At 36.1% G+C, this 110586-nt stretch overlaps 2 protein-coding genes, 1 long non-coding RNA gene and 1 pseudogene across 3 annotated transcripts in view; 2 read left to right on the top strand and 2 right to left on the bottom strand.

The window, feature by feature from the left end:
* Nucleotides 1-1795, bottom strand: part of LOC121422592 (transmembrane protease serine 9-like) — a 24503-nt gene extending 22708 nt beyond the window's left edge. The window contains exons 1-2 of the mRNA XM_041617741.1: nucleotides 1778-1795; nucleotides 112-196 (exon numbers count right to left, since the gene is read on the bottom strand). Coding sequence (XP_041473675.1) covers nucleotides 112-196; nucleotides 1778-1795 — 103 coding nt within the window. The remainder of the gene's footprint in view (nucleotides 1-111; nucleotides 197-1777) is intronic.
* A 34514-nt stretch (nucleotides 1796-36309) lies between these two features.
* LOC121422591 lies at nucleotides 36310-44543 on the top strand (annotated as a pseudogene).
* Nucleotides 44544-50104: 5561 nt separating this feature from the next.
* Nucleotides 50105-56108, top strand: LOC121422513. The gene is made up of 4 exons (XM_041617634.1): nucleotides 50105-50192; nucleotides 51373-51535; nucleotides 52685-52887; nucleotides 53794-56108. Exons 1-4 carry the CDS (start codon nucleotides 50105-50107, stop codon nucleotides 54165-54167), a joined length of 828 nt encoding a protein of 275 aa, XP_041473568.1. The 3' UTR covers nucleotides 54168-56108.
* Nucleotides 56109-58746: 2638 nt separating this feature from the next.
* On the bottom strand, nucleotides 58747-63352 carry LOC121422514. The gene is made up of 6 exons (XR_005971171.1): nucleotides 62595-63352; nucleotides 61854-62053; nucleotides 61085-61168; nucleotides 60141-60185; nucleotides 59720-59815; nucleotides 58747-58831 (listed from the first exon to the last, which is right to left on the bottom strand). It is a non-coding gene; the product is annotated as an uncharacterized LOC121422514 (long non-coding RNA).
* Between the last annotated feature and the right edge of the window lie 47234 nt (nucleotides 63353-110586).

Genomic DNA, 110586 nt, shown 5'->3' with positions numbered 1-110586 from the left:
CTGCTAAAAGGAACAACAATAGAAAGATCATGATCCTGTACCGGGATCGATTTTTCCCTAGGTTTGAGGATATCCGATCCGAGTTCTCCTCTACATAACGATGTGGTATACCCGAGTTGTCTGGTCCTGTCGGCATAGGTCTCATCCCGATCTCAGTGTGGTCATCGTATCCATGGTTGTCATAACCGTTAATGTCCTGCAACAGAATAACAACGGCATCATTACCACTTCTGCTACCACTATAGACTGCATGCTGCTGCAATATAAATGTACATGCTTATACGACTACTTCTCACAGTACAATTACTTTTTCTTCTTCCACACCACTACCACTACCACCACCACCACCACACGACTGTATGCTGCCGCTGCTTCTGCTACTACTACTACTACTGCTGCTGCTGCTACTTCTTCTTCTACTACTGCTACTACTACTACTACAACTACTACTGCTACTTCTACTTCTTCTACTACTACTGCTACTACTACTACTACTACTACTACTACTACTACCACTCTTACTACTACTAATACTAATACTACTACGACTACTACAACTACTACGATTACTACTACTACTACTACTACTACTACTACTTCTACTACTACTACTGCTACTACTGCTGCTACGACTATTACTACTTTACTACTACTACTACTACTACTACTACTACTACTACTGCTCTTCTTTCTCCTACTACTACTTCTACTACTACTACTACTACTTCAACTTCTACTGCTACTACTACTACTACTACTTCTACTAATTCTACTACTACTACTTCTACTACTACTACTACTACTACTTGTACTACTACTACTTCTACTACTATTTATATAACTACTACTACTATTGCAGCTGATGCTGTCGTTGTTGCTGCTGCCACTACTCTAAACTCTAAAAAAATATTGGGTATAAATGCTCCATGACGGTAATTATGTGTCCAACCAACATTAGGCATTCTCATTTATTCAGTGTGATGAAAAATGTGTCCATTGTAAAGTAAATGCTGCTTATATTCAACCTTACTGGACAATATGCTTCCCGCATTGGGTAAAATACTTCTCCAAATTGGTTGACACATAATTACCCTCGTGCTGGTTAAATTTTACCAAATATTTTTTTACAGTGTATATACCACCACCACCACCACCATTGACAAAATTAACACCGCATGCAATCACCTTGAATTTTATCTTCTAAAGCATGAATTACGAATTAAAGTGGTAAAGAATCATATTTAAATGAATGATAGGAATTCATGTTTGAATATATTGGCCAATACTAATAAAGCAAGGAGAACATCATGCCGATATATTTCTATAAAAATATCGATAGATTTATGTTTTCGTAAATACTAAACGTCTCCACAAGAGCCGATTCAAAATTACATACATGTAATGCTATGGAAACTGTAATGTCAGAGTGTTTTATTTCAACCCCTGCCGCAAGTCACGACTTCAACTACTATAGCCTATTAATTGTTTAATGATTCATATATTATCATAATTATTATATTATCATTATCATCATTCTTTTTCTTCTTCATATATTATTATTATTATTGTTATTATTAATATTATTATTATTATTAGTAGTAGTAGTAGTAGTAGTAGTAGTAGTAGTAGTAGTAGTAGTAGTAGTAGTAGTAGAAGTAGTAGTAGTAGAAGTAGTAGTAGCCGTAGTATAACTATTGTTATCATTATTGTTATTATAATTGTTACTATGGTACATTGTATGGTTGAAATAAATCGAAATTGAATTGAAAAATCTTACCTCTCCTTTACCCGTCATGTTTGGTTAAATCAGGGAGAGCGTATATGCAACATGACATCGACTTGCTCCTTTCTCAAATAAGTGTGACTTCAGCAAAGACTATATTATTTATACCATTTGAAGATGGGGCGTCATGAATCCAAAACTGGTAACCTTTGCCGAGAGGCAGCTTTGTTGACACGGGTTTTTCAGTGATGTATTACACGGTACGTCGGAAATCCCTATTTTCAAAATAATATGCTGGACATTGTTTATCCAGAAATATTGCCGCCCGAATGGGAAGAGGTAAATCACGTGATCACACGTGAGATCCCATATTAAGCTATAGAATTTGAATAATGTGAAGTATACATAAAAGCCTTTATTTTTTTGTGTTTCGCCGAAGTATTCCATGGCTTTATTCAAAAATCAGAGAAGGAAATTAAACATTTTGAGAGAAAAACTGAAACGCTTTGTTATGCCAAATTTCACATTAGATAAAACTCACATCAATATATGTTTATAGGTCTAGAATTATAATTTATTTATAAAACAATCATCCGCTGATTGGAGATATAGTCACTAACTTATAGATGGAAGGGGGTCGGCCACTTTACCCCGGAAAGTACAACGGCCAAGAAAAAATAAGAAGAAAGAAGAGAACAAGGTGGAATGGGTCCCCTATTTTTTATTTTCCGAATATTTAGAACAAAATGTGTCAGAAATTGAGATATCAAAAAAGATGTTTAGTTCCTTCTTTGCCACATTTTTTGTTAAATCTGCCTGTTGGTCTTTGCACTGTAAACAGAGTTTACCCAACATTGGGTAAAATGGGAACATGTATGTTTGTTGTGTTCGCTGGGTAAAAATATACCAAATATTTTGTAAATTTTACGCAATGTTGCGTTATAATTTACCCTTCAAACATGCATTTTGCCAAAAGGAAGGTCACATAAATTTTACAAAGGTGACATAAGACTCTTCAACACCTCCTTCCAGACACCTGACCAGTAATGACCAGTCATGTGAATAGTTGGGCTTAATTCAAACTCTCGTTTAAAGTTGTGGTTTAATTAAGTATGAATAGCCAAATGTGACATAAATCTCTAACAGTATAGATTTAATCTTTAAGGTCATTTGACCCACAAATCATTCTTAATTGTCTGGATGGTGTTGATTAAGATAATTGACTTCACTATTAAAAACCAGGAAGGAGAGCAGTAAACACAAGAAAAAAAATAATGTTATAATTTTTTTTGACACGTTTGGCTTTCTGTAATTTTAGCACAGAGTTAGACCATGGTCCATAAATTAAACCTAACTTCAGAATACGGGCCAATGTGATATATTTTTTTAAATTATTGCTTCCTGTCGCCCCAAAGTGCTACTAGGCAAACCTAGCTCGTACAAGATCTATTCTGGGATCTGATGACTGATGAAACAGAAATATCTGTTTCATCAGATCAAAAAAAAAGATCTAGTACGAGCTAGATTTGCCCAGTTTGTGTCAATATGCCTTTTAACCTACGTTGAATCCAGACAAAGAACAAACTTTTCCCTCAAATAAACGATGAACCATGAATCATTCACTTTTTTTTAAGAATCGTCGCACCATGGAAACATACAAGAACTGTACGTGTCTTTTCACCTCTCCCTAAATCTATCTTTATCATTTATCTTTTTCTTTCTTACTTAGTTTTTGCGTGATTTATTTCTGATGTTCATTATAAACTTGGTGATCTTTGATTGTTTATGAGGTATGTACGCATATTGCTCATTCAGGAGCAATATAATATGATTGGCATATACAACACTCATTCCCTATTATCATTGGCTGTACAAGGTTTAACCTCATATCGACCATTTGATAAGTTTTCCTAATTATTAAGAAGTATTTTTGTTATATTTCATATGCACTAGTATATGGTTTGGTATTGCTTTTATGTTACTATTATTGTTATCGCTATCATCATCATCATCATTATTGATATTATTACTACTATTATCATTATTATTACTGTTATCATAAATTCAATAACAATCCATAAATCATTGTCATTACTATTACGGAAAGATTTTTTAAAAATCATTTTAACGTTATCCATAATTAATGTACAATTAAAAGCAAAATAGACTCCGATATCCTGCATGTGCTCTTATGTTTGTTTTCATACATGTTATTATGTTTATCCATATTCATTTTCCTTGTCAAAGTTTGCAGGGAGATTGCATAATTATTCCTTATCAGGCCAAGAGCATTAGGTTTCACATGGAAATTTTTGTTCACGGTTCGCGTTGATGTTTTGGTAATTATTTTCAAAGTTATTTCTTGAAGCTTTCCGCCTCTAGTGTTCATGTTTATTTTTAGGGCAAGTACATCTCAACAAATAACGCTGATTTCAATAAAAGAGAAGAATCAACAAATATTCGTCAAAAATTGGTAGTAAAATAAAGTAATGATATTTTAAAGTTTCGCTTAATTTCACAAACACTTATGTGCACATCTGCAGTTCCGTCACGGGGGGGGGGGGGATAGTGAGGGACTAATTTTGCTGGAAATTTTCAAATATGAACGGGAAAGAAGGAAATGGAGAAAGAAAGTAAGGGAAATGAAAAGGAAAACGGGCATGTACACCCCAGAAAAAACAAACAAGCATTGGTCTAAAGCGCTAAAAATTTCATCAAAGTCGGTTGTAAAATGGAAAGTTATGAAATTTTGAAGATTTGCTTATATTTCAAAAAATAGTTATATGCAAAACTCAGTTATATGCAAATTTGGGTGTCTCTGATCTCCCATACTTACTATTTTTTTTTATTGCTTGAATTAAACAAAATTAATTTTTCATAGATTGGCCAACCTAACTGAACCACAGAATGGTAAAACAATGGCATAACGACATGTTTAGAGAGATGATAATGAGGGATTAAAATATTTCGTATTCCATGAGTGGATAACGGCATGGGTCCCGTCATTTGAATACTGACTAGGATGTGCATTTAAGCTTGGACCTATTAGTAGGTCCATGATGTATTTTGAGAAATTAAGCGAAACTTCAAAATGCCATGCTCTCTTTACACCCGATTTTGATGAAATTTTCAGTGTAATTTTTTTTTACTATTTCTCCTGTTTTTATTCAAATCAACTGTTTTGGGATGGACTTGTTCTGAAAATTAAGAAAGAGGAAAAAGCGGGAAAGAAAAAGGGAAAGAAAGAACGCAAAGAGAAGGGGACACGGAAGAAAAAAAAGTTCTCATCAAGAAATTTGGGGCGCTTGGTATTGCCCCCTCCCCCCCGGAAACCAAGCCGTCTTAACCAAAGCACGGAAAGTGTGTGTGTGGGGGGGGGGGGGGGCTGATGTCCCCATTCACCCTGTATTCACGCAAGTGTTTCTTTCCCTTCCTCATTATTTTATTTCTAAAATATTCCATTCGATTTCCAGTCCCTTAATTATTTTTAAACCTTCACACTAATTTCTTATCACCATCTTTATTCAATTATTTTCTTTTTTTCAAGTATAGTGCCTATATTGCAATAAAATTTCCCTATATTCTCTTCCAAATTATGGTACTTCACATAACAAACAATTGAGACACAGGGTTGAAATACATTATATATGATTTATTTGCCCCTATTGATATTGGCATCATTGTCTGTTCCGAATGGTATTTTTTTAGTAACACATGCATTGCATTATTCGAAAGTGGAATATTGCACTTCTTATTCAAGCTTTCATCCTTAATTGCCTAGAAGGGAACAATTTTTTTTAAATTTAAATCAATGTGGGACATAATGCACTTGTATGCAAGTGTTCATTTTGCACAGCTAATCAAATGAAATGTTTAAAAAAATACAATTATTGCTACAAAACTCCTATAGCCCTCTGTCTTCTATTCACCATCTGTTCTCTATTCTTGTACTTGCCTCTTTTTCCTTTAAAGACCCAGACCAGACCAAATAAGTCAAATGGACAAATCGTATGCCGATCAAAAGTTTATACATGTACTACTTAATACAGAAATGCAAGCTTTATACATTTTTGCTGCATACAAGCCGAGTATTTTGCCTAAGAATAGCTCCAATTATCAGGCTTCAAAAATATGTTTTCTTGTGCTATTCACCGGTCTCAAAGCTGTGGTGAGATTCCAGAGGATTGAACACAGAAAACGGCGATTTTTTTTTCTGTTTCTTAAATTATGAACTTCGTTTTCTTCACTTCTATCATTTAGGTATCGTAATTGTCTTTTCCTACATGCTTGAATTGATGAAATCTGAAAATTTGGACCAATTTTTGTCATTATTTTGCTGCTTATTTGGCACAACTTTCAAATTCTATCTGCCTACAGACGATGTGTAAACAGCAATTTAGGCCCAATAAAAGGCAAAATAAAAGAAATCACATAAAACCTACAGGAATATTGTTGGGTTTCCATCAATTTGAGAACTAAATAATTGCAATTATAATTTTCTTCTGCATATAAAAAAAAATCAAATTCAAAATCCTAAAAGCAGAAAAATCACCAAGATTTTATGGAATCACAATGCTTCTAACACAACGTGACATCAAGAGTTTGAGACTAGTAAAAAGCACAAGAAAGCCTACTTTTTGAAATCTGTTCATTCTTAAGCAAAACGTTCGACTGTCAAGTGGTGATTATGCATAAAACTTACATTGTTGTACAGTGCGTCCCAAAAAAAACTATACACTTTTGAAATGGCTGCCAAATAAAAAATGTAGCACTTTGGGGGAAAAGACTTATAGATATGGAAAGCCAATAAAGTCAACTTTCAAATGACACCAAAAAGTTGAAAAACTATTCATGCTTGAGCGAGCACTGCCCACTGAAACAGAGGGTATGCAAATTAGGGTGGGCTGGAATTAGCCTTCCAATTTCTTTCAGATTTTTTGTTTGGTACTTGCAAAGTTGAAGGTTATTTGGTGAGTTAAAGATCAGATGTTATCAGTTTGTTGTTTGTGAAAATTTCATACGTTATTAAATTGAAATTTAATGCATGAGTGATCATGAATTGCAATTTTTAGTGCAGCTTTATCATGTGGATCATGCATGTGGATCTTAACAATGTGTTCATGACAGTCAGGAGAAGAGGGGGTAATATGACTTAGGTAGGTGAAGTAAGTTGATGGGCTTAAAGGGGAAGTTCACCCTGACAAAAACTTTATTGTAAAAATAGCAGAAAAAATAATAAAAAATATTGCCGAAGGTTTGAGAAGAATTCATCAAATAATTAAAAAGTTATTAGAATTTCAATTATTTGATTTGTGACGTCATATGCGAGCAGCATTCCTACATAGCGAATGGTAAAAAATCAATGAAATGTCTTTTTCTCAGAAAATTGAAAATGGTTTTCACTGTATTTTTTGTATATCAAAAGACAAATCATTTCACACCCGATCATGAATAGAAAACAAAATTAAGTCATCAGGAACCATGCAAAATTTGAAATTCATGCATTTTATATTACATAACACATGGGGCAGCTGCTCGTTTATGACGTCACAAATCCAAAACTTTGAACTCTAATAACTTTCTTACTCTTTAACGGATTTTCCTCAAACCTTCACCAATATTGTTTACTATTTTTTCTGCTATTTTTGCAACAAATTTTTCTTCAGGGTGAACTTCCCCTTTAAGGTCAACAGAACATTTAGCAACCCCTCCCTCCATCTCTACCCCCTCCCCCCCCACCTTTCTCCTCCTGGGAGACTAAGCTTGGCTAGGCTGGGCAGGAATTAGCCATACAGTTTTTTGAGAGGTTAGTCCTTTGGAACTTACAAAGCTAAGGGTGTTCTGCTATTCATGAGTGAGATAAGTTTTGGTTTTAATAGGCAAATTTCATGAATTACTCAATTGAAATGTACTGCATGAGTGAACAGGAATGCAATTTTAGTGTAGCATATTCATCTTGTGGACATCAGAAGTGTGTTCATGAGAGTCAGAGTAATGTGATGGTACATGTATCTGTTACAAGCAAGAGGGCGAGGTATGCTAAGACTTGGTTAAAAGGGCATTCCTCTTCTTTTTGTCCTTTTACAAATTAAAAGTCATAGGTACCCTGCCCTCTTCATCTCCATTTTCCAGCCCCCCCCCCCCTCTCTCTCTGTCCCATCTCCCGGATTGTAGCCTTTTTAAAACTTAACTGCCAAGTGACCGGTGGCTGATGGTCAGTTTGAATGATTACCAAAAAAAAATAATGATTATGATGATTAATGAAATAATTTATTGGAAAAAAATAATGTTTTATTGATCATATTGCACATTGAATGAGTTAATTTACTGATAAATTGTTGATTGAATGATTGATAGGAAAAAGTTGATGCCCTAATTCAGAATTAATCATTAAACCAACATTCTGCTCTGGACTTCACGCGTACATAAGAATAGCCATAAGTCTCTCAACAGGAGGGGAGGGTGGGAAAGAGGGAGGGGGCGGGGCTGAATGTTCTGTTGACCCTTATTCCATCAACCTACTTCTCCCACTTAAGCCCTATCTCACCCCCTATTAATCCGACTGGCCGACTCCCATGAACACATTGCTGAGATCGCCATGATAAAGTTGAAATGCTGCCCCAAAAGAGATCCAAATGATAAAGCTGAAATGCTGCTCCAAAAGTGTAATTTGTGTTCACTCATGCATAAAAGTTCAATTTAATAACTTAAGAAAATTGCTTAAGCTATCAAAACTGATCAAGGTTGATCATTAATTTATCACAACGCCCTTAACTTTGCAAGTTCAAAATGATTTGCCTCTCAACAACTGAAATAAATTGGAAGGCTAATTCCAGCCCACCCTAATTTTCATACCCTTTGTTTCAGTGGGCAGTGCTCGCTCAAGCATTAATATTTTTCCAACTTTTTGGTGTCATTTGAAAGTTGACTTCATTGGCTTTCCATATATGAGAGTCTTTTTCCCCAAGTGCTAGATTTTTTATTTGGCGGCCATTTCAAAAGTGTAGTTTTTTTGGGACGCGCTGTATAATCCAGCCTATTCATTTTCCAATTGTCAATTTCACTTTTAGTCTGAGATTCTTTATCTATTTGACTCTGTTAACAATAAATGATTCACTCCTTTTTATTTGATTCGTCCTTATTTTTTTACTCTCTACCTCTAATTATCAATTCCATTATTTTCTTCTCGTTACCTTTGCTCATCTTTTATCATTTTCCTGCCTCCCCTTAATTCCTTCTTTTTCCCTTACACCTCCTTTCTGATTTCTTCTCGAATTTCCGTCCTCTTTTGATCTCCATCCCTTCATTCATATTGTTCTCCATTTTCCTCTCCTCCCACAGTCGCTCTTTTATTTCCCATTCCTCAACTGTATCTTCTACTTTCCTCCCCTTCATTCCCTCCTCTTTTCTTCTTCCTCTTCTCTATTTCTTCCCCTCTTCCTCCCCAATCTTTCCTTTCTTACTTCCCCCCCCTTTCATTTTCTTCTTTCTTTCATCCCCTCTGCTTTCTTCTTATATTAGGTCATCTAATTCAAAGCTCACTCTTATTTTGTTCTTCACTTCAGACTCTCACTTTCCTTCCAAAACATCAAATAAAAACACAGAACATGTAAGAAAGAGTATAGACCTATATAGAGAGTAAAAAAATAGGATTTATTATAAAAATATCAAAGATATAGGCTTTCAAAATATATATTTTTATACATGAACACCAATAAATAAATGTTCTTATATCAAAATTATACAAAATTCTGGATTATAATTTATATCATATTTGTAAGCGTTCCAGCAAAAACATAAAATAGTAAACTATTTCCCGAAAACCAAGTAATAAGAGATCAAACTAAAAATAAAAAAGATAAAAGATATAAAAGATAAAAGAGTGAGGAAGCTCCCAAAGCAATGTTCAAATGTCCCTCAAGATTTAAAGTTTGTGGCCCGTATTCGGAAGTCGGGTTTAACTTAAACTCAGGTTTAAAGTTGCAGTTTAAGTATGGATAGCCAAAGGAAAAAAACCTATATTGTTGTCATTGTGAATATCCTTTTACATATGGCGAAATAAAAACAGACAAACGAATGTGAAAAGTGCATACTGTATAATATAGCAAGAATGTGGGAACATAAAAATGTAATAATTACAATCAGTGATGGAAATAAAAAAAAACCTTGTACATTTTTTCATCAATAAAACAAATTTTCCCAGTCACTATATTTACAAGTCTCAATTTTGTTAAAAAATGTGAATTAAATATTATATTTAAATAGAAGCATTCCCCAAATAAGAAATAGCCACTGAATATATTAACCCCCCCCACACACACACACAACACACCCTCACACACACACACAGGAAATTGCATGATCTACATATTGAATGTAAGCCATGTGAAACTAATCTATTTTTATTTTCACTGAATACAAGTTACTTCCTTTTTTTATAAGCTTGTTTGGCAAGTATAGCAACCAGCCTATATGCATTGAGATCCTACCATTTTCTGTACCATATCAAATGTCACAAAGACAAAAATTTGATATCAAATTTTTATACACCTTTTTCTATTCATAAAGCTATACTTATTAGAAAAAAAATGACACGTAATGTTTTTTTAATTTATTTGTCCTCATTACTGAGGTAGATGAAGTAGTAAAGAACAAGAATAATATCAAATCAAAGACATAAATATTGATTTCTGGAAAAATACCCTCAAGTGTTTTAATATTAATTAATATGAATTTTCCTGATATGCTACTTTGACATTGAAAAAGAGTGATTACATAACTTATATTTTGTCTGATATATGACGAACCCACAAAATTTGTAATCTCCTCTGAGGGTCATATGGAAATGGGCCATAGATTTATCAAATGTAGCCTTTGAAAATACTCTATTCACAAATAAGACAAAAATATGTATATTGTTAGTATAAATCTAGTGAAGCGTTCAACATTCAAACCTGTACATATGGCTGTTTCGGTAAATGATAAAGTGAGCCATGGCTTTGAGATCCAACAATTTAAAAAAAAAGGAGATGCAGGAAAGGTGAAAAAAACTTGAAATAATTTTTCATCGATGATGCCTGCCATATTTTGGAAAGTTGAAAGCAGTTGCATTTTATAGTCACTAAACTCAAGTCTTTCCCTCTCCAGAAATGGTATGAAGAGACTTTTAAAAAAATCCGGTATCTCATTCATTTGCATCATTCAAGGGTCGCTTCATAAAGACCCCACCTGTTCGCCTGACAGCCGAAGGACACAAGAGCATTAGTTGAATATGGGAATTTTCCCAGAATCACAGGAAAAGTAATAAGACACACATACCAATCTATAGACTATGAGGGCTCAACACTATGGCCCGAATTCACAAAGGTGGTTTTAAAAACCTACAGTTGAGTCCATGGTTTATGCAGATTTCCTGTATAAATTACGCTTAATTTAGTGCGTATCGGGTGCGTTACAAAAAATTCCAATGCTGATGCGCACTTTTGTCACAGTGCGCCAGATTGACGCCTACCTACCATGGTTTGATATGCTAATTTATTCATGAGTCCACTGTTTGAAGAGTGGACTCATTATTCAAAACAGTGGACTCAGGAATAAAATAGCGTGGATAACCATGGCGACAGGCGTCAATTTGGCGCACTGTGACAAAAGTGCGCATCAGCATTGGACATTTTTAAATATACGTGGTAAAATAAGCATATTTTAAATCTGCATAAACCATTGACCCAACCGTGGTTTTTAAAACCACCTTTGTGAATTCGGGCCTCTGTGTTTCCTTTCAGGAAAAATAGGTATTCAGTTAAAAAGTTTTTTTTGATAAAAATGGATACAAGAAATCACAAATAAAAGAAAATCAAAAAACCTATCAACCGCTGGCCAAGGATAGCCGAAGGACACTAGTTCTTATCAAAGGTTCTCCCATCACCTGTCAATAGCATAGAAACATCATTATAAACATTAACATGAACAAAATAATTACACAGATTTAAATGTCAAATTTGATAACGAGCAATTACTGCACACTTTTAACAGGAAAGTGCTTTCCTGTTCCAATATTTTTTTTCCATTTCTGTTAGCCTGCAAATTCAGTTTCAAATTTGATCTAAATGGAAATTCTGTTTTTCATAGAAATGTTCACAAAAAATTTCTCATGAAAAGGAAACGCCAAAAACAGAATTTCTAAGTTGATTACTGAAAAACACAAAATTATTGTCCCTACTTTATAAAATAGAAATATTTATACTTCATTCCATTCTTTAGTTTAGTCAGACAAGTGCTGCCCCCCATATGTATTGACTTATGTGTAATTCATCTCATACATGTAGCTCTTCTTTATTAACATAAAAGCTCTATCCATATTTCTTTAGGCGAATGTCCCCAATTCAAAATACCATAATGTAAATAAGCGTGATAAGAGTTAAATACATGTACATGTAATACATTTTGAGGAAAAGATTTCAAGTTATAATGTGCACGTTTCCATTATGTTATCCTAATTCATAGACCCCCCTGGACCCTTCTTTTCTGTTATTCAATTATCCTATTTACTGTGAAATCTGTCATAACAAATTAATACAATCTTCATAGATATCTTGACATTCATTATGTTTGCATCCTTGTTTTTTTTGTCTATCTGAACATAAAACGACAGGTCAGGCACCTCAGTTTAGAATTTTTTTAGATCCGTCAATCACAATGTTTACCAATGGCTTAAACCCTATCTAGGCCGGTGGGGGGGGCCTCCGAATCGCGCGATATTTTCGCCGCGCCAAATTTTTTGACCGCGCCACTCGCTGACTTTCTTACTTTCAAGTCTTGCGCAACTTTTGAGACCAATTTTCCGTTACCCGGGTACGTGGTTCCGAAATTACGCAACATTATGTCAGTGCATGTCAGACCGAAAATTGCTCAAAAACGTGATTTTGTGTACAAAGTCAATGCAAATTGTGTTTTCAACCAAAATTCATAAATGTATGAAATTTTTTAGTTTTGCTGGTCTAAATGTATTTATTTTAGGCTTTTCATGATCACAGAAGAGTCCCCAACAAATTTCATTGAAAAAACAATGATAAACAAAAGGTCAAAAAACAAAGAAATACATAAGAAATTGCAAAAAAACAATATAATACATTAGAAAATGATTTGATATCGCATTTTTTTCGTGTACACTTGCTAAGAACACCACAAAGAGTTTCTATACCAAAAATTAGTACATTTGGAGCTTTATTTAGGGAGTTAGAGGAAAAAGTATGATTTTGCATACTAATTACACATAAATTAGCATAATCACTTAACAGCTCTTCGCATGAAATAAATTTCTATACAATCTTGTAGATTATGTCCAAGGCAACCCGCATGCCAATTTTTGGCGCGATCGCGTGGTCGACGGCCGAGATCTTAAGGGGGGGCCTGGAAGGCCCCCCCCTGGCCATATGAACTCCCAAAATACCCCGGCCTAGATAGGGTTAAATAGTATAAAGGTGACTCTACACGTTGCTTCAGAGATTCTCTAAATTCCATATATCTAAGTTTTACACATGAACCACCCAGTTCCTGTAAGCAATGGATTAACAAAAATCATAAAATAAGGACAACTATTTCTGTTTGATTTCAGGTCATGAAAAAGGGTTACAACTTCAATCCTTACATTGTATTTTTTTATATACAGGAATTTGCTACCCTGAAAACAAAACAACTTGAGGTCGAGAGTGCAAAATTTCGAAAGGTTACAAATTGAGGGTTTCACAAGGTAAGATATTTTTGCCAGCACTGTTAATATAATTGGGTGGTCAAACATGAGAGTTGTGATGATTCAAGTTATCACAAGTGAGCACAGGTATTATATACATACTACCCAAGTAAAGTTGGAATACTGAATTTACAACCCAATTACATCAATAACAAAGTATCTCGGAAGTAAATTGAAGAGTTTTGATTATTGATGACGATGGAATAGGACTCAGAAGGCAGATTTAAGCCTTTATTTTTATACTTTTACAAAGTCAAATAATGTGAAATCGTAGAAAAATACACAACATATAGTTAGTTGAGGACAGATTAAGTGAAGGGTTCCTGTATACCTTTCTTTAACAGGCAAGATAAAATATGTGTATCATATGTTTTGCTTGTTTGTGTATGTCTTTCTTTAGCCTTCTGAAGACATGGCACACATCGTGACTCCTGGGTATACTTGGAAAGTGAGGAAAGATAGGACCTGGAAGGAGAACCTGAAATCATTGCATGTGCCAACAAGTTAAGAGTCAACATCAATGCAGTAACAAGTGCAGAAGGAAGCACTGAAGCAGGATTCCTAATGCACAAGTACAATTCGACAGAAGAATGAGCAGGTGCTGAACTGATGATGTTGTATTTTGGACACAAATTTAAACAACACTATGTAAGGTGCGGTAAGAACCACAATTAATGTAATGATTTTGACCCCTACTTGTATGAATTATTCCTCTGGGGAATTAGCATACAACTTTTCACTGGACAGCGTTCTCTATTTTCTCCTTCGTGTGTTCACGATAGAAAATGTATATTCACAACAACGATAAACTTGGTTGTGTCCTCAAGTGCCCCCCATGATATAATCTTGAAATCTGTATCTACCAAGCTCACCATTCGTTTCCTCCAAGGTCTAACCTAAGCTCTCCCTCTGCTTCATCCCCCCCCAAGAACCAGATTTAACAAAGGAAGAGTCATCTAAATCATTCATTGAAGCAAGCTCAACCTTGGAGAAGTGCTTGAATATCACTTGAGAAATAGGTATCATTTCCATTTTCTTGACAACTACCATAATTTAATGTTGATCCTAAAGTGCCCCCTCTCCAACTACCGAACCTCCCCTTTAAACTAATGTTTTTAACCTTTTCAAAGATCAATAATAATAACTAAAATGTTCATTTTGAAAGATTGTAAAAAGTACCTCCAAAGCTACTGCCAAGGCTTCGTGCATACAGGCCTATATACCCCTGTTTAAAAGGAGTTACTCCTTTTTATGGAAAGTTTTAATATACCAAATATCATGAAGGGAAAGAAAATATTTTTTGTCCAGATTTTATATACAGTCATTTATGGGAAATAAGCTATGACTCCTATTATTTAAATGGATCACTTCTATTGTGTATGTTTACAGGTTGGTAGGCCTGTAAAATAAGTTGTAAATTTGTTGAACATGCATCACATGAGTGCTACAAAATGCAGTACTCTTGGGTACATGAAAACCCTGGGGTACTACAGGGTTTGTCATGTAACAACTATTCTTATAATTTCATCTTCAGGAACAGATCAGATCAGTTCACCAGGTGCTGATGACAACCAAAACAACTGTATCAAAAACAGTCACAAAAAGACCAAGTTCATCTAGTGTCCTAAACATGGGAGTCACCACAGCAGGAAAAGTTATCTTATTAAAGGTCAAGTCCACCTCAGAAAAATGTTGATTCGAATCAATAGAGAAAAATCAGACAAGCAGTGCTGAAAATTTCATCAAAATCGAATGCAAAATAAGAAAGCTATGACATTTCAAAGCTTCACTTATTTTAAACAAAATAGTTATATGAACGAGCCAGTTACATCAAAATGAGAGAGTCGATGATGTCACTCACTATTTCTTTTGTTTTTTATTGTTTGAATTATACAATATTTCAATTTTTACGAATTTGACGGTTAGGACCTCCTTGCCTGAAGCACATAATGAGACAATAATGGAATTTCACGTGTTCAGAATAGACTCGTTGGTAGCCTAGCTGAGGAAAAAGTACACTGAAGTGTTTGAGAGAATGAGATGATAGATCAATGGCACCATCTTTTTCCCCCTGCACGGTTGCATGGATATAAATGAGGATAGAGATTTAAGATTTTTTGTAGCTCTTGAAAAAAAGGCCTTGCTACATACAGATCATTCAAGTACATTGAAACCTATCAATATAAAATACATATTAACAGACAAGTGTATGAATGACAACCTAGTAACATCTAACATGTCATTAGATCTAACCTAGATATAGACTAGATTCTAGTTCATCTCTGAACTTGCACAAAGGCGCTTTTGATGAGTGTTGTTTATGACAACCCCCACACAATGTACATGTATGTTCATATCTACTACTGATAGCTATTGCGAGGGGACTTGCCACCCCTAAGGAAGCATTACCGGTAAATTTAATAAAACTTCAACTGTTACATGCTGGAAAAGCTTCAGAAAACTTGCTGTAAAGAGGTCATTTACTACCTTGAAAAATTGAATAGATGGGGGGGGGGGCTTTGGACGAAAGGGCGCATTCCAGTGAACACGACGTGACGTGGCGCTCCCAACGCACCCTTTCGGCCAAACCGGGGGGGGGGGGGGGGGGGGCTTTGGACGAATCTTCGCGTTCGCGTTGACGCACCCCAACGCAAGAGCACCCACCCTTTCGAAATAAGCCGTCTAGGCCTATGGTGGGGAAATGCTGAAATTTGACCTAATTTCATTCTTTTTCTGAAGTTAATAATTAGATTTTTTTTCAAAAAATGTTAGACTAGGCCTAGGCCTAGATCTAGAAAAATTATAGATCTAGATCTAATGTTAGACCTATGGCCAGGCCTAGGTCAAGTCTAGATTTGAAATTAGTAAGCATAGTAGACTTGATGTAGGCCCCTAAAGACTATTTTCTAGTACTAGTAGACCCTAGTCTAGATCTAACTGTTAGAATCTATGCTATAGATCTATTAGATCTAGATCTACATAAGGTTAGATCTAAGTTAGATCTAGGCCTACTCCTAACATTACACCTCCTCCAGGCATAGACTGAAGTCTATCTTGCATGCTGTAGATCTCCTTGATCGTTAGATTCTAGATCTAGGCTAACGTTACTACAGTTAGAATCTAGAAAGAAATCTAGGGGTAGATTTAGCCATGACTGTACAATACTGTCACTGATTAAAAGTAAAGACACTTTTTTTTGTTATACAGACCTAGGGCCTATTTTAGATCAGTCTAGGCCTACAAGTACAACTTACAAGTAGGCCTAGTACTTCTAGATACTACTAGTAGAGATCTAGATCTAAATCTAATGTTAATCTTAGTCTTACTCTTAGACTTTTAGTTGGGGCCTAGACTATACCATAGACAAGTAGTAGTAGATTCTCTAGGTCTAGGCCTACTCCCGACCTACGGTACTTAGTGAGCAACTTCGTCTTACTCTTAGATTTATTTAGATCTAGGGACAGGTTCTATAATCAATACTAGAAGTAGCAGTACCAGTGGCAGTACAACCAGTATCAAGTAGATTTCTAGATCTAGCAGGGTCAGGGGACAGTCACATAGAATTAGATCTAGATGATAGATCTAGAACTCTAGACTCTAGGCCTAGACTCTAGTAGATCTAGGCCTACTAGTAGAACTAGAATAGAAGTAGACCTCTAGCCTAGAACTGAATTGGACAAGATTGTTAATGTAACTGTTACTCTTAGTGTTAGCAATAAAACTGAAAATATTTCTGCATTATAGACCTAGATTTAGACTAGTCTAGACCCTAGACCTATTTATATTATTGAAATTAATATTTTGTAGATTCTAGGCCTAGAGCTAGATCTCTATATAGTCTATGGCAGTACTATGGCTCATTTCTATTAACACTGTCTAATTAATTACATGACCCTGAATTTGATCATGATGATGCCAGACGATACATAGGTCTACTGAACATGAATATAGTCTATGAGTATGATATCCGACTCTATGTATCATTGAATGTGACACCCATTACTGCAATAGCGGATCCAGCGTGGGGGGAAACAGGGGGGCCGGGCCCCCACCCCTGACATAAAAAACAAAAGATTAACCAAAATTTTACCTTTTTGTTTTTTTCAAGGGAGGAGGGGGGTGTTGAGTACAAAAAATAGTGCTCATTACCCCCCCCCCTCTACTATAAACATATTTGGTAGTGTACAGACAGGCAATGACATGATGTTGGGTAATTCATAAAAATAAATAATAACAATATGCATTTTCCTCAAAAAATTTAGGAAACGCCTAGAAAAAGAAGCTAGGATATGAACTGTTTGGAACTGGAGGAAAGGGGAGCAGCAAAGAAGAAAAGTTGAACGAAAGATATGCAGGGATGTGACAGAGAAATTCTCCAAGAGGAAGATTAAATTGGGGTCTGGGGGGCATGCCCCTGGCGAGGGTTAAGGTTGGTGTTAGGGGAAAAAGAAAAAAAATCATAAAATCGCGAAATCGGGGGAAATTAGCTGATCGACCGAAGAATCTCATCCCAGGGTATGGTAGTCTGTTGATAAATTAGAAAACCTGACACTTAAACTTTGCCACCACATAGCACCTACTGCAAAATCCAAGGCTACAATATTCAGGTATTTAAAAAAAGTACAGTTATCCAATTGAAACTTTTTTCCATACCAGTGCTAGGCATCTACATCCTTGGTAAAATATCAACACTAGCAAAGTGACACACCCCTCCTTATCCTGCAAACTTTTTTCATGCGCCCTCTTATTATAACGATCAGTTACAAATAAATCCAAAACGCCCAAAAGCTTAAATCATGACATGGCAACAGCCATGTTATTTTTGCAACCCATGTAGACCCTTGGTGCAACCAATCCTAAATTTATAATTTGTCTACTTCCACATTATTTCCATGCATAGAACCTGGAAAAGAGCAACACATTCTCTAAGAGCAGCTGGTGGCCAAGAAAGAGAATGGCATACATTAAGAAAGAAATGGCGAGACATGGCTTCAAAAGTCAAAGCATATAAAGCCCCAAGAACAGGTAAGTGTGATGCTTAATAGAGGAGATTGGGGTTCATTTGAACAGTTTTAGGAAATACTATAATATAAAAGTAGTAGACAAATATAAATATTTAACAAAAAGAAACATGTATATAAAACACTGACAAATTGTATTCAACAAACAATACCTAGATGTCTACAAGGTTTCTCTTCTCATTTTACCATGTTTTAGCACCTGCCAAATATTGGGACAGGTGATGCATTACTGGTCAAATTGACTATTCTATAATTCTTGCCAGGGCCAATTAAATCCAAAGTATTTGAGTCACTCTTTATTTATGAACATAATAATACCAATGAGACAAATAACCTCTCTGCTAGACTGGGTCAAGCTGGTTTTTCTTTGGGGATGCAAAATTTCAGATAGCCATTACCTTGGGAGGATACTATAGTCATTACCTTGGGAGGGTACTTAAAAATTATTTGGTTAGGTATTATGTGCCTCCCTGAATTAAAAAGAATTGAATCTTCGCAACTACAATCTCTTAAAATTAGTCCTTTGGAACGGCAGTTTTCAGCTGATTTAGAGCTTTTTTGAGAGAAAAAACCCCAAAGAAGTCTGAAATAAAAGGTTGGGTCTCTGGAACTGAAAAGAGCTGGAAATGCTGAGTCTCTGAAGCAGAAAAGTTGCCTGAAAAAAAGGGTGTTCTTGAGGGCGGCACATACCTGTACTGCTTCCCAATGTGAGTGTGCCCCCCCCCCTCCCAGCCAGTCCTAAATCTTAATCATCTATACTGTGGAAATCTTGTTGTAGTTAAAGCCAAATAGTTCTTTCAAATTTGGCGCGAAATTTATCACATGACATTACACTAAGAACAGTTCCTACGTCTCGTCTTGACGAGACGTAGGCTACGCTCTCTATGCAACTTAGTTAAATGGGTACTAAGTACGGTACGCATCTTAGTGGTCTTTGTGAAACTCCCGCTAAGATGCATCTTACACTAAGTCCTATAACCGGACTTATGGATGCTTAAGACGCATCTTGGCGCTTAGTGAAACAGGCCCCTCGTGAGATTTGGGGGTGTAGGTAAAAGGTCAAAGGTCATTGTCAACTGACACTAATTAGGTTTTTTTTCTGACATGTGAAGAGTAATTAACCATCCATTTTAACTGAAGTTAATAGAGAGGAGCCATAGGACCAGGAGATGCAATAGCATTTTTCTTGTCTCATCCAATTTTTCAATGGTGGCTAACATATTTATATATATTGTCCATTATTTTGGCAGGAAGAGCTGTTTTCTCTACAAGGTTCTTCAAGGCTGGGGAGTTCTTGTTGTGTTTGAAAGGAGAAATTATAGATGGCTTAGAGGCAGAAGGGAGGAAGTCGAAGAAACAGGCTTCCGGTTTTTCTTTAATTGGAGACGAAAGAATATGTGGTAATTATTTTTTTTCAATATTTGTTTCTTTAATGCTCACTTCATCATTTAAACCAACCATTTAGGATGTATTTCCATGAATTGTGATAATTTGCAGTCGCAGGGGGGGGGGGCACTTCCATTGACGAGTGGATACCATGCGCATCTACGGGGTTTCGAAAAGCACCCTAAACAAGTATTTTCCATATGTTCTGAAAATGCACCCCTAACAAGTATTGGCGTGTGAAACCCTCCCCTTAACAAGTATTGAAGTGTGAAACTCCACCCTTAAAGGACAAGTCTAACCCAACAAAAACTTGATTTGAATAAAAAGAGAAAAATTCAACAAGCATAACACTGAAATTTCATCAAAATCGGATGTAAAATAAGAAAGTTTTGGCATTTTAAAGTTTCGCTTCATTTCACAAAACAGTTATATGCACATCTCGGTCAGTATGCAAATGAAGAACTGATGACATCACTCACTCACTATTTCTTTTGTATTTTATTATATGAAATATTTTTATTTTCTTGTCATTGTCATGTGAAATGAAGTTTCATTCCTCCCTGAACACGTGGAATTCCATTTTTTTGACATTTTGTGCTTCAGGCAAGGAGGTCCTAATAGTCAAATTCGTAAAAATTGAAATATTGTATTATTCAAACAATAAAAAAAGAAGAAATAGTGAGTGACATCATCAACTCTCTCATTTGGATGTAATTGGCTCGTTCATATAACTATTTTGTTAAAAATAAGCCAAAATTTGAAATGTCATAACTTTCTTATTTTACATCCGATTTTGATGAAATTTTCAGCACTGCTTGTCTGATTTTTCTCTATTGATTTGAATCAACATTTTTCTTAGGTGGACTTGACCTTTAACAAGTATTGGACACAAAACGGTACTCTTTACATTTATTCCCTTAATTTGACCACCTAAACAAGTATGGCAGCATAGAGTAGTATAGGACAGAATTGCTTGTCATGGTCTCAGAGTTTACCCCATCTCCCAAATACCTTCGAATCGGACCCTATAAATATAGTGTTGGTGCATTTTTTTCTTTTTATACCTTTGCAAATTGGACCGTAAACACGTAGCTTTCCTAGAGAAATAAATACCCTTTTTCAGTATTTAGCGTTTTTGACACCCTTATTACGTTACGTAAATAACATGCACTTTCTTGAAAAAGATACCCTATTTACGTGTTTTTTTTTTGTAACACATGGTATCCACTCATCAATGGAAGTGACCCCGCCCCCCACCCACCCCCTGGGTTTGTAGTATGCAGGGTGCTCCTAGCTGGAACATATGGCATACACAGATGCTGTCGTTATTTGGCTCTTCTTATATTAGATGTGAATAGTAAAGTAAGATAGTAAAATTACTCTATGCATCATATTGCTCATTGGACTTACTGTACTGACAATCTTGCTTCCCTATTTGTCATGTTTGTATCTTTCTCGAAGCCACAAAAACTCCCTTGCAGGCTTCTTATGTATTAGAAAGAAAATATTGGCATGATAATTTACGATGAGAATAACACTTCATTACGCAAATCACTGACCTAAAAGGGAATTAAGGAATTTACACCTGGTCACAACTGTGTTTTCCCCTTGAAAGGAATGAATAGTAAATGATGTATATGTTTATGTTATGTGACATATATGTCATATTTTAATTCCTCTTAATCTGTTTTCACAGCTTGAGAAAATGAGTGATAGTACATGTACATCGAACTCTGGTCCTCCCAGCCATCCTCCTCTTCCTCCTCCCAGCCCTACAACTTTATCTTCAATTTCTGTTTCTACTCCTCAATGTACCCCTTACCCATCTATATCTTCAATTTCACCTGTTTCTTCTGTGTATCCCTTTGATCCTGTTTCTTCATGTACTCCTCAATCTACCCCTAGACGTATGTCTCTTTCCTCAATTTTTCTGAATATCCTTCTCATCCTGTTTCAGTGCAGATCTCCACAGTTGGTATCTTCATGTTTAAGCATTAGGACTATTAGCAATTTCAGTGCAAATAACCACAGTTGGTATCTTCAGGTTTAAGTATTGGGAATATTATCAATAAAGGGCAGATCTCCACAGTTGGTATCTTCAGGGTTAAGCATTTGGAATATTAGCAATTCAGTGCAGACATTCAGTTTGTATATAGGTTTAATCATTTGGAATATAAGCAATTTCAGTGCAAATCTCCACAGTTGGTGCCTTCAGGTTTAATCATTTGGAATATAAGCAATTCAGTGCAAATCTCCACAGTTGGTGCCTTCAGGTTTAATCATTTGGAATATAAGCAATTCAGTGCAAATCTCCACAGTTGGTGCCTTCAGGTTTAATCATTTGGAATATAAGCAATTTCAGTGCAGATCTCCACAGTTGGTGCCTTCAGGTTTAAGCATTTGGAATATAAGCAATTCAGTGCAAATCTCCACAGTTGGTGCCTTCAGGTTTAATCATTTGGAATATAAGCAATTCAGTGCAAATCTCCACAGTTGGTGCCTTCAGGTTTAATCATTTGGAATATAAGCAATTCAGTGCAAATCTCCACAGTTGGTGCCTTCAGGTTTAATCATTTGGAATATAAGCAATTCAGTGCAAATCTCCACAGTTGGTGCCTTCAGGTTTAATCATTTGGAATATAAGCAATTCAGTGCAAATCTCCACAGTTGGTGCCTTCAGGTTTAATCATTTGGAATATAAGCAATTCAGTGCAAATCTCCACAGTTGGTGCCTTCAGGTTTAATCATTTGGAATATAAGCAATTTCAGTGCAGATCTCCACAGTTGGTGCCTTCAGGTTTAAGCATTTGGAATATAAGCAATTCACTGCAGATCTCTACAGTTGGTGTCTTCAGGTTTAAGCATTAATTAGGACTATTATCAATTCAGTACAGATCTCCACAGTTGGTATCTTCAGGTTTAAGCATTTGGAATATTATCAATTCAGTGCAGATCTCGACAGTTGGTATCTTCAGGTCTAATCATTTGGAATATTAGCAATTCAGTGCAGATCTCCACAGTTGGTGCCTTCAGGTTTAATCATTTGGAATATAAGCAATTTCAGTGCAGATCTCTACAGTTGGTATCTTCATGTTTAAGCGTTTGGAATATTAGCAATTCAGAGCAGATCTCCACAGTTGGTATCTTCATGTTTAAGCGTTTGGAATATTATCAATTCTGTGCAGATCTCCACAGTTGGTATCTTCAGGTTTAAGCATTTGGAATATTAGCAATTCAGTGCAGATCTCTACAGTTGGTAACTTCAGGTTTAAGCATTTAGAATATTATCAATTCAGTGCAGATCTCCACAGTTGGTATCTTCAGGTCTAAGCATTGGGATTATTAGCAATTCAGTGCAGATCTCCTCTAGGGTTGCAAAGGGCTGGAAACTTTCCAAAAATTTTGGAAAATTTCCATGTAAAGTTTCGTGAATTTGGGGAATTTCCAATTTTTCACAAAAAGTGTAAAATTGTGTTACTAAATACAAAATTATAAATTGATATCCTCAAATATTATATTTTCATTTGTATTTACCGGTAAACTATTCTTTAAATTGCCCAGCGTTTAAAATATTTATCAAACTGTACATAAATACATTATAGTACATGTTTACATTCATGTATCCAGTAAAATGGTGGAGCATAATGTACAAAATGAAGCTTTTCATTTCAACATGAAAAAACAAAACTTTGCATTACACTATTTTTCATTTTTCTTTATTTTTGTCAAAGGTTTTTGTCTCACCTGCATAGCAGAGTGAGACTATAGGCGCCGCTTTTCCGACGGCGACGGCGGCGGCGTCAACATCAAATCTTAACCTGAGGTTAAGTTTTTGAAATGACATCATAACTTAGAAAGTATATGGACCTAGTTCATGAAACTTGGCCATAAGGTTAATCAAGTATTACTGAACATCCTATTAGAGTTTCATGTCACATGATCAAGGTCAAAGGTCATTTAGGGTCAATGAACTTAGACCATGTTGGAGGAATCAACATCGAAATCTTAACCTGAGGTTAAGTTTTTGAAATGTCATCATAACTTAGAAAATATATGGACCTAGTTCATGAAACTTGGACATAAGGTTAATCAAGTATCACTGAACATCCTGCATGAGTTTCACGTCACATGACCAAGGTCAAAGGTCATTTAGGGTCAATGAACTTTGGCCGAATTGGGGATATCTGTTGAATTCCCATCATAACTTTGAAAGTTTATGGATCTGATTCATGAAACTTGGACATAATAGTAACCAAGCATCACTGAACATTTTGTGCAAGTTTCAGGTCTCATTATTAAGGTCAAAGGTCATTTAGGGTCAATGAACTTTGGCCGAATTGTGGGTATCTGTTGAATTACCATCATAACTTTGAAAATTTATTGATCTAGTTCATTAAACTTGGACATTAAAGTAATCAAGTATCACTGAACATCCTGTGCGCGTTTCAGGTCACATGACCAAGGTCAAAGGTCAATGAACTTTGGCCGAATTGGGTTATCTGTTGAATTACCATCATAACTTTGAAAGTTTATGGATCTGATTCATGAAACTTGTACATAAGAGTAATCAAGTATCACTGAACATCCTATGCGAGTTTCAGGTCACATGATCAAGGTCAAAGGTCATGTAAGGTCAATCAACTTTGGCCATGTTGGGTTTTTTGTTGAATAACCATAATATCTCTAAGTTTATAGGTCTAGTTCATAAAAAGTGGACATAAGAGTAACCATGTATCACTAAACATCTTGTACGAGTTAGAGTAGTTTTCAAAGTCAGCACTGCTGCTATATTGAACTGCGTGATGCAGGTGAGACGGCCAGAGGCATTCCACTTGTTTATGTAAGAACCTGCCTTCAATTTACCATTACATAATAACATGCTAATATACACTGCCCCCTACATGTAGTCTGCATGCACAGACCCTTATTGAAACTTTGATCCACAAGTGGGTCTTCACACAAGACTAGCACGAATACAACTTTCTGTTCAACAAAAGGAGCTTCTGTACACAAGTCATTGGCAGAAACACTATGCTGCATATTCAGACTACTTTCCTCAAGTGAAGGCTTTGCACTAGTTTGCTGTGCAAAGCCTTCATTCGAGTTAAGGGTCTGAATGTGCAGCCTACTCATGCCTTGTGTACTGAAGGTCCTCTCAGGAAACAGCAAGTTTTGTGCCTAGTCTTTGTGGAGACCCACTTGTTGATCAAGGTGTCATTCAGGGTTTGTGCCTGCAGACTTGGTTTGCACACTGTTCGTTCTTGGCCTTGATTTTTCCCATTTAAAGACTCAAGTCAGTGCCATAGCTACTGATGGGATTAGTCTCCTGTCAAAAATGGGGGGGGGGCAAGAAATTACAATATAATGGCTGACTTTGGAAAGAATCATGATGAATAATTTTTCACAAAGGGGGGAAAACATGCACTAAGTTTGTTGACCTCAAATGAACTTTGACTTTGATTGAGATTAGTAAATTCATATTTTTTGTGATATTAAATTAAAATCTATCAGTTTCATTTAATTTGATCTAGTATTTTGAAAATAATGAACAAAGTGTTTATTTCGAAGAGGATTAATTGAACTGAAATAAACTTTAAGCTTTACTAGCAATCTGTATATATACTCATCAAATTATTGCCGCAAACAGCACCAAGTTCTCTCCTCTGTTATGCAGAAATAAATGAGAAATAAAGTAATGATAATAAAATAATAATACTTATAACAACAATGTTATAATTATTATTGATAATGATTCAGATCATCTGGAAAAAGATGAGAATACCTAATAGGCATCATTTCAAGAATAATGTACATGTATATCCTGATGTAAAGCATGCAGTGAACATGTACTGCACTCACACGTACAATTGCACGTACCATTTACTAATATACTAAATCAACTTTTACATAAAATTCATTAAATTCTGCCTTGTCTGACTGTCTTAGCATAATATTTGGCTTGAAACTTGCTGACAAAGCACAGTCAAGCACCATCTCCCAGGGTACTCCTTTCAATTTCTGTATATAAATATCAGAAAATTGCTACCTTTTGAAAATTCCCAACTTTTCTTGAAAATTCTCAATAAATTCCTGTTCTTTCCCATGGAAAGTTTTCACCGCGAAAATTCTGAGGAATTTTGCAACCCTAATCTCCACAGTTGGTAACTTATGGTTTAAGCATAATTGGGAATATTATTAGCAATTGCAGTGCAGATCTTTGCAGTTGGCATCTACCTGTCTAAAAATGTTGTGTGAACGAATATTAATAGATTTTTGTAGATATCCACCGTTGGTATATATATATATATATATATATATATGTATATAATTCTTTAGTTAGGGCGAAAACCCATGGCAAAAAATGATACATTAGGGGGAAATTGACGATAAAGCGAAATATGCATTTCCCCATACCGTTTCAACCCAATTTTTACATGCTTTCTCTTACGCCTTTGGAACTGTAACTTCTCTGCCACTAAGATATGACGAGTTTACGTAATTTTGTAGACTAAACCATCTGGTAGACTGTAATGGGGGGTTTTTATGAAGGTGTCAAATTGAGGGGTTTATATCACGTCGTAGATAAATATCGACTGTTGGGAGAAATGCTGTTTTTTCGCTTTTTTATCAGTAATCGAGTTTATGTTTTAATTATAAGTCAACGATTTCATAAATAGGTGAAAAATACACTTATCTTTATAGTTTTAGACCTGAAAATTATTGAATAAAATTTTAAAGCAAATATATAAAAAAAGACACCCCTCTAAAATAATCAAAAAGTATCGCACACACGGTGTGTCCGCCAATTTCAGAGCACTCATAAACCCGGCATTGGCGCTATCATAGCGGTAACGTTAACGTTAGTGCTCGCCGCGCTCTTACGTACGTACTACGTATGTGGTACATTGCAGACCGATTCCAGCCACGTGCGGTGAAGTTCTGTGAACTGGCAACTTCTCAGACCAATATATTAATCTTGAGTCGAAGTTACTCTGAACAGGTAAGATTTTGCACTTCAGTTTTTTATTTAACGTTTTGTACCGAATAAGTAGACTTAATAAAAAGTAATTCACGTTATTTAGAACGAGTGATCCACATTAACTGTTAACGTTCAGTCTGCCTGAGGCTGAGGGCCTTGACTAATTCAGGCAGGGATCTCGACCCTAACCTTCGCCTTAGGTAGGACTAGGATGGGGGTCGGGTGTCCGGACACTTTATAATTTTGAAGCCTTCTTTTTTGTCTTTGGATTACACTAAAAATATGAATTCAATAGATGTAATCATCTTCTATTTTGTTCTCTACAATATTTCCTAACATTTTGTACCAGAAATTGATGAAACTTCACTTGCAAATTTTTCCAAATGACTTTCTAAAATTGATCGTCCGTACACACAACCTGTCCGGACACACAACAACTGGGTATACTCCTTAGCCTTAGACTTAGTAAGACCCTGAGTTCCTAAATTCTTCTTCTGTTGATTTTCTCCAGTACTGGAGAACTGCGAGATCCAGTGGATACGCAAAAAAGTGGTTTGATAAATATGTAAAGAGACAAAAGAGCAAGGCTCAGGTGGAGGTTGGAATAAAGTATCACAATAGATTCTAGATCTACTACTCCTAGGCCTAGTAGTACTAGTCTAGGTTACGTAGATCTAGACATAGATCTAGTCCTAGTTGATCAAGCTCATGCAAGAGATGAAGGGAGTAACGTTAGTAATGAAGTTAGCTGGGTAACGTCTAACCAGGGAGCTTTTGTTATGAATTGTAACAAAATGGCCGATCGAGACGGGGGTAGGCCTAGAAGGAGAGAACTTTTCGTTTTTTTGAGGTTCCAGTCTGTGCCCAGATGTCAGAAAAACTGCCACTCGTGAGACCATCATCCATATAATCGTGGTAAGTGCTTGATTTCTGTTTAACTATTTATTCAGAGAATTATTTTGACCATACTTCGCGCTTGTCAGGTGAGTATGCCAAATTGCACGAACGATCCTGGGCTCCCGAACGCTAAGCGGCCGGGAGCCCCTGGGTTAGCATAACGCTAACAAAATGTTAGACCTAACGTAAGATCTAGGCCTACCGGTAGGTGTTAGGGTATTAGATCTAGATCTAATTCTAGTCCAAGTTAAAGGACAAGTCCACCCAACAAAAACTTGATTTGAATAAAAAGAGAAAAATTCAACAAGCATAACACTGAAAATTTCATCAAAATCGGATGTAAAATAAAAGTTATTGCATTTTATAGTTTCGGTTATTTTCAACAAAATAGTTATATGAACGAGCCAGTTACATCCAAATGAGAGAGTTGCAGAGCTACCAAGTCTCACGCATTATGCGTGAGACTCACGCATTTTGGACTCTTGTTCATCCCCTCAAATCTCTGTCTCATGCAACTATCACAGCCTATCCCCATATACTTTGTACACAATGTCTGTGATCTCACTCAGATTCACAGAAAATCTCCCCGGTGGGGTCACTCAATATGACTTGGGGACCGCATGACCGTTACCAAAATCGCGGGAAAAGGGGTCAATTTCACGGAACGTCCGCGGACAGAACACTCCTCGAAGTAGTGAAAATAGGGGTGCTCTCCGTCCTCGATCTGATGGAAATGGGGGTCAGGAAAAAGGGGAGAACGATCACGGGAAGTAAAATCCGTCGCCGAGTCACCAGCCGCAGACTGCGCGCTCATCATGCTCTGTATCTTTATGTGGACAACTCTACATTTATTTTCACAAAGAATTGTACTTTTCGTATTTTTCATGAAAAATAAAGTTCTTTTGGATTATTGTATCAGTATGACATGGCTCTTGGTCATCTATAACTCTTTGCCCGCCACGGACGACTAGAGTCACATAAAGTGGACCGCCAAGGACGACTCAAGTCACAGTTCACACAGAGTGCATTAAATTAAGTCTATTGTCCATGTGCACTCATGCACAATAGTGGTAGGCCTATGTGCATCGCATTGTACAGTGTACACACAAAGCTTTTCTTTACAATAAACCAATCAAAAGATATTGGGAGCTTAATTAGCATAAGTCCATGCAAAACCCCTCTTTGGGTTGCACCTTAAAATTAATGTGGCAGAGGAGATATTAGGTCCTTGGCGAGCAAAGAGTTAAGTATAAGGACTGAGCACTCTGACGCCTGTGTTGCAATTTCCTCTAATGATGAGGAAAGGGTATAAATTCCCTGTCCTTGAAATATGGTAAATAGGGGTAAGTTTTCGAAATGGACAAAAAGTGTCCTTACAATATTATAATTAGGGGTGTTTCAAGGTACCATTTTACCGCAATTTTGTCCTTGTTTTGCGTGAAAATAGGGGGGTAAATTTCACAAAATGTCCTTGAAATTGACTGCAATAGGGGGTTACTTGCATTTGTGGTAACGGTCATATGCGTCCCCCTCTGCGGGTGAGTGACCCCACCGGGAAAATCTCACGCATAGCTGGTCTTTGAACTTGGCATCTCTGGAGTTGATGACATCACTCACTATTTCTTTTGTATTTTATTATATAAACTATGAAATATTTTTATTTTCTCTTAATTTTCATGTGAAATGAAGTTTCATTCCTCCCTGAACTCGTGGACTTCCATCATTTTAACATTTTGTGCTTCAGGCAATGAGGTCCTAATCATCAAATTCGTAAAATTGAAATATTGTATAATTCAAACAATAAAAATCAAAAGAAATAGTGAGTGACGTCATCGACTCTCTCATTTGGATGTAACTGGCTCATTCATATAACTATTTTGTTGAAAATAAGCGAAACTTTGAAATGTCATAACTTTCTTATTTTACATCCGATTTTGATGAAATTTTCAGCATTGTGCTTGTCTGATTTTCCTCTATTGATTTAAATCAACATTTTTCTGAGGTGGTCTTGATGGTCTTGACCTTCAAAGGACACGTACGTCCACCCCAACAAAAAATTGATTTGAATAAAAAGAGAAAAATTTAACAAGCACAACACTGAAAATTTCATCAAAATAGGATGTAAAATAAGAAAGTTATGGAATTTTAAAGTTTTGCTTATTTTCAACAAAATAGTTATATGAACGAGCTAGTTACATCCAAATGAGAGAGTCGATGACGTCACTCACTATTCTGCAAAAAGCAAAATTCCTATATAAATTTAGAGCAAGAGTGAAGGAGTTTTGGTTTTAAGAAAAAATAAAGAATGAAAAGAAGAAAAAAAAACACAAAGCTACCTTTCTTTCATTTCATCCCTTCGCTTTTCCTTTTCTTTCTTTTTCCCTTTTTTTCCTTTTTTTTTTGGGGGGGAGGCAACTGCCCACTGGCTACGCGCCTGCCTTGGACTGTCAATGGGCCTATGAGTCAGTGACAGGGCATTTATGGGCCACTTTAATAGTTGATAGTCTCGGGGAGTTACCTTTTTTAATACCCATGTGGTGTCAAAATACATTTTGAAAGGATTTTGGTGCTAATTCTGTATGATTAACCACAACCATGATGAACTTATGAATGTTTGCTTTGAATTTTTTCTCTTTGCAATAGCATACATGTACAGAAGAAGGTCTCATGTAGAACATGTAGGAGGACACAATGAAGACAAGAAGAAGTAATAATTCAAAGAAACCTGATGATGTAGCAAAGGAATTTGTTCTATTAGGGAAAGATCCTCCTAATTTTCATGTAGAGACATTCCTTGAAAAAGGTGGGTTTGTATTAATATATGATTTTTAGCAGTTAAAATGTAGGTTGTCACCACCTTCTGTTTGATCATTTCTTTTCTCAATTCCTCAGCTCATACATATCAAGTGAGTATTTGCCTTAGAAACAGTGAATTTTGCAAACGTTCAAAATATTGCTTTTCATCTGGTCTACTTGACAGGATTTTGTTGACGACATCCAATGTGGACCAAGCTGTGATTCCATATGTTTGTGTGCAAGATATTTCAACTAATATTGTTTCAATGACAACAAGTCCAAAGTTTTATAACCATGCTCTGTTGAAAGCTTGCAGTATAACATTTTCATACTTAAATTCATTAAGGTCAACAGCTGAAGTATAAATTTTGGATCAGTTTAGTATTGTTCCTTAATGGGCCTTTGTTGATATATCGGGCAAGCTGGCCGCATACAAATCTGAATGCAAAGAATACATGAGTGATAAGCTGCTCCCAATAGGCAACAAATTTCAATTGATACAGTCTGTCCTTTAGATGTAGATCTCAATGAATTTGAGCAAGGGATGTTCCATTGTAAATTTACTGCAGAAATAGACTTAAAAAAAAAATTCCTTGATGTGAATGCAACAAACTAGTTGAAATTTCTAACACACCAACATATGGAACCACGGCTCCGTTTTCATTGAATGACATGGAAATCCTATCCAAAAGTAGGGTTATAAAGTATTTTCAAAGCTCAGAAATTTTTGCATTTATTTTGCAAAATTTTCTGCTGGTAAGCAGTTAAAATGAAAAAGACTTGTATTATGCATGCTACTGATTCTTGTCTTTTAATGGCGTTTTGCTGTTTTGGCTTCATAATAGGTCTTTAGGAACTATAAATAAAAATCAGTTTCATCAAGTTTACCTCATGTCTGAAAAAGCATACTTATGATGACCTGATTAAATTTTGTTTTTTAGAGGATGAAAATCAAAAGTTTGTGAGTTAATAGAAATCATAAATGGCAAAAGAAGCTGCTGAAAACTGCTTATCTGAAAAAAAAGAGGTTATCTAAAAAAAAAGAGCCAATGGAGTAAATTAGAGAGTCAAAAGTATTGTTGCTTTAGAGCAATTTAATAGGTAAAGATGACTGGATTAGACTAGTTTCCTAAGTCCAGGGTGTTGAAATGTAAGAAAATTTAGTTACGTGTTCTGTGAAAGCATGGTAATGATCGAATAGACTTTTACAAAACCTTTCCCCACCCCCACTCTACTTGCAAGTTTTAGGTCTAATACCATGTGTGAAAGAGCAAGCCCTATACTGTACTTGGGTACATATAAACATTCCAAAAAGGGAAATTTATACTTAAAGGGGAATGCTTATTTTTTTTAAATTAAACTTCATGGTAGGATTTTTCGTGTATATAGTGTAAAGATGACTGGATTAGACTGTAGTTTTCTAAGTCCAGGGTGTCGAAATGTAAGAAAATTTAGTTACGTGTACTATGATAGCATGGTAATGATCAAATAGACTTTTAAAAAACATTTCCCCACCCCCACTCTACTCGTAAGTTTTAGGTCTAATACCATGTGTGAAAGAGCAAGCCTTATACTGTACTAGTCCAGGATAGAAGAGGCATAACCTTGTTTTTTTTTATACATATACAATATTTTTTTATGGTTTCTTGTCAATTCGAGGGTGCTGATTCCGAATCTGAATGATGCCACTCGTGTAACCTTGAGCATTTCCGCAAATTGGCAAAATCTGATATGGCCGCCAAAATATGCACATTACCCCAGGACTACCCATGAAAATCCTAAAATTGTCCACACATTGGATATGAAATGCATAAAATTGTGTGGCAGGAGTGATATACTCTCTGAAAAAATAATTTTTGACAAAATATTTATTTTTCTGATATTCAAAATGGCCGACAAAGGCCCTTGTGTACTCTATTATGTCAATATAAATTGGGAAAACTAATTTTCACAAAAATTATAGTATTATGCACAATGTGAATGTGAATGGGAACAAATTATTTCATCAGAATTTGGCTTTGCTTGGCCAAATGGTGATGTATGAGTGAAATGTTGTCTGAAAACATGATTTATAAATGACATATCTCGTTAGTAATGATGATTTGCATATACTTCATTCATACATCGCAATTTTTTGCGGTTTAGTGCTAATTTTTGTAAAAATTAGTTTTCCCTATTCATATTGTACATAAAAGAGTATACAATGGCCTATGGCAGCCATTTTGAAGATCAAGAAAATAAATATTTTGTCTAAAATTATTTTTTCAGAGAGTATTTCACCCCTGCCACACGATTTCATGCATTTCATATCCAATGTGCGGACAATTTTAGGATTTTCATGGGTAATTTGCATATTTTGGCGGCCATATTGCATTTTGCCAATTTGCGGAAAATGCTCAAGGTTACACGAGTGGCATCATCCAGATTCGGAATCAGCACCCGGAATTGACAAGAAACCATCAAAAAATATTTTAAAAAAAACAAGGTTTGGTCAGTAGTTCCTATAATGGGGCCTATTATGGACGCGCGTTTCCGTTTACACCCTGGCGAAGGCATTTTCCGGAAAAGTAGCCAAAAAGCGACTAGTGAAGAGTCTACGTCTACGTTTGTTTACATTATCAGCTGGGCGCGCGATCCAAAGTCCGCACGAAGTTATCCGCAGAACATACCGTGCTTGCAAATGCAGCTGAGCTTATACTTTCCAGGTTCAATACGAATGTTTGCCTTGATCATTTGCCTTGCCGATTTGCTGATGTCTGTCTTTCTCTCTATCTGTCTATATATCTATCTCTCAAATTCTATCTCTATCTATCTATTTAACTGCAGTATCTATCGATCTAATAATCTTCTCTGTCTCTCTCATTCTTTATCTAACATCTATCTATCTCAAATTCTCTATCTCTATCTATCCATCCATCTGTCTGTCTATACTCTATTTCTCGTCTATACTCTATTTCTCTCTCTCTACCTACCACGTTAACTACAGTATCTATCTGTTAATTTGTCGCTCTTCTCTCTCATTCTTGATCTATCTGACATCTATCTATCCATCTGTCTGTCTTTCTCTTTTTCTCTCTATCTATTTATCTATTTTTAAACTAGAGTATCTATATATCTGTTAATTTGTTAATAATCTTCTCTGTCTCTCTCATATCTATTTAATATCTCTATCTATCTATCCATCTGTCTGTCTTTCTCTTATTCTCTCTATCTATTTATCTATTTTTTTAACTTATCTGTTAATTTGTTAATATTCTTTGTCTCTCTCCCTCTTTATCTATCTCTTTATCTATCTAACATCTATCTCATCTATCTCATCTCTCTATCCATCTGTCTGTCTTTCTCTGTTTCTCTCTATCTATATATCTATCTATCTATGTATCTATCTATCTGTTAATCTGTCTATCTTCTCTGTCTCTCTCATTCTTTATCTTTCTATCTATCTAACATCTATCTATCTGTCTCTCAAATTCTCTATCTCTCTCCTCAGTCTCTAGCATCTGTCTGTCTTTTTTCTCTCTTTCTCTTTGTCCGTCCATATTTCTATCTACAACATCTCTCTCCCTCTCTATCTATCTATCTATCTATCCTTCTCTCTCTCTTTCTCTCTCCCCCACTCCCTCTATATATCGACCTCTCTGTCTCTCCCCTCTCTCTATTTATCTATCTATCCATCCATCTCTCCCTCTTTCTCTCTCTTTCTAGCTATCCACCCCTCTCTCTCTATTTCTATCTATCTATTTATCAGTCTTCTATATCTATCTTTCGGCAGCTTCTAAGTGTATCAATCCATCAAACTTCAATTTGTCTTTCCATTATAAGTATCTGTTTATTTTGATTTTGTCTGTCATTCTATTCATTTAGTTAATAATTTATTTTTAGAAAAAAAAAACTATCATAAACAACGCGACTGCAAAAGCATGTTCGGATTTCACTCCTGACTGCCGCTCTCTCTGTACATGAAGTGCCGAGGAACTCTGTGCCCTGATCAGTAACTGTGCAAATTGCATGCGGTGGTGGACTCGCCTGTGTCGCACGCTGCATGCAACCAGCGATGTGTGTAGACTCTTCACTAGTCGCTTTTTGGCTACTTTTCCGGAAAATGCCTTCGCCAGGGTGTAAAACGGAAACGCGCATCCTGGACTAGTACATGGGTATGTATAAACATTCCAAAAAGGGAAATATATATACTTTAAGGGGAAATGCTTAATTTTTAAATTAAACTTTATGGTAGGATTTTTCATGTATATAGTGTAAAGATGACTGGATTAGACTGTAGTTTCGTAAGTCCAGGGTGTCGAAATGTAAGAAAATTTAGTTACGTGTACTATGATAGCATGGTAATGATCAAATAGACTTTTAAAAAACCTTTCCCCACCCCCACTCTACTTGCAAGTTTTAGGTCTAATACCATGTGTGAAAGAGCAAGCCCTATACTGTTCATGGGTACACATTCCAAAATGGGAAATTTATACTTAAAGGGGAATGCTTAATTTTTTTAAATTAAACTTCATGGTAGGATTTTTCGTGTATATAGTGTAAAGATGACTGGATTAGACTGTAGTTTCATAAGTCCAGGGTGTCGAAATGTAAGAAAATTTAGATATGTGTACCATGATAGCATGGTAATGATCGAATAGACTTACAAAACATTTCCCCACTCTACTTGTAAGTTTTTGGTCTAATACCATGTGTGAAAGAGCAAGCCTTATACTGTACTAGTCCAGGATAGAAGAGGCATAACCTTGTTTTTTTTATATATATACAATATTTTTTTATGGTTTCTTGTCAATTCGAGGGTGCTGATTCCGAATCTGAATGATGCCACTCGTGTAACCTTGAGCATTTTCCGCAAATTGGCAAAATTCGATATGGCCGCCAAAATATGCACATTACCCCAGGACTACCCATGAAAATCCTAAAATTGTCCACACATTGGATATGATATGCATTAAATTGTGTGGCAGGAGTGAAATACTCTCTGAAAAAATTTTTTTTGACAAAATATTTATTTTTCTGATATTCAAAATGGCCGACAAAGGCCCTTGATACTCTATTATGTCAATATGAATTGGGAAAACTAATTTTCACAAAAATTAGCACTAAAGTGCAAATAATTGCGATGTATGAATGAATTAATATATGCAAATCATCATTACTTACGATTTGGGAACATTTCTGTATTTCGATATCTAAAAAAGCCGCCACTGACCCAAACAGTATTGCGTACAATGGCAATGAGGGCCAAAAAAGTCACAAGAGTGATCAATAAAATGCATATTATTAAGATTAAACGAGTGGAATACTGACTAAAAACATAATTGTTAACAAAATATATTATTAATATGCCATGTATGTGATGAATGTTTTATTTTGATATTCAAAATGGCTGCAAAGGCCCTAAAAGTATTATGCACAGTGAGAAAGAGGAGCAAAGAAATCACAAGAGAGAGCGCTGAAATGCATATAAATGTGATAAATTAATAGATACCGTCTAAAACATATTTTCTAACAAAATAAATCATTCAGGTTTTAAGTTTGTGTTGAATACTCTATTTTGACTTTCAAAATGGTCGCCATAGACATTAACAGTATTATGTATGATGCAAAGTGGGAAACCAATATTCACAGGAGTGAGCACCATAAATACACGTAATAGTGATCTATGTGTCAAATATTGTCTGAAAGCAAAATTTCTATTAAGATATATCATTTAATCTGCCAGTTAGGTGATAAATACTGTTTTTGGAAAGTCAAAATGGCTGCTACAGGCCCATATGGTATTATGCACAATGGGAATGGGAACAAATTATTTCAACAGAATTTGGCTTTGCTTGGCCAAATGGTGATGTATGAGTGGAATATTGTCTGAAAACATGATTTATAACAGAATATATCATATCTTATGTAATTTAGGTGATAAAAACTGTATTTCAGCATTCAAAATAGCTGCCATATGCCCATTTTGTGAACATTGATTATCTGCACTCAAATTGTATATTCTACGATAGGGGCCTGTGGTGGCTATTTTCAATTTAAAATGCAGCGTTTATCAACTTAATTACACATGATATAATATCTCGGTAGAAACAATGGTTTTAGACAATATTTCACCCTTTCACAATACACACTAATATTTAGAGTCAAGCAAAGCCAAATTCTGTCAAAGTAATATCCCATGTTACAATGTACACAATACTTTTAGGACCTATGGCAGCCATTTGGATTTCAAAGTACAGCATTTATTACCTCCACGACCAATATGTGATGTATTTAGTTAGAAATAATATTTAAGACAATATTTTTACTCGTATATCACAGTATATGCATTTTATGATTCTCACTCTTGTGAAAATTAGTTCGTCCATTCGCATTGTACAGTACATGATAAATATAGGGCCTATGGCTGGCGGCCATTTTAAATGTCAAAATTCAGCATTTATCACATAAATGGCTTATTAATGGCAATGATGCTTTTAGTCAGCATTCCACTCGTTTATCTTAATAATATGCATTTTAGTGCTCACTCTTGTCATTCTTTTGGCCCCGGCCATTGCCATTGTACATCTCTTTGGGCCAGTGGGGGCTATTTTAGATATCAAAATACAGCAATATCCCCATATATGACATAATAAATGACATATCTCGTTAGTAATGATGATTTGCATATATTACTTCGTTCATACATCACGATTTTTTGCGGTTTAGTGCTAATTTTTGTGAAAATTAGTTTATACTTATGGCCTATGGCAGCCATTTTGAATATCAAGAAAATAAATATTTTGTCAAAAATTACTTTGTCAGAGAGTATTTCACCCCTGCCACACGATTTCATGCATTTCACATCCAATGTTGGGACAATTTTAGGATTTTCATGGGTAATTTGCATATTTTGGCGGCCATATTGCATTTTGCCAATTTGCGAAAAATGCTCAAGGTTACAAGAGTGGCATCATCCAGATTCGGAATCAGCACCCTGGAATTGACAAGAAACCATAAAAAAATATTATATAAAAAAAACACGGTCTGGTCAATAGTTTCTATGAGGCCTATCCTGGACTAGTACATGGGTACATATAAAGATTCCAAAAAGGTAAATATATACTTTAAGGGGAAATGCTTAATTTTAAATTAAACTTCATGGTAGGATTTTCAATAAGTTTAAAAACATACTGTTAATTAGTAAATTCATATGGGAACAGTGTACATACATTATGTAGAGGTGAATCTTCACAATCCTCCATTATTATGCTAATTACTAAAGTACAGAATATGCATCAAATGTTTCAATTAAGTGTACATGTGTTTCATTCATTTTACAAATTAATGTATTAATTTTGCACATAGAAATTACTAAATTGTACAAATATTTAAAGGCAAATTAGTAAGAGAGAGTATGCCCGGTGTTATTTTGAAACAAAGACTATATTTCTCCTGTAATATTTGACTAAAAAAAAATGTGCTTAATGAATTTTTACTAATTTTTGTCTCACCTGCGAAGCAGAGTGAGACTATAGGCGCCGCTTTTCCGACGGCGGCGGCGGCGGCGTCAACATCAAATCTTAACCTGAGGTTAAGTTTTTGAAATGACATCATAACTTAGAAAGTATATGGACCTAGTTCATGAAACTTGGCCATAAGGTTAATCAAGTATTACTGAACATCCTATTAAAGTTTCATGTCACATGACCAAAGTCAAAGGTCATTTAGGGTCAATGAACTTAGACCATATTGGAGGAATCAACATCGAAATCTTAACCTGAGGTTAAGTTTTTGAAATGTCATCATAACTTAGAAAATATATGGATCTAGTTCATTAAACTTGGACATAAGGTTAATCAAGTATCACTGAACATCCTGCATGAGTTTCACGTCACATGACCAAGGTCAAAGGTCATTTAGGGTCAATGAACTTTGGCCGAATTGGGGATATCTGTTGAATTCCCATCATAACTTTGAAAGTTTATGGATCTGATTCATGAAACTTGGACATAATAGTAATCAAGCATCACTGAATATTTTGTGCAAGTTTCAGGTCTCGTGATTAAGGTCAAAGGTCATTTAGGGTCAATGAACTTTGGCTGAATCAGGGGTATCTGTTGAATTACCATCATAACTTTGAAAGTTTATTAGTCTAGTTCATTAAACTTGGACATATGAGTAATCAAATATCACTGAACATCCTGTGCGCGTTTCAGGTCACATGACCAAGGTCAAAGGTCAATAAACTTTGGCCGAATTGGGTGTATCTGTTGAATTACCATCAAAACTTTGAAAGTTTATGGATCTGATTCATGAAACTTGTACATAAGAGTAATCAAGTATCACTGAACATCCTGTGCGAGTTTCAGGTCACATGATCAAGGTCAAAGGTCATGTAAGGTCAATGAACTTTGGCCATGTTGGGTTTTTTTGTTGAATAACCATATCTCTGTAAGTTTATTGGTCTCATTCATAAAAAGTGGACATAAGAGTAACCATGTATCACTGAACATCTTGTGCGAGTTAGAGTAGTATTCAAAGTCAGCACTGCTGCTATATTGAACCGCGTGATGCAGGTGAGACAGCCAGAGGCATTCCACTTGTTTAAAAAATACTGCACTGCATGTATGCACTGTGAGTGTGAAGTAACTTACATTTACACTTAAGATGTTCCAATGATAATAATGAGATAAGAATAATTAACATTAGTTGTATCTTCGCTTATCACAAAATATGTCTCTACATTGTAAGTGCCTAGGACAAATAGAAAGAGAGAAGGAATTTCAGCAAAAATTAAGAGTAATAGTAGAGTTCACGGTAGACTGTTCCAATGGGGAAAATATAGTCACAAAGGGAGAAATATGGTCATGTGTCATGAGGTCGCCCACCGAAAAGGGTGGTGCTGTTACATACTTTTTGTAGATCTGTAGTACAACTTTTCTTTATTATCAAATCTAAGAAAGCTCTTCCAACAAGTGTGGTATCATTTTAAAGCTGAATTCATGGGTTACTTGGAAAAATCATTGTTGTAGATAGTATCTACAGAGCACTTGAGTTACGCTGTATCTGTTCTTAAAGCTGGGAAACCAGGGATTGTTCCGAAAGTAGTGCCACCAGTACAAAGTCTGCGAAATTTTAATTTCTGCTCATTTTTTTTTGGAAAAAAAGTTTATAGTTTTGTCAAAACTTGGCCTTTAAACTCTAAATTTGGTATCAAATTTAATTAAAAATAAAATAATTTTCTTTGCACTCCACTTCAGTGATTGAAAATATAGCATTGCCAAGAATATGTAGATCTTAAAAATAGGTTCAAAACCCTGAAAAAGAGATGAGAAAAAATACTTAATTTATTTCATTTTTATTTTTTCATTTTGGATATATTTATATATTTTATACTTACAGATTTATTTTGCACTTACTTTCTTCTCTTAGTTTGTTTAATGCTCTATCATACATACTTATGTCTTTTGCACATTATCAGTTGTTCCCTTTTTTTCCCCCACTCTTATGCACAAGTTTATTATGCCTTTCTTTGTTACTTGTTGGACCCACCTCTCACTAATTCTCTTGTTATTCATATCTTCCTCATACCCTCTATCACTGTTTTGTTCCAGATCCTGTTTGATGTTGCCTGCCTCATTATCTTAATCCCTCTTGGCTTGAGGTCTTTCTTTGGCCTTACTCACACTAACTTCCCTTTGTGTCTGCCTACTCCTTTTCTTTCATCCCCTTCATGAACCTGATTGGTCATCTCTTCTCACTAATGCCCCTTTTGTCTCCTTGTTCCAGTGTTGCTGTTGAATGTCTGTGGTCTATATTATTTTTGATCCACCTTATATGTTTGTAATTTTGCCTCCGAAGAAGATTCTGCTAGGATCGAAAGCGTAGGCCCCTTTTGACTCTCTTATTTACTCCATTGGCTTTTTTTTAGATAAGCAGTTTACAGCAGCTTCTTTTTGCCATTTATTTCATTTTTGACAACATCTCTACTACTGTGACACCTTTTCCATTGAGAGTTATTCTTCATTTTAAAGTAACTTGTGTTAAAAACCCCTAAAGTTGATGATTTTGGTGAACTATTAAAGAAAAACAGCTACATGTAGTGTGGAGCCCTGACAATGTTGCAACACATATCTTATATTATAATTTACTGTAATGAAAGACATAAGTTTAACCCCTTTGCTATTCTCGCACTGCTCAAATTACTGCAAAACTGATTCCATGGGTCTCTGTTGTAAATGAAAAAGTTAGTGTCACACATTTCTTTCTCTCTCATACGAAGCTCAGCAATTAAAAAAAAGACAAAAGGAAGAAGGAAGAAAAGGTGAAACTGAGCAGTGAATTGGAAAGGTAATCTACATGTAGATGGAAATCGGTATGGTAAAAATTTGTTTGTTTTTCTTCCAAAAATTCTGCACATCTTTTCAATTTAGGAACAGTCAGATGTGCCGTTCACCCCAACCAATGTGCCATCCACCCAAACCAATATCCCATCCACCCAAACCAATGTGCCATCCATCCAAGCAGTAGAGCCATCCACCCCAACCAATGTGCCATTCACCCAAACCGTAGAGCCATCCACCCAAACCAATGTGCGATCCATCTAAACAGTAGAGCCATCCACCCAAACTAATGTGCCATCCACCCAAACAGTAGAGCCATCCACCCCAACCAATGTGCCATCCATCCAAACAGTAGAGCCATCCACCCAAACCAATGTGCCATTCACCCAAACAGTAGAGCCATCCACCCAAACCAATGTGCCATTCACCCAAACAGTAGAGCCATCCACCCCAACCAATGTGCCATTCACCCAAACAGTAGAGCCATCCACCCCAAACAATGTGCCATTCACCCAAACAGTAGAGCCATCCACCCCAACCAATGTGCCATCCACCCCAGCCAATGTGCCATCCACTCAAACAGGAGTGCCAGCCACCCCAGCAGAAGTGCCTTCTTCCCAAACTGAAGTACCATCTATTCCTGCTGCGGTATCATCCACCCAAACAGAACCAGCCACCCTGGCAGTACTGCCAGTCAACCAAACGTTAGTGCCATCTACGCCAATGGCTGTGTCTTCCATCCCAATCGCAGCATCATTCACACAAACAGTAGTAGTACCTGTTACCCTAGTAGAAGTTGAATCCACCCCAACTGTAGTGCCATCCACACCAATCTTATTTCCATCCACCCCAACCAAATTGCAATCAACGACAACCACTCAACCACTCGACCTTACCACAAAAGTAGCATTATCAACCCAAAACAGTCAATCCAACCCTGCCATAGTACCATCCGCCCCAACTGTAGTGCCATCCTGTCAAACCGAAGTGACAGCCACTGAAACAGTCGTGCCATCCACCCCAACTGCAGTGCAATCTACCCAAATCATAGTACCATCAACCCCAACTGTATTGCCATTCACCCCAACTGCAGTTGCTTCCACCCCAACCATAGTGCCATCCAGTTCAAAAGTTTCCTCTACAGATACAAGAAGTTCCTTAGCTACAGACAGATGTGACCTATCAACAAACCACAACAATGATACTGATGTGATCAGTTCTTCTGCAGAAAGTGATCAAGCAGAATCAGACATATTTTGCTTCAAGAGAAGGTTATTTGATACTGAACCTTCATTTCCAATGTCCCAATCTCGAAAACATTCCTGGCCAACAGGTTCTTCAACTGCAGGCAGGAGACATAATGTTCATGCATCAACAGATGATGATACTGATGTGGTAAGTGCGGAAAGTGATCAAGCAGAATCAGACATATTGTGCTTCAATAGAAGGCCATTGGATATTGAACCTTCATTTCCACTGTCCCGATCTCCAAACATTTCCTGGCCTATAGATTCTTCAACTGCAGGCAGGAGACATAATGTTCATGCATCAACAGACGATATTGACGATGATACTGATGTACTGATGTGGTCATCAGTAATTTTGCAGATTCATGTGATGATCATAGAGATAGACTTTGCAGGAAGAGAAGAAGGTTGGATATTGAATCATCCGATGATGAAGAAAAGACTCTGAACAGAAGAAAGAAACATCGTACACTCCACAAAACTGAGAAACATAGCAAAAATGACAAAACGAGAAAGAAGTATAAGAAACCTGCACGTTTTTGTATTTTTTGCCACTCTTACAAGTCAAAGCTTTCACAGCATATCATGACACAGCATAAGAATCAATTACGTGTAAAGAATGCTTTACTCCTTCCTAGGAAAGATAGAATATCTGTATTAAACTCCTGAAAAAAAGAAGGGACTCTTGAAGTCAACAAGAAGGAAGCAAGATGTGACTATCCCTCCTTTGAGCGTGAAAGAAAATCAAAATGCCATAAGGTAGTTATCTGTGGCAATTGTTCAGGAAGCTACGCTCAAAGTTACATCACAAGGCATAAGAAGGCATGTGCAGAACAGTCTGATTCTGCTGTCAATTTACCAGCAGAATTACTTACCCTAGCAAAAGATGCAGACATTGGAGAAGACTTTGTGGCAGATATTTTGAGTAAGTTCAGGGATGATGAGATTGGTGACATGTGTAAAACTGATCCTGTGCTTCTTTCAATTGGCAGAAGGCTGTGGTCTAAACAAAAAAGAAAAGTTGACAAGAAGACTGAAGTGAGAAAGTCCGTCATGAGAGATATGAGAAGGCTGGCATCTTTATATAAAATAATGCAGCAGACGGAAAACAAGCTGGGAGAACTTACTGCAAAAGAAGGAAATGTGTCGGATTTGATGAAGCGAGCAAACTTCCGGCATCTCGAAGAAGCCATTGAAGAATATACAACACATGATGTACAAACAGGAACTGATGTGAAAGCTGGTCTTAAGTCAGGAATATACTATCTTCTTAAGTCAGCATGCAAGATACTAAAGGGTACCTAGCTGATGGACGACAATGATGACAAAGCAGCAGACATAGACAAATTTGTTTCGGTTCTTGAGTTGACACACAATGCTGTGTTTGGAGATGCAGCCTATAAGCTCCATAAGACTAGGGAAGAAAGACTTCGAAGACCGAGTGCCCAGCCTCTTGATAAAGATATAAAAACTTTGAAAGATTACATCTTGCAGCGAATTAGGCAGATAACAAATGACAAATTCTGTGTCATGGATTCACATCGCTTTGTAGAGCTGCGAGATTGTGTTGTATCACGTCTAACTTTATTCAATGCACGAAGAGGTGGTGAGCCGAGTCGCTTGTTTATCAAACACTGGAATGATGCAGATGAGGGTGTGTGGTTAGATCAACAACAACTAGATGTTCTTGATCCACTGGACAAGGCCCTTGCAGCCAAATTCAAAGTTGGGTATCAGAGTGGAAAAGGCAGGCACCTTGTTCCGATTCTTTTTACAGAGGACACCCACCATGCCTTAAGAAAGCTAGCAGACCCTGAAGTAAGGTCAATGTGTGGAATCCGTGAGGATAACACATATTTATTCCCATGTACATATATGTCAGAAGGCCATGTTTCTGGATGGCATGCCATCAAAAGCCTGTGTAAGAAGGTCCATCTTGACAATAGTGAAGTGATCACAGCAACTGCAAACAGGCACAGAGTGAGTGTTTTGTTTGCCCTGACAGAGATTCCAGAGAAGGACAGAGATTTTGTGTTTAAGCATCTTGGACACTCGGAAGACACCAACCGGGATATTTACCAGGCACCATTGGCCGTAAGGGAAATTACGGTTGTGGGACAACAACTGAACAAGATGGATTCAGGTACAGTCTGATTAAAATTGTGATATTCAAGATGACAATGAAATAAATTGTATCTATATGGTTGTGCAAGCTATGGCCTTTCAAGCAAAACTACCAATGCAATACTAAGGAAAATTTAGATTTTTTTGTTGTATGCTAGTGTACAGTTGACATGAACTATCCCCTTTTTTGTCACTAATTCAGGTATTGCTGCTTTCCCCCTTCTTGATGGAGTTCTTAAAGGTCAAGTCCACCTCAGAAGAATGTTGATTTGAATCAATAGAGAAAAATCAGACAAGCACAAAGCTGAAAATTTCATCAAAATCGGATGTAAAATACGAAAGTTATGACATTTCAAAGTTTCGCTTATTTTCAACAAAATAGTTATATGAACGAGCCAGTTACATCCAAATGAGAGAGTCGATATCACTCACTATTTCTTTTGTTTTTTATTGTTTGAATTAAACAATATTTCAATTCTTACGATGTTGCGATTGTGCTTATTTCGATTGTTTCATTATTAAAGTAGTCCATCAATCTACTGTAACAGATAGTTGTGATTGTGCATATATTTCAATAGTATAATGAAGCAGTCCATCAATGTGCTACATGACAGACGCCAAACCTAATTCCTTCACTGCTACGTAAATCATTATCGTAGCGAACTCAAGATTAGACTTGCATGGAGGCTAAAAGTTTTTAGTAGTGCATGCTGGAGCTGCGCGCGATATACGTACCGGTACTACATTACCGCATTGTACTGTTGCGCCGCATGGATCTACAGAAGCGTGACCAGATTAAAAGTAAGTGTTATCTTTCTTCATTTTAATATGATCGAAGATATTGTTAAATATGCATTTCCGGATTTCATTTTAGATAGGGGTTTGAGGTGTTCGGGCACTCAACGAAAATGAAGACTTCTTTTTTTTTCTTTCTTACTCTTCTAACGTTAACGTTACAACTTTTAAATAGGGGTCAGCTACGCAGGTCATGATCGCTGCAAAATACGTGCAAAGTGAATGGGAAAAATATGCATTCGCTTTATTATTACAGGCGCTGTAACTTGTTAGACTAATACATAGCAAAATAGTGTTTCATTTCAAAGCTCAAAATTCCTTCTTTGACGGCTAAAGATAGAAGTAAGGTGTGAAAAAGGTAAGAATTATTGATCTATGGTAAACATTTTATGATATAGATCTAGGCCCTATCGCGAAAATTTGGGAAAAAAAACGATAATTAAAACTAGTGTTAAATCAAACTTCACAGTGTCAGTGAGTGAGTGCGTAGTCGACTTATGACCCGATTTGTTTTCACGGCAACGGAAGAGGGGGTCTCGATCAGGCGACGATTTTCGTTACTGCTGTTCGTTTTATTCCATGTCTTTTGTATTAAGATAATCCTCAGAAAATGTAGCGAAAGATGGTATAAAAATACAAAATAGTGAATTCTATTATGTAGGTCTACTTATAAGACGTAAGATAAGAAAGTGCGTAGCTTTAAGTTTAACTTTAATGTCTCCCCTTCAATCTAACTTAGATCTAGAAATCTACCTAACTAACGTAGACTTAGGGCAGTCTGAATAAAATTGAATCTATCTAACTGTTAATCATCTCCGTTGATTTTGTTCCCAACGATATTAATTAATTCTTGTGCTGAACATTTTAATATTGCTCGTAAAATTCATGTTATTCCCAACCCCTACAAAAGTCTGTTATAATAAAATAGATCTAGATCTACGGTAGATATGAAGGAACTATATTTAATGCGCATATATTAACGAGCTTCATTTCTGCATAAGTACGTATGTATATGTACCACGGACGATTTTTAGTGCGGATGGATATTATTAGCATGAATGATGTGATCTGCCCAATCTCTGAAACTTATTGGTCTTAACCCAAGTCTGCAATTCAGAATTATTTATCATAAAAAATAGGGGCTCATCAAACAGTCAAATGGGAGTCTATTGATATTATTTGAAGAGCAACTGATAAGCTTTCATTTGATACCAAGATTGTAAATTTTCTCCCATCTATCCCTTCAGAATACAAATTTAAATTTTTTGTGTCACAAAGTTTTTCAAAAATGCAGATTTCTTAACAAAAAAGTTATAAGAAAAAGTTCAGTGGCCAAGCAACCACCACCATCCAATGGCAATAGTATGATAGTTGCACTTTTTGTCCCCGCCGAACGAGTTCGAGCAGGGGACTATGAAACGGGCTCCGTACGTGTGTATGTATGTGTGTCCGTCCGTCCGTGCGTCCGTATGTGATCAAAATCTTCAATTTACTACTCCTTCGCCATTTTTCGTCCGATTTCGATTCGTCTGCTTTATATGACAGCACTAGGTGATGGCTACAAAACTTCTTCACAGAATTTTGACCTTTGTCCCTGATTTTTGACCTATATTGTTAATTGGCTACAAAATGCTACTCCTTCGCCATTTTTCATCCGATTTTGATTCCGTTTGCTTTATGTGATAGCACTAGCTGAGGACTACCAAACTTCTTCACGGAATTTTGACTTTTGACCCCTTTGACCTTGATTTTTACCTATAATGTACATTGGCTACAAAATGCTACTCCTTCGCCATTTTTCATCCGATTTCGATTCCGTTTGCTTTATGTGATAGCACTAGGTGATGGCTACAAAACTTCTTCACAGAATTTTGACCTTTGACCTTGATTTTTGACCTATATCGTTAATTGGCTACAAAATGCTACTCCTTCGCCATTTTTCATCCGATTTCGAGTCCGTTTGCTTTATGTGATAGCACTAGGTGAAGACTACAAAACTTCTTCACGGAATTTTGACCCCTTTGACATTGACTTTGACCTATTATGTACATTGGCTACAAAATGCTACTACTTCACCAATTTTCATCTGATTTCGATTCCGTTTGCCTTATGTGATAGCACCGATGCGACATAATGGGAATTTTACATTATCGGCGGGGACATATATTGCGCATCGCGTAATTTACTAATCCACTTGTTATCAAAATTTTTAGTTTGCAAAATACCTTATGAATTAGAGCTTCTATCTGTAATTTTATTTTAAAATTCCCTTTAGAAAGTTATGTAGTTTTATTAAAGTCGAGAGTGGTCAAAATGTATCCCCTTTTTCGGGATGTAAGTTTGCATTTATAATTTACGTGGACATTTTTTTTTTATTTATCACTGCATACTTTAACGTTATCCCCAAGTGACTCTTCATATATTTATTTTTTAATCTTCTTCATTTTATTTACGCTCTTGATTACAGATTACTGATGATAAACTAATGGGGAAGCACAACAAAGAAGCCAGAAAGGCATACTTGAAGAGGAGAGCACAAAAAACAAGAAATCAATTATCTGGCAATGAAACAAGGAAACTTTATAGTCTACTGAAGGAAGATAACCATTCCATCCAATCCACATCATCGTCGTCTCTCAATTTACCTCCAACAAATTCTTCAGGTTGCAGTAATCCAGCAGGGGAAGATATCCATTCCTCCTCCTCATCATCTCTTAATTTACCTCCTTCAACAAACTCTTCAGGTTGCAGTAGACCAGCAAAAGGATATAACCATTCCTTATCATCATCATCTCTTAATTTACCTCCTTCAACAAACTCTTCAGGTTTCAACACTATTCCAAAGAAAGTGCTAATGGACCCTCTAATTGCAAAGTGGGAAGAATATAAGCTGTTGAACAAGCAATTTACTTTAATTAAAAAAAGGATGAATGACATACAATACGGTGAAAAAGGTCAGGGACTCAATCAACCTCGGAGGTTTTTAGCACGAAAGTAAACTTAATAGCTTGGATGTAGGCATAAAGTAAAAACTTATGTGTCTCTCGCTGACTTCATGATGAGTAAATTCTGCTTCTAATAATTGTATGGCGCTATATAGCAGTTGAACATGTACAGGAAAAACTTTGAACGATATTATATTTGTCTTTTTTTTTATTCGATGACCAAAACTTTTCTAAATTAGATTTGAAGGAGTCTCAACGACATGTGCGGGTAAATGATGATGCCCAGTTAACGGTTTGCTGTAGAACAAATTTTGTCGACATGGTTCGAAAATTCGAGTTTCTGGTCAAAAATCACACCAAGATCTTTCTTCTTCTGCAACAGGAATTGGTAGATTTCCATCTTCATTGATCGTTGTCGGGGCAATTACAGTAGCAAGTAATTGGGAAGAACTTCTATAACTGGTGAGTAATACAGGTAGTCAAAATGAATACACTTTGGGCCACAACAAATTGCACATTTTTTTAGTAATGAATCTCTTGTTTTCTTGAATATATTTCAGATTGGCTGCAAAACGTTACTTACAGGTAGTCAAAATAGATACAGGTTGGGCCATGAAAAATTCACATATCTTAAAGTCATACGTATCTCTTGTTTTCTTGAATAGTGTCTTCTATCTTTGAATTTGAGATGTTGTTTGAGTGGTGCTATATAAAATGGCCGATCTTAAAATGGTGTCTTGAATGAGTGCGGAGACAGGTTCAAGCCAATTTATTACAAAACTTCTTGACATGCACATATTGTAAAGTCATGAATTTCTTGTTTTCTTGAATAGTGTCTGTTATCTTTGAATTTGAGATGTTGTTGAGTGGTGCTGTAAAAAGCCGATCTTAAAATGGTGTCTTGAATGAGTGCGGAGACAGGTTCAAGCCAATTCATTTCAAAACTTCTTGACATTCTTGACATATTATTTTGACCTTTGACCCTGATTTTCGACCTATATTTCAGATTGGCTGCAAAACGTTACTTACAGGTAGTCAAAATAGATACAGGTTGGGCCACAAAAAAATTCACATATTTTAAAGTCATACGTATCTCTTGTTTTCTTGAATAGTGTCTTCTATCTTTGAATTTGAGATGTTGTTTGAGTGGTGCTATATGGCCGATCTTAAAATGGTGTCTTGAATGAGTGCGGAGACAGGTTCAAGCTAATTTATTACAAAACTTCTTGACATAATTTTGACCTTTGACCCTGATTTTCGACATATATTTCAGATTGGCTGCAAAACGTGACAGATAGTCAAAATAAATACAGGTTGGGCCATAAAAAATGCACATATTTTAAAGTCATGAATTTCTTGTTTTCTTAAATAGTGTCTGCTATCTTTGAATTTGAGATGTTTGAGTGGTGCTGTAAAAAGCCGATCTTAAAATGATGTCTTGAATGAGTGCGGAGACAGGTTCAAGCCAAATCATTACAAAACTTCTTTGCATTCTTGACATATTATTTTGACCTTTGACCCTGATTCTCGATCTATATTTCAGCTTGGCTGCAAAACGTTACAGGTAGTCAAAATAGATACAGGTTGGGCCACAAAAAAATTCACATATTTTAAAGTCATGCGTATCTCTTGTTTTCTTGTCTTATTTTCTTGTCCTTTGACCTTGATTTTCGACCGGTATTTCAGATTGGCTGCAAAAGGTTACTCCTTTGCCATTTTTCATCAAATTTCAATTTTGTTTGCTTTATGTGATAGGGCTTGGTGAGGATCTACAAAACTTCCCCACAGAATTTTGACCCTAAACCCTAGGTATTTTTTATCATTTTGTAAAATTGGCTACAGAACGCTACTCCTTCAACTTTTTTTGTCCGATTTCAATTCTGCCTGGAACTGGCTGCTACTGGGCAAGACACATTTCGGTGATCACTTTGTTTTATAAGAGATTAAAATGGAAAAATTTATGCAACTTTACATTCACGGGTCTTATAAAATCAGTGATATATAATTAAAAATGTGAATATATATAATATATAATTTAAAATGTGAATATATCTTGCCATCTTTGAAATTTATTCTCTCCTATTGAGTTTGTAGATAAATCCCAAGTTTATGACACAATGGATTCTCCTAAGATGTGGAAGGTGTGGCACAGGAGCATGAAAAAATCAGTTATAGCGTCCAATTTTGACGAACTTGTCACTAAAGGTATATATTAGATTGTTATTGTTACATTTTACTGGTGTTTTCCAGGATAAAATCTTTGAAAAACAAGTATACATAATAAAAATGTGAGTGGTATGAACAAACAAAACGGTATATGTGATTATGTGTACAAAAAGAAAAACTTATTATCAGACTTAACCCTAACTAGGCCGGGGCATTTCATGAGTTCTTATGGCCGGAGAGGCCCCCCCCCCATCAGTTCTCGGCTGTCGATCGCGCTATCGCCGCAAAAATTTGCACGCGAGTTGAGTATCACGTAAGGTACAAAATTGCATCATCAGATTTTTGAAAAAATGCACTCTTTATGGGTTTTTCATAATGTATTCATTTATGCATGACGTCATCGAGAGTTGGGCAACGGAGGGTGCAAACATGCACTAGCAGACGACACAAAGCGTGTATTTATGCAGAAAAACACATTTTTTGCTCTAAATCACCTAAATGTAGCTGATATAAAGCTAATTTTTGGTATAAGTATTCCTTGTATCATGACTTACAATACTTCGCAAAAAAATTGCGCCAACAATGATTAATTTTTTATGTTTTCTATTGTTTTTTGAGCGAAATTTGGTGCAAATATTTTTTCAAGCATAATTGACCTATAAAAATAAATTGATTTCAGCCATTGAAAGTAAAAATATGAATTTTTATGTGAATTAATTGAAAAAAATCAATTTGCATTGACTTTGTACACAAAATCACGTTTTGGAGCGGTTTTGAGGCTGACATGCGTGTATAAAATGTTGCGTAGCGTCGTAACGGTATGTCCGATTTTCGTGAAAATGGTCTTAAAAGTTACGAGAGACTTGAAAGAAAAAAGTCAGTGGGCTGCGTGACCAGAAATTTTCGCGCGGCGAAATGATCGCGAAATTTGTTGAGGGGGAGGGGGCCTCGGAGGGCCCCCCCCCCCGGCCTAGTTAGGGTTAAATTTTAGTTAATAACATTAACATTTTTACAAGTCATCTTTCAAAAAAAATCTGCTCTTAAACAAATAATAACAGAGCCGACCTGATGGGTATTTTGAAATCTTACCAAATATAAACTTCTGATTGTAATTGCACAGTGAGATGTAACTAGCAAATTTAGTTGTTAATAACATTTCTTTTGTCTTCTATATTGTTTATTTATTTAATTTTTTTCAATTTTTTTTCTCTCTTTTCAGCACTGGATAAACTGCAACAGAGCAGAGACCAACTCTTGAACATCCAGCTTGAGGATGGTACAGAGGTAGAAGCTGATGTATTTCCATATTTATCAAATTCGGAACCTCTACATTTTACCTTTGCCACTGAAAATAGAAGCCCGAGCCCAAACTTTTCATATAGGTAAGGATAATTTTATTTTTAACCTCATCTAGCATTTTTATGGGGAAACTGATTCATTGTAATGCCCCTCGTCATTGATGACGGGCAATATTATTTCGCCCATGCGCATTTTGTTGACACCGGCACTATCCTGCACTAAAAAGAAATCACACAAATTGGTCTTCATGTATTGTGACATCATAATGCCAATTTGATAGTGCTTTCAACTATTTCAATATGATGAGCTGCTGACAGGGGCTGAACTAAAGTTTTGATTTGAATAATTGAAAATATATAATTTAAGATATTCTAATGTATTGGTATTTTATCAATGTTCCCATAAAGATTACAAGAATTACCAGAAAACATCAAAGAAGATTATAAAAAAGGACTCATTGTAAAACTCCAACTGTTTTCTTGCGAATCTTGTAATTTATTTGAAAATTTTTTTCTAAATGTATAATTTCACCCCGCCCCCCCCAACAAAAAAAATATTCCAATATCCGTCCAGACATGGGAAATTTGGTAAGGGAAATTTTGTAGCAAAAGAGTTCAGATTGACATGGCACAAGCCCTCATGGTGTGTACAATGGTAGTCTCCTTTGGAGCACAGGTCCAGAAATGTAATTTATAGCTATTGCAAATGCAAAACTTGTTGTTTTCTCTTTATACTTTATTAATGTAAAAAGGAATTTGCGTGAAAAATTGCCTGCCAAGGTGGGACTCGAACTTGCGCAGTAAAATCGATCGTCGTGTGAGTGCTCTGTGCCTAGACCGCTCGACCACGTGGCCGAATGACGATCTAAACCTTAACCTAATGTCGCTTCCAATTATATTATTGATGTGACGTGATATTCTAAAAACAAGTTCAATTGTGTGTTGCATTGCGTACTGTCAAAATAGCCCATGTGTTACTACTGTATAAAATGGCACCCTCTTGTAGTGTGGCCCAAAAGAAGATTGAATTGGCAAAATGCTTGCTTTCATTTTTTTTTACTAAAAATGGCGATTATACTTAATCATAACCTTCCCCCTTCCCCTTGGGCAGGAAAGGAACAAGCTTGGCCATTTTATTATGATAATAATTGTTTTCAATATATATATACGGTAACATAAAAATATATTCACATTCTAAACCCTTTCAAATTTTGTTTATGAACCCTAATACAGCAGTCCTAGCATGAGCCCAGGCTTGCCAGATGACGACTTCTCTAGCGTTGATGACATTCAACATGACTGCGATTATTCTGCTGACTTCTCTCCACATCACTCTTCACCGATATCAACAAAGATACCAAACCTTGAGAAACCAACGTCACCGATACCCTCCACATCAATGTCCAACTTGACATCAAAGGACTCTAATAGCTCAGGTAAAGACTCTTTTATGTGCATTTGGTTTTGAATATCCCTGGTTTATTCGTCTCAAGGAATCCGAAGTTCAGCAACTAATACTGGACAGAAAATTATGGGCTACCCACTCTGCTGCATCTGCTTATTTTGTTCCGTCTATGGATGACCGATGATGATGATGATACCAAAAGAAAAAGTTAATGAAAAATCAACTGAGCATAATTTTTCAACAATTAATTCTTCCATCTTATGACCGAAAAGGAAACTTAGAAATTGAAATTCACGATCAAAAGTCTGGATTTGCACAGATAAATGGAATGCATGAATGATTTAACCTTTTATTGAGTGTTCCAATGATATTTTCCTATTTTCTCATTGGTTACTCTTTTCCTTGTTCAATTCTTTTTGTCAGAATACCCAGGTCAACGCTCAAAATTAAAGAAATAGAATTTACATTGTTTGAATGCATTATAGTAAAAAAGTTTAACTTATATTTTGTTCCTGGTGTAGTGACAAGTTCAAACTATGCCTTATTTATTTAATTTTTTTCCAGTATTAGTAAAGTAATCAAGATTTGGGAGGTCAAATAATCATAATCGACTGTTTATTACCAATTATATTTTGATTACACTTATCATGAATCAAATTCATTTAATTTTTGAAAAGGGTGCTCATTTTAACTTTTAAAAGATAAAATGTTATTTTCAGCACATTTTGTTAATACTCATTTGAAAACATGACATCAATATCAAATTGAAGTTAGCATTAATTTTGTTTTATGGTCATTGTTCAATTGCAAGCACAAATTTACTGATAGAATTGAAATCCTAATTCATAATCAATTACAATCCAAAATGTAATAAAGCAAGTAATCAAATGCAACCCTGTGTGTTACAGTATGCTTTTTATTTTGTTTGTTTCTCCAGGTGGAAATCAACTGGACACCAAGAAAATAATAAAACAAGCAACACTCAACAGATATATTCCTGGAGCATCTCCTCCTCCAGCATCTCCACCACCTACCACTTCACATCATAGAGACCGGGCACGCATTTTGTCAGAGGATGGAAGAAATTCACAGTACAAGGCTGTGAATGATGCCTGTCAGGCCATATTTGACAAAAATCCAGAAATTCTGTATCAAAATGGAGGAAAAGGGAAGTTGTTGGAAATGGGAAGGGCTGAGGTGGAAAATTCTTATGAATTTAGGAAAGGGTACAGTCAGGGCAAGAAGCAAAATATTAAGTCGCCTGAAATGAGACAGTGGAATGTCATCACAATTTGGTTCTTGGAGGCATGAATGGTGATACATGTACATTCAATAAAAACAAGATCTGGTATAACAAAAAACAAGAACTAATCATGTACATGAACTACATTTATGTACTTTTTGAAAATGCAGGAATTTGGGTTCATGTTGTTCCCATATAGCATGCAGCCATTGAGTCACATTTGGTGATTTTAAGAAACTGGTTTCTATACCATAGCTATATCCTTTTCTTGGTGTTACTTTGAAAAGAAATTGATTCTATGGCAATCATGGGGGGTTCTTCGGGAGAGGGCACTTACTTTTGATGTTGAATTTAATACTACATAATTATATTGCACCTATACCTTTTTTGTGTACCAGTTCTTGTAAGTTTACAAGTAAAAGTTCTTGATAGATTCATTAGATTGAAAGCATTTTCTCATAAATAGTCAAATTAACTGCCACAAAAAGATGTTGAGACTCTTCAAAATTTAATCTAGAAACCATGCCGCATTTGATATAAAAACATTTCATTCGCATAATGTGGTAATACCTTGTCTAAGTCGACCTCGCATAAGTCAAATAATCGCCTAAGTCGAAGGTCTTTTCAAGTCCTCTTCTCTTTACATTCTATTGTTTTTACCCCTCATAACTTGAATTCTCTCTAAGTCAAAGCTATTTCTTCAGTCCCAACAGATTCGACTTAGGCAAGGTTGACTCAACATTTCGGTGCTTCAAAAAGCACGGTAAAGGTTGTTTTAAGGAAATTATGCTAATTAACTGAACAAAGTGCAATTTCAAAAATGGTTTATAATTAAGCTACTCACATGCTGCTTTTTAAGGGCTCATTGCCCCATGACAATTTGTGAGTGTTGGCATGTGATCAGTACAGTTGTGTTTTATTGAAAAGATGGGCACATTCAGTGAGAGTCTTTGCAACTTTTGGATTTTTACCTTTCATTTGATATTCAAAATGGTACAAAGTGGGTGTATTACAACACATTGGACTAGAGCCATCAAAAAGTGCATGACATTATCTTGTCTCTTTAAGCAATTAAGTTTCTAATGGGTACAGGTTCAATTCAGAAATTTTACCTTATCTTTATAGTGTCTCAATAATTTTTTGGTGTTGTTTCGATGATAAATAGAGACTAGCTTTAAACTTTGCTCTGTAGAAAACTGATACAGACTTATGTAATTATTTGAGAAATTATCAAAACAGATGAATAAAGCCTTAATATGAATGTTTGAATTAGGTGTTCAATGTAATTTCTTGTTTGTGACTTTAGTGTTTTTGTGGCCATTTAGTTTAATACATTTGTTTGCATATAGTAGGCTGATGTCACAGGAAAAATTACGTTGGAAATACAGAATACACTTGTATGTAGAACATTGCAAATTGAAGTTGCAGAAGCGTGCGCATGGGTTATTTACACTCAATTTAGATTTTTAGTCAAGAAATATATTTGCAATGGGTTTTTCAATTTTAATCTGCGCCTGAGCCCTTTACAGTGAAACCTGTTTCAAGTTTGGTGGGGGGGGTACAAAGTAGTTTGCCCAATTGTGTTTGTAAATGTTTTTAACCTAATGCCAAAACCACTTCAGACAGCAATTAAAAAAGTTATATATAATGATTAGAGTGATTTGAGACATGATGTGGTAGTTTTAACTATCACATAGCATAAACAGAACCGTCGGGATATTATGATACACGTATAAAACAAATGGGCCCTGCCTATAATAGCGTAATAGTAAAAAATTATAATTTGATCAAATTTTGCCTGTTCTGTTTCAATAGGAAAAGTCAAAGTTTGAGCTCATTATATATATTTACTATCACATTCTTATATCAGTCATTCATATTATTCAATTTAATTGTTATTGATATGGGCAAATTCACAAATTCCTCATTCTGTTGCCCCAACATACTATTGTGTCAGTCCTCATAATTATAGATATTAATATGAGCACACACACACACACTTGTCCTCATTATTATAGTTATGAGGGGCACACACACTCACACTAGTCCTCATAATTATATTTATTAATATGGGCACACACTAGTCCTCTTAATTTGTTGTTGCTGCTGTTCATGCATTTATTTCAATTCCAAAAGAATAAAGTACAAATATAAAACATATGTGTATAAAGCAGTATAAATTAATAGAAAACCAAGTCACATTAGAGAGTATAATCAGTTCATTGATTCATTGATGTCACAAACGGAATGAAAAAAAAAGAACTTAAGAAAAGCCATTCTGGTGGCTTTGTGAAGTAAAGTTCCCTTAATATACATAGTAACAAGGTTGTAATATCTGCAATAACTCATACATATACATTTAAAGATACAAATAAAGAAATTACAATATAAAATCAGATTGATAAGTGTGTGAAAATGAGATTATACAGTTTGAACTTTCTTTTAAACAGAGAGAGATTATTATAAACGCAACAAAAAAGTTATTCCCCCCCCCCCTACTTGAAAGGAGCATAACTTTTTAACGGGCAAGTGTCCAGTAACAAAATTTACAGGTAATGTCATTCAACTTTCTAGCTAGCTTGTGTGTAAAAATCAGCATAATTCCATATTTCGTGCGTGAGTGAACACGCGCGTAAGAGAAAAAATGTCACTTTTCAAAAGTCACAAGGGTCTTTTTGAGAGCACCATGTACTAAGAATTATGTAAATGAAGGTTCTCACGTACAACGAAATGATAATTTTGCTTTAATGCCAATCTTCAGACTCCCACTCACATAATTATGACAGTTTTTGTGTATTGATGGGCAGAGTTTTCAAGAAAAATTACTTTAACGCCATAATTTTGGCTAAGCTTGATTTTTTTGTGAAAACATTGGGAAGTGCATTTTCCGTCAAAAATATCATTTTGGCAATTTGACCGCACACATACCCGTCCTCATAATTATAGTTATGAGGGTCACACACACACACAAGTCATCTTCATTATAGTGATTAATATGGGCACACACACTCGTCCCCACAATTATATTTATTTATATGGGCGCACACACAAGTCATCATAATTAAAGTTATCAATATGGGCACACACACTCGTCCTCATAATTGTAGTTATTAATATGGGCACACACACTCGTCCTCATAATTATAGTTATTAATATGGGCATACACACAAGTCCTCATAATTATAGTTATTTATATGGGCGCACACACAAGTCATCTTAATATGGGCACGCACACAAGTCCTCGTAATTATAGTTATTAAGGGCACACACACACACTAGTCCTCATAATTGTAGTTATTAATATGGGGACACACACACACAAGTCCTCGAAATTATAGTTATTAATATGGGCGCACACACACAAGTCCTCATAGTTGTTGGGCACACATAAAAGTCCTCATAATTATAGTTATTAATATGGGCATACACACAAGTCCTCGTAATTATAGTTATTAATATGGGCGCACACACAAGTCCTCATAGTTGTTGGGCACACATACAAGTCCTCATAATTATAGTTATTAATATGGGCATACACACAAGTCTTTGTAATTATAGTTATTAATAAGGGCACACACACAATAGTCCTCATAATTGTAATTATTAATATGGGGACACACACACAAGTCCTCATAGTTGTTAGGCACACACACAAGTCCTCATACTTATAGTTATTTATATGGGCGCACACACAAGTCATCTTAATATGGGCACGCACACAAGTCCTCGTAATTATAGTTATTAAGGGCACACACACACACTAGTCCTCATAATTGTAGTTATTAATATGGGGACACACACACACAAGTCCTCGAAATTATAGTTATTAATATGGGCGCACACACACAAGTCCTCATAGTTGTTGGGCACACATACAAGTCCTCATAATTATAGTTATTAATATGGGCATACACACAAGTCCTCGTAATTATAGTTAATATGGGCGCACACACACAAGTCCTCATAGTTGTTGGGCACACATACAAGTCCTCATAATTATAGTTATTAATATGGGCATACACACAAGTCCTCGTAATTATAGTTATTAATATGGGCGCACACACAAGTCCTCATAGTTGTTGGGCACACATACAAGTCCTCATAATTATAGTTATTAATATGGGCATACACACAAGTCTTCGTAATTATAGTTATTAATAAGGGCACACACACAATAGTCCTCATAATTGTAATTATTAATATGGGGACACACGCACAAGTCCTCATAGTTGTTAGGCACACACACAAGTCCTCATAATTATAGTTATGAGGGGCTCACACACAATAGTCCTCATAATTATAGTTATGAGGGACACACACACAAATCCCCGTAATTATAGTGATTATGGGCACACAAACACGTCCTCGTAATTATGGTTATTATTATGGGCACACGCACACACAAGTCCTCATTACGTTGCTCTTACATACTTGATTGTGTGAGTCCTCATAATTATAATCATGAGGGGCTCACACACAATAGTCCTCATTATTATAGTTATTAATAAGGGCACTCACACACTAGTCCTCATAATTGTAATTATTAATATGGAGACACACTAGTCATGCAGGCACAACTATTCAAAACCCGAGTTCCACGCGCAAAGAAGATCAGTGTACAGGAGCATCTCAGCTTTCAAATTTGGAACCTCCCCACGGGATGTGGGATTCTCCTCTCCCATGTGGCCACTGGAAATTTTGCTTGAATTGGAGTGCTGGCAGGTTTTATGGCTGTTTAAAATATGAAGAAAAATACAACTAAGTTAGAGTGTAACTATATTTATAATCAATAAGTAACTCTTTAAAATTTCGTTTCTGAAATTGATTTAGAAAATATTATACAGTGTTTTTGAAAGAGTTCCATTCAGAAACCAGGAACATATAAGAAATGCTAGTGAACGATCCCTTTCTGAAGCAGGGTTGGAGGAACTTGAAGCTTCCACACAAATCTTAACCACTTATTCTGTGCAAGCTGATTTTGACGCGTGAATTCTAGACTCTTCTTGCTCGTCCATGCGGGAACATTTTCTATCATATATGGTGTCAAACAAAAGAAGAAAAACTAAATTTTATGATGATTATGTTTAATATTTCATAATCCATATTTTCCCGCGAGAAAATCGATGGACTATCCCAGTTTCCTTTTTTTCTGGGACGCACTGTATAACAATACATAACAATGTTGCAATCACAGTTTCAGTTTAGCAGGTAACTTGCCAAATTCACAGTAAATGGCACATGATATTGTATCCAGTACATCATAAAGCACAGTTTATAGTGCAAAAATACATTAAAAGTCTCTTAACATTTCCATTTGATGACCAGAGTTTAAGCTTCTCTTCTCTCAATCTCTCTCAGCATATTTCACTAACCTCCTTTACATAAATCAGAAATTATAATAAGGGACACCAACATTAGTTGGCACTTCTTCACAAAGAGTAAACTTAATACTTGGAATAGGCTCATGCATCCTTCAATTTGATTAATTTATTCTTTGTCATTGGATGAATGATATAACAAATTTTGCCTTACAAAAAAAAAATGCACCGTCTCTTTCATAAAATTTGCTAGTTCAAAGAAATAGTAATCTTTGGTTTAACATTACTGACAAGAACTCACCATCTGTATCACTTGAGCATACATCCATAGGTTGTTCTGTATACCCAGTCTCCTGGTAGGGGATCAAATCTGACTCACTTTAACAGCCGATAAGCCCTACAAAATTAATTTTAAAAATGATGATTCATCTTGCATTAGAATGTGAGATGTCCATTACGATTGCAATGCATTATTGACCTTGACTCATTTCTATAATCTACAATCAAGGCCTGAATACAGCATTCCACAGGAAAACATCTAAAATGCATGCTTGTCTGCATGATATGAATAAATATGAAAATCTGCTATAATCCATAATATTAAAAAAAAAACACACACACATAAAACAGGATTTTTGGTGTAAGAACAGTCTTTAAAAACTTCATAAATTACACCATACATCTTCATGTATTCAGGAATTAGCAAGAATTTATTGACTTACCTATTTCTGACAGCAGCCTGGGCCCATCATCTGAATCACATAGGGCTGAAATCAAAATGAGCAAAATTATTTGAATTAGTATGACTAATTATTCAGATCAGAAGAAAAGAAAACTGAATAAAGAGATATTTGAAAAAAAAAAACCACTCCATATATATGACATGTGATAGTGGATTTTCCCATGATACTCAAAGCAACAACAGCATACTGTTTCCTGATTACTGATGGTTTTAATAATTCCTATTTAGATAATCATCAACTAAATTTTACACTGAATGCCTTGATCTATAAGGGGTACAGGTAATGTTACTCCACAATTCATCTTTATTATGACTCATGACAATAATCATCCCATCCATTAGATGTTGTAATCACTGAATTAAGCCAAATGGGCAACAGGCAAGTTGTCACATGGATTCTCTTCCTGATCCAACTAGAAAGTAAAGGGTTCAGAAAGGATTGTTCTAATTTTGTTTCCATTTTGTAATGATTCCTAAGAAAAAAAAAAAGAAAAAAAAAAGAGATTGGGACAAGATGAAATTCCTACAGAAAATTGTGACATAAGAATATGTCCTACTTTAATAGTATTCCAAGACAACATTAATTTAGGGCTTGTTTATTACTGAACACAATGGATTAATCAATAACATTCTACTAACCCATATCTCACATATTCTGTAATGGAAAAACTTTCATAAATTCATATAAATGACAATGTAGAGCCAACACTGCCAAAGTCCAATTTACATACATGTACATGTAAGTGAAGAATGCACATAAGTTAATGGACCATACCCACTCAGATTCATTTGTTATTCTCTCTTGGTTTTCACCCTTCAAAAATAAAAGTTTTTCTAGGTTTAATATCTTTCTAATATCTTTCTTCAGGCTCCATAGACTAAGGCAGACTTGCCTGTAGTACTTATAATCTTTACATTATATACCTTTTCTTGAACAACAGTTGAGCATCTCATCTACCAGATCTATCTGAGACATCTTCATGCAGGGATTGGCTGCATGTGCTGTTGCTGGAAATAAAGAATTTGACAACAGCAAAATGATTAACATAGTTTTGAACCTCTTAAACATAATAGTGATTTCTTTTTAAAAAAAATACAAACATGAATGTTACTAATGCCACAAAAAGCATATTCCACAAAAGGAATAGAAAAGTGAGGTGAAACTAAAGGGAAGTGATCACGTTTATTGTGATTATTGGTTAAGTATTGAACTACTTTTATTGTGTAGGCCTATAATCTGAGAACTTTGCAATCATGTGAACAAGATGTACTCACATTCCAGTGCTCATCATGCTTTTCATTGTAGATTCAGAGTTGTTTGTCTATCTAATTATGTGGTCCACTGGTACACTACAAGTCTTTATCCATAGGGATTCCCCTTATAAACAAATAAATCAATCAACTGACTTCTCAGGCATTGTGGTGTGCGCCTGTAATCCAGCTAATGGTGGAAGTTACAAACTGATTCTGCAGACCCACGAGTTCGAATCTGAGTCATGTCTTTGGGATGGTGACGTAAAAGGTCAGTCCCAGACATAATAATCATATCTGATTGAACACATCTATAAAAACCCAATTCAGCAACAACTTGTATTGGGAAATGGGAACTGGGTTGCAGGTATTTTCAATAAGAAATGTTTTTTTTTGTAAATCCAAAATGAAATCATTGCCAATTAACCCATTAAATTCTTACTTTCTTTGAAAACAAGGCCCAGAACTGTCATGACTGTAGCAATCGATTTCGCCTGCATTTCCACTTCAAGCAGACCCTTATAAATCCTACTACTCTTACAGGCTCAATGGAGAATACGTAGCCACGGGTTGTAGTGAATCTCCTTCAGCCCGGGTGTTCTCAATGTGGCAGAAGGTCTTGATTGTATGGATCCATTTGGTCTAGATTAAAAGTAAAAACATAAATAGATCACTAAAGGAGATAACTACCATATTTACAAACCAGGAGAAACAGTATCACATAAGAACAAAACGGGAGTCTTGCCATTTTGTTGGAATATCACAAGAAGTTTGTTTATTTGTCCAGCCCCAGGTTTCCTTATTTAAAAACATGTAAAATGTCTACTTCAAAACTGAAAAAAAGGTTCCCATTTCCCAAGTGCTGACAAATATTATGCAGCTTGTACAACTACAAGGCTAAGTTGTAAAAACAAGCTTCAAACATTAAAATGCAGCAAACGACATGACCACTTTACGTAGTGCGCAATGTAGGATTGTTTAAGACGGTGACTTTACTTACAAAGAACTATACGAGTGGGGCATAACCTACGCAACTACATGAGAGAAGTAATCTAAATCCCAATGCTTTTCTCTTAAAAAGACGGATAAACATATAACATATATCATTTAAGAATAAAAATATCATAATTTACAATCAACACCAATATCATTCACAATCTATCTTGCATAATTTCAAACTTACCGCAAAAGCAACAATTTGTAGCTGTCAAGAAGCAGACGGTAACGATGCTCTTCAGTCAGCGTGCAGCGCGCGATCGAGTCCATTCCAGTCATAGAGAGTTCAGTGCAATGGACGAGTATATGCAACTGTAGATGGCAGCATTGCGAATCCGTGTGTGGAAATCGATGGAAACGTGCTTCGTCCACTGAGCCTTGAAACACGTTATTCATGCAATATCGCACTACCGAGGACACCGGTGAAAATCACCGAGGTGGTTCTAGACTCCTTTTGGGAGCGGTACCAACAGTTTCGAAACGAGGACCCGTGTTACGGTCCTCGGGATCCGCACAGTGCTCACTATGTTGGTGTGTTGTCATGAGGACGTCCTCATTTGTTTGTGGAATGCACACGCACCCTCACACACACACACAGGAAATTGCATGATCTACATATTGAATGTAAGCCATGTGAAACAAATCTATTTTTATTTTCACTGAATACAAGTTACTTCCTTGTTTTATAAGCTTGTTTGGCAAGTATAGCAACCAGCCTATATGCATTGAGATCCTACCATTTTCTGTACCATATCCAATGTCACAAAGACAAAAATTTGATATCAAATTTTTATACACCTTTTTCTATTCATAAAGCTATACTTAGTAGAAAAAAAATGACACGTAATGTTTTTAAATTTATTTGTCCTCATTACTGAGGTAGATGAAGTAGAAAAGAACAAGAATAATATCAAATCAAAGACATAAATATTGATTTCTGGAAAAATACCCTCAAAATGTTTTGATATTAATATGTATTTTCCTGATATGCTACTTTGACATTGAAAAAGATTGATTACATAACTTATATTTTGTCTGATATATGACGAACCAACAGACTTTGTAATCTCCTCTGAGGGTCATATGGAAATGGGCCATAGATTTATCAAATGTATCCTTTGAAAATACTCTATTCACAAATAAGACAAAAATATGTATATTGTAAGTCTAAATCTAGTGAAGCATTCAACATTCAAACCTGTACATATGGCTGTTTCGGTAAATGATAAAGTGAGCCATGGCTTTGAGATCCAACAATTAAAAAAAAAAGGAGATGCAGGAAAGGTGAAAAAAACTTGAAATAATTTTTCATCGATGATGCCTGCCATATTTTGGAAAGTTGAAAGCAGTTGCATTTTATAGTCACTAAACTCAAGTCTTTCCCTCTCCAGAAATGGTATGAAGAGACTTTTAAAAAAATCCGGTATCTCATTCATTTGCATCATTCAAGGGTCGCTTCATAAAGACCCCACCTGTTCGCCTGACAGCTGAAGGACACAAGAGCATTAGTTGAATATGGGAATTTTCCCAGAGTCACAGGAAAACTAATAAGACACACATACCAATCTATAGACTATGAGGGCTCAACATTCTGGCCCGAATTCACAAAGGTGGTTTTAAAAACCTACAGTTGAGTCCATGGTTTATGCAGATTTCCCGTATAAATTACGCTTAATTTAGTGCGTATCGGGTGCGTGTACAAGAAATTCCAATGCTGATGTGCGCTTTTGTCACAGTGCGCCAAATTGACGCCTACCTACCATGGTTTGATATGCTAATTTATTCATGAGTCCACTGTTTGAAGAGTGGACTCAGGAATAAAATAGCGTGGATAACCACGGCAACCACGACGCCAATTTGGCGTACTGTGACAAAAGTGCGCATCAACATTGGACATTTTTAAATATAAATGGTAAAATAAACCTAATTTAAATCTGCATAAACCATTGACCCAACCGTGGGTTTTTAAAACCACCTTTGTGAATTCGGGCCTTTGTTTTTCCTTTAAGGAAAAATAGGTATTCAGTTAAAAAGCATTTTCGATAAAAATGGATACAAGAAATTACAAATAAAAGAAAATAAAAAAAACCCTATCAACCGCTGGCCAAGGATAGCCAATTAAAGACACTAGTTCTTATCAAAGGTTCTCCCATCACCTGTCAATAGCTTAGAAACATCATTATAAACATTAAACATGAACAAAATAATTACACAGATTTAAATGTCAAATTTGAAAACGAGCAATTACTGCACACTTTAAACAGGAAAGTGCTTTCCTGTTCCAATATTTTTTTCCATTTCTGTTAGCCTGCAATTCAGTTTCAAATTTGATCTAAATGGAAATTCTGTTTTTCATAGAAATGTTCACTAAAAATTTCTCATGAAAAGGAAACGCCAAAAACAGAATTTCTAGAAAGTTGATTACTAGAAAACACAAAATCATTGTCCCTACTTTATACAAATATTCATACTTCATTCCATTCTTTAGTTTCGTCAGACAAGTGCTGCCCCCCATATGTATTGACTTATGTGTAATTCATCTCATACATGTAGCTCTTCTTTATTAACATAAAAGCTCTATCCGTATTTCTTTAGACGAATGTCCCCAATTCAAAATACCATAATACAAATAAGCCAAATGTTAGAGGAGTGTGATAAGAGTCAAATACATGTACACGTAATATATTTTGAGGAAAAGATTTCAAGTTATTACGTGCATGTTTCAATTATGTAATCCTAGTTCATAGATCCCCCTGGACCCTTCTTTTCTGTCTTTCAATTTTCCTATTCACTTTGAAATACCATAGTTATGCTTCAAAATTATTATTTCGTGTTTTAAAAAAGTGAAAACTAAATACCCCCTCCACAGACTACTCAAATGTCATAACGACAATTAATAGAATCTTCATAGATATCTTGACATTCATTATGTTTGCATTCTTGTTTTTGTTTGTCCATCTGAACATAAGACGACAGGTCAGGCAGCTCAGTTTAGATTTTTTTTAGATCTGTCAATCACAATGTTTACCAATGGCATTAAATAGTATAAAGGTGACTCTACATCTCTTTCCCCGTTGCTTTAGAGATTCTCTTAATTCCATTTATCTAAATTTTACACATGAACCACCCAAATTGGAAGCAATGGATTGACAAAAATCATAAAATAAGGACAACTATTTCTGTTTGATTTCAGGTCATGAAGAAGGGTTACCACTTAAATCCTTATATTGTCTTTTTTATATACAGGGATTTGCTACCCTGAAAACATAACAAAACTCGAGGTCGACAGTGCAAAGAATTCAAAAGGTTACAAATTGAGGGTTTCACAAGGTAAGCTATTTTTGCCAGCACTGTTAATATAATTGGGTGGTCAAACATAAGAGTTGTGATGATTCAAGTTATCACAAGTGAGCACAAGTATTATATACATACTACCCAAGTTGGAATACTAAATTTACAACCCAATTACATCAATAACAAAGTATCTCGGAAGTAAATTGAAGAGTTTTGATTATTGATGATGGAATTTGACTCAGAAGGCAGATTTAAGCCTTTATTTTTATACTTTTACAAAGTAAAATAATGTTAAATCGTTGAAAAATACACAACATATAGTTTGTTCAGGACAGATTTAGTGAAGGGTTCCCGTATACCTTTCTTTAACAAGCAAGATAAAATAATTATGCATATCACATGTTTTGCTTGTTTGTGTATGTCTTTCTTTAGCCTTCTGAAGACATGGCACACATCGTGACTCCTGGGTATACTTGGAAAATGAGGAAAGATAGGACCTGGAAGGAGAACCTGAAATCATTGCATGTGCCAACAAGTTAAGAGTCAACATTAATGTAGTATCAAGTGCAAAAGGAAGCACTGAAGCAGGATTCCTAATGCACAAGTACCATGCGACAGAAGAATGAGCAGGTGCTGAACTGAAAATGTTGTATTTTGGACACAAATTTGAACAACACTATGTAAGCCGCGGAAAGAACCACAAATAATCTAATTAGCATACAACTTTTCTCCGGACAGTATTCTTTATTTTCTCCTTTGTGTGTTCACGATAGAAAATGTATATTCACGATAAACTTGGTTGTGTCCTGAAGTGCCCCCCAAAAATAACATAATCTTGAAATCTGTATCTACCAAGCTCACTATTCGTTTCCTCCAAGGTCTAACCTCAGCTCTCCCTCTGCTTCACCCCCCCCCCCCCGAACCAGATTGAACAAAGAAAGAGTCATCTAAATCATTCATTGAAGCAAGCTCATCCTTGAAGAAGTGTTTGAATATCACTTGAGAAATGGGTATCATTTCCATTTTCTTGACAACTACCATAAATTAATGTTGATCCTAAAGTGCCCTCTCTCCAACTACTGAACCTCCCCTTTAAACTGATGTTTTTAACCTTTTCAAAGATCAATAATAACAACTTAAATGTTCATTTTGAAAGATTGTAAAAAGTGCCTCCAAGGCTACTGCCAAGGCTTCGTGCATAGAGGCCTGCCAACTACCCCTGTTTAAAAGGAGTTACTTCTTTTTATGGAAAGCTTTAATATACCTAATGTCATGAAGGGACAGAAAATTCTTTTTTTTGTCCAGGTTTTATATACAGTCATTAATGGGAAATAAGCTATGACTCCTATTTTTTAAATGAATCACTTCTATTGTGTATGTTTACAGGTTGGTAGGCCTGTAAAATAAGTTGTACATTTGTTGAACATGCATCACAAGAGTGCTACAAAATGCAGTACTCTGGGGTACATAAAAACCCTGGGGTACTACAGGGTTTGTCATGTAACAATTATTATTATTTCATCTTCAGGAACAGATCAGATCAGTTCACCAGGTGCTGATGACAACCAAAACAACTGTATCAAAAACAATCACAAAAAGACCAAGTTCATCTAGTGTCCTAAACATGGGAGTCACCACAGCAAGAAGAGTTATCTTATTAAAGGTCAAGTCCTCCTCAGAAAAATGTTGATTCGAATCAATAGAGAAAAATCAGACAAGCAGTGCTGAAAATTTCATCAAAATCGGATGCAAAATAAGAAAGCTATGACATTTCAAAGCTTCACTTATTTTAAACAAAATAGTTATATGAACGAGCCAGTTACATCAAAATGAGAGAGTCGATGATGTCACTCACTATTTCTTTTGTTTTTTATTGTTTGAATTATACAATATTTCAATTTTTACGAATTTGACGGTTAGGACCTCCTTGCCTGAAGCACATAATGAGACAATAATGGAATTTCACGTGTTCAGAATAGACTCGTTGGTAGCCTAGCTGAGGAAAAAGTACACTGAAGTGTTTGAGAGAATGAGATGATAGATCAATGGCACCATCTTTTTCCCCCTGCACGGTTGCATGGATATAAATGAGGATAGAGATTTAAGATTTTTTGTAGCTCTTGAAAAAAAGGCCTTGCTACATACAGATCATTCAAGTACATTGAAACCTATCAATATAAAATACATATTAACAGACAAGTGTATGAATGACAACCTAGTAACATCTAACATGTCATTAGATCTAACCTAGATATAGACTAGATTCTAGTTCATCTCTGAACTTGCACAAAGGCGCTTTTGATGAGTGTTGTTTATGACAACCCCCACACAATGTACATGTATGTTCATATCTACTACTGATAGCTATTGCGAGGGGACTTGCCACCCCTAAGGAAGCATTAAATTTAATAAAACTTCAACTGTTACATGCTGGAAAAGCTTCAGAAAACTTGCTGTAAAGAGGTCATTTACTACCTTGAAAAATTGAATAGATGGGGGGGGGGGGGCTTTGGACGAAAGGGCGCGTTCCAGTGAACACGACGTGACGTGGCGCTCCCAACGCACCCTTTCGGCCAAACCGGGGGGGGGGGGGGGCTTTGGACGAATCTTCGCGTTCGCGTTGACGCACCCCAACGCAAGAGCACCCACCCTTTCGAAATAAGCCGTCTAGGCCTATGGTGGGGAAATGCTGAAATTTGACCTAATTTCATTCTTTTTCTGAAGTTAATAATTAGATTTTTTTTCAAAAAATGTTAGACTAGGCCTAGGCCTAGATCTAGAAAAATTATAGATCTAGATCTAATGTTAGACCTATGGCCAGGCCTAGGTCAAGTCTAGATTTGAAACTAGTATAGCGGGATGGAAAATAGAGATTTGTTTGTTTGGGTAAAGAAGTTCGTTCGCCTTCTTCCATTGTTTACATTCCTTAAAGGTGTTGATTTCGTTTGCTAGTTTTTCTGGGCCAGGCTAGCGATTGGAATGTGGAAGTGAAAGAGGGCAAACTGACTGGGTTGCTAGGCGTTCAGGGCTAATAGAAGTCCATTGGAACTTCAGTTATTTTACTTCTTTGCTTCTTATTCATGTTCTTCGGCTCGCTTGCATTCTTCAGTGATTAAAGAGAGAGAGAGCGAGAGTGTGAACAGGTGTGGAAGCAAGGAGTGAATTCCTTGGTGGAAGTGAGCTGTGAGTGGGAGTGGCTGAAGTGACAAGAGTCGCAAAAGAGGATTAATTGACCGAGAGAGCAGTTGGGGGAGTGGTAGAGAGAGTTACGTAAGTTGGAAGAATAATGGAAAGCCGAAAAACTTGAATTTGGAATCGGAGTACACAATAATTAAGTTCCGTTTTATATACTTACATTATAGGCGGATTAATTTCGCGCATTACACCAAAAGTGATAGGGTCGACTTGGGGAAAGGCTTTTTTCGCCACGCGGTGTTTGACCAAAAAGGGGATAAAAAGGGAGTGTTTAGTTGACAAGGGGCAGTTTTTCGTTCCCGATTTGTTTTGCCGCCGTAGGCCATGTCGGCCTAATTTTTGTCTGTCGTCGGTCGTCCAGCCCAGAGATGCGACATTTATTATTATCCAGCATGTAATTTGACTTTGATTTAGAATAAAACCTGATACACAACTTAACTTCATCGAACTTGTCATTCTTTGACTCCCGTCTTTTTTTTGTACGTGGGCAGCGCAAGACGGTGGGCGGCCACCGGCCGTCTTGCAAAGCTGTGCCGCTACAAAATTGGTAGTACGGATGGGGTGGACCGTCATTTTCAGCATGTTCGGGGAACGTTTTAGTCCTTCAGTCTGGTTTTACGCATAAACACAATGTTTATCGGACATTGATATAAATTCAACAAGGAGAGCTTCACTTCATGTCACCGGTTCCGGCTTATTTTTTGTTCGAGGATGTGAATTGATATTATTTTAACTTTAACGTTGGAGAGAGAAATTCAGCTGCAGGGGTTGGATTGAGCCCCCACATCGCCCGGGTTTTCGACGTTGGGACCTTACATGTGCCGTTGAGCTCAGGAGAAAGAACCCTTCGTCCTGGGACTCACGCGTGGCTGCATTGTAGCGAGGAGTCGAGGGACCTGTGAAAACCACTGCAAATAGACCTGACGGGGTAGCATAGCTGGTTTCCACTAAAACCCTCCGGATTAGTTGGTACCGACGAAGTCTGGTGATTTCACATTACACTGCGGTGAGAGGAGTCGTTTAACTGCGCGAGAATCGTCTTGGAAGGGGCTGTAAAGGAACTCAGCAGGGCGATTGCTTTTCCTTTGGTCGTCTCATGAGGATGGATTGAGGTTAGGTACTGGAGGCCGCAGGCGCTAGTCCGGCTCGGGGAGTTGGACGCTATCGAGGAGCTCCGAGACATCGTTCTTCCAACCAACGCTTCGACACGGCCCTTCATCTTCGTCATCGACGTGGTGTGGTAGACCCTGTCTTCGATATCTTCGACGGTGGAAGCTGGCACTGTCGTTTGGAAGCCGATAGCCTTGGCGAGTGAAGCAGCAGGAGTCGCTGGTATGTAATGAAGCCCTTGTTAAGATTTTTCCAGAACAGTCATCACATTTAATGTAGACTCTCATGTTACAAACTATAAGATATGCTTGATCTGTATCTGAAAAGATATGAACTCGTTATCTTCTCAACATGACGGTGTGTTAAGATATGTGTGTAGCTATGCAGTTTGTTATTATGTCTGTTTTGCATTAGTGTGCATTGGGATCTGAAGGAGATAGCACAAATAAATTCTGTAAATACACCATTAGACAGAATAATAATAGTAAAAATCTAGATTTTGGTAGTGTTCTTTGGCAACACATGAAAATACATCTTCAGAAAATCTATATAGAATTTGCAGTCTTTTGTGCTTACCTTTATATCAGACCCCCAATGTTTATTGTGGTCTGGACTTACACATTTCACAATTTTAACTAAATGCCTTTTTTCCTAGGTTCTGCGTCTGGTTCGATTGGTTACCTTTCTCTCCCAGAGTTAGATAGTAGACTATATAATAAGTGTGTTATAACTGAAGGTTTATCGTAGTTGAGGCTGCATCTCCTTTCAGTAGTATTCACATATACATAGTAAAATTATGGCTGAAAAGTTAGTTGAAGATTTAGTAACCGGTTTAACCGGAGCATTACAAAGGTGTAGGTTTACCCCTAGTGATAGAAGTACCAGACTTGAGAGATTTTCTGGACAAGGTGGCATTTCCCTTACCGAATGGTTAGAAGAGATAGATCTTTGTGAACAATATCAAATCTCTGAAACTCAAAAAGTGCGGCATAATTTGGAGCAAATTTGGAAGGTGCAGCACGTAAAAAAGTTCTTTTTCGGGGAAATAAGATACTAAAAGTATTATTGAACTATTTCAAAAACATTTTGGAAAGAAACAAACTGTGCAATCTTTGCAGCAAGCCTTTTATGAAATCCAATCGAAGTCTGGTGTTTCTGACCAGGAAAAATTGTTAGGGACCACTTTTTTAAATTTGTTTCCTTCCTTTTCGCCTGAACGACTCATTCAAATGCAGAAAATTGACCCAGAACTGAGATTTGTGTGGGAACGGTGGAGTGCGCACTGGAAACCGGGGGATGAATTTCCCGCACGTTTTTCAGAACCGGATAGTTTGAAACAATGGTTATATCAATGGTCTAATTTTACTGTTAAAGATGGAATATTAGGAAGGAAGGTTCTTGATCCTTTATTTGGTAATATATTTCAAATTTTACTCCCACAGTGTTTGCGTAAGAGTATTTTAGTTGGATGTCATGATGAATGGGGACATCAAGGTAGAAATAAAACTCAACAATTAGCTAGGTCAAGAGTTTATTGGCCTGGCATGGCTCGTGATATAAAATTTTATGTTAAAAGATCTATTAAATGTGCTAAGGCAAAGGAGATGCAGCCTCGGGTAAGAACCCCAATGAGACATCTAATGGCATTTAGTCCATTGGAAATTATTGCTATTGATTTTGTTAAGTTAGATCCTGGTAAGGGAGGATTTGAGGATGTACTTGTTATTACAGATGTATATACGAAATTAGCTCGGGCAATCCCTTGTAGAAATCAACACGCCTCAACAGTAGCTAAAGCTCTACAAGAGCACTGGTTCACAAAGTATGGAATTCCAAATAGAATTCATAGTGATCAGGGACGTAATTTTGAGGGTCAGGTGATAAAAGAATTATGTAGGCTTTATGGTATACGTAAGACTCGTACAACACCATATCATCCTGAGGGTAATCCTCAGGCTGACAGATTCAATAGGACTTTATTTGGCCTAGTCAAAATCGCTGGATCAGCGTGATAGACGTAGATGGCCTGAATTATTGTCTCATCTTGTCTACATGTACAATACCACCCCCCACGAAACTACGAGGGTCAGCCCCTTTGCTCTTATGTTTGGTAGGAAAGAGCGTATTCCTTTAGCTCATTTGTTAGGGGTGTCTGATATAGAATGGGAACAAGACTTTGTTAAAGAAAGAACAAGCCGAGTTGGTTGAGAGGGCTCAAAAGATTGTCAGAGAAAGGACTGACAAGGTAGCAGCCCGGAATAAGGCCCGAGCTGATGCAAATATCTCTGCAAGTCCCCTCCCCTGGGCATAGGATCTCTTGTTTACTTAAAGAAATAAGCCGTCTAGGCCTATGGTGGGGAAATGCTGAAATTTGACCTAATTTCATTCTTTTTCTGAAGTTAATAATTAGATTTTTTTTCAAAAAATGTTAGACTAGGCCTAGGCCTAGATCTAGAAAAATTATAGATCTAGATCTAATGTTAGACCTATGGCCAGGCCTAGGTCAAGTCTAGATTTGAAACTAGTATAGCGGGATGGAAAATAGAGATTTGTTTGTTTGGGTAAAGAAGTTCGTTCGCCTTCTTCCATTGTTTACATTCCTTAAAGGTGTTGATTTCGTTTGCTAGTATTTCTGGGCCAGGCTAGCGATTGGAATGTGGAAGTGAAAGAGGGCAAACTGACTGGGTTGCTAGGCGTTCAGGGCTAATAGAAGTCCATTGGAACTTCAGTTATTTTACTTCTTTGCTTCTTATTCATGTTCTTCGGCTCGCTTGCATTCTTCAGTGATTAAAGAGAGAGAGAGCGAGAGTGTGAACAGGTGTGGAAGCAAGGAGTGAATTCCTTGGTGGAAGTGAGCTGTGAGTGGGAGTGGCTGAAGTGACAAGAGTCGCAAAAGAGGATTAATTGACCGAGAGAGCAGTTGGGGGAGTGGTAGAGAGAGTTACGTAAGTTGGAAGAATAATGGAAAGCCGAAAAACTTGAATTTGGAATCGGAGTACACAATAATTAAGTTCCGTTTTTTATACTTACATTATAGGCGGATTAATTTCGCGCATTACACCAAAAGTGATAGGGTCGACTTGGGGAAAGGCTTTTTTCGCCACGCGGTGTTTGACCAAAAAGGGGATAAAAAGGGAGTGTTTAGTTGACAAGGGGCAGTTTTTCGTTCCCGATTTGTTTTGCCGCCGTAGGCCATGTCGGCCTAATTTTTGTCTGTCGTCGGTCGTCCAGCCCAGAGATGCGACATTTATTATTATCCAGCATGTAATTTGACTTTGATTTAGAATAAAACCTGATACACAACTTAACTTCATCGAACTTGTCATTCTTTGACTCCCGTCTTTTTTTTGTACGTGGGCAGCGCAAGACGGTGGGCGGCCACCGGCCGTCTTGCAAAGCTGTGCCGCTACAAAATTGGTAGTACGGATGGGGTGGACCGTCATTTTCAGCATGTTCGGGGAACGTTTTAGTCCTTCAGTCTGGTTTTACGCATAAACACAATGTTTATCGGACATTGATATAAATTCAACAAGGAGAGCTTCACTTCATGTCACCGGTTCCGGCTTATTTTTTGTTCGAGGATGTGAATTGATATTATTTTAACTTTAACGTTGGAGAGAGAAATTCAGCTGCAGGGGTTGGATTGAGCCCCCACATCGCCCGGGTTTTCGACGTTGGGACCTTACATGTGCCGTTGAGCTCAGGAGAAAGAACCCTTCGTCCTGGGACTCACGCGTGGCTGCATTGTAGCGAGGAGTCGAGGGACCTGTGAAAACCACTGCAAATAGACCTGACGGGGTAGCATAGCTGGTTTCCACTAAAACCCTCCGGATTAGTTGGTACCGACGAAGTCTGGTGATTTCACATTACACTGCGGTGAGAGGAGTCGTTTAACTGCGCGAGAATCGTCTTGGAAGGGGCTGTAAAGGAACTCAGCAGGGCGATTGCTTTTCCTTTGGTCGTCTCATGAGGATGGATTGAGGTTAGGTACTGGAGGCCGCAGGCGCTAGTCCGGCTCGGGGAGTTGGACGCTATCGAGGAGCTCCGAGACATCGTTCTTCCAACCAACGCTTCGACACGGCCCTTCATCTTCGTCATCGACGTGGTGTGGTAGACCCTGTCTTCGATATCTTCGACGGTGGAAGCTGGCACTGTCGTTTGGAAGCCGATAGCCTTGGCGAGTGAAGCAGCAGGAGTCGCTGGTATGTAATGAAGCCCTTGTTAAGATTTTTCCAGAACAGTCATCACATTTAATGTAGACTCTCATGTTACAAACTATAAGATATGCTTGATCTGTATCTGAAAAGATATGAACTCGTTATCTTCTCAACATGACGGTGTGTTAAGATATGTGTGTAGCTATGCAGTTTGTTATTATGTCTGTTTTGCATTAGTGTGCATTGGGATCTGAAGGAGATAGCACAAATAAATTCTGCAAATACACCATTAGACAGAATAATAATAGTAAAAATCTAGATTTTGGTAGTGTTCTTTGGCAACACATGAAAATACATCTTCAGAAAATCTATATAGAATTTGCAGTCTTTTGTGCTTACCTTTATATCAGACCCCCAATGTTTATTGTGGTCTGGACTTACACATTTCACAATTTTAACTAAATGCCTTTTTTCCTAGGTTCTGCGTCTGGTTCGATTGGTTACCTTTCTCTCCCAGAGTTAGATAGTAGACTATATAATAAGTGTGTTATAACTGAAGGTTTATCGTAGTTGAGGCTGCATCTCCTTTCAGTAGTATTCACATATACATAGTAAAATTATGGCTGAAAAGTTAGTTGAAGATTTAGTAACCGGTTTAACCGGAGCATTACAAAGGTGTAGGTTTACCCCTAGTGATAGAAGTACCAGACTTGAGAGATTTTCTGGACAAGGTGGCATTTCCCTTACCGAATGGTTAGAAGAGATAGATCTTTGTGAACAATATCAAATCTCTGAAACTCAAAAAGTGCGGCATAATTTGGAGCAAATTTGGAAGGTGCAGCACGTAAAAAAGTTCTTTTTCGGGGAAATAAGATACTAAAAGTATTATTGAACTATTTCAAAAACATTTTGGAAAGAAACAAACTGTGCAATCTTTGCAGCAAGCCTTTTATGAAATCCAATCGAAGTCTGGTGTTTCTGACCAGGAAAAATTGTTAGGGACCACTTTTTTAAATTTGTTTCCTTCCTTTTCGCCTGAACGACTCATTCAAATGCAGAAAATTGACCCAGAACTGAGATTTGTGTGGGAACGGTGGAGTGCGCACTGGAAACCGGGGGATGAATTTCCCGCACGTTTTTCAGAACCGGATAGTTTGAAACAATGGTTATATCAATGGTCTAATTTTACTGTTAAAGATGGAATATTAGGAAGGAAGGTTCTTGATCCTTTATTTGGTAATATATTTCAAATTTTACTCCCACAGTGTTTGCGTAAGAGTATTTTAGTTGGATGTCATGATGAATGGGGACATCAAGGTAGAAATAAAACTCAACAATTAGCTAGGTCAAGAGTTTATTGGCCTGGCATGGCTCGTGATATAAAATTTTATGTTAAAAGATCTATTAAATGTGCTAAGGCAAAGGAGATGCAGCCTCGGGTAAGAACCCCAATGAGACATCTAATGGCATTTAGTCCATTGGAAATTATTGCTATTGATTTTGTTAAGTTAGATCCTGGTAAGGGAGGATTTGAGGATGTACTTGTTATTACAGATGTATATACGAAATTAGCTCGGGCAATCCCTTGTAGAAATCAACACGCCTCAACAGTAGCTAAAGCTCTACAAGAGCACTGGTTCACAAAGTATGGAATTCCAAATAGAATTCATAGTGATCAGGGACGTAATTTTGAGGGTCAGGTGATAAAAGAATTATGTAGGCTTTATGGTATACGTAAGACTCGTACAACACCATATCATCCTGAGGGTAATCCTCAGGCTGACAGATTCAATAGGACTTTATTTGGCCTAGTCAAAATCGCTGGATCAGCGTGATAGACGTAGATGGCCTGAATTATTGTCTCATCTTGTCTACATGTACAATACCACCCCCCACGAAACTACGAGGGTCAGCCCCTTTGCTCTTATGTTTGGTAGGAAAGAGCGTATTCCTTTAGCTCATTTGTTAGGGGTGTCTGATATAGAATGGGAACAAGACTTTGTTAAAGAAAGAACAAGCCGAGTTGGTTGAGAGGGCTCAAAAGATTGTCAGAGAAAGGACTGACAAGGTAGCAGCCCGGAATAAGGCCCGAGCTGATGCAAATATCTCTGCAAGTCCCCTCCCCTGGGCATAGGATCTCTTGTTTACTTAAAGAAGTGTGCTTTTAGTAAAAGACACAAGTTGGAGAATGTTTATTTTGATGAATTATATGTTGTTGATTGGATAAATCTTACTGAGGATATTTATCGTATCCGACCTTAATGGAGGTAATCCAAAGATAGTGAATCGTAGGCTAATAAGGAAAGTACCTTCTGAATCAGATGTGGTTGACCAAAATATGGAAGATTTTGGGTTAAATTCTGATGAGAGAAGGAGAACCATTGTTAGCTACAAGGATTCTAGACAAGATTTTGAGGATGAATATGTTCTAGTACCAGAAAGAGTAACTACAAAAACAGTAGGGGAGAGTACTGTTCGAACCAAAAGCTGAACAAGTGGAGGTGTCGTCCAGAGGAGATCTTAAAGACAAAATAAAGGCATTCATTCTAATCCATACAACTTACCTAAGTCTGTATTGGAAAAATAAAGTAATAAGTAAAAAATTAAAAATTTACCTTGGGTCTCTGGGCTGGACTCCGCCTTCAATTATTTATGACGATGACAGTTTTATTATTTGTGAAACGATTAGTAGGGAGTGGGGTAAGGAGCATGAATTTGGAAGTAGGTGGTAAATAACAAATATTGAGAAGTTTTGGAGAAGGTGACTCAACTTTGAAAGAATGCTACATAATACAAATACATAGGGATATGTTCTGGGTTTGGGAGCACCGTTCCCTGCCGGATGCACCCCATAACAGAAAGGGGGAAGGAGCTATACCTACGTAGAATAGTAAGTTTTTGTCAGACACATTTTTGGATTTAATTAGTTTTTTATTATTGTGGGATAAATGATGTACATCAGTGATTATGGGTTATATGTATGATTGCTTGGTTCTATTGATTGACTGGCCCAGTTTGGTTTGCCGACATGGATCATTTAATATATTTTGTGATATTAATTAATCTGTAAATATGTAATTATATTTGTCCTTATAGGAAAACCACATATCAGACGGCAGGATGGTGTCAAACGGAACTGGAGGAGGCATGGGATATCCACCTCTGATGGTAGTTTTGACATCATCCCAAAGTCTTGGTAAATGGTAGAAAACAGTAATGTTTGGGTTATTTTTTTGTCCATGTAATAGGACTTGTAAAATTTGAACAAATGAAAAAAGGGATTTTTTTAAACAATTGTTTATCTTTTTAATGTGGAGGTTTACCCTAGAGGTGCACTATGTCATCTGTTTGGAAGCAAAGGATGAATTGTACATTAAAAAAAAACACTGTAAAGTAATGATTCTGAAAGTATAACACATAAAATAATTGTAACTTTCAGAATAAGCGTCATTATTTGTAACCATAGCAGAGCGAGGTCTAACATGTGCATGCATGCTGTCCAATATCAAAATATTTACTGTTTACTGTTTATGATACATGTTCATGGTTGATAATGCCTGAAGTTGATTGTTCATGGTTTACAATTACAACCCATCCATTGATTAATGTTCAATTGATTAATAAACACTTTTACTAGGGCATTATACAAGTATGCTGATGCAAAATATTTTTTAGTATCATTTTGGACATGAAACATGCACTTGTTAACTAAGGTTATTTATAGTTTTTTTTTATAAGATGACCAGATTTACTGCTGTTGGTTTTTCATTTTGTAAGGTGGATACAGATACGGATATGGATAATTTTACTTTTCACATGTATCATTGCTATTATTACTACTGTACATGTATGTTTATGTACCTGTAGTATTTTTGACATAACTAGTTGTGCATAAGAGGTATAATGAAGGTTTAATAGATGTTTAGAGGTTGAATTTGTAACTAAACCCTTCAATCCATTTTTTTCAGGGGTCTGGAGTGTTTATCTTTGAAGGGGTGATGTCATCGATGAAGCAGCAGGAAGCTTGGGTCATCCACTTCCCAATGCCTATACGTTGACATTCCCCTGATAGAAGCTCTCCAAATCCTATTTTTAATTGAAGAAGGTACAGGTACAATGTATATACATGCAATTTATTTGCCAAAAAGGGAAGATTTTGAAATAACGATATTTGGCATAAATATAGAACGATGTTGAAATGTTTATATTGTTTATGACAAATTGTAAGTGTCATGGATGGACGACCGTCAGTATCAACAAATCTTTTTTCCTTATTTTTTGCGATCTTATGGAACAGATCGATTCAGTAGGGGAGAGTTATAGCGGGATGGAAAATAGAGATTTGTTTGTTTGGGTAAAGAAGTTCGTTCGCCTTCTTCCATTGTTTACATTCCTTAAAGGTGTTGATTTCGTTTGCTAGTTTTTCTGGGCCAGGCTAGCGATTGGAATGTGGAAGTGAAAGAGGGCAAACTGACTGGGTTGCTAGGCGTTCAGGGCTAATAGAAGTCCATTGGAACTTCAGTTATTTTACTTCTTTGCTTCTTATTCATGTTCTTCGGCTCGCTTGCATTCTTCAGTGATTAAAGAGAGAGAGAGCGAGAGTGTGAACAGGTGTGGAAGCAAGGAGTGAATTCCTTGGTGGAAGTGAGCTGTGAGTGGGAGTGGCTGAAGTGACAAGAGTCGCAAAAGAGGATTAATTGACCGAGAGAGCAGTTGGGGGAGTGGTAGAGAGAGTTACGTAAGTTGGAAGAATAATGGAAAGCCGAAAAACTTGAATTTGGAATCGGAGTACACAATAATTAAGTTCCGTTTTATATACTTACATTATAGGCGGATTAATTTCGCGCATTACACCAAAAGTGATAGGGTCGACTTGGGGAAAGGCTTTTTTCGCCACGCGGTGTTTGACCAAAAAGGGGATAAAAAGGGAGTGTTTAGTTGACAAGGGGCAGTTTTTCGTTCCCGATTTGTTTTGCCGCCGTAGGCCATGTCGGCCTAATTTTTGTCTGTCGTCGGTCGTCCAGCCCAGAGATGCGACATTTATTATTATCCAGCATGTAATTTGACTTTGATTTAGAATAAAACCTGATACACAACTTAACTTCATCGAACTTGTCATTCTTTGACTCCCGTCTTTTTTTTGTACGTGGGCAGCGCAAGACGGTGGGCGGCCACCGGCCGTCTTGCAAAGCTGTGCCGCTACACTAGTAAGCATAGTAGACTTGATGTAGGCCCCTAAAGACTATTTTCTAGTACTAGTAGACCCTAGTCTAGATCTAACTGTTAGAATCTATGCTATAGATCTATTAGATCTAGATCTACATAAGGTTAGATCTAAGTTAGATCTAGGCCTACTCCTAACATTACACCTCCTCCAGGCATAGACTGAAGTCTATCTTGCATGCTGTAGATCTCCTTGATCGTTAGATTCTAGATCTAGGCTAACGTTACTACAGTTAGAATCTAGAAAGATATCTAGGGGTAGATTTAGCCATGACTGTACAATACTGTCACTGATTAAAAGTAAAGACACTTTTTTTTGTTATACAGACCTAGGGCCTATTTTAGATCGGTCTAGGCCTACAAGTACAACTTACAAGTAGGCCTAGTACTTCTAGATACTACTAGTAGAGATCTAGATCTAAATCTAATGTTAATCTTAGTCTTACTCTTAGACTTTTAGTTGGGGCCTAGACTATACCATAGACAAGTAGTAGTAGATTCTCTAGGTCTAAGCCTACTCCCGACCTACGGTACTTAGTGAGCAACTTCGTCTTACTCTTAGATTTATTTAGATCTAGGGACAGGTTCTATAATCAATACTAGAAGTAGCAGTACCAGTGGCAGTACAACCAGTATCAAGTAGATTTCTAGATCTAGCAGGGTCAGGGGACAGTCACATAGAATTAGATCTAGATGATAGATCTAGAACTCTAGACTCTAGGCCTAGACTCTAGTAGATCTAGGCCTACTAGTAGAACTAGAATAGAAGTAGACCTCTAGCCTAGAACTGAATTGGACAAGATTGTTAATGTAACTGTTACTCTTAGTGTTAGCAATAAAACTGAAAATATTTCTGCATTATAGACCTAGATTTAGACTAGTCTAGACCCTAGACCTATTTATATTATTGAAATTAATATTTTGTAGATTCTAGGCCTAGATCTAGATCTCTATATAGTCTATGGCAGTACTATGGCTCATTTCTATTAACACTGTCTAATTAATTACATGACCCTGAATTTGATCATGATGATGCCAGACGATACATAGGTCTACTGAACATGAATATAGTCTATGAGTATGATATCCGACTCTATGTATCATTGAATGTGACACCCATTACTGCAATAGCGGATCCAGCGTGGGGGGAAACAGGGGGGCCGGGCCCCCACCCCTGACATAAAAAACAAAAGATTAACCAAAATTTTACCTTTTTGTTTTTTCTCAAGGGAGGAGGGGGGTGTTGAGTACAAAAAATAGTGCTCATTACCCCCCCCCCTCTACTATAAACATATTTGGTAGTGTACAGACAGGCAATGACATGATGTTGGGTAATTCATAAAAATAAATAATAACAATATGCATTTTCCTCAAAAAATTTAGGAAACGCCTAGAAAAAGAAGCTAGGATATGAACTGTTTGGAACTGGAGGAAAGGGGAGCAGCAAAGAAGAAAAGTTGAACGAAAGATATGCAGGGATGTGACAGAGAAATTCTCCAAAAGGAGGAAGATTAAATTGGGGTCTGGGGGGCATGCCCCTGGCGAGGGTTAAGGTTGGTGTTAGGGGAAAAAGAAAAAAAATCATAAAATCGCGAAATCGGGGGAAATTAGCTGATCGACCGAAGAATCTCATCCCAGGGTATGGTAGTCTGTTGATAAATTAGAAAACCTGACACTTAAACTTTGCCACCACATAACGCCTCCTGCAAAATCCAAGGCTACAATATTCAGGTATTTGAAAAAAGTACAGTTATCCAATTGAAACATTTTTTTCCATACCAGTGCTAGGCATCTACATCTTTGGTAAAATATCAACACTAGCAACAACGTGACACACCCCTCCTTATCCTGCAAACTTTTTTCATGCGCCCTCTTATTATAACGATCAGTTACAAATAAATCCAAAACGCCCAAAAGCTTAAATCGTGACATGGCAACAGCCATGTTATTTTTGCAACCCATGTAGACCCTTGGTGCAACCAATCCTAAATTTATAATTTGTCTACTTCCACATTATTTCCATGCATAGAACCTGGAAAAGAGCAACACATTCTCTAAGAGCAGCTGGTGGCCAAGAAAGAGAATGGCATACATTAAGAAAGAAATGGCGAGACATGGCTTCAAAAGTCAAAGCATATAAAGCCCCAAGAACAGGTAAGTGTGATGCTTAATAGAGGAGATTGGGGTTCATTTGAACAGTTTTAGGAAATACTATAATATAAAAGTAGTAGACAAATATAAATATTTAACAAAAAGAAATATGTATATAAAACACTGACAAATTGTATTCAACAAACAATACCTAGATGTCTACAAGGTTTCTCTTCTCATTTTACCATGTTTTAGCACCTGCCAAATATTGGGACAGGTGATGCATTACTGGTCAAATTGACTATTCTATAATTCTTGCCAGGGCCAATTAAATCCAAAGTGCTTGAGTCACTCTTTATTATGTACATAATGATACCAATGAGACAAATAACCTCTCTGCTAGACTGGGTCAAGCTGGTTTTTCTTTGGGGATGCAAAATTTCAGATAGTCATTACCTTGGGAGGATACTATAGTCATTACCTTGGGAGGGTACTTAAAAATTATTTGGTTAGGTATTATGTGCCTCCCTGAGTTAAAAAGAATTGAATCTTCGCAACTACAATCTCTGAAAATTAGTCCTTTGGAACGGCAGTTTTCAGCTGATTTAGAGCTTTTTTGAGAGAAAAAACCCCAAAGAAGTCTGAAATAAAAGGTTGGGTCTCTGGAACTGAAAAGAGTTGGAAATGTTGAGTCTCTGAAGCGGAAAAGTTGCCTGAAAAAAAGGGTGTTCTTGAGGGCGGCACATAACTGTACTGCACCCCAGTGTGAGTGTGCCCCCCCCCCCCTCCCAGCCAGTCCTAAATCTTAATCATCTATACGGTGGAAATCTTGTTGTAGTTAAAGCAAAATAGTTCTTTCAAATTCGGCGCGAAATTTATCACATGACATTACACTAAGAACAGTTCCTACGTCTCGTCTTGATGAGACGTAGGCTACGCTCTGTATGCAACTTAGTTAGATGGGTACTAAGTACGGTAAGCGTCTTAGTGGTATTTGTGAAACTCCCGCTGAGATGCATCTTACACTAAGTCCTATAACCGGACTTATGGATGCTTAAGACGCATCTTAGCGCTTAGTGAAACAGGCCCCTGGTGAGATTTAGGGGTGTAGGTAAAAGGTCAAAGGTCATTGTCAACTGACACTAAATAGTTTTTTTTCTGACATGTGAAGAGTAATTACCCATCCATTTTAACTGAAGTTAATAGAGAGGAGCCATAGGACCAGGAGATGCAATAGCATTTTTCTTGTCTCATCCAATTTTTCAATGGTGGCTAACATATTTATATATATTGTCCATTATTTTGGCAGGAAGAGCTGTTTTCTCTACAAGGTTCTTCAAGGCTGGGGAGTTCTTGTTGTGTTTTAAAGGAGAAATTATAGATGGCTTAGAGGCAGAAGGGAGGAAGTCGAAGAAACAGGCTTCCGGTTTTTCTTTAATTGGAGACGAAAGAATATGTGGGAATTATTTTTTTTCAATATTTGTTTCTTTAATGCTCACTTCATCATTTAAACCAACCATTTAGGATGTATTTCCATGAATTTTGACAATTTGTAGTCGCAGGGGGGGCACTTCCATTGACGAGTGGATACCATGCGCATCTACGGGGTTTCGAAAAGCACCCGAAACAAGTATTTTCCATATGTTCTGAAAATGCACCCCTAACAAGTATTGGCGTGTGAAACCCTCCCCTTAGCAAGTATTGAAGTGTGAAACTCCACCCTTAAAGGACAAGACCAAACCAACAAAAACTTGATTTGAATAAAAAGAGAAAAATTCAACAAGCATAACACTGAAAATAAGAAAGTTTTGGCATTTTAAAGTTTCGCTTTATTTCACAAAACAGTTATATGCACATCTCGGTCAGTATGCAAATGAGGAACTGATGACAACAATCACTATTTCTTTTGTATTTTATTATATGAAATATTTTCATTTTCTCGTCATTGTCATGTGAAATGAAGTTTCATTCCTCCCTGAACACGTGGAATTCCATTTTTTTAACATTTTGTGCTTCAGGCAAGGAGGTCCTAATAGTCAAATTCGTAAAAATTGAAATATTGTATAATTCAAACAATAAAAAACAAAAAAGAGTGAGTGAGTGACATCATCAACTGTCTCATTTGGATGTTATTGGCTCGTTCATATAACTATTTTGTTAAAAATAAGCGAAAATTTGAAATGTCATAACTTTCTTATTTTACATCCGATTTTGATGAAATTTTCAGCACTGCTTGTCTGATTTTTCTCTATTGATTCGAATCAAAATTTTCCTGAGGTGGACTTGACCTTTAACAAGTATTGGACACAAAACGGTACTCTTTACATGTATTCCCTTAATTTGACCACCTAAACAAGTATAGAGTAGTATAGGACAGAATTGCTTGTCATGGTCTCAGAATTTACCCCATCTCCTAAATACCTTCAAATCGAACCCTATAAATATGTAGTGTTGGTGCATTTTTGTCTTTTTATACCTTTGCAAATTGGACCGTAAACACTTAGCTTTCCTAGTGAAATAAATACCCTTTTTCAGTATTTAGCGTTTTTGACACCCTTATTACGTTACGTAAATAACATGCACTTTCTTGAAAAAGATACCCTTTTTACGTGTTTTTTTGTAACACATGGTATCCACTCATCAATGGAAGTGACCCCGCCCCCCACCCACCCCCTGGGTTTGTAGTATACAGGGTGCTCCTAGCTGGAACATATGGCATACACAGATGCTGTCGTTATTTGACTCTTCTTATATTAGATGTGAATAGTAAAGTAAGATTGTAAAATTACTCTATGCATCATATTGCTCATTGGACTTACTGTACTGACAATCTTGCTTCCCTATTTGTCATGTTTGTATCTTTCTCGAAGCCACAAAAACTCCCTTGCAGGCTTCTTATGTATTAGAAAGAAAAAAATGGCATAATTTACGATGAGAATAACACTTCATTACGCAAATCACTGACCTAAAAGGGAATTAAGGAATTTACACCTGGTCACAACTGTGTTTTCCCCTTGAAAGGAATGAATAGTAAATGATATATATGTTTATGTTATGTGACATGTATGTCATATCTTAATCCCTCTTAATCTGTTTTCACAGCTTGAGAAAATGAGTGATAGTACATGTACATCGAACTCTGGTCCTCCCAGCCATCCTCCTCTTCCCAGCCCTACAACTTCATCTTCAATTTCTGTTTCTACTCCTCAATGTACCCCTTACCCATCTATATCTTCAATTTCACCTGTCTCTTCTGTGTATCCCTTTGATGCTGTTTCTTCATGTACTCCTCAATCTACCCCTAGACGTATGTCTCATTCCTCATTTTTTTTCTGAATTTCCCTCTAATTCTGTTTCCCCTCCTCATGTATTTTTCCCTCATCCCTCTTGTATTTCTCCTTCAATTCATCTATCTCTCCCTTTATTAAAAAAGAGGTCAGAGCACCTGCGCTGGCACAATCTCTACGAGAAAGACATGCATTTATCTTACTCTTATACGTAGGTGATCGATATATTTTTTTCTTGTGTGTACTTAAACGATAACATAGCATTTGAAAGCTGAACAGAAATAGAAGAAATGAACCCCAAAACAATATAAAAGTTGTGCTGAAAATCGATAAATTTTGATGTGGCGAGTGATTACAAAGGCAAAGCACACAGGTATCCTAGGTAGACTATAGACTAAATGAGGTTTCATTTCTCCCTGAACACGTGGAATTTATGCATTATTTTAACATTTTGTGCTCCAGGCATGGAGGTCCTAATCATCAAATTCGTAAAAATTGAAATATTGTATAATTCAAATAAAACACAAAAGAAATAGTGAGTGGGTGACATCATCGACTCTCTTATTTGGATGTAACTGGCGCGTTAATATAACTATTTTGTTAAAAACTTGGAAATGTCATAACTTTCTTATTTTACATCCGATTTTGATGAAGTTTTAAGAATTGTGCTTGTTAGCAAGTCCAAGAATTCGCGTGCGCGTTACGTATGGGACATTTCAGAGGCTTTAATGACCTGAAAAATAGTGCTAAATGATTTTCATTAGATTGAATACCCTCATTATGGTAGACATCTAGAAGAAGAATAATCATGGAAAAAATGGTGACATTTGACCTTGACCTTTTAGAGAGAAATATGGACTGTTACGGGACGCAGAAAAAAGACAACTTTTGAAACATTTTTTTCAAGTTCAGAATTCTCTGAAAGTATTTCATTTGACAACTTGTAACTTAGTGTGAAAGAAGTCACAATACTCTAGTATATCTAAGGCAAGTTTCATGTCATAAGCCAAATCCCTCTAATTACAGACTCTAATTAAACAAATTAATGACATGTTACGTATGGGACATTTTGTCCCATTGAGAACGTACACAATTTTCCCCAAAATTAAACAAATTGAAATAATTTAAAATATTGAAATAACAAAAGAGTTTCTGTCTTTTACAATTTTCTATTGAGACATATTTGATATGACTGAATAGGAAATTAGCAATTTCACTATTTTTTTCTTGTTTTTCATGGTTTCATGAATTTCTTATGTATTTTTATTGTTTTGCTTCAGTTGTTTTCATTAATCAGTATTCATGATAAATCGGTCTTTAAAAACTAAAGAAAAGGTAAATAATCACTTTTTAGAGCACTCTTGAAATTTGTTTTTCTCCATTCACTTTGTATACAAATCTCCCCATCAACTATTATGTGTATATATACGTAACATGTTGTCCCATACGTAAAAATTTTTAATTCACTTTTAATCAAAAAATAAACTCTATTTTTGCAACTTTTTGGGGTATAACATTTTCATACTTTATAGATTAGAACTTCCCACAGAAGCAACAAGTTAGGGGGTCACCTATGACTAAATCTCACAAGTTTTCTTTTTATTTTCTATGAGTTTTTATAATTGTCCCATACGTTACGCCCATTTTACCAATTATGCAAATTAGGTGCCCGAAATTAGCATAAATATGCATATTATAATTTTTTTTCTTAATGAAATTTTAAAATTCAACATTTGGGCTTTCTTACCCCACCAACGATAACTTCTTAAATTAAAGATACAACTTTGCCTTCTAGGATGACCCTTTCTTGGACTTGCCCTTGTCTGATTTTTCTCTATTGATTCAAATCAACATTTTTCTGAGGTGGACTTGACCTTTAATGGATTTTGGGGGTCGATTTGCCAATTTGCCTCAGAATTAAATAGTGGATTTGTCATTGAAAGCGTTGCCAATTCGTACCAAGAAATAAAAAAAAGAATTCCCTACAGAACACTGCAAAAATGATGATTGGTTGAGAAATAAGGAAGTTATGACATTTTGAATTTCACTGTTTTTTAAACACTTCTTGACCAGGGCTTATAAATATTCAAATTAGCAAGTTGATGGTGTCATACCCTAATATTTTCTATATATTTGATAGACACACATTTAAAAAAAAAGAAGAGTTTTAGCTGATACTGGTAGTCACACCTCATATCAAAATATATATATATATCATTTATTATGGGTGATTTTAAGGCAAGTTTTATATTTTCATAGCTGAAATATTAAATTATTGACATTTCTGTATATGAAATAGTGTACTTAAAAATGTAAGTGTGACATCATCAACTTGCCATTTTGAATATTCATAAGGACTGGTCAAGAAGTGTTTTATAAAATTTCATAACTTTCTTATTTCTTATCCGATTTTTATCATTTTGAACTGTTCTGTAGGGATTTTTTTTCTCATTCTTTGCTATTTAATCAAATTCTGTTCCATATTTCATCTTTTAAGGCACTTATGATTGTACTGGATCACCAGTGCTGCCATACACATATCTATCCGATGTCCCCCGCGGAAGCTCAGCCAAAATTTGTGTGAACGTGTAACGCGGTGCTGAACAAAAGACTGATTTCTATGTCAAATTCACTTTGGAAAAAATACTTTCGTGCAAAACTGATTTGAATTTGGATAGTCTTTACCTTTTTTATGTGATATGTTCATCCATCAAAGCAGTAATATTTGCAATAGTAAAATAAAAAGAGCAACATAATCCCCAAACACAGCACTTTTGCCGATGCTTGCACGATCCTGTGCTCTACCGGGCCAAGTTCAGGTCCAGTCTGTAGACTAGAGAATTTTTTCCGAACTATTCCAGTCCAGTTCTGATCCAGAATTCTTTCCGGGTATGAAACTGAACCCAACCTTGAAATTACAAATGATTCTTCAAAGAATGGAAACTACTTTTTTCACGATTTATAATATACTGTTTCCAAAACAGTAGCTTATACATACGTATATAAGTACAATGTATGTGTTGACTAAAAATGAGAAATGCTTAAACATGTAATTGCAATAAAAAAAAAACTTCATCATATTTATATAGGGCTAGCTGGGCCACTTAACAAATGCATAGAAACAAAAGAAAGAATACTTCATCTTTAAAATTAACTAACACCACACATCATTTTACACCTTGCATTTTTCAGAGAATGGTATTGATGATGATGCATTCCACCTTTTGGAAGAGGATGAACGGATAATTTCTAAATTGTTTCCTGTCATGGGAAACAGACTGAAATTCAAGCATCGACATAGAGCCTACATGAAAGAATTGCAAGCCTCTCAGGTATATTTCAGCTTTATTTTTACCTACACATCTACTGGCCAAGAACCTAAGAACACATTGTACATCAATTAATACTGAGCATATGTGTTATGAATGAAATGAAGACCACATAATGTTTAACAAAGCTAGGCCTTAAGGACAGCTTGCTGCAGATATTATTGTCATAACATGGGGTTGTGCTTTGTGTGCGATCAGTATGTACATGGAGGATGCAGTCAGCTGTTTCAGCATTTTAGATTACTGCACTCAGTGATAGAAGGGGCTTTATTCAAGTGTGGTTCAGTGCCATGCAGTCAGGGTGGATGTTACCAAACTTTTTTGTATACTTGGAGCTTTAAAAGACATTTGGTAGCAAAACATAGTGATCTTTTTGATGGGAATGGCCTACATGTAGTTGATGATTTACAAGCAGAGGAAATTCCAGAACCAGCTTCAGATGAAGAACCAGAGCAGGGATTAGATGTAAATATTCCAGAACTAAATGAGGAGGATGGAATACTTAACCTTGATGACATCAAAGTGAAATGTGCACAGTTCATTTCGAACTTAAGATCATCAAGTAACACCACAACAAGTACTGTCAATCAAGTGACAAAATACACAACAGAACTTTTCACAGATGTGTTTGACTACATGACTTCCAAGACTGTCAGTGCAGCTTTTAGTTTAGGAGTAGATCCACAGAATGATCCTAGGTTAAAATCACTTCTCAGTGATATGAAGGAACTGGAAACTCCATTTAAAGATGTGGACACTGAACATAAATTCAAGAAGTTTCTACGAAACTCTGGAAAATTCATCGAACCAGTTTCTGTTCCATTAGGAGTTGAGTATATCCAGGGGACAAATGCAGCCACAGGACAAGTTGAGCAGAGACCTGTTCAGAAAACATTTCAATACATTCTCATAGGATCTGTGTTAAAAATTGTGCTTGAAAGTCCTGGTGTGCTGAATACGATTTTTGAACACCACAACCAACAAGAAGAGAATGGGTTGCTGTTAGATTTCCAAGATGGTGATTATTGTAAACATCATGATTTTTTCATTAGAAAACATACGATAAGAATACTCTACATTGATGATGTCGAAGTCACCAACCCACTAGGAGGGAAGGCAGGAACCCACAAGCTAGGTTGTATTTATTACACCATCAAAAGCTTGCCAGCCAAATTTCTATCCAGCCTGAAGCAGTGTCATCTACTCGCTCTGTATAAATCAGCAGATGCTAAACACTATGGGCTCAACCGCATCATTCATAGAATTGTGGATGACTTGAAAGTCTTGGAAGATGATGGCATTCATGTCAATACTGATGTCTATACTGGCAAATTGCAAGTAGCACTAGCCCAAGTAGTTGGGGACAATCTCGGTGTTCATGGAATACTTGGCTTTACAGAGTCCTTCTCGGCCAATTATTGTTGCAGGAAATGCAAGATGCATAAGACCATGATGAGAACTCAGTGTCTACCAAATCCAGTTCTTGACAGAAACCAGCAAAATTACGAAGATGATATAGCATTGAATAGTCTCCCAGAAACGGGCATCAAAGGACCTTCCATCTTGAATGAACTGGATGCATTTCATGCAACTAACAATTATGCACCTGACATAATGCATGATCTATTGGAGGGAGTTTGTTCTTGGGAATTGAAGCTTGTCATAAGAAAACTCATAATGTCAGGCAAATTTACACTTGCAGTTTTGAATGACAGACTAACAAGTTTTGACTACGGTTTTCAAGATTCTTCAAACAAACCATGCTGCATAAGTGAGAATGACATTCACAACCCTTTCTCAGCATCTGGCCAGAATGCTTCACAAATGTTGTGCTTGATGCACCATTTTCTTCTAATGATGGGAGACCTTGTGGAAGAAGGCAACGACTATTTGGAAATACTTATCCTATTGAGGAAGTGTTAGGGTTATGTTCAGTGATACTTGATTAACCTTTTGTCCAAGTTTCATGAACTAGGTCCATATACTTTCTAAGTTATGACATCATTTCAAAAACTTAACCTCAGGTTAAGATTTTGATGTTGATTCCTCCAACATGGTCTAAGTTCATTGACCCTAAATGACCTTTGACCTTGGTCATGTGACATGAAACTCTAATAGGATGTTCAGTAATACTTGATTAACCTTATGGCCAAGTTTCATGAACTAGGTCCATATACTTTCTAAGTTATGATGTCATTTCAAAAACTTAACCTCAGGTTAAGATTTGATGTTGACGCCGCCGCCGTCGGAAAAGCGGCGCCTATACAGTGCGTATCAAAAAAAATGGGACAGATTTGAAGTCTATAAAATTTTTGTTTCAAATCATGATCTCTATATTTTGGTGTCAAAAGGTGCTCTTGGGTCTTATCCTTCAAATGTAGTTTAAAAAATGTAGTTTTGTTTATGCTTGAGTGAACACGGAATGTTTTTGTCTGGGGTTAAAAAGGAGGCTTGCGCCAAAATGGCATTAAATGATAAATATGATGATCGACTTCTCGCTAATCAGCAGACTTCCTCTTAATCTTTTCATTAACTTGCCATAATTTTCGAATTATGCGGTCTAAATTCATTTCCAGATCTACTTATTTGCTTGAATATTTCTGTTGTTCCTTTTTAATATGTTCTCTTTCAGCTTTGAATATTCCTTCTTCAGGCAAGAACAATTTTTTTTAAACCGAAGTATGGGAGAGCGTGTTTTCTTTTTTTTCAAATCCTTTCATTGTGCTACAAAGGTTATGATGCCTTTGAACAATGGCATACTGATGGGTGGGGGCTTGGGGTGCTCACCCATCCACCCCCAAAAAAAAAAAAAAATGTTAACAAAATCATGACCGAGAAAAAAAGGTGGAAAGAGAAATAACAGAAAACATAGAAAGTGAAATGTGATATCATTTTCTGAATATTATGTCAAAATCACAAATTTTGATATTTTAATGAAAAAGTGGAAAGGTTTGCTTGCTCGCTTTTCACAACTTTTTAATACATTTTACCCGATCTGCGCTGTCTTACTCCTTCAAAATTGACTCAATACACCATTGCAATTGAAAGACATGAATCTTTTCCTGTTTGTCCTGTCAAGCACATAATTAAACTTGGTGAAGGATTCAATAACCCATAGGATTCATGACTTTTAAAGGTACCATAACAGAATTTGTTTCACATAATAAAAGGATTTGAATAATTACAAATTCTCCCAATGAATAATGCAAATCTTCCTACTTGGGTTGACAAAAATTCTTATTTTCTTACTCATGAAGGAAAAATTCAAAGGTAAAAGAAGTTTAAATGAAAAACAAAAGAAGTCAGGTAAATAATTGAATTTGTAAATGAAATTTGACAGCATACTTCGAAAATTATGGCAAAGATAAAGAAAAGATTAAGAGAAAGTCTGCTGATTAGCCAAAAGTCTTATCGTCAAATTTCTCATTTCTGCCATTTTGGCGCAAGCCTCTTTTTGAACCCGACAAAAACGTCCCGTGTTCGCTCAAGCATGAACAAAAATTATTTTTAAAATGACATTTCAAAGATAAGATCTCAGAGCATCTATTAACATCAAAATATAGATATAATATTTTGAAACAAATTTTTTATAGACTTTTTAAAAATGTCCCGTTTTTTTTGATACGCACTGTAGTCTCACTCTGCTATGCAGGTGAGACAAAAATGTTGCTCTTGTTCTTTGGTTAACCTAAGGTTAAGTTTTTGAAATGACATAACTTAAAAAGAATATGGACCTAGTTCATGAAACTTGGCCATAAGGTTAATTAGAAACTGCCTTGTCTGACTGTCTTAGCATAATATTTGGCTTGAAACTTGCTGACAAAGCACAGTCAAGCACCATCTCCCAGGGTACTCCTTTCAATTTCTGTATATAAATATCAGAAAATTGCTAGTTTTGCTACCTTTTGAAAATTCCCAACTTTTCTTGAAAATTGCCGAAAATTCCCAATAAATTCCTGTTTATTCCCATGGAAAGTTTTCACCACGAGAATTCTGAGGAATTTTGCAACCCTAATCTCCACAGTTGGTAAATTAAGGTTTAAGCATAATTGGGAATATTATTAGCAATTTCAGTGCAGATCTTCGCAGTTGGCATCTACCTGTCTAAAAATGCTGTGTGAACGAATATTAATAGATTTTTGTAGATATCCACCGTTGGTATATATATATCTATATGTGCAGGTTTAAAAATGGGGAATACTAACATTTTACATTGCAGATCTCAACAGTTGGTACATGTTTAAACATGGAAAGTATTAAAATTTTCATCAAAGCTCTCCACAGTCCATGTCTACATGTAAATTTTTCTACTTTAGATCTCCACATTCAGGATCTACATGTTCATCTTTAAACATTAGGAATATTGACACAGTTTTACTGTATTCCATACTTGTTAATACAGTGCGAGTCAGAAAAAATTTACACTTTAATAATTACCCTTTGTTTAAAATGAGAGACTTTGTAATTATGTTTGCGTATTAAGATCGATTACTTCTACCCATTTCTTTTAATACCAAATTTATTGGGATCCTATTCACGGTTGACTAAACATGAGAGAGTGAAGTTAACTGGTTGAAAACCCATTTGCGTCAACTTTTACATGTCGAAATGATGCTCTCTTAATTCCCGAGACTTAAAATTTAATCCTTATGTGAGACTTGTAATTATTTAAGTTGTAAAGACTTATTTTAGTGATGCCTTGATTTAAACTTTCTCGGAGGTTTCGCGAAAACAATCAATGTTTTAATTCTTTTGGAAAGACTTAAAACTAAAAGGGAGTTTTTTTATCTGTAACTTGTGAAGGAAAAAAAAGTAGTTAAACAAATTAATGACATTTATTCATTTTAAATCTAAATACAGGAAGTGCTCTATTGTGATGGAGAAGGGTTCATCCAAACTTGTCTCAAAAATCCAGAATGTCACAGCAACAGAAGAAGAAAATTAGGAAACTGAAGAAGACCAGCGATGAAAAAGAAGATGAAGCAGCTATAGATGATGCACTATTGGAAGACACTAATGCAAAGGAAATGGTAAGCCCCTTTTAACAACAGGGTCAGTGGCGGGGTGAATATTCTTCCAAAAAGCTGCTTTATCACTTGATAATTTTGCACTTTGCTATTAAAGACTTTGAAACCTAATGAAATAGGATTGTGGAAGATTTTGATCTAATCACAAAACAATTTAAGAACATCAATTTTCTCGAAGAATATTCACCCTGGCCCAATGGAAATTCATTTTGCAGGATTCTTCTTTTTAAGAGCCAAATCTCGTAACTCAGCTACTAAAGATGCAGCTGCAGAAAACCTAGTATTTTTACCAAGCATATGCTGACCCTAGGTACTTGGAAATAAATCAACTTATGTTTAATACCAATCATTACAATTTTGTATGGTAAATCTGATTCCCCTTCTAACTTATAAACCCCATGCTATCCATCAAACTATAAGAATCAAGTTTTTATTATGCTTAACTACCTTGTGATTCTGAAGGTTATAAGTGCTTCTCTCCCCGCCTATGGTTATATTGGTTCATATCTACCGTATTTTGACTTTGTAGGTTGAATGGATGAAGTATGCCAGCCCAACCAAAGAAAACTTACCAACAATAAGAGAATACTTTCAGCAAACTTTTGAGTATCGGCAGGCACAGGTCAAAGGGGAACTCTCTGTTACTGAGCTCACAGACCTGTATCCATGATACGAGGATTTATCCAACTTGGTAAGAAACATAGAGGGTTCTGTATAATGTGCCAATTAGTTTATTATACAGTTTATACCCCCCGATGTACATGTAGGGCTTTAGAAATCAGTATCATATAATGTGGACATCTACAATTTCTTTATCATTATTTCACCTTTTCAAAAAATCTACCAAGTACCAAAATGTTTGCAGAGTAGGCAGAGCCACTGCATTCATTAAAAGTTATTATGCAAAATTGAACCTCTCACTGTTTTTGCTGTGCACTCTTGCAGCCAATCACGTGGTAGTGTGTGAGTTGCTAACTTGATGCACTGCACTAACATGTGCATCACAAAAAGTTGTGAAAGGAGTGGAGGATTTACTTTTTTTTACTTCCTTGTGAAGGAATACAGCAGTCGATTGCTGGAAAGGTACTTCATGATTCCTAAAGATCCAAACTTTAACCATTAGCTGAAACATGCATGGTCCTCCCATTGTCAGACTTTGGCATGGCTTCTCCATTTTTCAGAAACTGTGCCTAAAAAACATGTCTCCAATTCGAACACACTCCTGTGTTGTGCAAGCATGCCATATTGCCCCGATCTCTACCTTGGCCAGGCAGGGATATAAGTTTGCGGCACCCTGCGTAAATCCATTTGGATTCTCTCAGAGGAATTTTGCGTGAATCCACAGATAATCATGAAACAGTGGTAGTAATTTGTTTGTGTTTTACCTTATTCCAGATCAATGTTGAATTTGCACTAATGTTTCCTAAGGAGTCTGTGAATTTTCTGAAAAAATGGGGGACTACCTTCAGGGAGAACATCATCACCACTGCCAAGGAGGATTATGCTTCAATACAACAGGTCATGAAAGATGAAGTTTCTGACAGTAAGCTGCCATTTTTTACGTTATCAAAACTGACAAAGTTGGAACACTGATGTGATCAAACATCATGAAATATGCATCTAACTTAGGAATGTTGTGTCACTTACTTGCATTCCAGCCAGATTTGCATTTTCATGAGTGTACTTTGTTGAAATTGAATAATTAGGAGGTTGTTTTTCATGTTTTAATTTTATTAATTCAATCTTGTTGTAGTGCAAATGGAGTAAACTTACGTTTTTTCACTAAAGTGAATTGTGCCTTTGTCAGATAACAATGAACAGCTTGCAACACTTAATTGGCAGGTCTTGTGGGTTGGATATCTTATATGTATTCAGAGTTTCAGCGATTTCATCGCTTGACCTAAACTCTTAGGCAAGCTGTGTGCATCCATAAGAGACCAACGCTGTGTGATGTTGACCAACAAAATCACTCGAACTCTGAATGCACCCTTTTTAGTGGCCTTAGCTTAGCTTTCGATTGTAACAGTCTTTTTCAGTTCTAGACCTCAAAAGAACTCCCACTTTGATTGGCAAGTCTTTTTGTTGGATATATATCTTGTTCTTTATAAAAAATGTCCATTAAACTCAATTTTTTTTCAGATCGAAATATCAAAATTTTCAGCACGAGCTTCGCGCTCGCATCTATTTTTTTAGAAACCCATCTTAATCATTGGTAGCAAAAATGCTCAGAATATCAAGTTTTTAGATCAGAATATGTAAAGAAATTGTGTGGGGAGCTCTAGGCGAATGATGTCAATATTCAGAGATGCCAGTCTTCAAGAAGATTTACCGTACAGGGTTGGGGTTTTTTGCATTTCAGGTTTTTGAACAGTAATGACTGGCAGCTCTGAATATTATCCTCCTGTTATTAGACCAAATTAAGGCGAGTGATAAAAAGCTTGCTGCAAATGACAAGGCCTGATATATTTTTTTGCTGAAATAGATGATGGATATGGTGTTTACTGATTTCTTTAAAATTGTAATATTTCAGGAAGGAACTGATTTGAGGATGACGGCTGGAAACCGAGAAAATGTTCAGCCAACCTTTCCTTTTGAAGAAAAGCAAGCGACACTACTTGATGTTGGACCAAAAAGTCCTTGTGGCAGGTGATACCTTTGTTGATACATTTGACAGGCTCTTCAAAGCCCATTACTGTTTTGATGTCCACTTTGCCCAAGTTTTGGCACCATTTTATGAAAATTTAGCAGCCTACATATATGGGGTGTTGCACCCATCCAAGGTGAGACCTGCAGTGCGCTCACTTGCATCAGTTATTATGTCTGATCAGTAATCCGTACAAACTGAACCCTCTTCGTGTTAGACCAAAATGTCATACTTTGATCATCACTAAATAGGCAGGCCAATTCACATTGTGAATTGATATAGGAAAGTACTGAACACAGCACAACTGCAGCAGACGCAGCTTCTGTCTTACGCATGACACGCGCATCGGTATCTATGTGCGTGTGAGTGGGATTACCTTGCGCACAGATGAAGAAAAGCCTCACATTTCCTGCCTGATTAGTGATAATCAAAGTAGAGTGGCAGGTGATGGCTTTGTTAAATTATTTGACAGGCTATTAGAAAACCATTTTGTTGTTTTAAAGGGATGGTCCGGGTTAAAAATATTGATACATGTATCTGAATACATAGAGTAGAATTCATTGAGAAAAATGCCGAAGATTTCATCAAAATCGGATAACAAATAATAAAGTTATTGAAGTTCAAAGTTCAGCAATATTTTGTGAAAACAGTTGTCATGGTTATTCATTAGGTAGGTTGATGATGTCACATCTCCACTTTCCATTTTCTTATGTCATTAAATAAAATCATAGTTGTTTCATTATATCATATTTGTTTCATTATATCATACTTGTGTGAATATGTCTCCCTTATAATGAAATAAGTTGCAGCAATAAATATCTAAAGCACAAAATCAGTTATCCACTTTTTCTAGTTCTTTGTGGAAAAAATTTGAACCTGATTTCATATAATAAAATACAAAAGAACAAGTGGAAATGTGATATCATCAGCCCACCTAATGAATATTCATGACGACTGTTTTTACAAAATATTGCTAAAGTTTAAAATTCAATAACTTTGTTATCCGATTTTGATAAAATTTTCGGCATTTTGCTCAGTGAATTCTACTCTATTTATTACGCTTTACATACTTTCAGCCCGGACCATCCCTTTAAAGGTCAAGTCCACCTCAGAAAAATGTTCATTTGAATCAATAGAGAAAAATCAGAAAAGCACAATGCTGAAAATTTCATCAAAATCGGATGTAAAATAAGAAAGTTATGACATTTCAAAGTTTCGCTTACTTTTAACAAAACAGTTACTTGAACGAGCCAGTTACATCCAAATGAGAGAGTCGATGATGTCACTCACTCACTATTTCTTTTGTTTTTTATTGTTTGAATTATACAATATTTCAATTTTTACGAATTTGATGATTGGGACCTCCTTGCCTGAAACACAAAATGTTAAAATAATGGAATTCCATGTGTTTAGGGAGGAATGAAACTTCATTTCACATGACAATGACGAAAAAATTAAAATATTTCATATAATAAAATACAAAAGAAATAGTGAGTAATGTCATCAGTTCCCTCATTTGCATACCGACCGAGATATGCATATAATTGTTTTGTGAAATGAAGTGAAACTTTAAAATGTCATAACTGTTTTACACTTGTTAGATTTACAGTTTTTGAATACAGGAAGATGAAAGTCATCTTGGTATATCAATCATTAAAGTTGTTTTATAGTATAATTCTTCCAATTACTAATTTATTAGTCCAATTAAAATTGCACCACGTGCGACATTTCAGTAGCTAGCAGCCATTTTTATCAAACACTAGTAGAGTTTCTAGTTGAATTGCCTATTGATTTTATCTTGAAGAAGGGAGAGAAACAATTTTTTTTAATTATCCCTCAAAGGGGTAAAATAACATGCAGTTTATTTGACAAGTCATTGAAATATAATGGTATATTTCACACAATTTCGATGAAATTTTGGTTCAGTATAGGAGGGTCAAAAAAGTTTTTACATGTAAAAAAGTTTTCACCCCAGCCCTACCAAAGTATTCATGAACACTCCCTCAATAAAATTGTTGTAATCCGTACAAATACGCAGTTGATCTAAGTTAACATTTCCGCCAGTGTCAGGGACAAATTTTCACATGGATTAGGTTAGGTAAACTTTATCTCATTTTGATTTAGAAAATGGATGTAACATTATAATGTGCCTCTATACAGTCCATACTGCTGTTTTCATTGCATCTTTTTAATTTTTTAGCCCCTCAACATATTTTTGCGTTATATCCGGAAGATGAAAAGTTCACGCCGTGACGTTTGATAACTTTAATTTCAACGGGTATGTGGTTCCGAAATTGCGCAACATGTTATAAGCATGTCGGACCCAAAATTGCTCAAAAACATGATTTCATGTACAAATCCAATGCAAATTCTGTTTCTACCCAAAATTCATAAATGTATCATTAATTTCATGTCGAAAAAAGAAATAAGAAATTTAAAACACAATAAAATACATGGGAACAAAAATAATGATACCACCATTTTTGGGAATTACATTTGATGAGAATCCTAAAGAGTGTTTAGACATAATTTAGCAGTTTTGGACCTGTATGTACAGATGTACAGCTGAATTCTAATTTCATGCATAAATTAGCAGAATTGAAAAAAATGAATTATGTAATTATACAATTTTTGAGATTACGTTGTGGAAAACGTGCATGCCTATTTTCGTCGCGATTGATGGCCAAGATCGATGGGGGGGGGCAAATAAGCCCCCACCCCACCCTGGGCTATGCAGTTTCAAAATAGCCCATGCTATATAACGTTAAGATAGAAGCTGATGAACTACAAAATTGTAATTTGGCAAGTGTGCAGATCTACTCAATCCATGAATACACCAAAAGTTTTAGGTTGTTTCGATTTTTTGTTTTTTAGCTACAGGTAATTTAACATGGCCAGTTAGCGGTTTCTGAGAACGTTGTAAATTGTGCCCAGTGTGGCGACTCTGACTGGCCTTCCTGGACGGGTGTAGTATTCTGAGCTCTCCCTTCCATGTTTGAATTCACCAGGCCACTTCTTAACCATTCTGTACGAAGGGGCAGTATCTCCAAATATGGTCTCCATGTTCTTGTTGATTTCTGTTGGTGTTAAGCCCTTAAGTACGGGACAACAGATGACCGCACAGTAAAAAGTGTTAAAAACCGATAACTATATATTATTTAAATTAGCTGTACCTAAAAAACGAGAAATGGCACTAACTTTAAATGAATTAGAGGATCTGCACACATCTGCCACAAACTTATTGAACACCCCTTTTACTGTAACATGTTTTATGAGTAAATGGCAAGAAATCTTGAACTAGTAGGCCTGATTATTAGAGGTTATTAAATGATATAAATCCAAATGATGTACATTCACTGATTGGATTGCTGTTGTTGCTTACTTGCATTTTGTACACACAAAAGATAGGGTAATTACTGAATTACCACGGCAAAAGGAAGTGTTTACCATAATTTTTGACCAATTTTACCATTTTACTTGGCATAAATTTCCACATAATGAAATACTTTGTAGTTTTTTATTATGCATCATCAGTTTATATACCAATTTGAGCTATGAATTCGCAACAAAATAAACTGAATCATACAAAATATAGTTTTTGCTTTAAAACTCGTAAACTATTTTATGGTCAGTACTTCCTTTTGTCATGGTAAGGCAGTATATAACAGATTGATATTGTAAAAAGGTTATGAACTGGTTTGAATTTGCATATGTTGGTTTATTGTGGAATTGAAATTTTACAATATCTTATAATTGACTATTTCATGGAGAAATAAATGTTTATGAATTTGAAGTACTTGTATCATGTTTTATATGAAGTTCAATATTTTTAATTCTATGAAGGACTTGAAAACAACCATTACATGATTTGTTTTGATGTTGGGATTTACCATTCATATTTAAACCTGTAGAAAGACTTAAACTGCAGTAAATCCTGATGGTACTTAAAAATGAATCCAGAAAGATTTAAACTTGAAGTCCAAACGACTTAAAATATAAAACTTCTACAGACTTAAAATTTTAAGTCTAAGGATAGTTTTGTTTTTAAATCCAAGGGTTTTGACATTTTAACCAGTCTCTCTTGGATTTAAAATATAAGTCTTTTGGACTTAAAAATAAGTCTTTGGAATTAAGAGAGTGCCTTGCCTGAGTTGTTTGAGAACAGGGTCATTGCATTAGATGAACCCATAGAGTGGCCCTTGATACCTCCTGACATGACACCCATGGATTTCTTCGTTTGGGGATATCTGAAGTCAAGGGTGTACCGCAGCCCCCTACCTACAGACTTGAAGGAGATAATCATATAGGAATGAAACATTCTGAGGAAAGACAGGCAGATGCTTCGTCGGGCAATGGAAGGAATGCTTCTCCATGATCAAAAAGTGCATCGACATGCATGGAGCTTGCAAAAAAATAAGAATACGGACGCTAATGTTCAAAGCACCATTGAACGAAAGTGAAGAATATGGACTCTAAATGACAGATATCTTTATTTTTGTATCATTTGCATGTTGTATGATTTGTTAGCTAACGAAAAAGAACAAATGACTATAAATGCTTTGTTGCTATTTTATTGTTCAATGTTCCCACAGTTTACCTCCGCAGTTGGCGCAAATGTGTTTTGACTCTCTCTTTAACAATGCCCCATGTGCATCCAGCCGTGAATATATACCCAACAAAATGGTACCATACAACAGAGAAAGTGATACTCTATCCATTCATATAAAAAAAATACAAATCTACTACACAATTTTAAAAACATCCGCAATTCAAAAAGTGTGAAGTTTTTACTGACTCGCACTTTATTAGTTGCTTGTTAAAACATGCTGAATACAGATTTACTGTAGATCATTTCCATAATTAGTATTTACTTGTGTTTTAGTCTCTACATGTAGCTGTTGGTTCAACCATGGACCCTACTACAAATGGACAAAGACCGAGGACCTCTCCCACCCGCTGGGGGGGGGGCATTTCCAATGACTAGTGGATACCATGGGGTTTCCAATTGGTTTTCAAATTTTCAAATCATTACAACAGTTGGCATTTATCTTTCAATGTAGTATGGTATACATGTAAATGCATCTGGCCCTATTTTCTTCATTTTCTGTATCAATTCCCTTGTTATATCCATGGAAATAAGAACAAATGAGTAATATCCAAATCAAATACATCCTTTCAATACATTAAAGTGTTCATACAATCATCTAACTGTACAATGATTGTTAGTTGAATTTATCACTTACATTAGACTGTTTTTGTAAAAAATAATTAATTCGTAGTTTTGCTATTCATTTCTCATACTTTCTTTTTTACCTGGCAGTTGTGATGCCTCAGTGAACCTACTTCAGGACCAAGACTGGGCAGACTTGTTAATCATGGGAGAAAAAAAGGAGACAAATGGAAAAGTTAGAGTGTGTAAAAATGAACTTGGAGAACCTCAGCTCCTTCTTTTTGCAAGCAGAGACATCAATGCAAACAAAGAAATCTTGTATGATTATGGGGTTGAAAGGAACTTTGTATTTCCCCCCACCGATCGTCCCTAAATTACCAGAGAGTAACAATGTGGTGCAGACAGCAGGCAGAAAGACTGCAAAAAGTAGTTATGAGTTGTCCAAGGACGATCCAGATTATGTGCCGGAGACCACTGATTCAGAGGATGATGTGCCGACCACAAATTCAGAGGATGTGCCGGAGACCACCAATTCACAGGATGATATGCCGGAGACCACCAATTCACAGGATGATATGCACTGAAAACTTTTTCTTGGTCATTTGTAGCTGGACTAAGAAAATTTTAGTCAGAAAGCTAGTCAAACAACAATTATTAACCTTTGTTAGTCTGCTTGTCACGACTAACTCAGCTGGACTAACAAAGGTTTTTCATTACTCGTATTTTGTAAAAAGACTGGCTTGACTAACACCATTGTGGGTTTCTGACTAAATGAGGCGTGCACCTCATAATATTGTACGACTAACTTTCCGCCATTCAAAGGCATGACTAACATTATAAAGGCCTGCGACCTGAATTACTAACTAAGCAGGGCCGATGTTGTTGAACTTGAAGGTAGCCGGGGTGGCTGGTGGTTTTTTTTTTAATTTATAATAGGACTAATTATCTTTTTTGTATTATTTCAAGATATGTCTGTCCAGTCACTAAACATTGTCTACGTACATGTATATCATTTGTCATTTTGAACCTGTCTACTTTATAATTGTGTTTAACACGGATTTCGCACATTCCCCGCCCGCACCCCCCCTCTCTCTTTTTCGCGCCCTTTTTTATTTATGCACTTCGCATTGGTGTACGTACAAACATGTGTACCGCACATGTATATGCGCATATGCACGTACACACACACACACGTACGCCATGCAGAAACAATCAGCTTAATGCTTCGAAGGCCAAGGGCTAAGCTTAAAGTTGATGAAATTCAGGCAATTAACTGCATTCAACTCATTTTTTGAACTGAAACTATAGAACAGACAAATTATGGAACTGTCAGGAGAAAGTTATCGGTAAGTAAGCTAATCTAATCAGTAATCTGTAAAGACTGTTGGGCATTCTCGTGAATTAGTCCACTCCTACTCCAAGTCCTGGCACCTCCTGACCTTGGCCTTGCATGACTGAAATTGGATAATCAGCAGGACGTGCGCGTACGGTATACCGTATGGTACCGGTACCGTATGTACCTCACCATCAAGCCCGAGTACCGTACGATACTGCAGCAGGCAGTGTCAGTGGATTATTTTAAGAGTTTGCCTTACAATAGTTAGAGTCTGTAATGGTGCTGCATTTATTTTGATTAGGAGTGTTGCATGGGTCTAGAAATGTTTTCTGACTTGAACTTGAAATTGAAGCCAGACATGGGCTGGCTTATTGTAGATTCTAAGGCAAAGCCTATATAGGCTTGAGCTTGCTTGGACTTTGCCCTTTGGTCTTCGGACTTGGCCTAGGCTAGATCTATTTTTATGGTGGAACACGTCGTACTCGTAGCCTAGTAGGCCTAGTATGTTTTAATAAATCCTATATTTTTAAGGGGGAGTACAATTCATATAACTGTATATGTTTTTCCGTGTGAAAATCTGTTTATTTTTGTAAGTTCAGCTCAGAGTGTGGTTGTGCAAACGTGGCTAGCTGTTTCTTTCGACGATTTGTACAGCATGAATATGCATGCACATTACGATAGTAGATCTACATGGTTGTACACAACTGCAAGATATGCGCATTTCCCTAGCCACAGCAGCGATGATTGTTACCAAAAAGTAATGCCAATAGTTCTCATGTTTACTTTCGAGTCTCTGTGGTATTTTCGTATATACATGTAGGCCCTACAAGAAACTATGAAAAATCTGAGGCCAAACCACATAATGTGGAATTTCGTCACAAATGGGTTAAGTAATTAATTTTAAAAGTGTTGTTCGATACGTGTCACTAATAGTGGAATTGTCTGACATTTGCATGAATTTTAAGTATTGAATTGAATTGAATTGAAAAGGTTTTATTCAAAATCATTGCACGTTGCAGCCAAAAGGCTGAATTGTGTACAATTTACAGGTATATACATGTATAAATAGGTGATTTAAAAACATCAAAACTTGAAATGATTAAGAGAATATAATGCAACTTAACAAAATAACAACTAGAAGACTGAAAGGTGGTGGTGGAAGAATGCTCATTGACAAACATCGCCACTCAAATTCAAACAATAAAAACATAGATTTAAGCAAGTAACAAAATAACTAAAGACAGGAAGGTGTCTGGGGATGAGCGAGCAGTCAAGTTCAATGCACAGCTCCAGCCAGGGAATGCCAATCCCTCAACAGGGTCATTCTCAGAAAAATGCACCAATTGATGGGGGGAAAAATCGTAAAAATGAAGTCTACAGAATGGGTTGAAAGATGCATATTGTGAAAGAACCATGTGTGAGACAGTGGCAACAGAAAAGGGGCAAGTCGCTGTTGCGTCAATTTGAAGTACTGACCGGATTAACTCGAGCACTGTATATCAACGTTACGGAGGTTAATCGTTAGCATTGCCCACTTATGTTATTCGATTAAATCACTTTTGAAATGATTGGAATTGAAATGCACACAATTTATTTTCAGTGTGGTATCAACAATTTTATCTCTGAAGCCAAAATGTTTTCAAGATGGATAAATATTCTATATTGTTTTTCAGAAGCAGGATTTTACCAAATAACATATAACAAAAAGTACCATAAAAATCATTGCACATCTTTCGTTCAGTATAATGTTCATAATTTGAATGAGGCAACCTTAAAATAAGTTTCATCCATAACCTGAGATCCTAAGCAATGCATGACCAATGCTGGGAATCCAAAGATAGTCTACCATTAAATTCTCTCGATGGCATTTAACTCTGTCAATCTTCGTTACGGAAGTTAAAATTAAGTTACAAGTTGCAATACTTATTTTGTTAGCTTAGGAACATCCATATCAAGGTATTCGTATATCATTTTTTTAAAGATTAATGTGGAACGCATTTCTTAATCCCCCCCCCCAAATAAAAAATGTTAAAAAATAGAACAGGAAACGGACAACTGTCATTTTTGTTGTCGTTCTTGGTCACAGTTAAAATGAGAAAACCGAATAACCGGGCCACAGAATTGTAGTTCATCATAGAAGTTTCTGGCCTCAAGTAATCCTAAGCAAGATCCTAAGAAATGCATGACCAATTCTGGGAATCCCAAGATACTTTACCATCAAATCCTCGAGTGGCCTTTACCCTTGTCAATCTTCGTTACGGAAGTTAAATCAAGTTACAAATTGCAATATTTATTGTTAGCTTAGGAAAATCCATATTTAGGTATTCGTATTACCTTTTTTAATAGATAAAGATCAATGTGGAGCGCATAGCTTAATTTTCCACCCCCTAAAAATGTGAAAACATAACATGAAACGGAAACTGTAATTTTATTGTTCTTGTACAAAGTTGGAATGAGAAAACCGAATAACAGGGCCACAGAATTGTAGTTCATCTTAAAAGTTTCTGGCAATAAACAAAATAAAAAAATAGTAGTCCCGTAACCAGGATGAGTTCTCTGGGTTACGAGGAATCCCGCCGCTTGCCAATAGCCAAAAAAAATAGAGAGAAAAAAAGAGAAAAAAAAACATTTAAAATGACATGGGGAAACGAATAATAATAAAGTGAGGTAAATGAAACAAGAGGCTAAAGTATCAGAAATACATAAATTATTAATGGAATCTATTATGATCTAATCGCGATTTTTGTTTCATTATTTTGTTTCATCGAGATACCCAATTACGCATCCTGTTACAAAAATGATTACAAAGATGATGAAAAGCCAAAATGTTTGATTATCGAAATACGTATTTCATTAATAAATTCCAACAAACCTTGAGTGTTTGAATACCCCTTTCTACGTTTTCATGTAGGTAGACCTATATCAAATATTTCAGCTCTTTTCATGCTCATTAAAGGGGTCATCCAGGCTAAAAAAAATATGTTCTGAACAGATAATAATATGAAAAAATAAAATACTGCAAATATGATAAAAATCGAGCAAGGAATAATGAAGTTATGCCATTTTAAAGATTTGCATTATTTTAGGGGAACAGTTTGGTCTATGCATATCTTCATGAATATTAAAAGAGTTGATTGATGGTCTACATACATGTAACCCCCACTTGTTCTTTTGTATTCTATTGCATGAAATATTTTTTTTTATTCAATTTATATCCTCTTTATTTGAAAGCGTGCTTAAAATGTCTGTTTTTGTATTGGAATGACACATTTTCAGCTATATAGCACTTTGCACTTGCTGCGCATCAGTTCCTTATAGCCAGACACCCATCCTTTTTATGATTACAAAAAGTTAATAGAATGTCCTGTTTTGGGTTCTAAACTTCAAAAAGCGCGCGTTTTACCTTTTAAATAATTATTTATTGGATATATATCTTGTTCTCAAATTAAAACGTCCAAAAATGATTGTTTTCAGATCAAAACATAACAGATTTACAGTCGCATCAATTAAGATACCCATCCTTGTAATTGGTACAAACACTGTTTAGAATGTCAAGGTTTCAGTCAGAATACTAAAAAAAAAATCAGCTAGCACTTTGTACTCACATTAATAGTTTATTCAGATATCCTCCTGATCATTTTTACAAAAAATGCTTAGAATCTCAAGTTTTCAGGTTAGACTATACTCAAGTTTTAGCTCGCGCTTTGCGCTCACATTTTTGATCGGTGAAATAACCCTCCTCATCATTGCTCATGAGTCATCGGTCATTGCAAATAGTTTTCCTTTCTGTTTCCTTGTCCATGAAAGTTTAATTGTTTCTCCTTATTCCCTTTCTTTCCACCGTTTCTGCCGACTTCAGCATTAGACAAAGCCATGTCACATGTTCTGGAACTAGAATCGTACTATCAATCTCAGCAAAGTACAGCAAAGAAGTGTATTAACTTCCGTAACATTAATTGTTATGGAAGTTAATGCTCTTTATATAGCAAAGGAAGTAAAATTGTTAAGTTCTTAAGAAGATGCCAATATTCCAAATTTGTATTATGAATTTTTTAAAATTCCAAAAGCATTAAATGTCGTATATAATTCGCGGAAAATTGTTTTCGCTGGCAATTTTCCCTCTTTACAAAGTGATGTCGAAAATAAGGTGTGTAATAATAATTTTACAAGGATGAATAGCTATCATTTTTATGGGTAAGTAGGTGGAGGGTACCTTATATGATTTATATCTGTATGATCCGGAGTGATTCAATATAGCACAAATTTGTAACATATTCAAGAAAAAATGTTACGGAAGTTAATGCGTTACGGAAGTTAATGTCTTTATGCTTTAAGGTCCAACGTGGTCCTTATGTAGCAGCCCTAACTTTGCAAACTGTATTCATTATGAAAGGTGTCTCTTATTCTATATAATACTGAATTCTCAACAGAACTGCTAAAGTGCATATCTTCTTAAGGTGCGTTACGGATGTTAAATCTGTTTAGTCATACATTTCATTTTGTAAGAATAGTCCTTTATTTTCGTGTAAAACAGGAGACACATATGATCATTCCCTATCAATTATTTATTATTGATTATCACTCTACTTGCAGACACATTATCATATAATATAATTCAGTTTGAAAGGGAGAAAAAACTTGTGGCAGTATTCGTTACGGAGGTTAAAATAAATTTGGGACAAAGTTAAAAGTGAAATTAATCACAAAGTGATCATCAAATACTAGGATAAGCGCAGTATGTCAGACGTTTACACCATGCTGCCCTCACCAGACATCAATGTAGGTAAGAAATACAGAGTACTTATAAAAGAGAATGATAGTAAAATCTACAACTGACCCGAGACAGTGTCTATTCTAACAAAAAGCAAAACTAAAAGGCTTTTGTAATAAAATTAGAACTTTGCAAGTCACTGGTCGCATATGCTTTGTGAAACTAGTCTATTATTGTCATTTTCTTGATAAAAAATTTGTAATAAATGTTCAGGGTTGTAAAGCTAGCGGCCATAAGATAGTCGAGACACGTTTTTTGTGAATTGTATCATTTTTTTGAGATTGACCCAACAACACCATTCAACCTGGGCAATGGAATTGGTTATTCAAATCCATCGCTCAGGCGGAACTTAGGGTCAGCTAACCTCACTGGAGCTATGCATTAATAGGGCCGACAAACAATCTCTTACAAAAAAAAAGAAAAAAGAAAAAAAAAACATTCACATTCACAACACACTCCTCATTCATCCAACAACCATAAGCACGTTAAATCAAACAACTGCACCCACCAACCCAGCAGTCACCCCTGACACCTTGCACTCATTAAGCATACAAATAAAAAAAAAAAAAAAAAAAAGAACCAAGGGGGGGGGTGAGTGGTCGCCCGTCCCAGGAAACCGTCCTGCTCAATCCTGAGAACGATTACTTAAAATTTGAAGAATGACGCAGTTTGTAAAATAACACATCTTCCACCACATGAGAAATCTTAATAAAAATGAGTAAAATATTGGCATAAAAAACATTGTTTCCCTTTAGTTGTTACAATGTGAAATACATGCATTAAAATCATGACTAATAAAAACCTGTAAACCTATTCAATTGTGTTTGAGTTTAAAAAGTTCTAAAAATTGTAAAATTTCCATCTGAAGCTTGTGAGCTAATAATAACAACAAATTAGTATTAGGCGCAATATATTAGCAAAACACAACTTGCACAGTAGATGTTTGTAGACCTATGTATATCAACCGGGTAACTAGCTATATCAAGGAACACAAACTTATTTCAAGTTAGCGTTTAATAAATTTATAAAGTAAGGTAATGGGCTGTTTAGGAAACGTTTGGTTTTACAATGAAACTGACGATATTTAAGTCTTTTCCTCAATGAGTAATCAACATCGTTGTTCATAGGTAGCCAATGGTTACAAAGTGGGCTGTTGGCAAGGGATACAGCAAAGTTCATACACAATTGTTTTCGTCTTTCAGATAAAGATTGTAAAGAACACACTTCTAAAGCATCGGTATAATTAGTGTATTTTTCACCGAGCATAATTTTGCATGCTCTTGACTGAATACGTTCTAAACAGGAAACTTGGTTTTGTGTTAGGTTTCCGTTAAAAACTGGTACTCCATAATCCAAAATTGGCCTAATGTAACCCTTATATACTGTTATTAAATCGCAAAGTGGTAATTTATACGTTTTGAGACAACGAAGCATATAGAGCTTTTTATTACTACGACATAAAAGGTCTGATATATGACTTTCCCATTTCAAGTCAGACTGAACAATTATACCTAGTATTTTAGCTTTTTGCACTGTTCTCAAGCATTCATTTCCAATAAAAATACTATTTTGATCAACAATATTTCTAGAGAAAACTATATGCATGCACTGACATTTAGATGGATTAAGTGTCATATTATTGCTAACGGACCACTGGTCGAATTCAGAGAGCACGTTTGGTAATTTGGATGGTTGAAATTGTTTGCGACTTTCAACTAGTGTGAGGTCATGGTTGGTTATGAAATGAATAAAATTTCATGTGATGATAAATGGAAATCCCATCGCTGGACCAGTGTGTCATAATAGTACTGTATCTTAATTTCAAATCAACATTTTTAATAGACTGCAACACTATTTTCTTTCCTGGTAGCGGAAAGTTAAAGGGATGGTCCGGGCTGAAAATATTTATATCTAAATAAATGGAAAAAAATTCACAGAGTAAAATGCTGAAAATTTATCAAAAAATTGGATATCAAATAAAGAAGTTAATGATTTTTAAAGTTTATCGATATTTTGGGGGAAACGGTTATATGCACATCATCATAAATATTCATTAGGTGGGCTGATGTCACATTTCCATTTATTTCTTATGTTCTTACATGACATTGTAAATGTTTCCTTTTTTCATAGTGTAAATGTGTCTCCATTATGATGAAATAAGTTGCGGCAATAAATAACTAGTGCACTTAATCAGTTGTCAATCCAATTGTTTTAGTTCTTGGTAGCATTTTTTTTCAATTAAACCCAATTTTACATATTAAAATAAAAAAGAACAAGTGGGGATATGACATAACCAGCCAACGTAATGAATTTTCATAAAGACATGCCTAGATCTCTTTCTCCGGAATAATATTTATCATTTTTAATTCAAAAACTTTGTTATATATTTTTTATTCGATTTTGATTAAATTTTTAGCATTTTTCTCTGTAAATTTTCTTCTATTTATTGAGATATAAATATTTCCAGCCTAGAACATCCCTTAAATTTTACTAATATTCGAAGACAAGAAACTAATACTAGAAAAAAGATGAATTAATGGAATATGTATCATCAAACCCAGACAAACATTGGAATATGTCTGTTTGCCTCTTGCATCAATGCAAAAAAAAAATTGTGTCCATGTACATGCAATATCTTTTGATTACACACATTTATCCTGAAAGCTCTTTGCATGTATTATTTATTCAAAATTCAGGTTTAGTAAGAAAATCAATTACTTTTCATTCCAGGTACAAATTTTTATTGATATATGGCCAAAATCAAAGGGTGTTGGTAATCAACATTTCACAGGAGACCTCAAAACGGGAGCTGCTTAAAGGTGGTATGCACAACATTTGGAGTGAATGAAGAAGATATTTTTCCTGCAGACATTGCAAGACAAATTCAACGATTTTGCAGACATGGAAGAGGACGAACTTGTGAGAGTAAGAATTACACTCTTCCTGTGGTCCTCGGCGCACAGCAACTGGTGAATGGTGCAGAGTAAGTATGATAAAACTGGTACCAAACAGAAACCCCATTTAACTCTCAATTTGCCATAGTCTTGCCCAAGTGCATGCCATTCAATTTCTTTGGCAATTGATTCATCCTTCTACATGCAGATAAATATATTACTTGATAATGGCCAATCCTAAGGCACTTCTCTTTTTCAATTGACGTAGTTATATATGAGACTCATCCAGAAGGATTATTAAAGAGGATTAGAACTTGACCAGTAAAAACGCTTCAAACGTGTATTGGGGCACTTGAGTGAAACATGGACCTTTAGGTCCATGAGTGAAAGAAGGGAAACATGTATCTGGCACCTTAAGAGTTGATGAATTAAGTAAATGTGAGTAAATGCATAAAATATGAGAATATTTCTTGCATTATATCTTACCATTGTTTGAGTATCGCTATTGATGCAGGAATCTTACAGTGGCTACATTGTTGTTTGTAATGCATTTTTCTGTTATTAGATTTTACCTAAAGTTTATTTTTTAGTCTAATTCGCAAGTACATTGGATCTGATATGGTATTTCACCAAATGTTAACTGGTACAGTA

Source organism: Lytechinus variegatus, chromosome 10, assembly GCF_018143015.1.
Source record: "Lytechinus variegatus isolate NC3 chromosome 10, Lvar_3.0, whole genome shotgun sequence".
NCBI classification, from domain to species: domain Eukaryota; kingdom Metazoa; phylum Echinodermata; class Echinoidea; order Temnopleuroida; family Toxopneustidae; genus Lytechinus; species Lytechinus variegatus.
This window is presented reverse-complemented; position numbering and strand designations above follow the sequence as displayed.

What these genes read in the sequence shown, in the direction of transcription:
- LOC121422513 (XM_041617634.1), top strand. Translation starts at nt 50,105, where the DNA reads ATGGATTCTCCTAAGATGTGGAAGGTGTGGCACAGGAGCATGAAAAAA. An exon ending in TGACGAACTTGTCACTAAAG is followed by an intron (nt 50,193 to 51,372) that starts GTATATATTAGA and finishes CTCTCTTTTCAG; the next exon opens with CACTGGATAAACTGCAACAG. An exon ending in AGCCCAAACTTTTCATATAG is followed by an intron (nt 51,536 to 52,684) that starts GTAAGGATAATT and finishes ACCCTAATACAG; the next exon opens with CAGTCCTAGCATGAGCCCAG.